The following is a 144,179-nucleotide window of genomic DNA, read 5'->3' as shown; positions in this document are numbered from 1 at the left end:
TACAACATGCATTTTTCACATGACATCTCGCTGCATGAATCAAATGAATGCTTGGTAATTAAAGAAAGTCGTCAAAACGAATTCATCAAGCGCCGTCTTGGAGCCATGCTCTTTAAGGCCATGACTTTAATGAAGCACTGCCTCGAGCCTGGTATGTGCCTTGACTATGGATTTAATGCCTGGGGTATCTTCATCCAGAGAATGTTAATCAGTCTCTTTCAGCATTCATCATTCTGAAGATATAAGGCATAAACAAGGTAGATTTAAACATGGCAAAAAGATTATCGGTCCTCGTGTCCCAGCATTGGTATGACATCAGTTTGCTAAATGGGACATGAACACTGTACGGAAGTCTTAAGTCACGGTACTCAATCACATATTTATAAAGTGACTTTTTCAGCATCAAAAAGTCTTTATGGATTTAATCAACATTAATCTACACTGAGTGGTATATCAGATATATTCCATTCAGTTAGCATGATACTGAACGAGTCAAAGACGAGTAGCTGAATGGAATATATCTGATATACCATGAAAAAAGCCAGCCAATATTCTCATCTCATTATCTGTAGCCGCTTTATCCTGTTCTACAGGGTCGCAGGCGAGCTGGAGCCTATCCCAGCTGACTACGGGCGAAAGGCGGGGTTCACCCTGGACAAGTCGCCAGGTCATCACAGGGCTGACACATAGACACAGACAACCATTCATACTCACATTCACACCTACGGTCAATTTAGAGTCACCAGTTAACCTAACCTGCATGTCTTTGGACTGTGGGGGAAACCGGAGCACCCGGAGGAAACCCACGCGGACACGGGGAGAACATGCAAACTCCACACAGAAAGGCTCTCGCCGGCCACGGGGCTCGAACCCGGACCTTCTTGCTATGAGGCGACAGCGCTAACCACTACACCACCGTGCCGCCCCCAGCCAATATTATTATTATTATTATTATTATTATTATACATTCCTTTTGGGTGTTCAATGCGTCTTTCTCTTCCAAAATTCTCTCAAAATCTTCCGTATTTAACAAAGCAAACCTGGTAGCCATGTTTGTTTACAAATTGTCACAGTTGCTCGCTAGCGCAGAAGTTTTACATCTCCGATGTGTGATGTCATGTTGTCTTGACAACCATGCAATATCGTAAACCATATTCAACACTCATTCTCCATTGGGTAGAGTGACGTAATACACATAGGATAAGCGATATGCTAACGATATTGCATGCTATCAAACCAAATGAATGAAACCCGCTAGAAGGGAATAGAACACGTTTTTATTCCATGGAAAAAGTGTCCTGTATGGATAATAATTCCCGATATTTCACTCCGATGACGTCACTCCCAGTGTTTTCCCGCTGACGCGTGTTGTCAAAATGGCGAACTGGTTCAAAATTAAAACTCTTTTGATTGTTTGTTTGGTTTTTTTTGGATGTGTCCATATAACATAAAGAACATTACATGGTGGTGTGAATATATGAAGTTTATCTTCTTGTGCTGAAAATATTTTCACTCAGTCGCTTCACTCACTTGTGATATTCACCACTCGAAGATAAACTTCATATCTTCACACGATAGTGTAATATGTAATACTCTATATGTATTTTTTAATTTTGTGGCATATGTGGGTACACATCTGGGTCAAAGGACAGGTAAGATGGCAGCGGTGTATGTCCGAATTGTGTCCCTACTCCTCATTCACGCATTCATAGAACGAACCGTCATGTACAGTAGTAGGGACTTAACCATCATTAGTACATTCTGAGAATTCGGACACAGCCTCGTCTCCTTTCATTATGGACTGATTTTTTTTCTCCACCACACCTGAACACACGTCTGGTCTTTTTTTTTCTTTATAGTTCTGTAACATGTTTGGAAATTTAAGCCCTGACAATTCACAAAACACACATAGGTACACAGGGGCGCCGCCAGAAATTTAGGGCCCCATGAAAGATTAGTATTTTGGGCCCCCCAACTTTGCCCACCCTCATCACAATTGCACTATTGTCATTATATGACTTTTGATAGCCCATGGACCTTGAGTTTGTGACTTTGTTATTACATTTTATGTTTTAACCTACCAGGTACTAGATGAAAACTGGTCAGTGACTAATTCTGGTGCATTTACAATCACAAATGAAAATTCAAGATTTTGCCACATGCCTTCTTGTGCTAGGACAATTGGTAGTGAAATGTGTGATGTGACTGCTAATAAATCATAGAAAAAGTTTTCTCCAGCTCCTCAATTTGAAACCAATGGTTTAGAACGTGTGAACATTCCACACACGTAACCATGTCAAACACTTGACTGGTGTCCGTTATTAGCAACACTTTAATCTAGCAAACTGTATATGGCGCTCGCTCATTAAAAACTTCAATCCTAAAGCATTTATGGGTTGTATTGATGCTTACCTCCTTCTCCAAAGGGGGGTTCAGTGGTTTGGTAGGGCGGAGGTCCCCCTGAGGCTGAATCTGTGCATATTTAGGGCACCCCATTAGTTATGAAACTGGTTATTAGCACTAGTTATTAGCACCAGCATAACGTAATATTTCATCTTGTTTATCACACAAGTCAGTTCAGTTATTAAAATGGAAAAAATGTCACTGTACAAACTGTAAAAGTGTTCTCTTGATAGGCTAATCCAACCACGTTCATACTGTTCATTTACCATTCGCTAATATTTTGAACACACATCCCATATGGAAAGGATGTAGTAAAATCATACATAACTTTTACACATTTTACATGAATTCTAAAAGATTTTACATGGCAGTGAAAACAGATATACATTTTTTGGTAAATATGTGTAACATGAAACATATAAAACTTTGAATTCTAAAAGATTTTACATGACAGTGAAAACATATACTTTTTTTTGGTAAATATGTGTAACATGAAACATATAAAACTTTGCAAACTGCTAAATCTGTATATGACACCAGTCCCTCATAGGATATCCTCACAAATGTCAGATAAAGTTCATCCTTACCAAATAAACAAAGGGGAACAAATGAAATGACGCAGTTCTACTTAAACTGATTTCTATGAATTGGCCTATCACTGTGTGTGTGTGTGTGTGTGTGTGTGTGTGTGTGTGTGTGTGTAACTAGGAGTAAGTTAAGAGGAGAGAGCTTGCATAGGTGGATATATACCACCAACTTAAAGAAAGCCGCCATACACATTTTTGGTTTTCAAAAAAAAAAAAACAAGTGAGGTGATGTCACTTTATTGAAGTGATGTGAAACTTTATGCACATTTTCCCTTAATGCATGTACTACTGTATCATCTCAATTACAACTCAATTACACAATTAACAAGTCATTAATTTCATCATTTACAGCAATGAGTTTTTATTAATATGATTTATATCAGTATTTGCCAGACATATTCTTCTGTTTAGGTTTCTGTGTACTGGCCGGATGTCTACTATTAAACAGAAGAATATGTCTGACAAACACTATTAGAAATTATATTTTGCAGTGATTTTTGAGTCATTTTATGGCTGTCCACCACTGACCACAAAGGTAAGTTTCATGTCTTTGTGAACGAAAGTTTAATGCCATTTTAGGAGTGATTGTTCGAGTGCCCATTGGAATCGATGTAAGGGCTCGGCTCAGCAGCAAATGTTCAAATTTTGTTCAGAACCACCTTATTTCATCCCAGACTACCTAAAAACAGGGCTTTATGTAAAAAATAGTGAACTTACACTTTAAATGTGGAGGGAGGGCATGGTTTATGTTACTTAGTATGGCAGAATTTTGGATATTTTTTATGTTTATGTATGTTTTTTTTATGTTTAAAGGGTTTTTCTAAGCATTTATTTTTTATTTTGTTCATTATTACCGTAATCCAACCCAAGTCTGCTCCTTTTCTTTTTTATATATTGTTCTGTTGAATAAACTGGTTATTTCATGGAAAAATTCTGTGTTTTTCTTACATTAACAATATTTGGTTGAAATATAAAAAACATAGATAAACCTTCAACAATTCATTGCAAAAAAGTGTGTTTTACTTACATTGAGGGAAATTGATTTTCATATAAAAAACCTAGACTAACCTATAAAAGTTTTATAAATAATCAGGTTTTTTTTATATTAATAGAAAGTTGACATATAACAAAGTTAGAAAGCCAATATATAACACCTTTATGATACATCTACAATTCAAACCAAAACATATTTATTTGTATTAATTTTAATATAAAAGACATATATATATTTCATCTCATCTCTCATTATCTCTAGCCGTTTTATCCTTCTACAGGGTCGCAGGCAAGCTGGAGCCTATCCCAGCTGACTACGGGCGAAAGGCGGGGTACACCCTGGACAAGTCGCCAGGTCATCACAGGGCTGACACATAGACACAGACAACCATTCACACTCACATTCACACCTACGGTCAATTTAGAGTCACCAGTTAGCCTAACCTGCATGTCTTTGGACTGTGGGGGAAACCGGAGCACCCGGAGGAAACCCACGCGGACACAGGGAGAACATGCAGACTCCACACAGAAAGTCCCTCGCCGGCACCGGGGCTCGAACCCAGGACCTTCTTGCTGTGAGGCGACAGCGTTAACCACTACACCACCGTGCCGCCCATATATATATTTGAATCTAAAAAATAGAATTAAGAACTATAAACATTATATGAAGCATACAAAGAAAATATTTTGTCATACACATTTTCTGTTAATGCCATGCACAATTTGTGCTTTAATTATACTAGTTTTACCTAATAATAGTAGGTTAACATATAAAAAACATAGAAAGCCAACATATTATACCTTTATGATGCATTCACAATTCAGACAACAACCTGTATATTTCTATGACTTCTAATATAAAAGACATACATTTGACACTAAAAGACCTATAAACATTATATGAAAAGAAAGTAATTTGCCATACACGTTATCTGTTAATGCAATACAAAATTTTTACTTAATTTACACTCGTTTCAGCAAATAACTATGTATGAGGAAACACCAAAAGGGGCCACTTTCAGGAGTAAATCATACATGGCATACAAGGATTTTCTTTTAAGACAGTGGTAAATTCATATACGTTCTGTCCATGTAAAACATGTAAAAGTTGTTTAGGATTTTACTATATCCTTTTCATATGGGATGTGAGCGATAGCTACCTTTCTTTGGGAAAAACTGAGTGACCAGTTGCCTGCCTCTCCGGTCCCTCTCAGCTTTCAGCTGCCTTTCTTTACGTCTTTGACAGCCACTCTTCATATTTAGCGATCATAGACTGTACGCACTCCACTGCTGGCTGGCTGGCTGCTGCACCGCGACACAGCAGCAAGTAGCGTCGCACTGATCAGCACACAGATTTAACGCATCGCGCTTCTACCAGAACTGGACCGTACCATTTCGCAAAAGGGGGAGGGTTAAATGACAATCTGTTGAAGAACTCAAGAAATAGACAACCTTGTTCAATTAGCTCATTTTACCAGATGGAATATTGCATTGTCGTTATTTCAAAAGTCTTATTAAAATCATTAAAAGCATATTATCAGCCCCTTAAAGGGCCCCATGGCAGTGCTGGGCCCCTAGAATTGTTCTAACCTTTCCCCCCCTGGCGGCACCCATGTAGGTACATGCAGTTCCAGCCACTTCTTTTTTTTTATCCACTGAAGACATTTTGGGTTTGAGGTCAAAAGATGAATATAAGATGATAGATCAGCTTTCATTTCCTGATATTTACATCTAGATGTGTTAAAGAACTTAGAAAACGGCACCTTTGGCAGCAGAGCACCCAACTTTGGGTGAGCAAAAGTATTGGAACAGATAGGCTTAAAGTAAATAATGTTTACTATTTGTTTGCAATCTTGCTAGCAATAACTGTTTGTGGAGGCGGGGCGTGGTCAAACATCTGTTTGTGAACGGACAGCAAGATCAGGGGAGGTGAATGGCGAAAGAGATCACACCTGAGGTTGCGTAAGGCTGATGAGTGGGTGTGTCTGTTTGTCTCCTCTTATTCAGTGATGACAGGAGAGAGAGGAGCAGAGCAGAACAGGATGTGTGTGTCTCAATGTGAGACTTAATAAAGGAAGCTGAAAAGTACAAAAATAAAACCCCATTAAAGTATCCCACCAGTCTCAGTCCTTCAGTGTCCCAACTGACTGTATAAAAGTGCAACACTGATGTAATGCTACGAAATAAATTAATTCTAAAGTAGATATAGTAAGTTTAAAAAACAAGTTAAATTGGGTGAAGCAGGGAATTGTAGCTCATTAAAATGGCAAAATAATTGCTCCTAGAGTGCCAAATGATACGCTAAATATACAACTCAAAACTAGAATTGAGAAAAACTAAAGTTTTCCTTTTGCACTAATTTGTTCGGATCTGTCTGCCTACCACCTACACAGGAGGTGAGTGAAATGACCACAGAATAAACCAGAAAAGCAAACAGATTTCCATTCTGGAAATATCTCACATCGTGGGCTCGAGTCATTCAGTTTGGTGAGATTATTGCAGGAAAAGTGGGTGTTCTTTCAGAAACTGTCATGAGGCCAGATGAAACAATGGAGTAGGTTTGGAATATGATCGGATCAGCTGCTAGCTGACATCACGGGCCTGGACATGGGCCTGGACATCGCTGTCCTGAAATGGCATTGTATCAGAGTCATGGCTTTCTGTTTGCACTGTTCATGAACTTATAAAGATGACTTAAAGCTCAAAGAAGGAAAGAAGGTCCAGTTACGAGAAGTGTCACTGCAAAGTCGCAGTTTCCGAGCACAGGAAAGTGAAGTAATTCTCATTAGATGGACTGAAGCCAGACCACACGATGTGCCGAGCCACACGTTTGCACTCAGGCTCTGTCTGACTACGTGACTTTGAATTAATCCTCATGTCAAGAAATATGATTAACTTTTACCACTTCACTGCTTAGTAATAGGACATGATCTCCGGCAACCAGCAGTCAGATTATTCACTGTTTCAGATTGGACTGAAATCTGAAGGAGTGTTTGCTTTTTAATGAGCCAAATAACTAACACACACACACACACACACACACACACACAAAAAAAAAAAAAATCCACTCACAAAAACCACATATTCCTTACCATAAATATGCAAAACCAATGTTTTATTTACAGTTAGGTCCATATATATTTGGACACTGACACAAATTTTGTTTTTTTTTACCTGTTTACTGAAACATATTCAAGTTATAGTTATATAATGGACATGGACATAAAGTCCAGACTTTCAGCTTTCATTTGAGGGGATCCACATTAAAATTGGATGAAGGGTTTAGGAGTTTCAGCTCCTTAACATGTGCCGCTCTGATTTTAAAGAGACCAAAAGTAATTGGACAATTGACTCAAAGGCTATTTCATGAGCAGCTGTGGGCAATTCCTTCATTATGTCATTCTCAATTAAGCAGATAAAAGGCCTGGAGTTGATTTGAGGTGTGGTGCTTGCATTTGGAAGATTTTGCTGTGAAGAAAACATGCGGTCAAAGGAGCTCTCCATGCAGGTGAAACAAGCCATCCTTAAGCTGCGAAAACAGAAAAAAACCCATCCGAGAAACTGCTACAATATTAGGCTTGGCAAAATCTACAGTTTGGTACATCCTGAGAAAGAAAGAAAGCACTGGTGAACTCATCAATGCAAAAAGACCTGGACGCCCACAGAAGACAACAGTGGTGGATGATCGCAGAATAATTTCCATGGTGAAGAGAAACCCCTTCACAACAGCCAACCAAGTGAACAACACTCTCCAGGAAGTAGGCGTATCAATATCCAAATCTACCATAAAGAGAAGACTGCATGAAAGTAAATACAGAGGGTTCACTGCACGGTGCAAGCCACTCATAAGCCTCAAGAATAAAAAGGCTAGATTGGACTTTGCTAAAAAACATCTAAAAAAGCCAGCACAGTTCTGGAAGAACATTCTTTGGACAGATGAAACCAAGATCAACCTCTACCAGAATGATGGAAAGAAAAAAGTATGGCGAAGGCGTGGTACAGCTCATGATCCAAAGCATACCACATCATCTGTAAAACACGGCGGAGGCAGTGTGATGGCTTGGGCATGCATGGCTGCCAGTGGCACTGGGTCACTAGTGTTTATTGATGATGTGACACAGGACAGAAGCAGCCAGATGAATTCTGAGGTATTCAGAGACATACTGTGTGCTCAAATGCAGCCAAACTGATTGGTCGGTGTTTCATAATACAGATGGACAATGACCCAAAACATAAAGCCAAAGCAACCCAGGAGTTTATTAAAGCAAAGAAGTGGAATATTCTTGAATGGCCAAGTCAGTCACCTGATCTCAACCCAATTGAGCAGCATTTCACTTGTTAAAGACTAAACTTCAGACAGAAAGGCCCACAAACAAACAGCAACTGAAAACCGCTGCAGTAAAGGCCTGGCAGAGCATTAAAAAGGAGGAAACACAGCGTCTGGTGATGTCCATGAGTTCAAGACTTCAGGCAGTCATTGCCAACAAAGGGTTTTCAACCAAGTATTAGAAATGAACATTTTATTTACAATTATTTAATTTGTCCAGTTACTTTTGAGCCCCTGAAATGAAGGGATTGTGTTTAAAAAATGCTTTAGTTCATCACATTTTTATGCAATCATTTTGTTCAACCCACTGAATTAAAGCTGAAAGTCTGAACTTCAACTGCATCTGAATTGTTTTGTTCAAAATTCATTGTGGTAATGTACAGAACCAAAATTAGAAAAATGTTGCCTCTGTCCAAATATTTATGGACCTAACTGTATATACACTCCATTGAAAACCACAACGTCTGTTCATAAATCTTTGTTTTGCATGCCCGTTTTGGTAGATGCCCTCTATTTCGTGAGTAGTTTTGTTTTCTTTTGGTTCATTACAAAGCAAACACTATGTCAAAGGTTTCAGGTTTCAGCATTATTCCAAAGCATCATGAGGACGGAAGGAAACAAAGCGGTAGGTTTGGAATCTGATCAGATCACATGCTCGCGAATGTCATGCGCCCAGGGCCTTGGTCTGGCATCGCGTCTAATTCATCTCCCTCTGTTTGCATGCTGCATGAACTCTATTCGAAAAAGGGAAGGAAAGTTCAGTTGTGAAAAGAATTTCTTGATAAACCACAATATTTTTCAAGAAATACTTATGCAAACTACATCCTCAAAAATATCCACAAACAAGCTGATTTAGCAGCAGGGGTTAAAGATGGTTGCAGTTTTCAAAAGAGCAAAAACAAACATTATTATATCCATATTCACTGGATATGAGCAATCACAAGCTCTGATTGGCTACTCTACTACTAGGCTATCAGCTCATATACCGTGAGTAGAGAAGAACAAAATGGCGGAGCGCGTTGCTGAACCAACCGAGGACGAAATAAAAACTCTACTCGAGAACAAAACCCCAAAAATACAAAAAAAACAACAAAATATGGAATAAAAGTATTTGATAGTAAGAATGTATCTTTTTTTATTTTTCAAGAATTATTATTATCGCATTTTCACAAATTGCTCCTGTCATTTCACTGGTTTCTTTACATTCTTCATCTTTAAGCACTAAAATTTGTTGAATTTTTTAGACTGGTTCAAAAGCTCAAAGAAGTTTGAAAATTACAGAACTGAAATGTCCGAGGAAGAATTAAATAAACGTCCGAAGCTGTTCTATACCTCGACACGACAGCAAGACGGCACTTTCTACACAAAAACAAACACTGAAGTCAATTTGTGCCGCCATCGATAGGTTTTTAAGAAGTCCACCTGAGCGAAAATGATTTTGTCAGATGTTTTGTATAAAGTTTTTATTTATCGAATTTGCAAAAGATAAAAATGATCTGTTTCTCAAAATGCAGTCACTACGTTTACATGCACATAGAGAGAATCGAATTTCTGCCGTTGCTTGACTGAAATCGAAGTTCAAAATGCCATGTATACACCTTAATTCGGCTGAAATTGAACCGAACTTGATTTCTCGGAATCGAGCTACACGACCTAGTTTATGCGATTTCTGCCGAGCTACTTTGTGCATGTATACCCTATCGAGCTACTTGTCGAGCTACTTCCGGAAGTGACGAGTGACGAGACCACAAGCGGGAAACACAACAGCCTCGGTCGGCATGACAACAGTAGTAGCGAGCAGCAGAAGAGGTCAGGAGGAACAAACGAAGAAGAGAAAATGGCGATGTAGAGCTCTCTGAAGTGTGGGTGGAGCACAGAGGACGGCAGGACAAAGCTTCTGGTACTAATAGGCTTTTTATTGTCAGACTTTTCAGTTTAACAGCCTACTTTTATTCTTGAGAGAAAAACACACACGTGTTCTAGTCCCGGGATGAGCTGTCCCCTCTGCTCTCCCTCTGCCTCCTTAAATAGCGCGCGGTTACTGGGAAGACACACAAACAGGTTAATTACCGTCAGGTGTAGTTATTCTGCCACTCACCTTCCCTGGCTCCGCCCTCCTGTCACAGACCGGCGCTTGACCACGCCCCCACTGCCACAGGCAAGCAGAAATGTGCACTTCTGGAGCAATGAGGAGACAGAGTTCATGCTCATTCAGCTTAAGGAGTTGAATATATTAAAATTCATGGACGGGAGAAAAACGCGCAATGGAGAACACGGAACTGATAACTTTGTTTACACTCTTGAATAGCTCTTCTTCATGACGACAACCGGAAGTGTACCAACACGATGGGGCGTGTTGCGGCACCTGTGGCTCGGGTGCACAATGCACCTCACACAATAGCCCGATTTCATTTGTGTGCATGTAGGATTGGATTTCTCTGGCACCCTGCTGGGACCTTCAACTCGATTACCGACAGCAGCTCGATTTGGATGTGCATGTAAACGTAGTCACTGAATGTGGATAGAATAAAAACAATTACACCAACAGCTACACCTTCCGTCATCAGTCTGTCAAGCTCCTAAAGTCCTCAAATGACACCACCCTCATCACCATCCTCATCTGATGAGAAGGAGTCTGCCTACAGGTGGGAGATTGACCATCTGGTGTCCTGATGCAGGCAGAACAACTCAGAGCTCAATGCTTTAAAGACAGTGGAGATGATTGTAGACTTCAGGAGGAGCTCTGCCACACCCTCCCTCCCTCCCTCCCTCCCTCCCTCCCCCATCACCCTGTTTGACTCCCCAGTAACCTCTGTGGTTACAGTATTTCCACTTCCTGGGCACTATAATCACTCAGGACCTTAAAAGAACAGTCCACCGTACTTCCATAATGAAATATGTTCTTCTCTGAATTGAGACGAGCTGCTCCGTACCTCTCCGAACTTTGTGCGACCTCCCAGTCGGTCAGACGCGCTGTCACTCCTGTTAGCAATGTAGCTAGGCTCAGCATGGCCAATGGTATTTTTTGGGGCTGTAGTTAGATGCGACCAAACTCTTCCGCGTTTTTCCTGTTTACATACAGTAAATCCTCTAATACTGGCCTGTATTCCATTACTGGCCGGGACTCTAATATTGGCCGGTCTCGCTGTCGGAGGAGGTAAATAATGGCCGGACTCTAATACAGGCCGGGGCTATAACCAACGATGTTTCTGAGATCATAGTGGCCTTACACAATCGTTCCGATCTGAAAGACAATTGTGATCAGTGGCGCCGCCAGGCGTATGGCCGTACGCACTAGGCGTACCTTGGGGAGAGAGATATTTTTTTTAATTATAATTGTTACCTGAATGCTTTGGCAATGCAACATAATTTGAGAAAGAGAGAGAGAGAGAGAGAGAGAGAGAGAGAGAGAGAGACGTGTGTGTGCCGGCGCATTTGTGTGCTTCAGGAGTGGGCGGGGTGTGCGTGACCAAGAAAGCTCATTGGTCAATGCAGATATACTTTTCTTGCACCACTGAGATTCTCTCCAGTTTTGAGAAACGGAGACAGACAATCATCAGCAGTCAGAGCTTGTGCGAGAATTTATTGAGAAGCGAGTCAAAAATGAGTAAACGAACCCTGAAACAAACGAGCTTGTTTCAGACTTTTATGAAAAAGTCCAAAAGCAGTGATCCAGGGGTGTCATCTGCTTGCCAGTCCTCTCCAGTATCAGCTAGTAACACGGCACCGGCAGCTTCCACTCCTCCGCAACCGAGCAGCAGTACGCTGCAGCTGGATGCGAGCTCAGTTCCTTTGAGGGAATTGCCTTCATCTACCTCTGAGTTTGAAACTAGCCATACATCCAGTGAATTTCATATAAGAACACCTACATCTCCCCATGTCCCTTACGATCAGAAGTAGATGGTTGCTCCACCTTGCTGACAAATGAGCCATCAGATAGCTTTACTAATGAGCCACGAGTCAGCCCGCTATCACTGACATCAGATTTATCAGACATAGGGAAACTTCAACCAGATGCCTTAAAATGTGCACCGGACTCTGTAAAGCTCAATGTCCTACAGAACCGCTTCAAACCAGACAGAGGGTGGGTGGCTCCTTCTACTCTGATTTTCGGTAAACTCAGAAAAATACCCGAGGAGTTTTTCAGCGAGTCTATGTACCCCACGTTGCACTACAGTGTGTGTCAGAGTCGTGCATGCGGTAGTGCTGAGCAAGTTCACTAGATTCTAATCGAGGCTATAAAGAGTTTATTGTTTATTGTCGTGTGTCCCCGGCCTATATTAGAGGATTTACGGTAGTTCACATATGTTGTTCAAATATCAGCCTGTGTTCATGGAAGGCTAATAAATGAACCTATTTTATAGGTTCAAATAGACACAAAATCTCGTTTTTATTCATTCCACTGGTAGTCTGTTTTGCTCAAATAGAAATAGAGGCCTGCCTCTAATTCTGGCCTCCTTCCAATAATGGCCTGGACCAAGATGCACTTGAGTGAAATAAAGGCCCCGGCCTATATTAGAGGATTTATGGTAGGTTTATATGACCAGTGACATAAAACAAAGTTCAGTTACACAAATTGAAACATGGCGATTTTCTATGCTATGGAAAGTCCGCACTATAATGACAGGCGTACTAACACCTTCTGCGCGCTTCGGCAGCGCATTGATACCTTCACTCCTGTTTCCCCCCTCTCCCCCACCCCCCTGACTAGACTGTGTTCCAAGGAGTGCAGGCTACTTGTCTTGGTGGTCACGTTGGTTGTACTGACGGAAGTTAGGGGGGGCGGGGGAGAGAAAAAAAAACAGGAGTGAAGGTAACAATGCGCTGTCGAAGTGCGCAGAAGGTGTTAGTACGCCTGTCATTATAGTGCGGACTTTCCATAGCATAGAAAATCGCCACGTTTCAATTTGTGTAACTGAACTTGTTTCATGTCACTGGTCATATAAACCTATGTAAACAGGAAAAACGTGGAAGAGTTTGGTCGCATCTAACTACAGCCCCAAAAAATACCATTGGCCATGCTGAGCCTAGCTACATTGCTAACAGGAGTAACAGTGCGTCTGACCGACTGGGAGGTCGCACAAAGCTTGGAGAGGTACGGATCAGCTCGTCTCAATTCAGAGAAGAACATATTTCATTATGGAAGTACGGTGGACTGTTCCTTTAAGTGGGAGACAAATACCTGCTCTCTCACCAAGAAAGCACAGCAGAGGATGTTCTTCCTGCGGCAGTTGAAGAAGTTTGATCTGCCAAAGACAGTGATGGTGCACTTTTACACTACCATCATCGAGTCCATCATGACCTCCTCCATCACCATCTGGTCCGCCGCTGCCACTGCCAGGGACGAGGGCAGACTGCAGCGCATCATTCGCTCTGCTGAGTGGACAATCGGCTGCAACCTTCTGTCTTTTCAGGATCTGTACGAGTTTAGGACTCTGAGGAGAGCAGAACGGGTTGTGGCCGACCCCTCTCATTCTTCTTACCCCAGGAACACACTTTTTGAATCACTCCCCTCTGGTAGGAGGCTGCAGTCCATTAGAACTAAAACCTCATGCCTTAAGGTCAGCTTTTCCCCCACTGTAGCTGCCTCATCAGTAAGGCCCGAAACCCCAGTGACCCTAAACTCGAACCTCACACTCTCAATCTGTAACATTAACGCACTTCCTCTCTGAACTGCAATTTACACATTTCAAAGTTATCTTCATTCTATGAACTTTTACACTTTTCTTGCACATTCTGGCTCACACTTTACAGCTTGGTTATTGACTTAGCCCACTACACATACGCTCTTCCTCTCACACATTCATATCATGTCTCTTCTCCATCTTCATCACGTGACCTGTTTTTGCACATTCTGTGCCATTCTGTACAGCCTGGACTTCAACAACTCATGCACGTACCCTTTAAATGTGTCCACTTTTCAAATTTGTACCGTATATTTCACATTCTTCTATTTTTTATTCTTGGTATGTAGCTACTTTTGTCTTTGCTAAATTCTTCTGTCTTAAAGGTCCCATGGCATGAAATTTTCACTTTCTGAGGTTTTTTAACGTTAAAATGAGTTCCTCTGACCTTCTTAAGTCACCCCAGTGGCTAGAAATTTCATAATGTGTAAACCAAACTATGCCCAACATTTGAGAATGGCGCATCAAAACGGCGCGTTGATAAGCTCTTCCCTTTACTACGTCAGCAAGGGAGATGATCCCCACGCCCCCCCTCTGGATTCCCACCCACTGTATGAATTGCCCGCCCAGTTGTAGTGAGGAGACCATAGAGGACACAACATGGCATCACCTAAGCGAGCAAAACATGGAAATTGCGCTGTACATGGATGTGACAACACAGAAAAGAGTCTGTTTTTACAACCCCGATTCCAAAAAAGTTGGGACAAAGTACAAATTGTAAATAAAAACAGAATGCAGTGATGTGGAAGTTTCAAAATTCCATATTTTATTCAGAATAGAACATAGATGACATATCAAATGTTTAAACTGAGAAAATGTATCATTTAAAGATAAAAATTAGGTGATTTTAAATTTCATGACAACAACACATCTCAAAAAAGTTGGGACAAGGCCATGTTTCCCACTGTGAGACATCCCCTTTTCTCTTTACAACAGTCTGTAAACGTCTGGGGACTGAGGAGACAAGTTGCTCAAGTTTAGGGATAGGAATGTTAACCCATTCTTGTCTAATGTAGGATTCTAGTTGCTCAACTGTCTTAGGTCTTTTTTGTCGTATCTTCCATTTTATGATGCGCCAAATGTTTTCTATGGGTGAAAGATCTGGACTGCAGGCTGGCCAGTTCAGTACCCGGACCCTTCTTCTACGCAGCCATGATGCTGTAATTGATGCAGTATGTGGTTTGGCATTGTCATGTTGGAAAATGCAAGGTCTTCCCTGAAAGAGACGGCGTCTGGATGGGAGCATATGTTGCTCTAGAACCTGGATATACCTTTCAGCATTGATGGTGTCTTTCCAGATGTGTAAGCTGCCCATGCTACACGCACTAATGCAACCCCATACCATCAGAGATGCAGGCTTCTGAACTGAGCGCTGATAACAACTCGGGTCGTCCTTCTCCTCTTTAGTCCGAATGACACGGCGTCCCTGATTTCCATAAAGAACTTCAAATTTTGATTCGTCTGACCACAGAACAGTTTTCCACTTTGCCACAGTCCATTTTAAATGAGCCTTGGCCCAGAGAAGACGTCTGCGCTTCTGGATCATGTTTAGATACGGCTTCTTCTTTGAACTATAGAGTTTTAGCTGGCAACGGCGGATGGCACGGTGAATTGTGTTCACAGATAATGTTCTCTGGAAATATTCCTGAGCCCATTTTGTGATTTCCAATACAGAAGCATGCCTGTATGTGATGCAGTGCCGCCTAAGGGCCCGAAGATCACGGGCACCCAGTATGGTTTTTCGGCCTTGACCCTTACGCACAGAGATTCTTCCAGATTCTCTGAATCTTTTGATGATATTATGCACTGTAGATGATGATATGTTCAAACTCTTTGCAATTTTACACTGTCGAACTCCTTTCTGATATTGCTCCACTATTTGTCGGCGCAGAATTAGGGGGATTGGTGATCCTCTTCCCATCTTTACTTCTGAGAGCCGCTGCCACTCCAAGATGCTCTTTTTATACCCAGTCATGTTAATGACCTATTGCCAATTGACCTAATGAGTTGCAATTTGGTCCTCCAGCTGTTCCTTTTTTGTACCTTTAACTTTTCCAGCCTCTTATTGCCCCTGTCCCAACTTTTTTGAGATGTGTTGCTGTCATGAAATTTCAAATGAGCCAATATTTGGCATGAAATTTCAAAATGTCTCACTTTCAACATTTGATATGTTGTCTATGTTCTATTGTGAATACAATATCAGTTTTTGAGATTTGTAAATTATTGCATTCCGTTTTTATTTACAATTTGTACTTTGTCCCAACTTTTTTGGAATCGGGGTTGTACTGCCGATGGGAGAGCCCCTGAAGACGCAGTGGCTTAATTTTATTTACTTCAATAATATGCCGTCGAGTCTACCTAAGATGGTGTATGTTTGTCGGAAGCATTTTCCTGAGGAATGTTTCCACAACTTGGTACAGTACAGGGCAGGTTTTGCACATCAACTGTCACTGAAGCCTGGGTCCGTACCAAGCATCCCTGCCGCATCAGCCACAAACACTGAACAAGTAAGTGTATAACTGTTAAGTCGTTTTGCCGTGTTTTAAAATCGGTGCCACGTTAGCCTAGCAATGGCTACATTAGCTGTGCAGCTAACCGCTTCCTGCAGTTAGCCAGGTACTCTGTGCTACAAAACCAAAAAGCATGCAGTATGCTCTGTTATAATAGCCAATCAAAACAGTTTTTACAAAGACACCCACATTCTTTTTTTTAAGTCACTCGTTCATTTCATTTGTTTGTTTGTTCAGTAAAAACCCAAACATTTGTTGAATTTATTTTATTTCCTCGCGTCGCACCTTAATGACATCAGCGCGCGGTATTTTTCCCTTCGCGGTTTGTTCCTTCTCTCTCGCCATAGTAAGACACCCACATCCGCTTGTTCTGACCCACTGGAGGTAGCGTCACAGTGCTGTTAGCCAATCAGAGGTAACACGTTTACATGTCATGAATATTAATGATAAGACCCGCCCCCACCCTCTACCCTTCCCCGCCTCCTGCTTCTCATTAGCAAAACAACGCACTGGGAAAAGCGCTGAAATGGGGCTTTCTCCCAGGAGGCTATATCTACGTGCCGAGGGTTCATTTCGAGAAAGGCTGCGGACATAACATTCGGAAACCTCCACGAGCCCGTTTAAAGCATCAACAAACCACCATGCCATGGGTCCTTTAACTGTTCCAGCAACAACCACCAAAGCAAATTCCTGATTCTGAATTATTCCACGCAATCTCATCGTACATGGCTTATAGCCGACTTGGCGCTACGCACCTCATCACCTATCAGCTCATGTACGACTCGCTTTCATGGAATAACTGTTTTATATACAGCAGGGGGGACCTTCAGGGCCTTCTAGGTGTTCAGAGAAGGCTCAAACATATCAACATTTCAAATGTTATATTTAATTTCTTTCATTCTTTCATAATTTCATTATAATTATTCTCTTCTCATTCTAATTTGGCCTCATTTTCTATCAAATGAAATGAAAGGGTTACTGTCCTGAAAACATTAAAATCGAGTTTTCCAATGAGATTGTTTTGTTTGCTGTCTCTAGGCTGAGAAGAGTTCAGAGCTGCTCACTTATTGGTTAGGACTTCATTGCCGGGACAGAAGGCCATGACAGTGTATGTTTATGGAGGAAGTGACAGATTAATTAATTAACCAATCAGATTTTGATTTATGGTGGGAAGGACCAAAAATGTATCACCCTCAGCCTTCTCGAAGGCCAACGTGAGCTTAACTGCAAGTCGATGTCGTCAGCGCAGCAGTGAAGTCACCTTCCAGCCGGTGTAGCGTTCGTCAGTAGTGTTAGCGAATACTAATAAAGAACTCAAGCCAGTGCTATCGACAGCTACAGGCTAACGATTGAGAAACTAAGATTTCTGTCTCCAGACTCTTCTTCCATGCTGCACACTCACCACAGTATTTTTCCCTCAGACTTACTGTGTAATTTACTGTTACTTTTAAAATCAACATCGACAGCTACACACAACGGAGCGACCTGGCAGCCTGCCGCTAATCCCTCACAAAACCCTTTGATCTGTACTATTATATTGATAAGCATAAAGCACTTTTGTTATTTTAATCCTTTAAGGCCTGATCCACCATCAACTGATCTTGATATATTAATAACATTGCCATAAAATGTTTATAACAGCTGACGATTGTCAATGATTAAAGTGCTGCTTGTAAAAGGACAAAATGACATTCTATAGCTTATAAAACCAGATGTACACTTGTTTTTCTCCTCCTGCTATAATAGTAAATACTGTGGTGGTCCCGTCTCCCATCACCTCGAGCTCCGAGTGTAGCTCATAGTTAATAATAATAATCTCATTCATCTCATCTCTAGCCGCTTTATCCTTCTACAGGGTCGCAGGCAAGCTGGAGCCTATCCCAGCTGACTACGGGCGAAAGGCGGGGTACACCCTGGACAAGTCGCCAGGTCATCACAGGGCTGACACATAGACACAGACAACCATTCACACTCACATTCACACCTACGCTCAATTTAGAGTCACCAGTTAACCTAACCTGCATGTCTTTGGACTGTGGGGGAAACCGGAGCACCCGGAGGAAACCCACGCGGACACGGGGAGAACATGCAAACTCCACACAGAAAGGCCCTCGCCGGCCCCGGGGCTCGAACCCGGACCTTCTTGCTGTGAGGTGACAGCGCTAACCACTACACCACTGTGCCGCCCAATAATAATAATAATAAGTTAAATTTATATAGCGCCTTTCAAAAAACCCAAGGACGCTTTACAATTATAAACAAGGAAAGAAAAATAAATAAATGAATAAATAAATAAAAAGTAAAAAGTCCACCAAGTAGGGGTCAGGATGTAATTCCCGTGGTGTAGCAGCCACAGTCCCACCAAAAGACGCACAAAAACAAGTCCCACATCTCCAGCACTGCCGCCGTGACGCCGTCAGCAGGGGTTAAATTGGGCCGGGGCTGTCTGGGGCTGAGCCCCGGCACATAAGCTCGGAGCGGATGGCATATGATCACGCACACATCAAAAGCAACAAACCCTTTTCATGATTTTCAGTTCTGAATAATTAAATATCGTTTTATTAATCAATAAACCCATGACTTTTATGAGATAGATCATAGTTTTCCTGATAACAAGACGACCTGTCAAAGCTATTTAGAACAGAACTTGCGATCAGAGATTCTGGTTTCTGGAACACTGCGTGGGTTGCCAATTCCGCTTTTTATAAGCGACTTTGGGGTTTCTTTTTTTGTGAGCTCGCTTTAAAAAAAATCAGAAGTCGTGGTTTGCGGGTTTTTGGGCTTGTGTTTCAGCGTTGTGACTTGTTTATAATTTTCTCTGTACACCGTCTCCCCTTTTACCTGCATACGATCCAATCATTATCATATTTTTTATTATTAAAAACAAAATATCAAATAATACTGAAGAGGGGAAAAAATAATACTGATCTAAATATGTTGTGTTTTTATTTTTAGACAGTATGTGTTTAGCAAAACACAACATATTTAGATCAGTATTATTTTTTCCCCTCTTCAGTATTATTTGATATTTTGTTTTTAATAATATATAAATATACTTCTTTTCTATTGATATAAATGTGGTCAATACAGGACGATGTCATAATACCTCTTTTGTTGATGCTTATTCTAGTTGGCTGCTTCACCATCTGTTTTAAACTACATGAATTGGCTATGTTCATGAGCTTCTGCTTTAAAGGACAATGTGTTAGCAGCCAATCTACATTTAGGTCACCTGTTAGGATGACCTCCATGCTTAGGTCATATACCTGATCAAGCATACTATTCAATTTATCTATATAACCAATATTTGCACTGGGAGGTCTGTAGCAACAACCCACCAATATATCCTTTTGATATGGTAAGTGGATTTGCAACCACCTTATTTCAATATCAGTTGGTTCTAGGTCTTCTCTTACTTTTACAGGAATGTGATCTTGAACATAAAAGGCTACTCCACCACCATGACAATTTCTATCTCTACGGTACATATTAAAACCTGAAATAGACATTGCAGCATTACTACTAATAATAAAAAACTTACTAATGATAATAAAAAACTTCTGGGGGAGGACCCCCAGACCCCCCACTAATCATTTCCTTCAAACCAATGTACAACAACCTGTACAATCTGTTACATTGGCCAACCAATCTACATTCAAACTGCCATAATGTGTAGGGGGGCACTACAAGACACACATAGGCCTACAACACACAGATAAGGTGTATATCTCTGTGCAATATGATATGGTTATCAAATTAGAGGGTTATTTTCCAAAAAGTATATTGGGGCAGGGCGGCGGGGGCAGGGGCGGGTACGAGGCAGAGCCCCCCCACATAACCAATCCCAATTTAACCCCTGGCCATCAGCAACATCACTCGAACACCACGCCGTGGATCCACAAAGCGAGCAGAGAAGCTCCGCCAGGCAGAGCGCTGGTATGTCCCAAACCGCCTGCACAGCCGCTGCGACACCACCGAACAACATCGCTCGGAACATCACGCCAAGCGTTAAAGCGCAGAGCGCTGGACAACCGTGATGTAAAATGAGCAACGAGCTCACTACAGTCCACAGCTGGGAGCGCAGGCATCGCCCACGGCGAACCAAGGCCTGGAGGGAACCGACGCCCAAAACTGGGTCCGGAGCTACACCACAACCGGCGGACAAAACACTCAAACAAACATCAAACTACACAAACACAGAAAAAAAAATAGAAAAAGAAATAAAATAAAATAAAATAAAAAAGCTCTGGTAGTTAAGCATAGTTAAGGGTTTATTCACAAACAGGACAGACAAACCCAAAAACATGAAGTTAGATTAATTCAAGAATCGACAAAAACATTAGTCGATATTACACTGTAAAAAATTTTACAGGCGGGTGTTGATTGAACATAGATTTTACATATCATTTGACTCAGAAATGTCATTTTCACTTACAACCAACTAAACCAGGTCGGCCTAATACACTTTCTCTTATTGTGATATCATGTTGAGCTATCAAGAATTTTAACATCCAAATATCAAAGATATCCTTGTTGATAGAACTAGCTGCAAGCTGTTGCAACGCTGCATGTTGGTATCCTTGTTGGTAGAACCAATGACGCATATATACACGTGCTGTATGGGGTTTCCTTACCTCTGCGCAGGGGCAAATCACATCAAGGAGGAACGTGCTTGTTCTGAAGAACTTAATCATTCAACAAATGTTTGCAAAATTTCAAATCATAGTGTGTAGTCCATATATTAACACTAACGCTCAGCAGTCACAGTTAGTTTATTTTGTCACGTGCAAGTAGCTGATGGAGCCTGAGCACTTGTTTGTGATGCAGCCTGAGCCCCTTTTTTATTGTGGTATAAATGTCAGTTTACTCCAGAACACTTGTGAAAGACTCATTCAACAAATGTGTTCAAAATTTCAAATTATAGTCTGTAATCCAACTTGACTTTAATGTTCAGGTAAATTTCAACAAAGGTCTTTAGTTCTTCATTCTAAAATTGAAATGTGAGATTGACATGTAGCAATCTGTCTGGAAGTGGATCACTTTTTTCCTGCACATTGCAGAATTCTTTTTCATTTGCAAGAGACACAGTCTTACAAATAAAAGTGTTTTCCTTTGACAATTATTTGTAAGTGTCTTTTTTGCACCAGTGATTTATTGTATGTTTTAAGGTACAGGTAACTTGAAAAAAAACATCATATGAAATGTAGAAATACATGTTATTATAGCAAACATTTATTTGTTATTATAAGAAGAGTAACCTAATTTGGGTAACAGCAAAAATACGTTGGTTGAAATCAAATGTAAACTCAAATTTTCTAGGCAACATGATGCAAGAGAATTTTGAGTTGAGATGGTCAACAACAAATAGTACGTTGGTTGAACTCAAATTTCAACTCAGAAATCCTTGTTGACTTAACAAGGATCTTTGTTGACTTAAGAAGGATTTTCCTGTTTAAATTTGAGTTCAAACAACTTACCTTTTGTTGTTGACTATCTCAACACAAAATTCTCTTGCATCATGTTGCCTAGAAAATTTAAGTTGAGATGGTCACTTTTTTTTTTACAGTGTACAAGTATGAGCACTACTGTGAACTGAGAACAGGAAACATGAGTATAAAGTGGAATCACTGGAATACAAGCATCGTGGTTTGGTAACTGTGAGTCTGGTGACTGTGAACGTGACGACAACAACATGGTGCAGGGAGCTGCAGTGCTGTAGCCATGTCTGTAGGCTGCAGTGCATTCTGGGAAGTGTAGTCTGGAAGTGTAATCCCCTTTAAGATGTGATAGATCTCATTCTTTAAGGCGTAACACCCGATGTGATAACTTGTTCTTGAATAGGTGGACTGCTGGTCAGAGTGGCACCCATTCATTGCGAAGCAGAAGTGATGAATGCGGTGACGCCGGTGTGAGGAGTGATGGAACGACGTCACCAGAGGGGCAGGGTGGAGGCGATGACATTCTCGCTTGGACTCATAGCAATACACCTGCTTTATTATCTCATCTGGCCGACAGACGATGAGCTTATGTCATCATGTGTTGTCCGTCATCTGTCCAGCGTCGTCCACATTTCACAAAAATTGCTTCTTCTCTTTCAATTCTTCACTGATTTTTATTCTTTTTGACAGGAAGGTAGGTCTGCCTGGGGTGCATATAGCTTCTACCCAAATTTGCATAATTGCAATTAATAATGACGATATGGAGTAATAAATCAATCCCTAACCAGCAGTTTCCACACAAATTGCTTCTTCTCCCTCAATTCTTCACCGATTTTGATTCTTTCTGGCATGAAGGTAGGGGGCCCTAGGGTGCATAGAACTTCTACCCAGATTTGCTTTATTACAATTATTATTGAAGTTATAGACTAATTAAGCCTTAATGAGCAGTTCGATAGATAGATAGATAGATAGATAGATAGATAGATAGATAGATAGATAGATAGATAGATAGATAGATAGATAGATACTTTATTTACTAAAACATTGCAGCCATTTGGCTGAATTATGTTTAAGTTAACAAATGCATAAGAATGAAAAAAAATGATACAAAAAAAATGAAAACAACAAAAATATAAAAATCATTGATTTAAAATTTGACTAGAATTGAAATATTAAGATGTAAATACAAAACTCATTATATAACTATTCTTAAAGCATTCAGTCTTGCAAGGGGGGCAGGCAAACTTCCTGGAGTTCCTTAATGTGTAAGTGCAAATGTTCCTTGCGGGGAAGAGCTTATAGAGCCTATGCTGTGGGTTAGAGGTAATCTCACCAAACAGTTTGGATGCCATTGCTTCTCTTCTTTCAACAAGCGTGCAAAGACCAGATTGCCCAAGGGCTTCTCTGTAAGACAAACCAGGGTAGATGAACCACGGATTATATTAGCAATTTTGCACAAGATATTGCACAGTACTTCTATGTTTACACATTGTTTGTTTGCTTCTCCTTTTTTTTAAAGACATTGCACAATATATCTACCTCTATGTTTGCACATTGTTTGTTTGCTTCTCCTTTTTTTTAAATGTTATCTTCATTTTTCACTCTACCTTTATATTTTGCATTCCATATGCACTTTATATTTTATATTTCATATTATATATATATATTTCTTTTTATATTGGTAAGCGTAGTTTGGTCGGGCAGTTGCAAAATAAGAATTTCATTACCCAATAATAAACCGCTGTGTCTGTTATTGTGTATATGACAAATAAAAATCTTGAATCTAAGAGCCCGTTTCTGCAGCCTTTCTAGGCCAATACTTAGGTACTCCAGTAAGGCACAGTGATAGACTTGGCAGTCATATTCAAGGATTGATCGTATACAGGTAATTTAAAACAGTATTAACTCACTTGGTGCAATGGAGGATCTCTTGAGTTGCCTCAAGAAATACAGTCTAACAGAGGCCTTCTTAACTAACTAAAGGGTGTTAAATCAATTAACTCTGGGTGTTAATTCAACACTGGGGATTTTGCTGTGTATGTGTACATTCCACTTTAAATCACAGCTAATGTTCAGACCTAAAACTTTGACATTGTTCACTGTCTCTAAGGACTTACCATTAACTACTATCGGCTCGAGATCGGGCTTGTTCTTTGCAAAGCTGATCCTGAGTTCCTTGCATTTGGTTTCATTCAGCTGAAATCCTTCAGAGCTCGATTAACTGGAAATAGTGTCCACGACAGATTGAATGTTGCTCTCCTGGCCTTTCTCCACTACTTCTGAGATCGTGGTGTCGTTTACATATTTCCACATGTTGATCGGTGCATTGAGGTTGTTGATCATAATGAGAAACAACCAGGGGCCTAGTTTGGTCCCCTGAGGGACACCGGCAGACACAGAATGCCATTCAGAAAAACAATCTTGTGCTAATTTGACACACTGCTTTCGATCCATCAGGAAATCAACAATCCAGCTCTTGATCTGCATTGGAATATCATATAATGGTGCTAATGGTGACTTTATCTCATCTCATTATCTCTAGCCGCTTTATCCTGTTCTACAGGGTCGCAGGCAAGCTGGAGCCTATCCCAGCTGACTATGGGCGAAAGGCGGGGTACACCCTGGACAAGTCGCCAGGTCATCACAGGGCTGACACATAGACACAGACAACCATTCACACTCACATTCACACCTACGCTCAATTTAGAGTCACCAGTTAACCTAACCTGCATGTCTTTGGACTGTGGGGGAAACCGGAGCACCCGGAGGAAACCCACGCGGACACGGGGAGAACATGCAAACTCCACACAGAAAGGCCCTCGCCGGCCACGGGGCTCGAACCCGGACCTTCTTGCTGTGAGGCGACAGTGCTAACCACTACACCACCATGCCGCCCGTGACTTTATTCAAATTGCAATTAAAATTGAAAAACTTGAAATTACAATACAAGATAATAGATAAAAGATATATAATACAATTAAAAATATGTCGAAAGTTTCCTAGCCAGTGACCCACCAAGTAAGGTGGCCCACTTTAGATCGTTCCTTCTGGACTAGACGGGGCCTGAGTGAACTAATCAATGCATGATACTGCACTGTAAAAAATGTAACTTGCAAAATTGTTGAGTGAAAAAAGGATTCTAAGACTACGTTCAGACTGCACCCTGAAATGACCCATATCCAATTTTTTTGCCCATATGCAACCTGTATCCGATTTGTTATTGACAATCTGAACGACACAGATCCGATTTTTTCACATGCGACCCAGGCCGCTTGGATATGTGGTCCTAATTCCGATGCATATCCGATATTTTCACATGCGACTGCAGTCTGACCGGACAGGTTGCATTCATGCGACCTACACGTCATCAACAAGAGACAAACGTCACTATTCTGCGTTGGCTAATCCCGCCTCTTTGGTGGAAAACAACAACATGTGTGCAGTTTTCAGAATTTAAATAGACTTTTATAGAATTGATCAAGCTAATGGTGGATTTGGTAGGGACCTGGATGTTAAACCATCCTGTATTACAAGATTATAAGATTGTTCTGGAAATATCCAGTAATTTGACACCTTCGGTCTCATTAGTCTGCTGCCCACATTAATCAGATTATTGTGTGAGTTCCGCCGCCGCCACAAAAACCACATCGCCAGGTCTCGCCTCATCTCCATGCTTTACTTGCAAACTTGAAGAGTGCGCTTTTTTTTGTTTACGTATTACGTAGATGTGCTTATTACGTGTCAATTTGCGCATGCGGGACACTTTTGGGTCGTTTTCCGTTCATATTGGAGATCGCATACAAGTCTCATATAACTGGTAATGTGAACGGCCTAACAAAAAAATCAGATTTCACAACAAATCGGATATGGGTCGTTTCAGGTTGCAGTCTGAACGTAGTGTAAGTTGAATGAACAAATTTCCCTTTCAATTGTTCAAGTAACTAAAAAGAAATAGTTGAGATGCCTTTCCTTTGCCACAAGTTCATAGGAATTGAAAAATTAAGTTAAGTGAACTTATATATTCAAGTGCTGATTGACGCCCCTTAACCGATGCCACTGCGCATACGCACTTCACAAGTTCGAAAGTTTCAACGGTCGGGTGGAGTAAGAAGTCCATGGAAACTGACACGAGACGTTGTATAGGAGTCTAGACCAAGCTTTCCTCAACAGAGGCCAGGGAATTCCCTCCTTGTATGTCGGTATTTGTTTCTGTTTGTGTAATAATAGGCAAAGTGAAGTAGAACTTAAGTGTTGAGAGGTTTGTGTTAACTAAAAAATGTAATGCACACTAAATCATTGTAAAAAAAAAAATAGTCAAGCCAACTTAAAAATGTAATGCAACCTGCTGCCAAAGGATTTTGAGTAAACTCAACTTAGAACCATGATGTGCCAACTTGCTCTTTTAAGTTAATTGGCATTATTATTTCAATTTATTTCAACTAAACAATTTGTTGGACTGAACTTCTAAAGGCAAGTCAAGTCAACTCAACATAAAATACTCTTCTATGTGAACTTAAAAGAACATTTCAGGGCATCATGGCTCAGGTGGAGAAGGTGCCATACCATAAATCTGGAGACCCAGGTTTGATTCCGACCCGAGGTTGTTTTCCGATCCCTCCTCATCTCTCTCCTGCTCATTTCCTGTCTCTACACTGTTCTATCCAATAAAGGTGGAAAAAGCCCCCCCAAAAAAGAATAATTTAGGATAACTTAATGTTTTTTGTGCCAACTTAATTGGAATGATTATTTCAATTTATTTCAACATCACAATTTGAATGCACTGAACTTGCTAAATAAAGTAAGGTCAACATAAAATACTCATCTGTGTCGACTTAAAAGAGCAAGTCAGCACAACTATTTGGCCCGGAGTTGAGTTTACTCAACACCTTTGGCAGCAGGTTGTGTTACATTTTTAAGTTGGCTTGACTAATTTTTTTTTACAGGGTGTGAGGAATGTGAATATTAAGTGTCTTCATGCCTGCGGCTGTTCAATTTTCACAGATGTGCATGCTCAGATCTGACTAAATATGAAAAATTTCATCTTTTTTCTCTGATCACAGAGATGCCATGGAAGTTTCGATCATGACATGAAATGTAAAAAAAGCAGAAGATGAAGAATAATTGAATGAAATGCCATCATAGCAGATCAGAACACCTCCGAGTCATGGAGTAGAGAGAGTATAGACACCTTAGTATAAATCGAAATCCTGTCCGCCGTTGTTTTGTTTCCAGGCTCACCAGAATGTAAACCCAACCAGTCTGATGTGAAGGATTATCATATTTCAATAGCGTGTGTGACGTGTTTCAAAATATGAACTTTCAGGTTCTTCTGGCTTTTGTACAGAACATTCTTTACAGATTTAACACTTCCCATGGTCCTTTAAAACCTCATCCCATCAATCTCAAGCAAAGGTCACAACCCCTGGACAATCAATACCACGCCTTTAGATCACACAAATAAATAAATAAATAAATATAAATTCTTCAAAAGTAATATTTGTCAAATGAGACTCAGAAGGGAATTTTAAAAATTTACACGACTTAAATTAAAATAAAGCTCATATTTTGCTTTGTGGACATGAGCACCTTTCATGTTAACTATGGAATACATCAACTGTCTATCTATCTATCTATCTATCTATCTATCTATCTATCTATCTATCTATCTATCTATCTATCTATCTATCTATCTATCTATCTATTACTGATTTCCAGTATCATTGCTCAACAGATTAAACTTCTTAGAACTTTTGTTCAGACTTTTAGCTTGTCTATACAGACAAAATTTTCAATATTTGAAAGTATATACAACATTTGTAAATAATATTTGCACTTCTTACTGTTACAAATATACACTGTGAGCTCAAATTAATAATTTTTAGTTAACTGAGTATCTGAAGATGTATTAAGGTTTATTTTGTCTAAGGCTGACATTTTATTTCCAGTCCAGAGCATTAGATAAAGTGTATTATTATTATTATTATTATTATCCATCTTGGCGGCACGGTGGTGTAGTGGTTAGCGCTGTCGCCTCACAGCAACAAGGTCCTGGGTTCGAGCCCCGGGGCCGGCGAGGGCCTTTCTGTGTGGAGTTTGCATGTTCTCCCCGTGTCCGCGTGGGTTTTCCTCCGGGTGCTCCGGTTTCCCCCACAGTCCAAAGACATGCAGGTTAGGTTAACTGGTGACTCTAAATTGAGCGTAGGTGTGAATGTGAGTGTGAATGGTTGTCTGTGTCTATGTGTCAGCCCTGTGATGACCTGGCGACTTGTCCAGGGTGAACCCCGCCTTTCGCCCGTAGTCAGCTGGGATAGGCTCCAGCTTGCCTGCGACCCTGTAGAACAGGATAAAGCGGCTAGAGATAATGAGATGAGATTATCCATCTTCAGGGATTTGGGTGAAGGATGTGTTCAGATCCTGAAACGGAATAGAGGAGGAGCTATTTTTGATGAGTTCTTTATAGAGATAGAGAGATTTATGGATGGAGACAACGCTGTGGTAAATAGTTGAAAATAAAAGACACACACCAAACATCTTTAAACACATCACTGTTTATGAAATAAGAGCTGGAGAAAAGTACATTTTGTGCTTATACACTGACACACTGAGACTGTGATACACTTTACAGTATGGTAATAAACCTCGCATGTGTTACGGTTAATGTTTGAGATATTCGTTTACCTGAAATTATTTTTTCTTCTTTTTACGAATCATGCAATATTATTTATATAATATTTATAATACTGTTACTACTAAAGACGTATTCGTAAATATGTCTTTAGTAGTAACAGTAACTGTGTGTTAGTGGTCAATTCCAAAATTATTGGCACCCTTCAGGAAAAGCAAAGAAATATGATGACAGGAAATATTTCATTCACAGTCAGAGAATATAATTATGCATCCTTTAGAAAAAAAATCATTTTTAAAAATGAAATAAAAAATATGATTTTCCCCACCGTTTGATATATTTATATTCTTTATAATAATAATAATAATAATAATGTACAGGAAAAATATTTCTGATTAACAATTTTTTATAAAAACAGCTGATGTAGTTAAAATAATTTTCTATTTATATATATATATATATATATATATATATATATATATATATATATATATATATATATATATATATATATAATATAATATTTGTTATTTAAAAAAAATCTGTTAACATAGAACAATGGGTGTTTTATTAAAAAAAAAAAGAAAGCACTACTAAAAAAAATTATTTTGGTAGAACAAGGGTATGTACGGTAGCAGTGTGTATATTGTATATTATATACATTTTTCTTTTTAATATTTTTTAATATGGGCAGCACGGTGGTGTAGTGGTTAGCGCTGTCGCCTCACAGCAAGAAGGTCCGGGTTCGAGCCCCGTGGCCGGCGAGGGCCTTTCTGTGCGGAGTTTGCATGTTCTCCCCGTGTCCGCATGGGTTTCCTCCGGGTGCTCCGGTTTCCCCCACAGTCCAAAGACATGCAGGTTAGGTTAACTGGTGACTCTAAATTGAGCGTAGGTGTGAATGTGAGTGTGAATGGTTGTCTGTGTCTATTGCTGCTTTTCCACTACAAACGCGGCTGAGCCGTGCCGTGCTGAGTCGAGCTGAGTGGGGCTGTTGGAGTTGCATTTCGTCTACAACCGCGCTGAACCGTGCTGGCTGGAAGTGGGTGGACACAATGGGTGGAGTTAGCGAAAGTGGGTGGACGTCAGGTGATGTCGTTAAGCAGCGCAAACAGTGACATCAGTGATCTTTTAAGCGGTAGTCTCACGACCCGAATAGTAAACAATAAACATGGAGGACATGGAGTCGTTAGTGTTGCTGGTCTTGGTGCTGTGGCTTGTTGTCACCGACAACACGGACAGATACTGGCAAGAGCGTATAGATGAGGCGAGGCGCATAAGGCTTCAGAAATTCTCGTAATTCGTAATTCTTCTCCTTCCGGGTTTGCGGTGTTTACAGATCCCAGCGCGCTCGCGGGGCGTGTGTGGGCATGTGAGGACACTCCTCCTCACCAATCAGTGCACAGGGGAGTGTCTGCTCACGCCCCCAACCTCACTCGGCTCGGTTTGGCTCGCTTCAGCCCCACTCCAAAACGGTGCGAGTTTTAGGGGCTAAGCAGGGCTGAAGCGAGCTGAGTCGTGCTGGTTTTTGGTAGTCGAAACGCGAGCTGTGTCGGGCTGAAGTGAACTGAAGCGAGCTGAAAAAGGGTAGTGGAAAAGGGCCATAAGTGTCAGCCCTGTGATGACCTGGCGACTTGTCCAGGGTGAACCCTGCCTTTCACCCGTAGTCAGCTGGGATAGGCTCCAGCTCGCCCGCGACCCTGTAGAACAGGATAAAGCGGCTACAGATAATGAGATAAAAGCATAATAATTATATAATTATAATGTTATAACAAAAATTTAGGGAAAAATTGGCCAAATATTTTCCTTTATATTTTATACTATATTACAGATTAAGGTTTGAAGTGTTGGTTTAATACTCATTATATGATTCATGCTTAGGCCTGAAAACTTGCTGGAGGAGTCTCGCGACACACCTTACCCTCTACAACCAATAGGAAGCGAGCAACACAGTGACGTCCACTGTATGCAAATTACGCACGAGCTCAATAGGAAGTAAGTGAGTAAGCGCGAGCGAGAAGCGACACCATCGTTACTATCACTCCGGAGAGCGGAAGAGCTTCAGACCCTTTGATCTCGGAGAGCATGAGGGGGTGAAGAGTTTAACCGGAAGGAAAAAACTCACTGAAGTTAGTTATATTAGTAATAAAGAGATACAAGAACAAGAAGAGCAACAGAAGGAAGAAGAAAAAGAGGAGGAAGAAGAAGAAACCAGCACAATGATAGCTTCTCATCTCCTGGCGTACTACGTGACTGAGCTCCATCATGACCAGGCGCAGAAAGTGAGTGTTTCAGCAGTCAGTACAACTAACTAACTAACTAACTAACTAACTAACTAACTAACTAACTAACTAACTAACTAACTAACTAACTAACCACACATCCTTCTGGAGAACCTATCAACTCTGGTCGCGTCCTAAATCTTTCATACAGGACTAAATAGTCTCCCAGATGAGTTGTGTGTACTCCATACACACTCTGTAGTGCGCAGGTTTGGAGCGTAACCATGGTGAGACGGGCCGCGTTCTATTCCACTTCCCCGCTAGTGCACTTCACTGGAGCCTGGAGTGCGGTTTGGGACACAGCCACTGCTTCATTCCTTCATTCCGTTTGACTCACTGATTCGATCGAATCATGAGGTTCTCGCGCGCCTCGAGTTCTATTAAAGGAATCGATTGATGCAGCGCTTCCATTGGAAACTCGGTTCCGCCCCCCCACCTTTTTTTTTTGAGAGAGAGAGAGAGAGATGTTAATCCTTCTTCCACCCTTCATGTGGTGAAAGAGTGAACAGTCACTGAACAGCTTTCACACACCTCTTCCTGCCACGCAGAGCAGTCTCGTGCGAACCTGGGGCGGTGCGTCATCATCATGGCATGGCTTCATTCAGAATCGAATCCTCCAAACGAGTCAAATGCACGCGCCGCGATTCCTCATTTAGCCGTAGCAGCGCATTAAAAATGATCCGAATCCTTTTTTGGTGAATCAAATGATCCGTTTGACTCACTGATTCGATCGAGTTCGACCAGTTTTCTTTAGGGGGATGGGCGATACCAAGTAATACTAAGGCTCAATTCGTTATCTGTAGCCGCTTTATCCTGTTCTACAGGGTCGCAGGCGAGCTGGATCCTATCCCAGCTGACTACGGGCGAAAGGCGGGGTACACCCTGGACAAGTCGCCAGGTCATCACAGGGCTGACACTTCACAGACAACCATTCACACTCACATTCACACCTACGCTCAATTTAGAGTCACCAGTTAACCTAACCTGCATGTCTTTGGACTGTGGGGGAAACCGGAGCACCCGGAGGAAACCCACGCGGACACGGGGAGAACATGCAAACTCCGCACAGAAAGGCCCTCGCCGGCTACGGGGCTCAAACCCAGACCTTCTTGCTGTGAGGCAACAGCGCTAACCACTACACCACCGTGCTGCCCGGGCCAACAAAATTTCATTTATATTCATGATATTTTCAGGAGTTATTCTTCACATAAACGGAAAATTTGTGTCATTGGCTACCCTGAAGCGACGAAGTGCAATCAGCAGCACCTTACCAACCTTCAGCATCCTGTCGCATTTTGCTTCACTGTTGTTCATGCGAGTGAAAGAGCTCCTAACAATACTTCGTTTCCTTTCCATCATTGGACTGATAAACTTAGTTTAATGGCTTCGTCACAAATTTACAATAAAATACTGAGAAACTAAGATACCAAAAAAAAAGAAAAAACTAAAGCGAGAGGTGTGACAGGGAAAGGAACAAAACTTCCATCCCAATTGTGACCTAACCCCTACTGATTAAAATGATAAGAATGTGGATATTCTATCTATAGAATATCCACATTCACTGGTTATGAGCAATCACACACTGTGATTGGCTACTCTACTACTAGGATATCAGCTCATATACCGTGAGTAGAGAAAAACAAAATGGCGGAGCGTGTTGCTGAACCAACCGAGGATGAAATAAAAAGTCTACTCCAAAACAAAACCCCGAAAATACAACCCCCCCCCCCAAATATAGAATAAAAGTATTTGATGGTAAGAACGTATCTTTTTTATTCATTTTTTCAAAAATTATTATTATCGCATTTTTCACAAATTGCTCCTGTGATTTCTCCAGTTTGCTTACATTCTAAGCAGAAATGATTTTGTCTGATGTTTTGTATAAAGTTTTTATTTATCAAATTTGCAAAAAAATAAAAATGCTCTGTTTCTCAAAATCCAGTGAACGTGGTTAGAATAAAACAGTTATTCCACTCAATCTCGGTGCTGCGCGCCACGTCAGTTATGAGTTCATGTACAACTTGATTTCATGGAATAACAACTATTTAAAAACTACAGAAATACTATTAGGAGGTGGAAAAATATATACATTACTTTAACAAGGCAGCAATTAATGATAGAGGCAAAAATATTCATAACTAATGAAGGTAAGTTACCACACTGAGAAAGTGTAAGAAGGCACCAGCGTGCAGTAGGTTAAACGTTCTCAGTTTTCAGTGTTGCATATAGGGTATAAATATTTACTTAAATATCTGAAATGTCTGATTCATTTCTAGCCTGGAGGACTGTACATGCCTCGTGTCAATACAAAAATGTTAACTAGACTGGTCTTAAACAAACTAAGTGTATTGATTGCTTTAGTACTAAGGTCCATAAAGTTGGAGTTCTAATAAAGTACCAGTTTCTGGAGTAATCCTGTTTGTGCAAATATATGAAGTTGTAATTGTTGGGGTCGTAATTACGCATTCTATAACGCGGCTCAAACGTAGCTAAGTAATTCTTAATATCAGTAGAAATAAAGCCCTTTCTGGACTTGGAAAAAGGAGTAAATGGATATTTCCCAACGATGTTCTAAAGGCAGTAGATTAAATTCAGTCAGTCTCTCATTATCAGTCATGTTCTCGGGATCATTCAGTGTTGTATAATATAAATGTAAACTTGTAGAATTTGTTTCTGTCCCTGCCGTATTACAGAGGAGGTGGAAGGAAAAGTAGTTCCTATCCTCAACAATAATTAATAAGTGAATAAATAAATGAATAAAATGAAGTGAATAAAATCACTTCTTAAAGACAGGACCTGTTATCGATTTATGAGGCTCAATTCTCAAAACTGAACCATCAGGATTGGAAGTGTTGATACTTTGGTATCGATCATCTGCCCATCCTGAGTTTTCTTCGGCTTCAGTGTTTCACAGGCTGCCGGCTGGACGGTGTTGGTGTAACGTCAACAAAACAGGCTTCATGTTTAAACTATAATGAATTTCCTGGTTACACAGTTGTACTTTGTGACTCTGTAGGATACAGTTATAGAAGTGAGTTATTTATAATTGCGCTATCTGCATTAAAAGCGCACCACGTGATGCATGACGTCTCATCTCATCTCATTATCTCTAGCCGCTTTATCCTGTTCTACAGGGTCGCAGGCAAGCTGGAGCCTATCCCAGCTGACTACGGGCGAAAGGCGGGGTACACCCTGGACAAGTCGCCAGGTCATCACAGGGCTGACACATAGACACAGACAACCATTCACACTCACATTCACACCTACGCTCAATTTAGAGTCACCAGTTAACCTAACCTGCATGTCTTTGGACTGTGGGGGAAACCGGAGCACCCGGAGGAAACCCACGCGGACACGGGGAGAACATGCAAACTCCGCACAGAAAGGCCCTCGCCGGCCACGGGGCTCGAACCCGGACCTTCTTGCTGTGAGGCGACAGCGCTAACCACTACACCACCGTGACGCCCTGATGCATGACGTAGTATCTTGATTTGGGTCATGGTGAAGTAGGAAAAAATAGCAGAGAATTTAGGGCCATGCGGAGATAAATTCATTAATTGTTCTATTTTTAAAAATCTAATAAAATTGGAAGTCTGTGATTCGAATTCAGTAGCTTTCAGTCACTAAACAAAAATTATTGGGTGTCGGGGAGAATTCTTTTTATGGCCTACACTTGGGAAATCTGAAAGGCAGTCTACCTTTAAAATCGGTCCAGTGTTGCATTAAAACGCTGTCACTGGCAACCGCAAACGGCTATACAGTGTAATCCTATGGCATCACTGTATATAAAGCGCTTGTTTTGACCGCTGACAGACTCATAATGTTATTCTAAATGTCTGACAACATGGAAAAGATCCCTACAGAGATACACCTGGGATTGTCTCATCTCATCTCATTATCTCTAGCCGCTTTATCCTGTTCTACAGGGTCGCAGGCGAGCTGGAGCCTATCCCAGCTGACTACGGGCGAAAGGCGGGGTACACCCTGGACAAGTCGCCAGGTCATCACAGGGCTGAACACCTGGGATTGTTTACCTCAATAACTGTAAAGAAAACGACTGTTCCTACACTTCATATGGTCATAATCAGCTAGATATTCAGGCATTACTTTGGAAATGGTCTTCACAAATTCTGCGCGACTTCTCCTTTTGTAAACATCAGAAAAAAGCACATCCAGAAGCGTTTTCCAGACGTTATAGGATGAAAACTCCTAAATTTACACCTTCACATCTGACTGTTTCAAAGCGCTGACACTGAAGACTCCTTTCCATAACTGTTAATAAACATCTCCTTACACAAATTCACCGTCTCAATGATTGGTTACTTCGTTTATGTGGAGCATTCGCTGTGCACGTCCCTGTGACCGATCTGTTACTATAGAAACGATAATGTAGCGTGTGAACACAAACCTGCGTTTTGTTACAGAAAATGAGAGACCAATCAGAATGGAGAATTTAACAGCACTGTGGTTATAAAGACTCCTATCTGCCATCATCAGCGTAGGGGGAAGAGAAGGAGGAAGAAAAGGTACGGGGAAGGAAAAAAAACTCCACACTGAAGTAACCAAGTGTTAGCGTATTGAACAAGAGAGTATTGAACATTTCTTCAGAGCTTTACAAAGAGTTTCTCCGCCCCCGTGTAGCCTTGTGACTGCCTCAGAGAAGTGTGTGTGTGCGCCGAGGAGATGCTGACTCATAACATACTCTGTGTCGAGGTCAAACAGTTCCAGATCCTCATGGGTTTTTTCTCACTCTTCACTCTGTCAACTTCCCTCCTGAGGGTTCACGTTTTACTCTGCCTTTTAAAGGAGTAGCAGTCAAACATAACGTAGACAGTTATGCCCAGGAAAATAAACCCAGGAATTTTCATATTCTGGGCAGCACGGTGGTGTAGTGGTTAGCGCTGTCGCCTCACAGCAAGAAGGTCCGGGTTCGAGCCCCGTGGCCGGCGAGGGCCTTTCTGTGCGGAGTTTGCATGTTCTCCCCGTGTCCGCGTGGGTTTCCTCCGGGTGCTCCGGTTTCCCCCACAGTCCAAAGACATGCAGGTTAGGTTAACTGGTGACTCTAAATTGACCGTAGGTGTGAATGTGAGTGTGAATGGTTGTCTGTGTCTCTTGCCGCTTTTCCACTACAAACGCGGCTGAGTCGGGCTGAGCCGTGCCGTGCTGAGTCGAGCTGAGCGGGGCTGTTGGAGTTGCATTTCGACTACAACCGCGCTGAACCGTGCTGGCTGGAAGTGGGTGGACACATTGGGTGGTGTTAGTGAAAGTGGGTGGACGTCAGGTGATGTCGTTAAGCAGCGCAAACAGTGACATCAGTGAGCTTTTAAGCGGTAGTCTCACGACCCGAATAGTAAACAATAAACATGGAGGACATGGAGTCGTTAGTGTTGCTGGTCTTGGTGCTGTGGCTTGTTGTCACCGACAACGCGGACAGATACTGGCAAGAGCGTATAGATGAGGCGAGGCGCATAAGGCTTCAGAAATTCTCGTAATTCGTAATTATTCTCCTTCCGGGTTTACGGTGTTTACAGATCCCAGCGCGCTCGCGGGGCGTGTGTGGGCATGTGAGGACACTCCTCCTCACCAATCAGTGCACAGGGGAGTGTCTGCTCACACCCCCAACCTCACTCGGCACGGCTTGGCTCGCTTCAGCCCCACTCCAAAACGGTGCGAGTTTTAGGGGCTAAGCAGGGCTGAAACGAGCTGAGTCGTGCTGGTTTTTGGTAGTCGAAACGCGAGCCGTGTCGGGCTGAAGTGAGCTGAAGCGAGCTGAAGTGAGCTGAAAAAGGGTAGTGGAAAAGGGCCATATGTGTCAGCCCTGTGATGACCTGGCGACTTGTCCAGGGTGTACCTAGCCTGGGCCCGCCCATCCTAAGTGTGACGCAACACGAGGGCCTGTTGCGAGCTTAGTCTGGCAAGGCAAGCTATCTCCAGCTCTTCCAAGCTCCCGAAAAATCGGGAGCCAATCAACTTTGAGCATCTCCAACGGCCCTGGGTAGAGGCGTGTTCAAGGCAGTGACGTAGTAGAACTGCGACCGGAAGCCATAGATTGTTGACAGAATCTATGCCGGAAGCGCTTCATTCACTAGAAACATTACGAACATGGAGCAGCGGCAAGCCTTTGACACAGCGGTAGATGCTGTATTGAAAGCATTCAACAGGAAGTTCTTATTGAAAACGGAGCAAAGAGCAGCCCTGGAGGTATTTATCTTCTTCCTGTTACTCAAGCAGTTTCCGTCGCGTCACATACGTCAGAGGAAAGAGTGATGTGATTGGTTTAAGCTTCGTCACAGCCTTTTCTGGCTTTGACCAGTAGCAAACTGAGGCATTTCAGGGAGGCGGGTCAACCACGCGCTTTGGGAAACGGTTGAGCTTAATATCTTTGCCAGACCAAATGCTCGCAGAGCTTTGAAGTTGCGTTAGCCAGACTAGGGTGTACCCCACCTTTCGCCCGTAGTCAGCTGGGATAGGCTCCAGCTCGCCTGCGACCCTGTAGAACAGGATAAAACGGCTACAGATAATGAGATGAGATGAGTAGGGCCTCTGATTTTCCGCGATCGCGGAAAACAGACGGAAATTGGGGTCAGAAATGGAATTAGTGCTCAGAAACGGAATCTACGGAGCCCCTCTGGTGACATGGGTGAAAAAAAAATATTCGTGGCCATGAGTTAATAATGTGTGGGAACGAGATCCTATTCCGTGGCCACGACTTGCTTAATGCATGGGAACGAGATGATTATTGGGTGGCCACGAATTAATAATGCGTGGCCATGAGATGATTCAAGTTCCAGCCTGATGGGATGATGTCCAGTTTTTGAGCGGCCGTCAATTGTGCAATAAATACAGGATTTATCCTGTATGATGAAATCCATAACTTCCCCGAGGTCAGCGTATTGTCTACGTTTGAGCCCGTGCTTTTTGAGCAGCCGAATTAAGTGTCTCTTGCTCAGAATTACTCCATGTCTAACTGCAAGTGATTTAAGGATATCATTATAATTCATTCCTAGATTAAAATAAAACGAGATCAGATCAAACTTGTCCATATTTGCGGCTGAAGCTACTGATGCCAGAAAGTCAACAGTCTCAGTGATGAAATGGCTAACACTTCTCGTGGCCACGCGTTATTAATTCGTGGCCACCTCATAATCATCATCTCGTTCCCACGCATTAAACAAGTCGTGGCCACGGAATAGGATCTCGTTCCCACGCGTTATTAACGCGTGGCCACGGAATATTTTCAAGCACACAGGGACTCCTAATGCTGTATTATAATGTGATCTTGAAGGCGGATTTTGAACAGTCAGATTTCCATTAGTAGTTTGCACCAAGGCTTTTCAGTTTATTATATAATAGCAACTCATTATTTTCATGATTTAATGGTTTATGTTCTTAAATAAGAAGTTATGTTCCGAAGAATGATTTTCTGTATAAAGAGTTTGAAGACTTGTGCATTATTAAATGAATAATTTACAGGCAAAATGTAAATTAAACTAATAACAGAGTTAACTGTTAAATAATTTGAATCATTTAAAGTATATATTAAATGGACACTGTCACACACTTCATGTTAGACCTGTCGTTGCACTGAAAACATTGTAAGCATAACAGCGAATAAAAGTTTGAAAAACATGGATAAAATGATACCCGAGATTGTTTTATTTAAATGTACATGGATAAAGAGTAAGGATAACCATAAAAGTATTAATATGCAATATAAAGTTTTTAAAGAAAATAGCAGGAGCCAGTCAACAATCAAGTTAACAGCAGTAATTAACTACAGTCTTAAATAAATGAAAGAAACACATTTTCAGTGAAATGAAATTTAGTGTTGATTCTAAGGTGCATTAAGATATTAGAGTGTGTACAGAAAGTTTAAAGTTTTATATGAAGTTGTACGACAGCAGGCCAGTAAAGCAGGATTACAGGGATAGATACACAAGGACAACAAACATGCAGATGCCTCCCAACACCAGTTACCTGAAACATAACATTTCATGCATTTATTACATGTACTTAAAGTGCCATTCCACCATTGGATGTATTCTTTGGCATAAAATACAATATATTTTATGACAACATGACTAGACAGAGAAATCTTTTAGCTTCAAAATGATATATCAAACATAATTTTTTGACAACGACAAGTATATTAATTTTGCGACCAAAGTCACCTACCCTTTTAATTTCCGCGCGTGATGTCATCGGCAGGTTCCCCTTCTTGTGTACCACGTGTCGGTCTATTTTTAGACCAGGAAACCCCCAAAGTGAGAGAGTCATTTCTCCTCGTATATGGGGGCCAAAAAATTGCGAAAAAGTTTGAGTTAATCTTTCAGTTAGCTAGATTTATTGGTATTAGCTAGATTTATTGGTATTATTTTTATCGAGTTCTATCCGCCATTGCTGATAATATGTGCCACGTCACGTGGTACACAAGAAGGGGAACCTGCCGATGACATCACGCGCAGAAATTAAAAGGGTAGGTGACTTTGGTCGCAAAATTAATATACTTGTCGTTGTCAAAAAATTATGTTTGATATATCATTTTGAAGCTAAAAGATTTCTCTGTCTAGTGATACCATTTATATATGTTGTCAAAATATATTGTATTTTATGCCAAAGAATACATCCAATGGTGGAATGGCACTTTAAGAATTCTGATTCTGAATTACGTATTTTATATGTTGAAAATCTAAAAATGCCAATTTAGTTGTCATTTGAGCATATAACTGAAACAAATTGTCTGAAACGGAATTGAAACAGAATTAGCCATTCTCTGAAACGGAATTTAATGTTTTTTGAAACGGAAAATAGGAGGCTCTAGATGAGATTTTCATATTCTCTCTTCAGTTCACACTGATTAGCTACAAAGTCTTATTTTTAATTATACGCTGAAAAAAACTAATGTGAAAAAAACAGACTTGTGTTGATTAAGAAAACGCTACTGATTTTTGTTGTCTTAAACAAGGGAGTAACTTTGATATTAGGGGTGTTCACACGGCACATATTTGCATCGATGCTGCACCGATGTATTTTGTTGCGATATATCTTACACCGGTGTAAATTTTGTGGAGCGTTCACACGTCACAAACCTGCTTACTAGAGAGAAGCGTGTTAGCACCGGTGCAGCCCCACTTGCGTTCACACGGCAGTTTTTGCGAACGTGCTATACGATAGTAATAATGTGGAAATGAAATATGCACATGCGTGAAAATGTACTTCCTTTTCCCGGTTGTCATGGCATCACCAAGCGCCGGGAAAACAACGTGGACGAAGACACCAGTGTTGCCAGATACTGCTGACGTTTTCCAGCCCAAAATATGTTCAAATCTGCCAAAATGCACTTAAAACCGCCCAATCTGGCAACACTGGAAGACGCGCAGTTCTGTTGTTGTTAATATTCGCCATTTTGGAAGCGCAAAATACCAGGATGCAAATTATGCAATGCCCGTATGTAATGAACTCTCCTCACGCGTAGCGAGTCGACCCCTGTAGCGTTCAGACGTCCCATTTTATATCGGTGCTGCCCCGCAAACTAGCATTTACTCCGGAGTAAATTTCTTAAACCACCTCCCGAGCAGGGTTAGATTTGCACCGGTTTAAGCAGCTTTCAGGGGCTACACCGCTATAACTTTGTACCGTGTGAACGCTCTACCGGGGCAGCCCCGGTGCTACACCGGAGTAAAAGTTGCCGTGTGAACACCCCTTTTGACATTGGTGGGGACACAAAAGTGATCCAAGGCAGAGCTTCTGAAAGGTGTTTTTTTTTTCCATTAGCAATCATAATTTCATGTCATGCAGATCTTATAGGTTAACGAGGGCAGCCGTGGCCTAATGTTTAGGGAGTTGGTCTTTGGATCCCAGGGTTGCAGGTTCAAATCCCACCCTTACATCTCCATCCATGGCTGAAGTGCCCTTGAGCAAGGCACCTAACCCAACATTGCTCCAGGGACTGTAACCAATACCCTGTACCAAAATAATAACAGTTAGTCGCTTTGGATAAAAAACAGAGACAAACTGCTGGCAGATTTCTGTCAGGTCAGTATTCCTTTTCTCTGCAGCTATGCAATAGCCTAGCTCTGATGCGTCCTGTCACATTGCTAAACCTGCCTAAGGAGCCGCAGCAATAATTTTATGAAGGGTTTCCATACATCAAAAGGATTTTGTTGAGTTTTTAAAGCTCGACGGAAACCCTGCACTTACATTCTTGACTTTGAAGAAGAATGAACGAATGTCTCGTTTCTTGGGAGGGGGGGCCGTCGTCCATGATACTCAAGTCAGCATGCGAGTCGTAGGGCAAGCAGGCATGGACATCGAAGTCCAGCTCAATTTGTAGTCTGACGGAGAGTGGGGGGGTGCGTGGGGTAGGTCAGGTGTGTACGTGTGAGATACGGAGGGTTGATGGGCGGGTAGTCACGGCTGCTGTGGGAAGTGTGCTGCTTTTACAGCAGATGGAGTGACAGCTGGGATAGCCAACCATGTAAGTTAGCGAGAAACAGGCAGCTAATCAGAGAATGATCTCTACGTTAGAGGGGGGATTATTAGCAGTGTCATACATTTAACCCTTTGTGTGCCATATAATCATTGCTCAGGTTAGGACATCGGTTTTATTGATCGTGATTACACAGTAGCGGCTGAATATTGGTAGGGACACGTCCCTAGCGTCCCTACCCAAAATTACGCCCTAGGTCTAAAAACACACTAGCAAGCGACAGGTCAGTCGCGTGACTTGGGCGTGGAGCGACGTGGTGATGCTGATGTTGCTTGTAGGTGTGGCCTGTTTAGTATTTTTTTTTATTCTGATGAGAAACTATTGTAACTACGTGTAGTTTCTAAAGCTAACTAGGCAAATACAAATGAAACAACATAATCAGTAATCAGAGTGAAAACTGGTTGTTTGATTTACATACTACATTTTAGATTAGCTAACCGTACTAGCTCCGTACACTCACAGCGTTCTTGCCGGGTTCTGAAAAATATTCTCCACTTTTTTCCTTGAAAAATAAAGTCAAAGAAGTATTCTTCAGTTTTTGTTATTTTTTCTTCACTTAGTCTAGATTTTTTTCTTCCTTACCGACTCATGAAAGTGGACTTACAGTAATACTGGTTTATACCAACCAAACTGGCACAATTTAAATATTTGTACAGATACAGCGAGGCCTCTCCATTACAGATACATTTGGGCTCCACTCCAGACTGTAATAAGAGAGAGTTGATTTTGGACAGCCTGTGCGCCATCAAGCTAAAATAAACCTCTTTAGTTTGAGTTTATTCAGGTTATTGTAGCAGGGAATTATTCTAAAGAGTTATTAGGACTCCCTTTAGCCTTCACTTCAACACAAAACTTGATGTATACAGTAACTGAACAGAGTCAAGAAGAATCTCGGAACAAACAACACTGAAGGAATCCAAATTTCCCGTCGATTTATGAGCCAAACACAGAACGACACCACGTTTTTTTATTTATCATATGTTAGTTAGCGCAGGGGCAATGGAGGGAGGATGGAGCTGCCAGGCACACGGGAACGAGGAAGGCCAAAGAGGTGGATGTGGTGAGAGAGAGGACATGAACGTGGCAGGTGTGGTAGAGAAGGATGCGGAAGACAGGGAGCAATGGAGATGAAAGATCCGCTGTGGCGACCCCTAATCGGGAGCAGCCAAAAGAAGAAGAAGAGTTAGCGCAGGGGCGTGTCTATTCTATTATTAGCATCAGCACCCATAACGTCTCAGGAAACTGCCACGTGTGTCAATTGACTTAAATATCACCAGTAAAATTAATCATCAGTTTAATAAAAACATCATTTCTCACTCACATCTCTCTCATTTAGGATCACAAACACACCAGTTCTAAGCTACATTATAATATTACAGCATTCAAAATCCCAGATGACATCCAAGTTTTCTGTTCATCTGTTTCTTTGTTTTTTTTTTGAGGGTGTAAATACCCGGGGGCTCTAGCCCTGAGTGATGGGGCTGAACGACGCCACTGCGTTCGCCACAGGAACTCAACACGCCATGCTGCCTGAAACAGCGCTCCCTTCAGTCGCTTGCCGGCTGACAGCACTTTCAATTTGACCTTTTTTTTTTTTTAACCAACCCCTGTATTCCTGACACTGCCCGATGTACTCGGGGACGGTCGGGGCTCTGATGCCCCTTTTCCACCAAAGCAGTTCCAGGGCTGGTTCGGGGCCAGTGCTTAGTTTGGAACCGGGTTTTCTGTTTCCACTGACAAAGAACTGGCTCTGGGGCCAGAAAAACCGGTTCCAGGCTAGCACCAACTCTCTGCTGGGCCGGAGGAAAGAACTGCTTACATCAGCGGGGGGGCGGAGTTGTTAAGGCCAACAACAATAACAAGACTGCGAAAGATCGCCACTTTTAAGCGACGATAAGCCACAGCTGTACAAACGCAAAGTCAGCCAGCCATTATCATTATTGCTGTTGTTGTTGCTGCTGCTGCTTCTTCCGTGTTGTTTTTGCTTCGATATTCGCACCAAGGTTTATGCAAACATAGCGACGTAACTGACGTATACAATGACGTAACTGACGTATACAGCGACGTAATGACGTGGCTTCCCTTAGCACCGCGAGCTATGGAAAAGCAAACTGGTTCTCAGCTGGCTCGCAAGTTGAACGAGTTGTGAACCAGCACCAGCACTGGCCCCGAACCAGCCCTGGAACTGATTTGGTGGAAAAGGGGTATGAGTGTGGGCCCCTCCCCCCGCCTGTTTCAGCCCTTAAATCATCTTCGGTGTTTGAAGAAGCCCAAAAACTTCACCTGCTTAGCCTGTGCCATTGTTCGGTTCACACAGACATCATTACATCACCACACCAGGCCGATTAAGACGCACTGCGATTGGTCAAAAGCTTGGCGCTCATTTGGTCATTATGTGTCATTGATTTACACTCATTGTTTACACTCTGGCTTCTTGAATTCTCTTCACTGGGGCTGGATTTCAGCAAAACGAGGGATTTGTGGAGAGATTTCTATAAAAGCTGACTTATGATAATGATGACAAGTACGTTCGTCACTGTGACGACTGCTAGTAATTTTCTCCTCATTACTGATGGATTATGTTCGTCAGTGACGAGCGTCAGCAGGAACCCTGCACTCACCAGAGACAATTAAGAAAAGTCATATAGCTAATTGAGAAAATCTCAACATGCTTTTCTGAGTTCCCATCTCACGAGCGTACAGGCTTATCTATTATTAAACCGATAATCCTAAATAATTATCGCATAACTACACAAACAATAAGTCCATGTATCGAGCCTCGTTTGTCAAGCTGGTTATAAATAAATTTAGTCGTAAATTGTTCAAGAGGATTTTTCAAGTTCGGAAAAACTTTTTTGTATTGTACATTTCGTTGGTGAGTTTGTGTAAATTAAAACAAGGAGACTCGCGAATGTCAATTTCGATTGCTCTTCGTCAAATCACATAATCATAACGACACTCTAAAAAGGAAGAAGAGTAAATCTGTGTCACTGATAACTGCATTAGAACCAAAACCTCTCGCCATAAGACCAGCTTTTTCATCAAATTAGACTAAAAAAAAAGGTTAGGACAAAAGTAATGGCACCTCAGAGAAAGAAAAAGTGTTGGTGTGTGTCTGATCGCCAGCCTCTTACCCATAACCCTTTGTGATTGTTAGCATAAACAGTAACATACTGTAGCTGATTAACCTGAGTGGCCACTTTAATAGGAACTTGTTCAGCTCAGACTTGTTCAATCTGGCCGTTTTCTTCAGAGTCTGATTTCTCTTATCAACAAGACCTTTGTTTCCACCCACACTCGATATTTTTTGTTTTTTGCACTGTTCTGTGTAAACTCTACAGACTGCTCAGAGACCCCACTGACTTTAAACTCTAAACTCACACACATTAACACACTTCATCTCTGAACTGCAATTTACACATTTCATGGTCATCTTCATCCTGAGAACTTATATTGCACATTCCGGCTCACGCTGTACAGCTCGGCTATTTATTTAACCCATTGCACAAATTCTCTTCTTGCACGCTCCTTCATCTTGTGCCCTTTTTTCCACATTCCAGAACACACTGTACCGGTACAGCTTGGACTTCAAAACAACCCACACGTGTCCATCCATCCATCCATCCATCCATCCATCCATCCATTATCTCTAGCCGCTTTATCCTGTTCTACAGGGTCGCAGGCAAGCTGGAGCCTATCCCAGCTGACTACGGGCGAAAGGCGGGGTTCACCCTGGACAAGTCGCCAGGTCATCACAGGGCTGACACATAGACACAGACAACCATTCACACTCACATTCACACCTACGCTCAATTTAGAGTCACCAGTTAACCTAACCTGCATGTCTTTGGACTGTGGGGGAAACCGGAGCACCCGGAGGAAACCCACGCGGACACGGGGAGAACATGCAAACTCCACACAGAAAGGCCCTCGCCGGCCACGGGGCTCGAACCCGGACCTTCTTGCTGTGAGGCGACAGCGCTGACCACTACACCACCGTGCCACCCCCAACCCACACTCATACTCCTTAAACATATCCACTTTTCAAACTTGTATTCTCTTCTTGCACGCTCCTTCATCTTGTGCCCTTCTTATTTTTTATTCCATTTACATTGTATAACTACTTTTGTCTTTTTTTTTGTAAATTATTTTATTCTTTTATCTTAACTGTTGGGGCGGCACGGTGGTGTAGTGGTTAGCGCTGTTGCCTCACAGCAAGAAGGTCCGGGTTCGAGCCCCGTGGCCGGCGAGGGCCTTTCTGTGCGGAGTTTGCATGTTCTCCCCATGTCCGCGTGGGTTTCCTCCGGGTGCTCCGGTTTCCCCCACAGTCCAAAGACATGCAGGTTAGGTTAACTGGTGACTCTAAATTGAGCGTAGGTGTGAATGTGAGTGTGAATGGTTGTCTGTGTCTATGTGTCAGCCCTGTGATGACCTGGCGACTTGTCCAGGGTGAACCCCGCCTTTCGCCCGTAGTCAGCTGGGATAGGCTCCAGCTCGCCTGCGACCCTGTAGGACAGGATAAAGCAGCTAGAGATAATGAGATGAGATGAGATCTTAACTGTTCAAGCACCAACCACCAAAGCTAAGTCCTTGTCTGTGAGAGCGGACTCGGCAATAAACTTGATTCCGATTCCAGTTCTGATTGGTAGCTACATGAAGATTTAGTGCACACCATACTTAGAAGGTGCTCTATTTTTCGTCTAGTCTCCATTTTGTCTCTTTCTCGCCTCTCTGTGGACTTCACCTTTTGTGGAGTTTTGTACTTGTGGCTAAATGTGCAGTGAACGCGTTTGGTGATTTATGGATAATTTGCGTTCATCAACATGTACATGAGTGAGTACAAAGATGATCAGCGAAAAAATTTTTGTAACTGATTTTTTTTTTCTTGAGTTGGCCCACGAAAATATTTAAACGCAACTTTTTTTTTTCTTTTTTGAAAAACTTGATAAATGAGTGTTGTTAATTTGGGCTTGGAAGAAGGCAGCCCGAAACGAATCTATAAATTAAGACAAATAAGACTTAAAAAAAAATTAGGACAAAAGTAATGGCACCTGAGAGACAGAGGAAGTGTTGGTGTGTGTATGATAGCCAGCCTCTTACCCATAGCCCTTTGTGATTGTTCGCATAAACAGTAACGTAGCTGATTAAACTGAGTGTATACTGAGTGTATGTGTTCTTCTGTCTGCTGTTGCATGCGGAGATGCTTTTCTGCTCACCACGGTTGTAAAGAGTGATTATTTGAGTTACTATATCCTTCCTGGCAAAAAAAGCTCGAACCAATCTGTCCATTTCCCTCTGACCCTCTCTTATCAACAAGGCGTTTGTTTCCACCCACAGAACTGTCGCTCACTCACTCAGTGTTTTTTGTTTTCTGCACCATTCTGTGTAAACTCTAGAGACTGTTGTGTGTGAAAACCCCAGGAGATCAGCAGTTTCTGAAACACTCAAACCAGTCCATCTGGCTCAAACCAACACCCATACCACAGTCAGAGATGATCACACTGTGAGATCACAATTCTTTCCATTCTGATGTTTGAACACTGTGAACATTAACTGAAGCTCTCGATTTGTATCTGCGTGATTTGATGCATCGTGCTGCTGTCGAGGGATCGGCTGATTACAGAACTGCACAAAACAGACAGCAGGTGTACCTCGTCTGTGTTCCTAATAAAGTGGCCAGTGAGTGTATGTCTGGACATAGTTCCATAATTATTAGAATTATGTGCCTACATGTGTGTCTCAGAGGATTACTGGTACCCATGAATGTGGATGGTGATATGGAGTCATCATTATCGTATTTCTACATTGGTTGTTTTTCGCGATAGTGTATGTATATGTACAGTGATCTACGGAATACAAGCAGTTGATTTTGCCGAGGCGTGTGTTATTTGTGTTCATTGACGTGCTCTTGGGACTTGGGAAACACTGAATATTCATTGGTGGAAGATTTCACCTTGATATGGACTTTTGTAGTGAGTCTATGTCCTGTTGGTAAGGACAGCTGTCTCGTAATGAACAAATTTTAAAGTAGCATGGCATGTGACTTTGTTTACTAGACGTGAGTTTAAAAAGCAAGCTGTAATAATTCAGCAAAGTTTTTTTTTGTAAATAAAATATAATTAAGGGATCAAGATTCACACCTATTCTTGTACAAATGTGGACAACTTGGCTCTTTCGTTACCACACAGGTTATAATTACCACACAGAGCTGTTACAATATTTACTCTGGAGGGTTGGGAGGTTGAGAAGGCCTGTTTAAGAGACGTGTGTGTGTGTATGTGTGTAATTTTCCTTTTCGTCTCTGGTGTCATGTCACATGACTGCGTCAGGATTACACTCCTGAATTACACAAGCCTGGCTGTGCAAGGATCATTTGCAAATGAGCAGAAGTGTGTGTAGTACCCTCCCAAAGGGATCAATAAAGTTTTATCTATCTATCTATCTATCTATCTATCTATCTATCTATCTATCTATCTATCTATCTATCTATCTATCTATCTATCTATCACCCCGATTCCAAAAAAGTTGGGACAAACATATTATTATTTACAAATTGTTAATAAAAACGGAATGCAATAATTTACAAATCTCAAAAACTGATATTGTATTCACAATAGAACATAGACAACATATCAAATGTCGAAAGTGAGACATTTTGAAATTTCATGCCAAATATTGGCTCATTTGAAATTTCATGACAGCAGCACATCTCAAAAAAGTTGGGACAGGGGCAATAAGAGGCTGGAAAAGTTAAAGGTGCAAAAAAGGAACAGCTGGAGGACCAAATTGCAACTCATTAGTTCAATTGGCAATAGGTAATTAACATGACTGGGTATAAAAAGAGCATCTTGGAGTGGCAGCGGCTCTCAGAAGTAAAGATGGGAAGAAGATCACCGATCCCCCTAATTCTGCGCCGACAAATAGTGGAGCAATATCAGAAAGGAGTTCGACAGTGTAAAATTGCAAAGAGTTTGAACATATCATCATCTACAGTGCATAATATCATCAAAAGATTCAGAGAATCTGGAAGAATCTCTGTGCGTAAGGGTCAAGGCCGGAAAACCATACTGGGTGCCCGTGATCTTCGGGCCCTTAGACGGCACTGCATCACATACAGGCATGCTTCTGTATTGGAAATCACAAAATGGGCTCAGGAATATTTCCAGAGAACATTATCTGTGAACACAATTCACCGTGCCATCCGCCGTCGCCAGCTAAAACTCTATAGTTCAAAGAAGAAGCCGTATCTAAACATGATCCAGAAGCGCAGACGTCTTCTCTGGGCCAAGGCTCATTTAAAATGGACTGTGGCAAAGTGGAAAACTGTTCTGTGGTCAGACGAATCAAAATTTGAAGTTCTTTATGGAAATCAGGGACGCCGTGTCATTCAGACTAAAGAGGAGAAGGACGACCCGAGTTGTTATCAGCGCTCAGTTCAGAAGCCTGCATCTCTGATGGTATGGGGTTGCATTAGTGCGTGTGGCATGGGCAGCTTACACATCTGGAAAGACACCATCAATGCTGAAAGGTATATCCAGGTTCTAGAGCAACATATGCTCCCATCCAGACGACATCTCTTTCAGGGAAGACCTTGCATTTTCCAACATGACAATGCCAAACCACATACTGCATCAATTACAGCATCATGGCTGCGTAGAAGAAGGGTCCGGGTACTGAACTGGCCAGCCTGCAGTCCAGATCTTTCACCCATAGAAAACATGGTGTATCATAAAACGGAAGATACGACAAAAAAGACCTAAGACAGTTGAGCAACTAGAATCCTACATTAGACAAGAATGGGTTAACATTCCTATCCCTAAACTTGAGCAACTTGTCTCCTCAGTCCCCAGACGTTTACAGACTGTTGTAAAGAGAAAAGGGGATGTCTCACAGTGGGAAACATGGCCTTGTCCCAACTTTTTTGAGATGTGTTGTTGTCATGAAATTTAAAATCACCTAATTTTTCTCTTTAAATGATACATTTTTTCAGTTTAAACATTTGATATGTCATCTATGTTCTATTCTGAATAAAATATGGAATTTTGAAACTTCCACATCATTGCATTCCGTTTTTATTTACAATTTGTACTTTGTCCCAACTTTTTTGGAATCGGGATTGTATCTATCAAGGGTGTGTGTGTGTGTAAATGCCTAACTTGAGTAATGAGGAAGTGTGAAATATGAGACGATTGTCCTGATTCTCACATACTTTAGTGTGTGTTCACTGCCTGTGTCACGTTCTGGGTTTTTTTTTTTGTTCTTCCCTCCTGTTCACACTTTACCTGTAGGAGCTGAAACAGAACGACCTCTTTTTGTCCTCCAGGAAGTTTCACGAGCTCAGCTCATGAGTATCAGAGCACACCTGAGCGATCGGATCTCACCTGCCTCAGATCCATGTGACGCACACAGTGATAAAATGTTGGCCTTTCCAACTCCTTGACCTGTTTTAAACGCTCCACCCAGTGTTCATCCGGGACGAGCAAGAACAGGGCGTGTCACATTTCCCATGCTCAGGATTGTTCAGGGATCAGCCTCATTTTCTGGGGAAAGTTGAATGAATTATGTGGAACGATCTGGAACACTGAACCCATGAATGCATGGCGAATTCAGACTGAGGCCTCTGGGCCTGTTGGGCGGAGTAAAGGAAGTGGGTGTGGCCTCTGGTTGTTACTGTAAAGGAGGTGGGGATAAAATTTTTTTTTTGGCCTGTCAAGTACAGTGTAGGAGACGTGGGCACTGTGCCACTGTGTTTGCTGGGCTTGGTGAAAGAGGTGTGGCCTCTGTTCCAATGCCAGTGAAGGAGGTGTGGCTTCTGTGTCTGTCACAGTAAAGGAAATGGGGTAGAATTTGTGCCTGTCAATCACTTTGAAGGAGGTGTTTCTGTCAGTCCCAGTACAGGAGGCATGGCCTGTTTCAGTTCCTTTGAAGGAGGCGTGGCCTATGTAGCTGTTAATCACAGTGAAAGAGGTGTGGCTGCTGTATCTGTTAACCATCACGAAGGAGGTGTGGCCTCTATTTGTTAATCACAGTGAAGGAGGTGTGGCTTATGCATCTGTTAATCATCATGAAGGAGGTGTGGCCTCTGTATCTGTCAATCACAGTGATGGAGGCGTGGCTTCTTTATCTGGTAGTCATCATGAAGGAGGTGTGGCTTCTGTGTCTGTCACTCACAATGAAGGAGGTGTGGCTTATGCATCTATTAATCATCATGAAGGAGGTGTAGCCTCTGTATCTGTCAATCACAGTGAAGGAGGTGTGGCTTCTTTATCTGGTAATCATCATGAAGGAGGTGTGGCTTCTGTGTCTGTCACTCACAATGAAGGAGGTGTGGCTTATGCATCTATTAATCATCATGAAGGAGGTGTGGCCTCTGTATCTGTCAATCACGGTGAAGGAGGCGTGGCTTCTTTATCTGGTAATCATCATGAAGGAGGCATGGCTTCTGTATCTGTCACTCACAGTGAAGGAGGTGTGGCTTATGCATCTATTAATCATCATGAAGGAGGTGTGGCCTCTGTATCTGTCAATCACAGTGAAGGAGGTGTGGCTTCTTTATCTGGTAATCATCATGAAGGAGGCGTGGCTTCTGTATCTGTCACTCACAGTGAAGGAGGTGTGGCTTCTTTATCTGGTAATCATCATGAAGGAGGCGTGGCTTCTGTATCTGTCACTCACAGTGAAGGAGGTGTGGCTTCTTTATCTGTCAAACAGTGGAGGAGGTATGGCTTCTGTATCTGTCAGTCACAGTGAAGGTGTGGCTTCTGTATCTGTCACTCACAGTGAGGGAGGTGTGGCTTCTGTATCTGTCAGTCACAGTGGAGGAGGTGTGGCTTCTGTAGCTGTTAATCATCATGAAGGAGGTGTGGCCTCTATAGCAGGATAATCACAGTGGAGGAGGTGTGGCTTCTGTATCTGTTAATCAGAGTGAAGGAGGTGTGGCTTCTGTATCTGTCCCTCATGCTGAAGGAGGTGTGGCTTCTTTATCTGTCAATCACAGTGGAGGAGGTGTGGCTTCTGTAGCTGTTAATCATCATGAAGGAGGTGTGGCTTCTGTAGCCCTTAATTACAGTGGAGGAGGTGTGGCTTCTGTATCTGTTACTCACACTGAAGGAGGTGTGGCTTCTGTATCTGTTAATCAGATTGAAGGAGGTGTGGCCTCTGTATCTGTCAATCACGGTGACAGTGTGGTCTCTGATTCTGTCAGTCACAGTGAAGTAGGCGTGGCCTCTGTGCGTAAAGTAATGTGGTATATCAACTATATTTCTTGAATCTTTTTATGCCCAATGCATATCAAAACACATCCTTTTATCTTTCCAATTACTTTTTGAAGATCACGTTCTCAAACGCATCACCACTCGACCAGCCGTTGTGTGTTGCTCATGTTGTTTTTATCCAAGTTTATAGAATGTAGATGTTCACCGACGCCCCGTCTCCTGTTTCACAGGTGGATAAGTTCCTGTACCATCTCCGTCTGTCCAACGAGAACCTGATGGACGTGTCGCTGCGCTTCCGGAGGGAAATGGACAAAGGCCTGGGCAGAGACACCAACCTCACCGCCTCGGTCAAAATGCTGCCCACGTTTGTGCGCTCCACACCTGACGGCACAGGTAATAGAGGAGGAAGAGGAGGAGTGCAGCTCCATCACACAGTAGCACCGGGCATTAAGCCCATGAGTCCGTGAATATAGTCATCATGTTGCTTATCTTTTATCAGACAGGACACATGCTGGGATTTATTACCTGTAAATGATTCACAAAAGCGCTGTTCTTTATCTTGCACTCAAGTGATGATGATTTAAAAAAAAAATTATCATAGTTTTGTTTTTTTTTTGTGCTATGATATGTGTATTATGATTTTTTTGGGTAAAAGTTAAAGTGTAGGGTTCAAATGGAAGTCATGAATTTGTGTTTTCAGTAAGGGAGGTCAAGCGTCCGAGTTTGTGAGAACGCTGTTGCTAGGCAACAGGGAAATAGTAGCCCTTAGCTTATAAATAAATCACTGCGAAGTTGATTTTAATTGTATTTTGTTTGGTGTAAATTGTTTTAATTGGATTTGGGTAGTAAACAAAACAAACAGAAATAAAGCGTATTGAACGATCGCCATCACGAGTCATGGACTAGCTCTCAGTCAGGTGTGTGTGTTGGTCACATTGGTGTGAAGTGTGTTGGCTGTATTTTCATCCAGCCACGTTAAGTTCAGATTAGTCACGACGCTGAGAGAAGTTCCTGCGCTCGTCTGTTTGCTTTCCCTTGTTGACTCGCGTCTTTATTAACCTGTTTGATGGCGTTCTTGCCGATAGCACTGTTTACTCGCTGGGGTCAATCATTCTCTCTCTCTCTCTCTCTCTCTCTCTCTCTCTCTCTCTCTCTCTGTCACTTTATGCTTTTCTTTGACTTCCTGCTCGTAATTCTTTCACATTAGTATTGCATTTTTCTCTTCAGAGCAGCGCAGTTCTGAAGCGGTGACCCTTCACGATTACAGAAAAGCAGTGAAAAGTCTGCTATTGATGCTGGACAGTGTGTGTGTGTGTGTGCGCTTGTCTGTAGGAAATGTCACCTTGATGAAAATAATTAGGGGTGGGACTAGATAAAAAAAAAAAAATCTAATTAATTACAGGCTTTGTAATTAATTAATCTTAATTAATCTCAATTAATCGCACTACCGTATTTGCCCCAAAAGCAACATTTATTTTATGTAACTAAATAATATGTGAAGAGTTCAAATAATACACAGACATGATTTTTAGATTCAAGCTCATTTAATGGCTGTAAACAATATTTTGTTGGAAATTGTTCTTCTGCATGGCATTTGAAACGATGGATCACACGCCGCAATCTGCAATACATCTCGTAGACCCTTGTCTTCTACCACCGATAGCGGTCTGCAGTCCAGGGCAATCCACTTGGCCAGCGTGTTCGTTAAATTTTCCGACGTTGCCCTGCTCATTTTCTTCTGGAATCCAGCCATTTCTTCGAGTTTGCACTGCTGACCAGAACTGCTACCTCGAGCTGCAGCTGTTTCAGTAATCGCGGTGACATGCTTGGCATTTAAATGGTACCGTAAAGTTGACGAACTTCTGTGATAAGCAAACTCCTTTCTGCACAGTTTGCAATAAACTGTGGTTTTATCAACAGTTCCATATAAATTTACCGTCCAGCAGACCCGGCACGCTTTCAAGCTCCATTGCTGGAACTGGAACTGTGTGCGTCAGTATATTTGTCGCACCATAACACGGTGCACTAACAACGGTTCCGGGTTGTTTGGCATGCAAACTGCGATAAAATGTGTTAATATTTTTAACGAATTAATTTGTTTGAAATTAATTCATCTTAATTAACGCGTTAATGTGGGGCGGCACAGTGGTGTAGTGGTTAGCGCTGTCGCCTCACAGCAAGAAGGTCCGGGTTCGAGCCCCGTGGCTGGCGAGGGCCTTTCTGTGCGGAGTTTGCATGTTCTCCCCGTGTCCGCGTGGGTTTCCTCCGGGTGCTCCGGTTTCCCCCACAGTCCAAAGACATGCAGGTTAGGTTAACTGGTGACTCTAAATTGAGCGTAGGTGTGAATGTGAGTGTGAATGGTTGTCTGTGTCTATGTGTCAGCCCTGTGATGACCTGGCGACTTGTCCAGGGTGAACCCCGCCTTTCGCCCGTAGTCAGCTGGGATAGGCTGCAGCTTGCCTGCGACCCTGTAGAACAGGATAAAGCGGCTAGAGATAATGAGATGAGATGAACGCGTTAATGTCCCACCCCTAAAAATAATACAACATTAAATCAGCCGCACAGCACACTGTAAGACCCGTCGTGTCTCAAGTGATGTTTTCAGTAACTTTTCAACACTGAGACGTTTACGTCACATCTTTAAGCTCAAAGACTTCCACGATTGTACTTTTATTACATTATTATAATACAAAAAGGTCTGACTTTTCAAATGAAGAATATCAAACGCTCTGTTGCATGCCGTTTTGTAGGCTTGAAGGTTGACAGTTTCGTTGTTGTTGTTGTTTTCCTTTGACGTGCATGTTTCCAATTAGCATATCTTTTAAATCAAGAGGTTTAACGCAAGTAGCAGTATGAAAAGAACGAATACGTGGCACAAGAACGGCCTTTAGCGTCAAAAATATGAACACGGAACATCGAAAAAGCAAAAGCCACATGCTGTAGAAAATACAAAAACACACATGATGTATATAGAGGATATTACACAGTGATGTAAAGATATGAAGTTTATCTTCAAGTGGTGCGTGTATACAGTATATCACCAGAAATATTTTCAACATGAGAAGATAAACTTCGTATCTTCACATCACGGTGTAACGTTCTTTATGGACACATCCACAAAAAAAACAAAAAAAAACACAAGTTAATGAAAAGAATTTTAATTTTGAACCGGTTCACCATTTTGACAACACAGCAGGAAAACACTGGGAGTGATGTCATCGGAGTGAAATATCGGGAATTATTATCCATACAGGACACTTTTTCGTGGAATAAAAACGTGTTCTGTTCCCTTCTTGCAGGTTTCACTCATTTGGTTTGATAGCATGCAATATCGTTAGCATATCGCTTATCCTACGTGCATTACTGTGGCAGTGGAGCATCTTCAGATCCAGTCCATGAAAATCCAAACTTTAAATAATCGTGGTCATACTGCCTTCTTTTTTCAGTCCCCCCAGGATTCCGCGGGCCTTTTTTGTGATTGTTGCGGGCTAAAATGTCTGATGTTGCGGGGGTTTTCCAAAAAATTGCGATGAAAGTCGCGGTGTTTTTTAGGTTTTTGTTGCGATTACATTGCGGGAGGAAGTGAAAGTTGCGAGAAATTGTTGCGATTTTCTCTTTTTGTGATTAAAATTGAGTGATATGTTAAATATTAAGTTATTACTGAAAAACTATTGATTAAAAAAACAAAGACACTGAGAAATGGTCCTATAAACATCTTTACCAATATAAAAGATGACCAGGACTACAAAAATGCAGAAAAATAGGCTTTACTTATCCAAATGCACCTGTTGGTTCAAAAGTTAAAGTGCAGAGAACCTCACAGCACAACATGACGTTCCCTTAAAATATAATATAAATGCCTCAGCTTTCATGTAAGAAAAAAAAACTATTAATACTAGTACTGTGTGCAGGCAGTCTCTCCTGAAGACTAAATTAAACAATAATTATAAACTAATAAAATAAATGGCTCAGGCTTCATAGAAGAAAAAAAACAATTTGAACAGAATCTCACAGTATGATGCTGAAGCTGCCTAAACAATGGAAAATAAAATACCATTTTGGCAAAAATGTTGGCATCCATTAATTTCTTGTATTAAGTAAAAAAATAATGTAAAGTGCACACAGTCCTTCACTGTAAACATAACACACTTTCAGTAACAGAATTTAAGCCTACAGAAACACTGACTCGCGCATGCAGTGTTGCCAGATACTGCTGACGTTTTCCTGCCCAAAATATGTTCAAAACCCGCCAAAATGCACTTAAAACCGCCCAATCTGGCAACACTGCGCGCATGCTGCTTCTCTTGAACGTATACACGGAAGTAAGGCGGAAGGTAGTTTGTCGACGTCACCTCAAGATGATGCCAACGATTGGTCAAATTTGCGGGAAAGTTGCGGTGATTGGATATAACTGCAACACCGTCCTGAATTCACGGGGATTGGTTGAATCGCAACATCGTGAAATCCTGGAGGGTCTGGTTTTTTGCTTGGCCCAGACTCTGTCTCCTCACTCACTGTAGCTTTAGGTACTAAAAATCCATCCATTTTGTCTCTGGTAAAGGCTAGCTGAAGTTCGCTAAATGTCCGCAATAGTAACTTATTCTGGTTTATGTTTCCTCACGTTGCGCCCCCCCCCCGAAGAACTCTGGCGCCCCCCAGGGGAGGCGCGCCCCACACTTTGAAAAGCCCTGACATAGAAAATAGGAAACACATGACACAGTGTGTGTGTGTGTGTGTGTGTGTGTGTAAAGTGCTTTTATAGTTATGATTTGTAACCACTATGTTGTTTAATGTCATCTCATTAGTTTTTTTTCCTCCTTCATGCAGAAAAAGGCGAGTTCCTTGCTCTGGACCTCGGAGGGACAAATTTCCGAGTCCTGCGTGTGAAAGTGTCGTCTAACGGCAAACAGACAGTGGAGATGGAGAATCAGATTTACGCCATTCCAGAGACCCTGATGAGGGGCAGCGGGACAGAGGTGTGTGTGTGTGTGTGTGCGCACAGCTTTAATCTCTGACTGTTATGGAGCACGGACCCTGGAGACTCTTTCACTCAGTGTTAAACATCTCTGCATCACATCTAAACACACTTTAAAAAACAAATCTGTTTATGTGGTGTGTGTGAACAGTAACACATTAGAACGAGCACACACACTGTTTGTATATAACTGTTGTTAATGGCAAGACGTGAGGTCCAGGTTCCAGGCAGTAAGATGAATGAATAGAGAACAGTGTGTGTGTGTGTGTGTGTGTGTGTGTGTGTGTGAGACAAACGTTTGAAGTGTAGCCTCTTTTCAAATCCTTGTCTTTTGTCCAGAGCTGTTCTTTCTCAGGCTTTTAAGCTATTTACACTTCAAACGAGGTGCTTGAAACACTTTATATATAAAAATGCAGAAAAAAAAAAAAACCTTCCAGCGGAGATCACTCCTGACACTCGCCCTGGAGCTGAGAAAATAACATTTCATAAAAGGTGGAGAAACAAAACGAGCCGATGTTCTTGAAATATCTGCACTTGCGTAGTGATTTAGGACAAAATACTGTAAACTCTTGTATCACACTCAGTGCGTTTACATGCACATCCAAATCGAGCTACTGTCGGTAATCGAGCTAAGGGTCCCAGCAGGGGTGCCAGAGAAATCCAATCCTACATGCACACAAGGAAATCGAGCTATTGTGTGAGGTACATTGTGCACCCGAGCCACAGGTGGCGCTACACGCCCCATCGTGTTGGTACACTTCCGGTTGTCATCATGAAGAGCTATTCAAGAGTATAAACAAAGTTATCAGTTCCGTGTTCACAAGAAGAACGACGACGAGGACAGCAACATATTCAACTCCTTAAGCTGAATGAGCATGAACTCTGTCTCCTCATTGCTCCAGAAGTGCACGTTTCTACTACTGTTGTCATGCCGACCGAGGCTGTTGTGTTTCCCGCTTGTGGTCTCGTCACTCATCACTTCCGGAAGGGGCAGTGCTGAAGTAAGTAGCTCGACTACGTAGCTCGATAGGGTTTACATGCACTAAGTAGCTCGGCTACAATCGCATAATCTAGGTCGCGTAGCTCGATTACGAGAAATCCAGTTCGGTTCGATTTCAGCCGAGCTAAGGCGTTTCCATGGCATTTAGAACTTCGATTTCAGTCGAGCTACGGCAGAAATTCGATTTTCTCTATGTGCATGTAAACGCACTGAGTGTTTTTTTTTTGTTTGTTTTGTTACTTTTTAAAAAAATATTTACTCTGGGATTAAAGTCAAGACCTGTTGGTCTATTTGAGCGCTCACTTTATCTCCACTCTGTCAGGGAGTGATGCAGTGGTGCTTTAGTCCTTTAGCTCTCTCGCCTCCTCACCCGTACACTCGGATTAAACAGATCAGCTTCCGAAGCTTAATGTTCACACGAATCTAACCGTCAACGCCTCTGTCGCAGCTCGGCGTCGTATAGCTGTGTTGCATTCTGGGACTCTGAGTCCAGCGTTTGCACCGACGTCTTCACTGGATTTCTCATTAATATGTTGTTGCAAAGTGTTCTTAGGAGCTCACAGTGGAAGTACGCATGTTTCGCTGATTAAACATTAACTGCTAGTTTTTCACAGGAATAAAGAAAATACAGCAACAACCAGCAAATTTGCACGAGAGAACATACAGTGCTGAGCGTAAATGAGTGCACCCCCTTTGAAAAGTAACATTTTAAACAATATCTCAATGAACACAAACAATTTCCAAAATGTTGAAAAGACAAAGTGTAATTATAACATCTGTTTAACTTATAACAGGAAAGTAAGGTTAATAATATAACTTGGATTACACATTTTTCAGTTTTACTCAAATTAGGGTGGTGCAAAAATGAGTACACCCCACAACAAAAACTACTACATCTAGTACTTTGTATGGCCTCCATGATTTTTAATGACAGCGCCAAGTCTTCTAGGCATGGAATGAACAAGTTGGTGACATTTTGCAACATCAATCTTTTTCCATTCTTCAACAACGACCTCTTTTAGTGACTGGATGGAGAGTGATGCTCAACTCGTCTCTTCAGAATTCCCCATAGGTGTTCGATTGGGTTCAGATCAGGAGACGTACTTGGCCACTGAATCACTTTCACCCTGTTCTTCTTCAGAAATCCAACAGTGGCCTTAGATGTGTGTTTAGTCATGTTGGAAAAGTGCACGACGATCAAGGGCACGGAGTGATGGTAGCATCTTCTCTTTCAGTATAGAGCAATACGTCTGTGAATTCATGATGCCATCAATGAAATGCAGCTCCCCGACACCAGCAGCACTCATGCAGCCCCACATAAGGACACTGCCACCACCATGTTTCACTGTAGGCACCAGGCATTTTTCTTTGTACTTCTCACCTTGGCGACGCCATACAGTTTTGAAGCCATCAGTTCCAAAAACATTCATCTTGGTCTCATCACTCCAGAGTATAGAGTCCCAGTAGTCTTCATCTTTGTCAGCATGGGCCCTGGCAAACTCTAGGTGGGCTTTTTTGTGCCTGGGCTTCAGGAGAGGCTTCTTTCGTGGACGGCATCCATGCATGCCATTCCTCTGCAGTGTACGCCGTATTGCGTCACGGGAAATAGTCACCCCAGTTTGGCTTTCTAATTCTTTAGATAACTGCAGTGAACTTGCATGCCGATTTTCTTCAGCCCTTCTCATCAGAAGACGCTCCTGTCGAGGTGTTAACTTCCGTGGACGACCTGGACGTCTCTGTGAGATGGTTGGAGTTCCATCTTTCTTAAATTTTTGTACCATTTTTGCTACAGTATTCTGACTGATAAGTAAAGCTTTGCTGATCTTCTTGTAGCCTTCACCTTTGTGGTGTAAAGAAATTATTTTCTTTGGGGAATTCTGAAGAGACAAGTTGAGCATCGCTCTCCATCCAGCATCCAGTCACTAAAAGAGGTCGTTGTTGAAGAATGGAAAAAGATTGATGTTGCAAAATGTCGCCAACTTGTTCATTTCATGCCTAGAAGACTTGGTGCTGTCATTAAAAATCATGGAGGCCATACAAAGTGCTAGATGTAGTCGTTTTTGTTGTGGGGTGTACTCATTTTTGCACCACCCTAATTTGAGTAAAACTGAAAAATGTGTAATCTAAGTTTATATTATTAACCTTATTTTCACGTTATAAGTTAAACAGATGTTATATTAAACTTTGCCTTTTCAACATTTTGGAAATTGTTTGTGTTCATTGAGATATTGTTTAAAATGTTACTTTTCAAAGGGGGTGCACTCATTTACGCTCAGCACTGTATCATAAATATTTCAGTAAAAAATGCATTGAATTAGGACGGCACGGTGGTGTAGTGGTTAGCGCTGTCGCCTCACAGCAGGAAGGTCCGGGTTCGAGCCCCGTGGCCGGCGAGGGCCTTTCTGTGCGGAGTTTGCATGTTCTCCCCGTGTCCGCGTGGGTTTCCTCCGGGTGCTCCGGTTTCCCCCACAGTCCAAAGACATGCAGGTTAGGTTAACTGGTGACTCTAAATTGAGCGTAGGTGTGAATGTGAGTGTGAATGGTTGTCTGTGTCTATGTGTCAGCCCTGTGATGACCTGGCGACTTGTCCAGGGTGAACCCCGCCTTTCACCCGTAGTCAGCTGGGATAGGCTCCAGCTCGCCTGTGACCCTGTACAGGATAAAGCGGCTACAGATAATGGATGGATGGATGGATGGATGTATTGAATGTATTTTATGACACAGATTCACACTTGAGATTCACACAGAAACCAGAGACATGGGATGTGCAAGTGGAGTGAGTGCACAAATTTTTGCACTCAAAGATATCCGCATTACACGAGGCCAAAGGAGGATTTGTCTTGCTATAAGGTGTGTTGGTTTTAACAGACCTTTGAACACTAATCCCTTTCTTTTTCTCTCCCTCTGTCTCTCCCCCTCTCCATCTCTGTCTCTCCCTCTGTCTCTCTCCCCCTCTCTGTCTCCCTCCCTCTCTCTCCCTCTCTCATCTCTCTCTCTCCCTCTGTCTCCCTCTCTCTCCCTTTGTCTCTCCCCCTCTCCATCTCTGTCTCTCTCTCTCTGTCTATCTCTCCCTCTTCTCTCCCCCTCTCTGTCTCTCGCTCTCTGTCTCTCTCTCTCTCTCTCTCTGTCTGTCTACCTCTCTCTCCCTGTCTGTCTCCTCTCTCTTTCTCTCTGTTTCTCTCTCCCTCTTCTCTCCCCCCCTCTGTCTCTCTCTGTCTGTCGCTCTCTGTCTTTCTCTCTGTCTGTCTGTCTGTCTACCTCTCTCTCTCTGTCTCTCTCCCTCTTCTCTCCCCCCCGTCTCCCTCTCTGTCTCTCTCTCTGTCTCTCTCTCCCTCTTCTCTCCCCTCTCCGTCTCTCTGTCTGTCGCTCTCTGTCTCTCTCTCTCTGTCTGTCTGTCTCCCTCTCTCTCTGTCTCTCTCTCCCTCTTCTCTCCCCCTCTGTCTCTGTCTGTCGCTCTCTGTCTGTCTCTCTCTCTCTCTCTCTCTCCCTGTCTGTCTCCTTCTCTCTCCCTGTCTGTCTCCCTCTCCCTCTCTCTCTCTCCCCCTCCCCCTCGCTTTCTGTCCCCCCTTTCTCACTGGCCAGCTCTTTGACCACATCGCTGAATGTCTGGCGAACTTCCTGGAGAAACTGGGCATTAAGCAGAAGAAATTGCCGCTGGGCTTCACCTTCTCCTTCCCCTGCCAGCAGACCAAACTGGACGAGGTGAGGACTGGAACAGGCGAAGTGTATAAATGAAGGAACGCCTGACTCTGGCACTTGTTTATTGTTTTATTTAACGGCTTTATGACACTGCGAGTCTGTGAACGCTGCACCTTTTGCATTTGTGTTAAATTTCATCCGTCTGACTTTGACACTCAGAAGTGGGGAGACTGAAATAATGGCTATTACGTCCTTTTACAAGCTACAGAGTGAGAAAAAAAAAACATGGACGCCTCAACAAAGCATGTGTCTGGCTTATTTGTTAATTTAACCAACTAATATGTCTACATCGATTAGATTAGATTAGATAAAACTTTATTGATCCCTTTGGGAGGGTTCCCTCAGGGAAATTAAGATTCCAGCAGCTTCATTACAGATAAACAGAGAAAAGAAATAGAGAAAAAACTTCTAGATAAATTAAATTAAATTATTTACATATACAAATATAAAAATAATGGGGGGGGGGGGGGGGGTAAAGGAAAGGGGGGGCAGCAGGAGAGAGATATTGCACTTTATATTGCACATTGTCCAGTATTGCTTATTGTTAGGCGAGGCTACTGCTCCGTCCCGTCCTCCTGTTACCCCCCCCCCCCCCCCCCCCCAGAGAGGAGTTGTAGCGTCTGATGGCATCAATGATCCTAAAGTAATAACTAGTACTAGTAATAATAAACTAGTTTCCAGTAGTGTAGTGATGCTGACATGGCGTCACTCACTGAACTCAGGGTTAAGAACACCTTTCTTCACTTTACAAGTCATTCAGGAGGCATACGGATCTATTTAACAGTTATTCCACAAAATCGAGTCGTACATGAGCTGATAGCCGACGAGGCGCATAGCACCGAGATTGAGTGGAATAACTGTTTTATTCTAACCACATTCACTGGATTTTGAGAAACGGAGCATTTTTATTTTTTACAAATTCGATAAATAAAAACTTTATACAAAACATCCAAGAAAATCATTTCTGCTTAGAATGTAAACAAACCGACGAAATGACAGGAGCAATTTGTGAAAAACACTAATAATAATAATAATAATAATAATTCTTGAAAAATATAAAAAGATACGTTCTTACGATTAAATACTATCATTCCATATTTTGTTGCTTTTTTTTTGGTATTTTTTGGTGTTTTGTTTTCGAGTAGAGTTTTTATTTCATCCTCGGTTGCTTCAGCAACACGCTCCACCATTTTGTTTTTCCTCTACTCACGGTACATGAGCTGATAGCCTAGTAGTAGAGTAGCCAATCAGAGCACGCGATTGCTCATATTCAGTGAATGTGGATAGAATAAAATATACATATATAAAATATATTTTTGGGTTATTTCTCTTCTAAGCTCAGAAATTCCAAGTTAAGAGCTTCAGTCGAATCGAATGCAGCGTGCGTTTAACTCGTCACATGATTTCTGCTCACGGTCGTGATTGGAGGGTTGGGGGAGGAGTCAGTCAGTCAGTCAGTCATCGATATGTTCCATCTCCATCCTCCTGATAAAATTAACTGGGGATGAAAAAACTTTTCATTTTGAGAGAATGTTGATTTGCTTCTCATTTACATAACTGATTAATTTCACTAACTCCGTCCCTTTTACACACACACACACACACACACACACACACACACACACACACACACACACACACACACACACACACACACACACAAAACCAAGCTCTTGTTTAAAAGCATGACTTTTGTTGTGATATTGTTGGTGTGATAACGTGTTTACATAATTTCTATGATGACACATTCATGATTTTCGTGCTTTTAAACATCCCTGATGGTTGTTGCCATGGTTACAGCTGTGCCCTGTGTGTGCAGAGCATCCTGTTGTCCTGGACCAAGGGCTTCAAGGCGAGCGGGGTGGAGGGGAAAGACGTGGTGAGCCTGCTGAGGAACGCCATCAAGAAGAGAGGGGTAAGAGTGATGACCATGGAGAAAAGTCTGAAAGTTCACCAATTCAGAAAAACCTCCTCACATCTGCTACTGATTTCTAAAAATCATCTCACATCAATCGTCTTTTCCTTCCGCACACTGTCACGTCTCCGCTCGCGTTAATAATGGCACTAATCCTGTCAGAGGAGGTGACTGGAGAGACGTCCTGTCAGGTTTAGTTCGCTGACTGAGTTCCATGTGGTGTTCGAAATGAAATAAACCCACGTGTTTTCTGTGGAAATGAGGTTTGGCCTGTCGTTATTTCTCCAGTGTTTCATCAGGCTCTTTGAATCCATCACACCCAAGCAGAGTGGAGGAGCATGTCTGAGTCTGTGATTCACAATCAATGAGCTTCACGTTTATTCACAGTGCGAAAGAAATAAACCCGAGGCGTGTATGTATGTATGCTACACGGTTTAAAAAAAAGTTTTCATTTCATGGTAGCCTGATAATAAATCGTGTTTCACTGGTGAAGGACGTATTTGATGTTATCCAGCCATCCAGGCAAGTAAGAGTATAAGGGTGTTAATACAGACGAACAAGTTTATGAATGTTACTGTCTTTGAACAAAAGGTTTTATTTGTTCTACATCATTTTTACACCCTTAACAAAAACTCAGCAAGCTGTTGAACATTTCAGTTATGAGCAGACTCTCGACTCTTCTGTCCTCACGTCAGGTCTAAAAGACAAGCGTGTAACGATTCACTCAGTTCACGATTCGAATCGATTCTCAGCTTTGATATTCTCATCTCATCTCATTATCTGTAGCCGCTTTATCCTGTCCTACAGGGTCGCAGGCGAGCTGGAGCCTATCCCAGCTGACTACGGGCGAAAGGCGGGGTTCACCCTGGACAAGTCGCCAGGTCATCACAGGGCTGACACATAGACACAGACAACCATTCACACTCACATTCACACCTACGCTCAATTTAGAGTCACCAGTTAACCTAACCTGCATGTCTTTGGACTGTGGGGGAAACCGGAGCACCCGGAGGAAACCCACGCGGACACGGGGAGAACATGCAAACTCCACACAGAAAGGCCCTCGTCGGCCACGGGGCTCGAACCCAGGACCTTATTGCTGTGAGGCGACAGCGCTAACCACTACACCACCGTGCCAACCATACAATTATCCTATTAACTAAAATATTCCTTTTATTAATAAGACCGTTCTGAGAGCACAATATCCCCCGCTGGCGACTCGGCCATAACTCTGGTAAAATGCGACTGAATTGAATGAAATTCCAATATGTGTATTACCGACATATAACATAGAATCCTGTCAAGTTTCATGAAATTCCTCCAAAAATTGTGAGATTTCAGAAGAACGTACACCCTCATGAAATTGTCCAAGTACAAGTAATTTAATAAAGGGTCAAAACGCTGGTAAAATTTTCACAAACGAAATTATATTTCAATCTGGATATTACTGTCATATAACAAGACCTTTTGCCAAGTTTCAAGAAATTCTTCCACAAATTGTGAGAGGAGTTGATGTCAGAAGGCGAGCACACCTTCATGAAATTGTCAAAGTACAAGGTTGTTAATCAAGGGCCACAACTCTGGTAAAATGCGAGCGAATTGAACAAAATAATATGTGCACTAATGACATATAACAAAGCCTTTTACCAAGTTTGGTGAAATTCCTCCACAAATTGTGAGAGGAGTTGATTTCAGAAGGTGAGTACCCTTCCCAGGACAGACGGACGGACGGAAATTGCCACGACATAATTCCCCTTCGGGCCTTTCGGCCAGCGGGGGATAAAAATCAAAAAAGTTAACAGATCATCCTTTTCTTAATAAACATTTATGAACATTTGTACTTCCTTTATTTGCTTCTCTTTATCTTTCAGCCGTCTGTAAAAAGAGAGAGAGAGAGCTCTGATTTCTTATTAAATGCATTTGTACACAATCGCACAACACCTATTTCACATTTTAGATCTGTTGTGTTTTCGCTGCATTAAAGCTGTGTTACTTCCACCTACAGTGAAGTCACGTGTATTCCCTATTGCTGTTGTATGTTCTTGTGCCTTCTGCCGTCTAAACAACAGAATTACAGACAGGAAAAACTCAGAGATTACACAGCCTGATAATAATCACGGTTCGTTTTTTATTTAATTGATTCAAATTGTTGTGAAATTGTATCACGACTTATCATCACATACCTAGTAAAATATATTATTATTATTAATTACTCTTGAGTACAGCTAGCGTCTTTACTTTCTTTCAGTCCATTTAACCCGGAGGTGAGTGCGTGCAATGAGCAGGAAGGGTATTATGGCTTGGAATTTTTGCTTGTCTTTAGTGTTTCATGAAAAGTGATTTATGAAAATATCGTCTATCATCCGTGCCTGAAAAAAACCCAAAATTCTCATGGCTCGGCTGGTGCGCGTGGTGCAGCAGGCGGCGAGGTTTGGAACGAGTAGCTCGTGCTGTTGTTACGTCATCAAGGTGCGTCAGACCCTGAAGCACATCGTGTTGAATGTGTGTTTGGTTTTATAGACCCACACTGCAACACCACTTTCTGTTAATATAGGGGGAAAATATTGAAGAAGGCTTTCATCCTTTCAGAAAATAAATTAAAACCTTACTGTTGTTGTTTATTATGATTCAAAGCCGTTTCGTTTCCTCCTCTGTCAGGACTTTGACATCGACATTGTTGCTGTGATCAATGACACCGTGGGAACCATGATGACCTGCGGCTTCGACGATCATCACTGCGAGATCGGCCTCATCGTAGGTAAGTCATCTCCAACGCTCTCACTTCACCTCTCTCTCTCTGTTTTGCCTCTTCCTCTCTCTCTTTCCTCTCTCTCCTTCTCCTGTCTCTCCTGTCCCTCTCTCTCTCTCTCCCCTTCTCCTCTCTCTCTCCCCCTTCTCCTCTCTCTCTCTCCCTTCTCCTCTCTCTCCCCTTCTCCTCTCTCTCTCCCCTTCTCATCTCTCTCTCCCCCTTCTCCTCTCTCTCTCTCCCTTCTCCTCTCTCTCCCCTTCTCCTCTCTCTCTCCCCCTTCTCCTCTCTCTCTCCCCCTTCTCCTCTCTCTCTCTCCCTTCTCCTCTCTCTCTCTCCCCCTTCTCCTCTCTCTCTCCCCCTTCTCCTCTCTCTCTCTCTCTCTCTCTCTCCCCCTTCTCCTCTCTCTCTCCCCCTTCTCCTCTCTCTCTCTCCCCCTTCTCCTCTCTCTCTCCCCCTTCTCCTCTCTCTCTCTCTCTCTCTCCCCTTCTCCTCTCTCTCCCCCTTCTCCTCTCTCTCTCCCCCTTCTCCTCTCTCTCTCTCTCTCTCCCCCTTCTCCTCTCTCTCTCCCCCTTCTCCTCTCTCTCTCTCTCTCTCTCTCCCCCTTCTCCTCTCTCTCTCTCTCTCTCCCCCTTCTCCTCTCTCTCTCCCACCTTCTCCTCTCTCTCTCCCCCTTCTCCTCTCTCTCTCTCCCCCTTCTCCTCTCTCTCTCCCCCTTCTCCTCTCTCTCTCTCCCCCTTCTCCTCTCTCTCTCCCCTTCTCCTCTCTCTCTCCCCCTTCTCCTCTCTCCCTCTCTCTCTCTCTCTCTCTCGCAAAGTTTTTGCTTCTTTGATACTTTTTCCCAGACAAGCCTTGTAGTGAAATTCCTTGTTTAGTTTTTACGATGTACAATCTGTCTAAAAACCTTCTGTAACTCAGACGGTTTCTTGGACACACCCTGTTTAGTCTTTTGTCGACAATTTTTAACGAAGTCCAAAATGCATCAGGGTAAAGATTAAGTTGACAAAATCAAATATTTTTTTCTGAAGGTGCTTGTATCGCAGTGACATTGTGTGTGTGTGTGTGTAGGTACGGGTACGAACGCGTGCTACATGGAGGAGATGAGGAACCTGGAGCTGGTGGAAGGAGACGAGGGCCGCATGTGTGTGAACATGGAGTGGGGAGCGTTTGGAGACGACGGCTCTCTCGAAGACATTCGTACCGACTTCGACCGTGAGATCGACGCTGGATCACTGAACCCTGGCAAACAGCTGTGAGTGACACGAGTCACACACACATGGTGTTGGAGAGAGAAAATCAGCCGTGTTATCTGCAGAGCTCAGGGATTTACACCCTCGAGTCTGCGCTCACTGCTCACGTTACTGTAAATGGCTGTATGGATTAATGTGTTTCTGTGAATTCATTAATTCATTCATTCATTCATTCATTCACTGACACACTCGCACTCTGTCAGTATCCTGCTGAAGTCCAGAAACGTTCATGTCCTTGAGCTCCTCTGTGTTTAATGACTGTCTCGATTCGTTCTTTATTTATAAGAACAGAACATTCTGATGTAAATGCGTTCTCTTTATCAGCGTTTCAGGGATAAGTGTGAAGGATGTTTGAAACCTGTTGGTTTGAAGAGCTCAAGCTATAAAAGATTAAACTTTTTTTTTCACGTAAGAGCAGGTTGCGTTCCCTCAGTGTGTTCACAAAACCAAACTTTATTATTAAAGTTGTATATTGAGTATAATACAGGGTGTTTAAAACATTTTATATCATTCTGGGATATTTACATCTCAAATAATATCACATTTTTTGAAACACCCTGTATGTTGAGCATTCGATGAATAAACGAGATGCAAAGAAAAAACATTTCTGCTTAAATAAGCAAGTATATAAAGTGAGAGGGGTACAGAGGCCACGCCACCTTCATTGGCATGCCTAGAGGACAAGCCACGCCTTCCTGTATGTGTGTTTGACATGGCCAAGGGATAAGCCCTGCCCCCTTTAATGTGTTCGACATGCCCAGGGGATGAGCCACGCCTCCTTTCCTGTGACTGACATGCCCAGGCAACAAGCCACGCCTCCTCCATGCCTCACTTAATGTGTTGTCACAGGGTCTGATGGATACAGAAAATAGACCATGCCTCCTTCACTGGGACTGACATTTCCAAAGGAGAGGCCACGCCCACGTCCTTCACTGGGACTTACTTGCACAGAAGAGAAGTCCAAGTAGTGGCCTCACTGTCCTTCACTGTTACTGACAAATACCATGTGAGGCCACGCCTACCTTCATTACTGGGAGTGATAGATACAGAGAAGCCACACCTTCACTGAGATGACGGATACACAGGAGAGCTCACGCCAACCTTCTTTATTGGGACTGACATACACAGAGGAAAAGCCCCGCCCCATAACGGGAACTGAGTGGCCACACCTCCTTCACAGAGACTGACAGATACAATTAAGCAGCGACGCCCACTTTCATCACTAGGGATAACAACCACATGTACCACGGCAACCTCTTTTATATAGACAAGTTTATAAGTGTGTGTGTGTGTGTGTGTGTGTAGATTTGAGAAGATGATCAGTGGGATGTACATGGGCGAGCTGGTGCGTCTCATCCTGGTGAAGATGGCTAAAGAGGGCCTGCTGTTCCAGGGCCGGACCACGCCCGAGCTGCTTATTACCGGTCACTTCAAAACCAGCTACGTTTCAGCCATCGAGAACGACAAGTCAGTACCTGTGTGTGTGTGTGTGTGTGTGTGTGTGTGTGTGTGTGTGTGTGTGTGTGTGTGTGAGACTCCATATATGTATCAGGAAATGAAGAAATGAGTATTGTTTCATCTCAGAATTCTTTCACAGCACGTCAGTTTTCACAGAATGAAGTGTGTGTGTGTGTGTGTGTGTGTGTGTGTGTGTGTGTGTGTGTGTGTGTGTAACTCCATATATGTATCAGGAAATGAATAAATGAGTATTGCTTCATCAGAATTCTTTCACAGCATGTCAGTTTTCACAGAATGAAGTGTGTGTGTGTGTGTGTGTGTGTGTGTGTGTGTGTGTGTGTGTGTGTGTGTGTGTGTGTGTGTAACTCCATATATGTATCAGGAAATGAATAAATGAGTATTGCTTCATCAGAATTCTTTCACAGCACGTCAGTTTTCACAGAATGAAGTGTGTGTGTGTGTGTGTGTGTGTGTGTGTGTGTGTGTGTGTGTGTAACTCCATATATGTATCAGGAAATGAATAAATGAGTATTGCTTCATCAGAATTCTTTCACAGCACGTCAGTTTTCACAGAATGAAGTGTGTGTGTGTGTGTGTGTGTGTGTGTTACTCAAAGTAGCTTGTTAAGCTCCACTTTTAAACACATGAGTCATGCTCAATGGGTGGTCAATAGGCACAGTGTGATTCCCTTCATCAGCCATGTGAAGGTTAAGCGGCACTAACAGCACTGTCATTTCACACCCACACACCTTGACAATTATACTTTCCTATTTTTACTCAGTGTGCTCTGAATGTTAAAGATTTCTGCTTATACACTTCTCACCCCACAGGGAGCCTGACGCCACGGCCTCAGGGACGAGCGGACATTAACCCCGCCCTAACGTGATGCCTCTTTCTGCATCTCATTTATTCTCTCTCTCTCTCACTGGCAGGGCTGATTATCTTCATTTAGCTTTCCTTTAAAATAATAAGTCCTCCCCTTCATGGTGTCAGAATCTTATTTCCTGCTGTGCATTTCCTCCACTAAGCCGTGTTCCTCACCTCAGGTCCCGTCCATATCCTGTCACAACACGATGAACAGAGCAGCCAAAGGAAACAGCCAAAAAGCGCAGCCAGCTACAGGGTTAGCTGATCGAGAGTGCGTTGTAAAAACGAACACTTTTTTTTAAAGTTCCTTCTTGTTAATGGATTGAATTAAGTTTCATGCTGGATGACTTTTTCAAATAGCAAACTTCACTATATCTCGTATCCTTTCGGAATAAAAGTATCCAGGCTGATTATTTTGCTCCGAAGTTGAATTCGTAACGCCGTTGTTGAGGATGTTTAAACCACAGGCTTCCACACGATATAAGTTTTATTTCCACTTATAAGGCAGTGATTTGGGATTTGACGATACAGTTATAGAGTCTGATATGATACGATACGATACAATTTGCAATCCTGTGATCGATATGTGACCAACTTTGTTCAGGATCTGGAGTTGGCTTGCTGGAAATATGTGAATAGTGATGAATTAAGGAGGATTATTTTAATAGTATTAGAGTTACGAACAAATAATCTAGTAATTTATTTATGACCATTGCATCGATTCGTTTCACTCGTTGCCTTTTAAATCTATGCATTGAATCAAATCACCCAGTTGTTACCCTGCAGGTTTTAACACCTTCTGGTGGCTCTTTCGCAAAACTGTATTGCACTATAGCTTCCTGAATTTCCCACTGTAAATATACATCTTTCACACAAAGCACATAAAGTATGCCCGGCTCCTGTCTACCTGTGTTTTATTTGGTATTTAAAGGTAATTTTATTTGCTGTAGCTGCCAGAATTGGGCCAAACTACTGATTATGTGTGGAAGGGGGCTACTGGTGCTTTCACACTATCCTGCTGTTGATGGTGTACCTAAAATAAATGTGTATATAATCACCATCAATCAGTGTTGTAATCGAGTCACTAAACCTCGAGTACGAGTCCAGTCTTGAGTCCCCACTGTTCAAGTCCAAGTCATTAAAGAAAATTTCGAGTCGAGTCTGAGTCGAGTCCGAGAACAAGACTCCAACTGCACCATGTGACGGTGGCTGTTGCTGCCTTTATGTGAAAGCGTCTCTGCTACTGTGTTGGACTAACGTTCCTGCTCGACCGCCCCGTTTTAGTAAACAGGCTATAGATAAAAAGCTTGTTCATCGCTCAGCAAGCCCCGCCCACTATCAACAGGGTAAATAGCATGAGAGAGGGTTAACACTGGGGCGGCACGGTGGTGTAGTGGTTAGCGCTGTCGCCTCACAGCAAGAAGGTCCTGGGTTCGAGCCCCGTGGCCGGCGAGGGCCCTTCTGTGCGGAGTTTGCATGTTCTCCCCGTGTCCGCGTGGGTTTCCTCCGGGTGCTCCGGTTTCCCCCACAGTCCAAAGACATGCAGGTTAGGTTAACTGGTGACTCTAAATTGAGCGTAGGTGTGAATGTGAGTGTGAATGGTTGTCTGTGTCTATGTGTCAGCCCTGTGATGACCTGGCGACTTGTCCAGGGTGTACCCCGCCTTTCGCCCGTAGTCAGCTGGGATAGGCTCCAGCTTGCCTGCGACCCTGTAGAACAGGATAAAGCGGCTACAGATAATGAGATGAGATGAGATGAGATGAGATGAGGGTTAACACTAGCTAGTTCATCACTCAGCAAGCAAACCCTGCCCACTATCAATAGAGCAACGAACATAGCTTGCCACTTCTTTCTCTGGGTGGAGTCTTGCCAAATGACGGTTGAAGTTCGAGGTTGTCCCCGTCGTCTCCTCGATAGTTCTTCTACATATGGAACACATAGCAGTGCATTTTTTCCCACTGCACGAGAAGTCTGTATAAGCAAAGCAGACAATCCTAGCGGCGTCTCTCCAGGCATTTTAGCGCCATTAATGTTAGTTTGTTCCTGAACATGACGCATGAACAGGTGCATGTGCATTCTCTTGCACAAAATTAGTATAAAAATTAATGTAGATATAAATATCTTATGCCAAATTATTATGGCATGTTACAAAAAAATAAAGAAAAAATCCGAGTCCTCGTCTCCAACTTAGAAGTCCGAATGCAGTTCACACACGAGTCTGAGTCATCAGCGCTCAAGTCCAAGTCAAGTCACGAGTCCTTAAAATTAGGGCACGAGTCGGGCTCGAATACTACAAGCCTGCTTTCAATTAAAAAGTATATTTCAAAAATCAGGAGACTAGTATTAGGGAAAAAAAAATGTGGTACGATCTTTTTTTTTTTACCCCTGTCTGATACGGAGGCCTTGAATCTTACTAAACGCTGAGCTTCATTTTAATGGAGAGATCAACATTCTAATAAACAAGTGCAGTTGCTGTGTGTGTGTGTGTGTGTGTGTGTGTGTGTGTGTGTGTGTGTGTGTGTGTGTGTGAGGTAAAATCGGTGCATGTGAGGACTTAAAACACTCCTTAGCCATGTGACGCTCCTGTAGCGGTGATGTTTGACGCAGCGTTGGCAGCTGTGCTGTGTTTAATCGTCCTGAAGCCCATTCAGATGAATGATTTTTTTTCTTTCCTTTCTCTGACTGACCTCCTTCAGCACTCATTTTCCTTTTCACTTCAATCTCTCCAGCTGAATACTAATGAATAAACAGAATTGTTAAACTGGTTCATTTTGCTTAAAACTCAGTGACAAAATGAGACTCATGACTTTTACTGATTTCATGTCGATGCTGGCATTTAAAAAAAAAACCCTGAAAGGAATGAATTGAATTGGACTGAAATGTCCACTGAGACATTAAGTTTCTTTTTGATAAAGGACTCAGAAGCTTTTTTCATCCTGTTTTGATATCGTTTTTTTGAATATAATAAACCGTTCTTTAGTTTAGACACCCACTCTTTCTACACTCTCTGAACCTGCCAGATCTGTGCTGAGTTTCCTAAAAGCATCGCAGCACAAAGATCACTGTTAAGTGGTAGAGCGAGCAGCACAACAAACAAACAGTCTCTCTCCTAGTTAAGACACTCATAGCATTAAGAGGCTTTTGAGAAACCATCCGCAGAATGGTTGTCTTTGAGGATTTAATTTAAAAAAAAAGTTTTGATATTCTTATTTTAATTTTACACTTTACACTTTTGAGTTGCCAGTGTGTACAGTTTATCTGTAGCATAGTGTCAGAGTGCAGGGACTTACTGATATCACCGCAGGAAGAAGCAACGAACAAACTGCGTAGAGCCAAATCGGTAAGCAGAAATCGTAGTCAGTAGGCAGGCGAGGGTCGGTCGATCGGCAAACGGAGTAACGTAGACAAAACCAGGAAGAAGAAACAAGAGAAGGATAGCAAGAGTTAAAATAACGAGAGATCAGGCAGAGAATACAAAGGCTCGGTATGGACTGGGAAAGCAGAACAATACTTCACACTGAGGCAGAATTAGAGAGGGATGCAGGCCCTGTCCACACGGCAACGGATTCAGGTGAATCCGATAAAATTTTTTATCGTTTCGGCCTGGCGTCCACACGGCACCGGCGTTTTGGGTGCCCCAAAACGATATTTTTTGAGAACAGTTTCCAGAGTGGAAAAATCTGGCAACGGCGCCGTTGCGAAGTCGTCTGGATGAGTAGAACGGATTTGTTTACGATGACGTCACAACCACATGACTAGAACAAGCAGCACTCTCGCGCGCATCATTCGTAACAACAACAGCAACAATGGCGGACCCCAGAGTAGTAGTAGTTCAGTGCCGGGTAGAAGAAGGGGTTTATGCGCATGCGTCCTACTTCTTCTATTGTTCTGGTGTCTCCGATGGGACCGTCTTACAGCGCACGTAGAGGTGTGGCATGTGTATCGCATCGTTTTCAGCAAGCGTTGCGTTCCCATATGAACCTGATATTTTACTGATCCGTTGCCCATGTGGACGCAATATATTTTTTACCCGCTAAAAAAAAAAAATCTCATTGCCGTTGTCGTGTGGATGTAGCCTCAAGTAGCACGGTGGTAATTGATCTAATGACAGACAGCTGAGTTCAGTACTCAGGTGAGCGAGGCGCTGTGAATCTTGGTCGTTGTAGTATTGGGCAGCCATGTTTGCAGTTTGGTTAGCGCTGTTGGTTTCAGCGCTCTTACTGACACCTGGATTTTTGAATTGTGATTTCATGGATATTGGGCTTGTGAGCCAATAGAAAGAAAGTGGGCGGGGCTACAGGCTCTGGTTGGTTTTATTAAAAATTTCTGCTTATTCATGCGTAGCATCCCACTTTCATCATGTAATCTTAGTTTTACGTACGGGTCCGCAGTCACTGGCTTTAGCTGTTGCAGTTTCCCTGCCTTCGTTTTATTATTATTATTGTAAAATTATTTAAAATTTGTATACTCTAAGGCAAAGCTAAATCAATAAAAAAATAAATAAAATAAAATAAAACTTTCTGCCGGCGGCACGGTGGTGTAGTGGTTAGCGCTGTCGCCTCACAGCAAGAAGGTCCTGGGTTCGAGCCCCGGGGCCGGCGAGGGCCTTTCTGTGTGGAGTTTGCATGTTCTCCCCGTGTCCGCGTGGGTTTCCTCCGGGTGCTCCGGTTTCCCCCACAGTCCAAAGACATGCAGGTTAGGTTAACTGGTGACTCTAAATTGAGCGTAGGTGTGAATGTGAGTGTGAATGGTTGTCTGTGTCTATGTGCAGCCCTGTGATGACCTGGCGACTTGTCCAGGGTGTACCCCGCCTTTCACCCGTAGTCAGCTGGGATAGGCTCCAGCTTGCCTGCGACCCTGTAGAACAGGATAAAGCGGCTACAGATAATGAGATGAGATGAGAAAACTTTCTGCCTGTTGGGATTTTTTTTTAGCAGTGTTAGAACTTGCACATTTTTATCATATCAGAGGAAATTGTTTTTATAATTTTTTTTTCAGTGTTAACAGGGGTAGGGTTTGTATTTAATTAAAAGAATAAAAACCCTGTACCTCTTGTATAATCTCCCATCAGCTCTCTAAACCTCCAAACACCTTTCAGAAAAACCGATAAGCCCACGAGAAACCCCCCGAGGAACACAATTACTCTATAGAGTTTATCGTTTTATGGGACGATGCTGTTTTATGATCTGTTTCAGCAACGAGTCTCATTCTAAAGGTGAAACAGGATCAGGACAGTTTCTGAATTGTGTGTGTGTGTGTGTGTAGGAGTAAGGAAAGCCTGGTGTGTGTGGAGCAGGTTCTGCGTGATCTGGGGTTGGATCCGTCTCCTGAGGACTGCGTGGCTGTGCAGCGTGTGTGTCAGATCGTGTCAATGCGAGCAGCTCATCTGTGCGCCGCGACGCTCGCCGCCGTGCTGCGCCAAATCCGTGACAACAAGGCCATGGATCGACTGCGCACGACGATCGGAGTGGACGGATCCGTGTACAAGAACCACCCACAGTGAGTACTGTGTGTGTGTGTTCTCTTTTAACATTTTCAGTTAACAAACTTTACTAATAAATCACCATCATTAAAAAGGACGCACAAAGGATGTTGATCACATTTTTCAAATTTTCTCGACAGTCACACGTTTACTCTTCGTCCCTTTCATTATTTCTCTCTTCCTTCCCCGTGTGCGTGTTTGTTGCTCAGTTTTGCACGACGGCTACATAAGATGGTGCGCTGTCTGGTTCCTGATTGTGACGTGCGTTTCCTGCGCTCGGAGGACGGCAGCGGGAAGGGCGCTGCCATGGTAACGGCGGTGGCCTACAGGTTGGCGAAGCAGCACGCCGAGCGCCAGCAGGTCCTGGACACGCTGCGGCTCAGCCGGGAACAGCTGATGGAGGTGAAGAGGAGGATGGAGGTGCAGATGAACAGGGGACTCGCTCGAGACACCCACGACTCAGCCACCGTCAAAATGCTGCCCACCTACGTCAGAGCCACGCCCGATGGCACAGGTGAGGTAGAGAGAGAGAGAACCTCGAGTCAAACTGGGCGGCCGAACGGAGTGATACCCACAGTGATGTGTGTTTCAGAGTCAATCCAGGACTCACATGGGAGAAAAAATGAACACCTCTCGAGTGCAAACTTTATACTGCAGTTTATTTTAGAATTTGTTAAACAACAAGACTGAAATAGGTTCACATGCTGTTGTGTTCTCCACTGAAGTTACTCAGTGTGAGTGTGAGGTCTGGGTGAAAGTGCTGCAGCTGAAATAACGCGTGCACCTGTTCTCACATCTCATCTCATTATCTGTAGCCGCTTTATCCTGTTCTACAGGGTCGCAGGCGAGCTGGAGCCTATCCCAGCTGACTACGGGTGAAAGGCGGGGTACACCCTGGACAAGTCGCCAGGTCATCACAGGGCTGACACATAGACACAGACAACCATTCACACTCACATTCACACCTACGCTCAATTTAGAGTCACCAGTTAACCTAACCTGCATGTCTTTGGACTGTGGGGGAAACCGGAGCACCCGGAGGAAACCCACGCGGACACGGGGAGAACATGCAAACTCCACACAGAAAGGCCCTCGCCGGCCACGGGGCTCGAACCCGGACCTTCTTGCTGTGAGGCGACAGCGCTAACCACTACACCACCGTGCCGCCCCCTATTATTATTATTATTATTATTACTGATGGTCTTCATGCACTGAGCTGCTGCGCTCCATTTCTTCCTACACAGCACCGTGTTTATTAAATTAAAGCCGCATGAGCAGCAGCTCACACCGTTTCATGTGCACGCACACAAACACACACTTATCATCTGTGGGGAAAATGTAATAAAGGTGCAAAACTTTGTATCCAGGAGGGAAAAAAGCACCTTGAGCCTGAGAGTTAACGGTTACGTGTCACTCAGGGTGTGGCTCGGGGTCTGTTGTATCATTAACCCGCGTCAACTCAGTTCTGAATGAACAAAAAGGGTTGAACATTGGACACAACCGAGGAACAACTCTGGTCTTTTTCAAACCAAAGGTGACAGAGAGATACAGACAGACAGCGCAGGCACAGGGGAGCGACAGACAGGGAGTGGTGGGCAGACAGATGGACAGGGGAGCGACAGACAGGGAGTGGTGGGCAGACAGATGGACAGGGGAGCGACAGACAGGGAGTGGTGGGCAGACAGATGGACAGGGGAGCAAGAGGCGGAGTGAGCGCTGGAGTGGCAGACGCGGGGGAAGGGACAGAGGAGCGATGGTCAGACGGATGGACGGAATGAGCGCGGTGGATGGACGGGCAGACGGACGGGGAGTGAAGGACAGAGTGAGTGTGGCGGATGGGGAGCGACGGGCGGAGTGAGCATGGCAGACAGACGTGCAGATGGATAGGGAGTGAAGGACAGCGAGTGCAGCGGACAGACAGACGGATGAGGAGCGGCGGACGGGTGGGCAGAGCGATTGTGGGAGTGTCGGGCGGAGAGCAACGTGTAGGGCAAGTACGGGAGTGGCGGTGGGGGGGCAGGGGATGCAGACGATGGAGGGAGCAGCGGATGTGGGGAGAGAAATGCAAAGGGATAGAGAGGCTTTCTTTTTCATCTTTTTTCAGTTTTCTTTCTTTAATTTTTCTTTTTGTTTCTTGAATTTGGAGTTTTTTTATTTTAGATTTTTCCCCTCATTTTTCCCTTCATTCTTTCTTTTTAAAATTTTCTTTTAATCCACCAGATATATATATATATAATTTGGCGGATTAAAAGAAAATTTTTGTGTGTGTGTGTAAAAAAAATATATAGATATATACACACACACACAGAGGCCACACCTCCTTCACTGGAAGTAACAGGCACAGAGGCCACACCTACAGTGGTATGCAAAAGTTTGGGCACCCCTGGTCAAAATTGCTGTTAGTGTGAACAGTCAAGCAAGTTGAATATGAAATGATCTCCAAAAGGCATAAAGTTAAAGATGACTTTAACCCTAACCCTTTATATTTTAAGCAAAAACAATTTTTTATTTTCATCTGTTACATTTTCAAAATGACAAAAAGGGCCTGAAGCAAAAGTTTGGGCACCCTGCATGGTTAGTACCTAGTAACGCCCCCTTTGGCAAGTATCACAGCTTGTAAACACTTTTTGTAGCCGGCTAATAATCTTTCAGTTCTTACCTGGGGGATTTTCACACATTCGTCCTTGCAAAAAGCTTCCAGTTCTACAAGTTTCTTGGGCGGTCTTGCATGCACTGCTCTTTTGAGATCTATCCATAGATTTTGAATGATGTTTAGGTCAGGGGACTGTGAGGGCCAGGGCAAAACCTTCAGCTTGGGCCTCTTGAGGTATTCCATTGTAGATTTTGAGGTGTGTTTTGGATCATCGTCTTATTGTAGGACCCGTCCTCTTTTTAACTTCAACTTTTTTACAGATGGTGTGATGTTTGCTTCCAGAATTTGCTGGTATTTATTCGAATCCATGCTTCCCTCGACCAATGAAATGTGCCCTGTGCCACTGGCTGCAACACGACCCCAAAGCATGATCGATCCACACCCATGCTTCAGAGTTGGAGAGATGTTCTTTTCCTGGAATTTGGCCCCCTTTTTTCTCCAAACATACCTTTGCACATTGTGGCCAAAAAGTTCTATTTTGATTTCATCAGTCCACAGGACTTGTTTCCAAAATGCATCAGGCTTATTTAGATGTTCATTTGCAAACTTCAGACGCTGAATTTTGTGGCTCGGACGCAGGAACGGTTTTCTTCTGATGACTCTTCCATGAAGGTCATATTTGTTCAGGTGTCGCTGCATAGTAGAACAGCGCACCACCACTCCAGGGTCTGCTAAATCTTTCTGAAGGTCTTTTGCAGTCAAACAGGGGTTTTTATTTGCCTTTCTAGCAATCCAACGAGCAGTTCTTTCAGAAAGTTTTCTTCATCTTCCAGACCTCACCTTGATCTCCACTGTTTCTGTTAACTGCCATTTCTTAATAACATTATAATCTGAGGAAACAGCTACCTGAAAACACTTTGCTACGTTCTTGTAGCCTTCTCCTGCTTTGTGAGCATCAATTATTTTATTATTCAGAATGCGAGGGAGTTGCTTAGAGGAGCCCATGGCTGTTGATTTTAGGGACAAGTTTGAGGAGTCAGAGAATTTATACAGCTTTGAAATCTGCATCATCTGACCTTTCCTAACGAAGAATTTGAACAAGCCACAGCTCAATAAGCTAATTAAGGTCTGGAACCTTGGTAAAAGTTACCTGAGAACCCAAATGTATTGGGGTGCCCAAACTTTCGCATGGTGTTCTTTTTCTTTTTTCACTCTTCAGCTGTACAAAACAGAAATAATACACAAATCTTGCAGAAAAGAAATGTCTCGTCTTTACCTTTATGCCTTTTGGTGATCAGTTCATCTTCTGCTCACTTAACTATTCACAGTAACAGACATTTTCAGTAAGGGTGCCCAAACTTTTGCATGCCACTGTACTTCACTGGAAGGAACAGGCACAGAGGCCACACCTACTTCACTGAGACTGACAGGCACAAAGACCACGCCCTTTTTACAGTGACTGACGGAGGCTATAATTGTGACTCCATAATTGTGGCTGACTGACACAGAGGCCACACCCACCTTTATCAAGACTGACAGACACTGAGTCCACGCCCCCCTTCTTCACCAAACTGGTGCGATAGTATTGTAAATATTATAATTGTTGTGTGTGAGTATTAAATCTGCTCTCTCTCTTCCTCAGAGCACGGAGACTTCCTGGCGCTGGATCTGGGCGGGACTAACTTCCGAGTGCTGCTGGTTCGGGTGCGCGGCGGGAAACGGCACAGCGTCGAGATGCACCACAAAATTTACACCATTTCGCAGGACATCATGCAGGGCACGGGCGAAGAGGTACCGCTCACTTCTTCCTCTGACATCCTGATAACACCAAGCAACAGAACCTTTCACAGATTCAATCATGGATTAAAGTTTTCCGTCGTGTGACGGATTTCCATCAACTGAACTCTCCCAAGGCCAAATGTGAGGTCGGTGCTGATCCGAGGAGAATTAAAATGACGGGTGGTTGGGTAGAGATTGGGTTATAACACTGATGTGTTGCAACACCATCAACTATCAGCAGGGTTTATTTAACTTTTTTGTTTTTGAGCCATGCTTTGTGTCGTTCATTTCCTATGTTTGATCATGTTTAAACGTTCGCTGTCTAGTGGGGCTGTTAAGCTCTTATTATCAGAAGAATTGTGCACAAAATGAAAAAAGCATGAAACTTTCAGAGTTTGTTCTTGAAGGCATAAGCTTTAATTTGAGACGTGGAGGCATTCTCAGTTTGACCTCTGGGGTCAGCTAGAGGTCATTGACCTCCATGATGGCACATTTCTATGCATGAAATTAGAAAAGGCTGTATTTTAACACCTAAATGTGATGTAAATATAAAATAAATGTGTTTTTCCATGTTACTGGGCATGAAAAAATCATATATAATACTGATATTCCTCTTAGGGGTAACTTCAGGGGTCAGGTAGAGGTCATTGACCTTTGAAATTTGAAGTTTCTATGCATGACATTCTAGACGGGTGTATCTTAGGATCTAAATGTGATAGAAATGTGAAGTTAATGTGTATTTCCTTGTTTCTGACCATGAGAAACCCATTTTTAATACTGGTATTACTCTTACAGGTCATCTCTGGGGTCAGCTAGAGGTCACTGACCTCCAGCATAATGCATATCTATGCACGAAATTAGAAACGGGTGTACCTCAGGTTCTAAATGTGATAGAAATGTAAACTAAATGTGTATTTCCATGTTTCTGGCCATGATAAACTAATTTCTAATACTGATATCATTTTTATAAGTCACCTCTGAGGTCAGCTAGAGGTCACTGACCTCCACGATAATGCATTTCTAAGCATGAAATTAGAAACAATCTATCTTTGGATTAAAATGTGAAATACTGTAAATGTAAAGTAAATATATGATTCCATGTTTCTGGACATGACACAACTCATTTCTGATAAGTAAAACATCTCCAGTGGTCACAAACTATGTCAGAAGCTGAACACAGTTGCCCCATTTCCATTGATAATTTCAAAGTGAGTAATGTTTTGGAGCATTTGCTCTCATTTGCACTAGAGTTGAAGAATACAGTATATTGTAGTTTAATTTTCAGTCATTTTAATGTTGGACATTGATAGGGCAATTCTAAATTCACAGGAATAACTATATGTTATTTACCATGTTTGCCCAGTCCATCAGACTGGGGATGGATTGACACCGATGCTGGATGGCGGCCACTTTGGACAACACTCCCTGAAGCTTCACAGGCTTGCTATGAACTTGTGCACTGTGGTTGCAAAAAGGGTTGTACTGGGCACTGTAGATGTAAAAAGGCAGCCTTAAAGTGCACAGCACTGTGCACATGCTCTGGTGACTGCAGCGACTAAATCAGTGTTCTGTAGTTACAATTTGTAGGCCAACATTGTAATCTCCAAAGGTCAAGGCCCTTAGAATAAATGTAGATACTATAGTGATTTTAAAATGTTCTTTATGGAACCTGTTCAACTGTTTACACTGCATTTAGAGTTTTGATTGTAGTTCAAGTTTTTGATTAGTTAAAGTTTATAATTTCTGACAAGTTGAAGTATATTTCTGTCATGTTCATATTCATATGGAATTGTTTCTTACAATCCAAAACACATGAGATTTTTATATAGATTTATCAAAATGTGGGATGTTTCCCAACCTTGCCTGTTCTCCATGATGTTGACCTCTCAGAATGATATCAGTATCAAAAATGGGTTTCTCATGTACAGAATCATAGAAATACAAATTTAGTTTACATTTCTATCACATTTAGAACCTGAGGTACACCCGTTTCTAATTTTATGCATAGAAATGCATTATGCTGGAGGTCAGTGACCTCTAGCTGACCCCAGAGATGACCTGTAAGAGTAATACCAGTATTAAAAATGGGTTTCTCATGGTCAGAAACAAGGAAATACACATTAACTTCACATTTCTATCACATTTAGATCCTAAGATACACCCGTCTAGAATTTCATGCATAGAAACTTCAAATTTCAAAGGTCAATGACCTCTACCTGACCCCTGAAGTTACACCTAAGAGGAATATCAGTATTATATGTGATTTTTTCATGTCCAGGCACATGGAAAAACACATTTATTTTACATTTACATCACATTTAGATGTTAAGATACAGCCTTTTCTAATTTCATGCATAGAAATGTGATATCATGGAGGTCAATGACCTCTAGCTGACCCCAGAGGTCAAACTGAGAATGCCTCCACGTCTCAAATTAAAGCTTATGCATTCAAGAACAAACCCTGAAAGTTTCATGCTTTTTTCATTTTGTGCACAATTGTTATGCTTAACAGGCCCACTAGTCTACGGTGCGGCATTAAAAAAACATGCGCTGTCAAAATTGGCAAAATACATTCCCATGTGCTTGGCGTGCTTGTGTCTGACCATTTCTGTTTTGTATTAAATTAAATCTTGCCAAAATGACTTAGTTCAAACCTGGACATATAGAAATAGAGCATGTTAAAAAAAAAAAAACGAAAAAATAAACCCCGGAAAGCCCGCTCCTCTGCTTCAGCCAGACTTGAAGACCCGACGGTGCAATGCTTGCAGACTGTCAGAAGTAATTAGACCTAAATTTATAGCTAACAAATCAGCAGACGCCCCAACAATTATTATTTTCGTTAGGCCAGTGTGTAAGGCATGTTAGAATCGTGCCTTATAGCCTACGTTATATCACAATTTAAAGGACGTTTGAGGAGTTGGAGGCTGCGAGCGCAGTGATGTTCCGACATGCGCTAAACTTTATTCCCTGAAAATCATACACCAGCGTTCAATGCCCCAAACAGTCAAATGTCTAGAAGACTACGGTTAAATAATAATCATAGCCTACTAAGTTAAATTACGTCAAAACATCTGTTTCTGGCCTATGAAATGATGGAGGAAAATGAGAACGAACGCAAAGTAGATAGCAGCCAACTTCACGCGATCTTTTAGGTAACTTCACACTCGTGTTGGCCACAATATTTCTCTTAATAAAATCTTGAATTGCTTTTGAAGTCGTATTCAACACAAAGTAAGGTCAAATTATAATTATAATTTTAATTTAAGCGAAGATCCAAACTTTTTTCTATATTGACGTCGAGCACAGAGGAGCATGTCGTTCTGCTTTTGGTTTCGGCAGCATGGATGCGCTTTACATGAAAGAAGGCACTGATGTGTCTGCCATCGATAAAGGTGTAAAAAACAAGTGGAGGTGGGCTTGGCTGTACGAAATAGGTGAAAACGGAAAGCCATTTAGTTCATGGTGCAAAAAACTAAACATTCCAGGCGCTTGCATTTGTGTGGTTTGCCACAAAAAAATAATATACGGAAGCAATGGAAAGAGAGTGCAATAAATTTAATATATTAATCCATTAATTAATTGATAAAAAGTTATCAGTTCTAAGTTAACCATTCTCAGAATTTTGTCGAAATCCACCCATAAACCCCCCGTAAATTTTCAGTCAAATAATTTTTTTTTTGCTTTAATCCATGTTCAATCCGTTTTGAAAGCAGTTCTGAAAAGCAGAACCGATGCGACGCATTCGGCTGAAAACAAGCCGCTATTTTTCACACATTTAGGCTTTTTGTCTGAGGCGACATAAATAATTCAGTACGGCAGTTGTGTGAGCGTCAGCATGAGGCATGTCTAACTTTTATGAAGTCGCTTAAATGGATTGAAAATATTTTTATGTCTGAGGGGGAAAAGTGGTTGGTTTTTTGTACACTTTCAGACCCAAATTAGGACACACACTATTCCCAGCTTCAGTTTCTCCAAAATATCATCTTTAATTGACACTTTAGGCAATTCATGACAATTTTTTTAAAAAGCCATATTTCCTGCTGGTTTATTCAGGACCAATTTCACACTCTTAAAAAAAGCTTCTGACGGGAAAAGCTTTACGTTCTCTGTGGACACTTTAAATACTCTTCATCCACATGCAGTTCACAGCATCTTCTACGGAAGCTGGAAGCTTTTTAAAATCACTGCCATCTGCTTCTTTGCTGGTCACAATGGCGCTTGCAACTTGTTCACAAAAGCACAAAACAAAAAACTTTTTTCTGACATCCTGAATGGATCAGCTTGCAGCTCAGGGAGCGAGCGAGAGAAACCTGCATGCTGGGAAACCTGAAGGTGGAAACAGAGTGAGACGTTTTTTAGCGAGATGTTGAATCAGAAATAATTCCTGCATTGCAGTGTAATTTAAAAATGTTGTTTATTTATTTATTTTTTTGGACGTCACGTACAACTGATTAAACTGTGGCTCCAAAGCTGCAGCCATCATCATCATCATCATCATTTTTAGACACGTTTCCAGCCTGAGAGTGCGTCTGTGTGGATCGAGTGGAAACTCTTGTGTCCAGCAGTTGCATGAAGTCCGATGTCTTCATCATCATTCGTCTCTGCCCAACATTCGTCGTCCACATTGTTCTAGATGTTCTACGATCAAACGCAATCTGTTTCTGAAGTGCATTATTTAGCTCATCTGTCCATCAGGCCGATGATCTGTTGCCATGGCGTCACGTCCGTCATCCACAATTCAGTTAAATCGTATCTCCTCCATCAATTCATTTCTTCATGGATTTCCGTTCCGATTGTTTTGTTTGAAAGAACTCGTCACTCCGCACAAAACTTGGTCGTTGTTTTGTCACATTTCTTGTTAACGAGTTACTAATTAGGCCAAATTAATTAATTTTCCAGGCTTCTCATGAGAATTATATCTCCTCTCAGATTTATCATGCGAATTCAGTTCTGATCGATGTTTTGGGTCGATCTTCCCTCGGGGAACAACATTTAGTCCTTTATTGATGTTCCTGTAGTAAAGAGTTTGTGGTGGAGTTCGGTCCTCTCTCTCTCTCTCTCTCTCTCTCACATCGTCACATTTCAGTTCTGTTGGATGTTTTGGTCGTCATGGTTGTTTTGATGGCAGGCTGGATGAGCTCCTACGGCCTTGACGTTCTGGCAAATCTGTAGAATATTCTGGCGCTCGTCAGTAGATTCAGTAATTAGAGCCTGATCATCTGCATGTAGCAGTTCTCGTGGTGACTCGGTTTTCACCACGTTGCGAAGTCCTCTTGGGGAAACTTCAGTGAAGACACGCAACCTCCTCATCAGCAGAACGACTCTTTAAACTTTAACGAGAATAATAATCGGATTATAATAAGTTATTATTAATAATAGGGTTAATAGGAGTGCTAAGAGTGGTTACTGTCTGTGTGTTACCTGAGGACTAAAGATTGGAAAAGGAGTTAAAAAATTTTCGAAAAACATCAAATTGATTATTGTTAAATATTATAAAAGATTAAAACTAAAACCTGTCCTGCTGTACACAACAAACAAAAAGAGCAAAAAAGAAAAAAACAACAAAATGTTGCAGACAGTGCTTTAAAGTAGAGGTTTATTTCATTAGCTTTATACATAGTCAGTGTGCTGAAGGACCTCGTGTCTGTCCTTAAACATCATTCATGTGCACTGCCATAAAGTTGTCCACAGTCTCTCAGTGTAAAATGCACCGTGGGCCGATTTAATTCCTCGCTCCGGCTCTGAGGAGAGCGCTTACACCGGTGTCAGGTGTGAAGTGCTGCACGAGCGTTCGGCTCCTCGCCCACGTTAATTCAGTATTTGCGTCCTTCACCGGGTAGGTTAAACAATGTTCTTCACAGCGAGTGCTTTGATAATCAGGAACCTGAGACAGAACTTAATCAGACCTGAGAGTACAGAAAAGTGGAATGTTGGAGAGATTTCTTCACTCATCTGATTCATCCCCCCCGCGCTCTTTGTAATAAGAATCAGTTCCTATTTTGTCCACAAGGTGGTGCTGTTCTCCGTTTAGTGTATTGTGAGTTGTACAACGTCTGCGTTCGAAACAGAAGGTCGCCGCCTTGTTGCCTTGCAGGTGTGTCCTAAGGCAAGACTTTCACCTGAAGGCATCTTCAGTTGGAACGACCTTTCAGGACAGGGTTTACGGTGACGTGTGACGCCGTGTAACTAAACCAGAGTTCGCTGCTTGGTTAACAGATCCTTCACAAATCAGATCAAAGAAAGTGTGTTGGTTCTAGTCTTGAGGTTATAAGATAGTATGGTGTTGATTTCAAAGAAGAATGTATATTTGTAAATGAAAATCACTTTTCCGTGAAGTTCGAGCCGCCATTGTTTTTTATTTTTTTGTTGCTTGACAGAGCTGAGGCACAGATTTATGGGAAATCGGCAGCATCGACGGGACATTAATCAATCAATTTTGCCTTCCAATGGGGCAGTTTGAAGGCATCTGAGAAGACAGGAAACGAGAGTTTGATCAGTTTTGAACAGTCCTTGATGCCTCACTGTTTTGTTAGACGTCCTCCTGAGACGGCATTTCTCCTGTTTTGAATACACTCAAGATAACTCGAATAATTAACAGTTATTCCACAAAATTGAGTCGTACACGATCTGATAGTCGATGAGTAGAGTTTTTATTTCGTCCTCAGTTGGTTCAGCAACACGCTACGCCATTTTGTTTTTCTCTACTCACGGTATATGAGCTGATATCCTAGTAGTAGAGTAGCCAATCAGAACGCGTGATTGCTCGTAACCAGTGAATGTGGCTAAAATAATAGAGAATATTATACGACAGTTAGTGCTGGTCGACTAATCTGATTGGACGAGCAGCGTTCCAAGAGTGACTGATTGATTTATTATTAGTATAACCGTTTCACTGTGTGTATCACTCCACTCATCTGTGTTCGCTGTGTCAAATTACAATCCCACTGAAACGGTTACCACGGTAGAGTTAGTGACATCATCAGCGGACGCCAAAAACGATACGTTTCTCACGAATACGTTTCTCTCTTCTGACCTTAAAATATGAATGCTCACCAGACGAAGATCAAATCTCACAGGAAGCACAAAGCAACATGAACTAGCTAGCCAGCGAGCCGACTCCATATTGTGTTCAAAACCTACTGATCCCTGTCCATGATGTTGCTTAGCAACCAGAGACTGCATTCGATGGTGGAAGGACTGTTTACTGCAGATATTATTCCTTTTAAATGTAATTACTTATTGAGCTATAGATTGTTTAATTAAGACATTAAGCCACTCAAAGTGTCCATCGCTGATGATTTGATCACAGCATCGTCAGACACGACGCTAAGCAGAGCAATGATGTAATAAACATGTGTTCCTGCAGCTGTTCGATCACATCGTCCACTGCATCGCAGACTTCCTGGAGTACATGGGCATGAAGGGAGCGTCATTACCTCTGGGATTCACCTTCTCTTTTCCCTGCCATCAAGCTGGATTGAACAAGGTCAGTACAGCATCCTGCAGAACCAGCCGCAGTTCTTCTGGACACTTTGTCACACTCGCGTCTTCATTTTGCACCGAAACCCAGTAGCCTTCTTTATGTTTTCTTTTTTAATCTGAAAAGTGCTCTCTTATGGAATATGCTGCTCAGACATATTACAAAAAGTTTTTCCCTCTAAGGTTTAATTTTGTAATTCTGGAAACCGAACATTTGGAACTCTAAAATGTTTTTGTAATGTTTTGACTTGGTAATGTAGAAGTCAGAAATCTATCACAAAATTTGTATTTAAAAAAAAATTAATTAGGGGGCCAAGACTTTTGCACAGTACTGTATGTTTAGCTTGAATTAGCAAGCTGTGTGTGGGGTTTTCCCTTTTAGTCAGGGCTCGAGATAGTGAATAAACAGCACATGATTCAAAATATAAATCACTAAAGCTCACGTCAAAACGCTTTGAGAAAGAATTACTATTAGAAAACCTGCAACGTTTTATAAACGCTTTTGCAACCTGATATGTATTTTTGCAAGGAAGCTTTACCAGGTAAAAATGTATAGAGGTATGATTTAAATTTTTTACCTTAATTTTTGGTTAGAAAAATATTTTACAGTACAATGAAAAAACAAATATTTAAAAAAAATTAACACCAAGTGTAAAGTATTTAAATTTTTTTATTTAAAAAAAAATTCAAAATAATTATTTTGAATTTGAGAAGTATGACTCAAGACAGGAAAAGTAAAAATGAAATATAATTAAATTTTCCAAGTAAAAATTAAGTACATAAAAGTAGTATTTGCAAGCTACAGAAATGATTTAATTATAATAATCATTTAAATAAACGGTGGTGTTTAAATCTTCAGCAGCTCGTGCATCATGAAGATTCACTCATGGAGGAGGAAAAATAAACCATTACAGGGCTCGAAATTCGTATAGTTTTCCACCAGCCAGCCGGACTAGTTCCCTTCCAAAGTAACTCGCCAAACAGAAAATCAACTCGCCAAAATTTGTTCATGTATGAATTTTACTTCTGTCAAAAACAACGCAAAAGAGAGTCGTTACCATTGTTCATGACTAATGTGCATTTATTTCAAGACCCGAGTATTTTGATACTGTTGTTAAATACATAACACAGAGCACCATAATATAATATCAACAAATAATAATATATTGGACTTTTCCCCCCCATCAGTGTGGGGGGGGTCTGCAGGTTGGGATGTCTGTAAACCAATCAGGATGCTCTTTGTCTAGCATGCGCTTCATGAACAGGCACACACGCAGTCTCTCTCGCGCTCCCCGTCATATGCACGATGCAGACATTAATGTTTCGCGTGCACGCTCTTGCTCTAGACTCCGGGAGATATTATCCAATTTGCGGGCATCAGGGAGCCACTGTCAACATGCAGGAGACTCCCGGAACTTCCGGGAGACTTGAGATGTCTGTTATATGCATGCGCAGTCGTGAAAAAAACGACAGCCTGAGCGTCCTGCCGATAAACACATCGATTAACACAGACACGGCACGCGCTGAATATGTGGCGGCTTTAGTTGACGGTGTGTCTGAATCTTCGCTTCATATATATTTTTTATTTTCAACTAGCCAGCCCGGCTGGCTAATGACAGGAATTACCCGCCAAATGACAAATTGAGTCGCCTCAGGCGACCGGACCACCGCGAATTTCGAGCCCTGCATAGGAACTGCATTTTAAACCAGTAAAGTTTGTTTTTCATTCTGTCTCTGAGAAGTTCTTTTCCTCTTGCTGTTTTGCGAGCTTTAATTTTTCTGCAGGTTTGTAGGAGTCACTAAATCCTTACGAGCTCTGATATAAACACAGTTTACATTTTACAACAGATTGGTGCTTGTTACCGTATGCACGCGAGTACAGATATAAAACAAACAAAAAAAACAGCACTAACGAAAGTTGGCTTATGTCTAAACCTTTATTTAAACTTAAACTACAGGGTAATCCAGTCAGTGGCTGTACAAGCCCTGTCACACACATACAGTATGCAACAAGCAGTAAATAGAAATGAAAAAAGGAGCAAATTATGATTAATATTAATAATATGCATAAATTCAATATATTAAAATTGGCTATAAATATGAAGAACTGTATAAATAAAATACGTTGGTGTAAGAAATAGAAAATATGAACTATAAGCTTAACCCGTTTCAAACGATAAACATTTAAATGCAGCTTTAGTAATAAATAAATAAATAAAGATAATTGAGGCCCATCGGCACGGTGGTGTAGTGGTTAGCGCTGTCGCCTCACAGCAAGAAGGTCCGGGTTCGAGCCCCGTGGCCGGCGAGGGCCTTTCTGTGCGGAGTTTGCATGTTCTCCCCGTGTCCGCGTGGGTTTCCTCCGGGTGCTCCGGTTTCCCCCACAGTCCAAAGACATGCAGGTTAGGTTAACTGGTGACTCTAAATTGACCGTAGGTGTGAATGTGAGTGTGAATGGTTGTCTGTGTCTATGTGTCAGCCCTGTGATGACCTGGTGACTTGTCCAGGGTGTACCCCGCCTTTCGCCCGTAGTCAGCTGGGATAGGCTCCAGCTTGCCTGCGACCCTGTAGAACAGGATAAAGCGGCTACAGATAATGAGATGAGATGAGATTTACTCCTGAAAGTGGCCACTTTTGCATTACTGTCATATATTGTTCTGATAAATACGCAAATCATACAAGTTTCATTTTGTTCAAATTTACTAAGGATCTTATATCTGGTTTCACTGTTGTATGCTATACAAGTTTCAGACAAAGGACATACAAATTTTATAAGAAATATCTACATCTTTGACCCTGTAGAACAGGATAAAGTGGCTAGAGATGAGATGAGATGAGATGAGATGAACTGAGGCCCATTATACACTTCCATGCCATTCTCTCCCGTTTTAGCCCGGGGGGTTTGAGAGGTTTTTTTTTTAATGCATAGTGTTATGAATAAAATCACCTCTTGGCACAATAAAAAACACCTGAGAAACGACCCGATAGCAGCAGGTAGGAAGCAAAATGGTTAAAGGTCACCACGATGGAGAATTGATATCTTGCTTTAAGGTCACAGTTTGGTTGTTCGGTTCAGCTTAAGTTTCAGACTACCCCCCCCCAGTTTATTTATAAAAAGTAACGTGATCATGCTCTGGGTTGAGAGCTTTCAGAAAACCTCCTGCATCCTGGTGAAGAAAAAAAATTTAGACAGTAGGTGTGAAGAATAAATTGTGTAGAAAACACTTGAGTCCAGGAGAAGAAAGAGTTGAAGCAGCACATTCCACCAGAGTGCTCTGAAAGTGCACTTATGCATATCTCTGTGTTGCAGGGCATTCTGTTGAAGTGGACAAAGGGCTTCACGGCGAGTGGCTGTGAAGGTGAAGACGTTGCGGTGCTGCTCAAAGACGCCATTCATCGCATGGAGGTTTGTGCTCCTCCTGTCTCTGTACTGATCACAAAAACATCTAAATCTACACAGTGCTCGATGCTGCATGGTGGAACAAACAAAATGTTCTTTTTGGCACATAAGTGTTTTAGGGCTCAATATTAGCAGTAGTCCGACTGCCCGGGACAACCAAACTTTTGGTCAAATCCAGGTCTGCCTGTCCGACGGGACGAGTTTAATACTTGTTGAAAATCACCATTTTTATAGAAATTATTCAAGTTCAAGATCAATAAAGTTCCAACAAAACGAGTTCACTCCCATCAGTGATACGGCCATGTTATTGTTTACGAAATTCCAGGGAAGCCGAGTACAGCAGGTGTGTGTGTAAAAATAACCACGGCGTAATCTCCAATTTAGATTATTAGACTTCCTTGAAATCAGAAATGGAGATCAAATACCTTGATAAAATAGATCTGTGGTGAATCTCCATTTCATTGTATTTTTCTTTTGTATGGTTCACATTAACCATCACAAAATGTTATGAAATATCAGTTTTGTTTTTTAATTAAACGACAGTGCCAAACTCACTTATGGTTTGTTTTCATTCACACTGTGATTCTGTCCCCCTGATCATGTCCAACTTGTTTTCTTTCGGCTTCATTTCATTAAAAGAAAGTGAAAGACAATCCTCTTAAAACTGCAGATCAGATCAGGTCATTGGTTAGAACACACACCATAATGGGGCTTTGGATAGTTTGTTTGTTACAGTTAGAGTTTTATTGAAAAATTATAAATCAAGAACTAGAGACCAGAGGTTTAAGCTGAGATACATGAAAGGTAGGGTGAACATGTCACATGGTGAATGGTAATGCCAGTCTAACAGAACATGGGTTGATTACCTTCTTGATGAGGAAGGGTCCAAGGAACCTGGATGCTAGCTTGCGAGAGACGGTCCTAAGTGGCAGGTGGCACGTGGAGAGCATAACTCGTTGACCTACTCGGTAGGTGGGTGCCTTGGAGTGACGTTTGTCGGCCTGCCTCTTGGATGCAAGTATGGAGCGAATGAGTCTTCTCCAGGCCAATGCCCACATCCTCCTGCAGCAGCATATAAAGAGCTGGGCTGAGGGTACGGCGACCTCCTCCTCTTGACTGGGGAACAGTGGTGGTTGGTAACCTAGTGAGCACTGGAATGGAGAGAGACCTGTGGCAGAGGAAGGGAGAGTGTTGTGCATATTCGATCCAGGGTAGGTACTTGCTGCAAGAACTGGCATCCCTGGATGCCATGCACCTGAGTGCAACCTCCAAAGCCTGGTTCGCCTGTTCTGCCTGGCCGTTGGTCTGTGGGTGGAAGCCTGAGGAGAGACGACAGGTGGCTCCGATGAGTTTGCAGAAGGCGCTCCAGAACTGTGCAGTAAGCTGAGGACCCCGGTCAGAAACAATGTTGGTAGGCAGACCATGTAGGCGGAAAACGTAGTGGACGAGTAGTTCTGCAGTCTCTTTGGTTGAGGGGAGCTTGGGCAGAGAAATGAAATGGACAATCTTAGAAAAACAGTCAGTCAATAACAGTGAGGATGCATGTGTTGCCACCTGAGTTGGGGAGTCCGGTGATGAAGTTCAGGGCGATGCGAGACCAAGGTTGATGCGCAGTTGGAAGGGGTCTTAGTAAGCCGGCAGGGGGTCAATTGGCGGTCTTGTTCCGGGAGCATGTGTCGCAGGCTGCCACAAACTCCTGGATGTCCTCCTTGATGGATGGCCACCAAAAGTGCTGCTGGATGAGAGCCAGGGTTCAGGCAGCTCCCAGATGACAGGCCAGCTTGGAGCCATGACTCCACTGCAGCACCTGAGTTTGCACAGGACAGGGAACAAACAGATGGTTAAGGGGAATGTTGGAGTTACCTTCACCGGGGTCCTGCTCCAGTGCCTTCTGCACGAGCGTCTCAACCTCTAGAATAGCGGCTCCCACCAGGCAGCGTGGAGGAAGGATGGTCTCTGGTGGCTTGGACTCCTCTTGGTGGGAAGATAACATCCTGGACAGGGCGTCGGGTTTGCCGTTCTTGGAGCCTGGGTTCCAAGAACATCCTGGGTGAAGTTGAACTGGGAGAAAAAGAGAGACCAACGGGCTTGACAGGAATTGAGACGTTTGGTGGAGTTGAGGTACTCCAGGTTATGGTCGGTCCAGACTAGGAAAGGGAGATCAGACCCCTTGAGCCAGTGCCTCCACTCCAAGGCTAGTTTCACGGCCAGTAGCTCTCGGTCGCCGATGTCGTAGTTCCGTTCGGCTGGGGATAGCCGGCAGGAGAAGGAGCATGGGTGAACCTTGTTGTCGTTGGCCCTCTGGGATAGGATGGCTCCGACCCCTGACTCAGAAGCATTGACCTCGACGATAAACTGCTTGGTTGAATCGGGTATGGTGAGAATGGGTGCTGTGGTAAACCTGCGCTTGAGACTGGAAAAGACTTTCTGCTTCCTCCCCCCACTTGAACTTGGTCTTGGTCGAGGTCAGGGCTGAGAGAGGTCCGGCCACTGTGCTGAAGTCGCGGATGAAGCGCCTGTAGAAGTTGGCCAACCCCAAGAAGCGCTGGAGCTCTCATCTCGAAGATGGTGTGGGCCAGTAAGCAACTGCCTCCAGCTTGAGGGGGTCCATCTGGATCTTTGCTGGAGAGATGATGAACCCCAGGAACAAGACAGAGCCTTGGTGGAACTCACTTTTTTCCACCTTGATGAACAACTTGTTCTCAAGCAGGCGCTGGAGGACCTGCCGGATGTGACCCCGATGTTCCTCCAGGGAGCGGGAGAAGATCAGGAGGTCATCCAGGTACACGAAAACGAAGATGTTTAGGAAGTCCCTTAAGACGTCGTTAACGAATGCCTGGAAGACTGCGGGCGTGTTGGTCAGGCTGAAAGGGACCACAAGGTACTTGTAGTGACCAGTGGTGTTAAAGGCAGTCTTCCACTCATCCACTCATCTTCCACTGGATGGTTTGAGTGGTTACCGGAAATCCTTAGGGTGAGCGGGGCGGTAAGATGGGTGATGCTGGTCAAGTCATTGAGTGTCAGGACCCTGAGAGGGACGTCGAGAGCAAGTAGCGGGATTCCCAGACACTTGGCAGTGGCAGAGCAGATCAGGTTCCTGTCCACCCCTGAGTCGACGAGGACTTGGGGGTGGTGATGCTGGTTGTCACAGATAATGACAGGAAGTAATGGACGATTAGCGGGGGACTGGTTCCGAGCATTGCCCACCAGGGCCCCTTGATTCACTGGTGGGCTTGTCGTTTTAGTGGGCAGGCTCAGCAGATGTGTCCCAGCTGACCGCAGTAGAAGCAGGCCCCCGTGCTCTGCCGGTGATGTCATTCCTTCGGTGACACCCAAACCCAGTCTACCTGCATGGGTTCGACAGACGTGGCAGGAGGTGGAGAGGAGGTGAAGCTGGGGCAGTTCTTCCCTCTCCTCTTTTGCTGGATCCAAACGTCGATGTGGTTGGCGAGGTCCATGAGGCTGGAGAGGTCTGACGGCAGTTCCCGTGATACCAATTTGTCCTTGGTGGTGTCGGACAACCCGTGCAGCAATGCGTTGATCTGGGCGTTCTCGTTCCAACTGCACGAAGCCGCCAACATCCGGAACTCGATGGCATAATCCGAGGTAGACCAGGATCCCTGCCGCAGCTCCATGAGCTCTCTGGCTGCCTCCCAGCCAGACAGAGAGCAGTCGAAAGTTCGCCTCATCTCCTCAGGGAAATCCTTGAAACTGGAACAAAAGGGTGCATTGGCATCCCAGACCGCTGTTCCCCACTCTCTGGCCTTGCCGGTGAGGAGCGTTATTGTATATGCTACCCGGGAGCATTCTGTGGGGAAGGCCAGAGGTTGCAGCTCTAGGATCAACAAACATCGAGACAAATGATCTGCAAGTACCTGGTTCTCCCTTGTAGGGCTGAGGCGCTGGAAGTCTCGGTTCGTGGAGAAAGGCGGTGGCAGGAGCTGAAGTAGGAGATGGCTGAGCAGGGGTAGGCATGGCTTGACAGTGCTGCATCTGCATGGTGAGAAGGTTGAGTGCGTTGGACAGGGTGGTGAGGTTCTGGGTAATTTGTTGTAGGTCTTGTTGGTGGGTCCCGAGGAGAGTCCCTTGCTGCTGGATGGCCGTTCTCAGATGGGCGAGTTCCGCTGGAGCCAATGTTGGCCAGAACATACTGTTGGGGGGGGGGGGGGGGGGGGGGGGGGGGAGAGATGTGGTGAGTAGAATCCAGAAGCAGAACACAGACTAATCAAATAAATAAGATGATTTAATACAGGGAAGAAAGGGCATGGCAAAAGGTAAACTAACAGGACAAAAAACAAATGGCAAAAGTATTCCAGGCAAAATGAGAACAAACAACTTGACAAAAACATGAGACCGGCGAAGACAAAAACGCTAGCGCAAAAAACCCTGAACAAGAAAAGACCCTTAGTGCAAAAAACCATGAACCAGAAAAACACTAGTGCAAAAACCATGAACAAGAGAAAATCGCTAGAGAGATAAACCATGAGAAGTAAGAGAGGCACAAAAACAGCTAGAGTAGCAAAACGAGCCGTTCTGGCAAAGTATGAGTCTGAGAACGGCGTATATAAGCAGCGGTGAAAACCAGGAAGTGAATGCAGGTGAGAAGGAATTCCTGTCCCGGATCGGCGCTGGCGTGAGAGATCTGTAATCTCCGGAGTGGATGTCTGGGGCGGAGCATGAGAGAGAGAGAGAGAGAGAGACAGAGTGAGAGAGCGAGAGACTCCCTGTATAATAACTGAAATGATAAAAATCTTTACGATGTGATTTCCCAGTCTTAGAAGTGAAATCTGTTTCCTCCAGTCCAGACTCATCTACTGGGTTTTTTTCTTCTGTTTTCTCTTTCTGATGGTGTGTGTTTGGTGTTTTCATTTCCCCCGTCGTGTGTCGTGTGTTTTAGGAGTTTGATCTGGACGTGGTTGCCGTGGTGAATGACACGGTGGGGACAATGATGTCGTGCGGATATGACGACCCTCAGTGTGAAGTGGGGCTCATTGTAGGTGAGTCTGACTTCAGAGAGCTGGATGACATGAGCTCAGTGTGTGTGTGTGTGTGTGTGTGTGTGCGTGCCTACGGCTCGGTCTGTATTCCCAAGACCTCGGTCTAATGTTTTCCCGTAAAGACCGAGTGATCGAGGTTAATAAGGAGTTTGTTATCTGGCTTTTTTATTTCTAAGATTAAAACAGTTGCTCATTATAACGCGGCGTGACGCTGCTTTCAGTCACCTCATATTTGTAACGTAGTCGAGTTACGCAGAATAAACAGCTAGCAGTTTCAAAACTGAATTTATTTCTCCACTCAAGTGATACATGACAAATATTCTGAGAAAGACAAAAATATAATCTATATTGGTTTATTTTTGGGCGGCACGGTGGTGTAGTGGTTAGCGCTGTTGCCTCACAGCAAGAAGGTCCAGGTTCGAGCCCCGGGGCCGGCGAGGGCCTTTCTGTGCGGAGTTTGCATGTTCTCCCCGTGTCCGCGTGGGTTTCCTCCGGGTGCTCCGGTTTCCCCCACAGTCCAAAGACATGCAGGTTAGGTTAACTGGTGACTCTAAATTGACCGTAGGTGTGAATGTGAGTGTGAATGGTTGTCTGTGTCTATGTGTCAGCCCTGTGATGACCTGGCGACTTGTCCAGGGTGTACCCCGCCTTTCGCCTGTAGTCAGCTGGGATAGGCTCCAGCTCGCCTGCGACCCTGTAGAAGGATAAAGCGGCTACAGATAATGAGATGAGATGGTTTATTTTTCAACAAAACTGATTTCCAGTTCATCTTTTTTTTTTTTTTGTCGTTTTGTTTGTTTTTTGCAACATTGAAAGCCGGCGCCTTGGAAAGAAAGTCCGTAATCACCCACGGGCATTACAGGAGAATTCTGCCCACGAAGGAACCAATCAGATCGCACAATTTTACCAGAAGTAGCTCATGCCGTATAAGAAAAATAATTAATTGTATAAATAATTAACTTTATCACGAGAAAACAAGTTTTCTAACCTCGAGATCACGCAATCATTTTTCATTATTACATGAACACAGCAGCGTGAACACAACTGGTCTCGATGTTTTCACACATCTTTTTAAACTTTGCAGTGCCTAGACTCTGATTGGTTGATTAATATTCTGTAACAGCAGATCTGACAGTCGTGCAGGTTTATATGAATGCGCTTGTTCTGATGCGTTATCGTTTTTGAATAGTCATTAAATTATAAAAATCGAGCGGTTTACGCGACGATGGTTTGGTCTTGAATCTATTTTCCCTTGTTTTTATGGTGCCACCAGAAGGTGGCGGTAATGCACATAAAAGCTGTTTGAATAGCTCCCAGTGAATATCGAAAATATTTTTGCTTGAAATGTCCATCCCTAGTTGCTATAGCAACAACTCATTCACAGTAACTTGTACAGCTGATGTTTCATGTAAACAAATAAAAAAACAACAACATTTACTGGTTGATATTTTGTGTGAAAACGTTTATTTGACATTTATGGAAGGAGTCTCCAGTGTCAGTGATGTGTGTGTGTGTGTGTGTGTGTAGGTACGGGTACAAACGCGTGCTACATGGAGGAGATGAGGAACGTGGAGCTGGTGGAGGGAAACGAGGGCCGCATGTGTGTGAACATGGAGTGGGGAGCGTTCGGAGACGACGGTGAACTCGATGACTTCTGCACAGTGTTCGACAATGCTGTGGACGAAAACTCAACCCATCCCGGCAAACAGAGGTGACGGTCACATGACATCAAGTGGTTTCAGCTGGGTGTTTTAGCATTCGGGCAAAACAAGTCTCAAGAAAAACTATATTTTATATCATAACTTCAGGCGAGTCAGAGTTTGGGTGTGTGTGTGTGTGAGTGACAGGTTTGAGAAGATGATCAGCGGGATGTACCTTGGGGAGATCGTCAGGAACGTCCTGCTGGATTTCACCGCCAAAGGGCTGCTGTTCCGCGGAAAACTCTCTGAGAGACTGAAGACCCGCGGCATCTTTGAGACCAAGTTCCTTTCCCAGATCGAAAGGTGTGTGTGTGTGTGTGTGTGTGTGTGTGTGTGTGTGTGTCCATCATGCATCACGCAGCTTAAAAAGTGAAAAAGCTTCTCAATTATTAATTATTACATGTTTATTATATTTATGGTCAAACTGGTCAAAGTAAACCGAGCATGAGATTTAAAGATCCCCAGTCCAAGGAAAGAAAGAAAGGAAAGGAAAGAATGAATATTCAAAGATAGGCCAAGGAAAGGAAGAACGAGAGAGAGAGAGAGAGAGAGAGAGAGATGGAGTCTTCCCCTGGAGAGGTCCCTGCTAAAATCCTGCTTTCTCACAAAAATAAACATGAGATCTGTCAATCATGTGAATGTCACACTTTTATACAGAGCAAGAGAAAAGGGAAAGGAGAGGAAATGTGAAGACTGATGAAATGAAAAGAGACAGATGGATGGAGGGAGAGCTGGATATGGAGGAAACAGATGAATCAGCTGATAGCTTGATAGAAACAAGCAAAAATGGCATCTGGAATGAAGGGATGGATGAACGGATGAATGAATGAACTGATGGATGGATGAATAAACTAATAGATAGATAGATAGATAGATAGATAGATAGATAGATAGATAGATAGATAGATAGATAGATAGATAGATAGATGACATGACCACCTAGAAGTAAATGAATATGGCTGAAAGATGTAGTTGATGGATTTACAGATGGATGGAGAGACAGATGGCTATGAGTAGAGAAGGAAGAAAAAGAAGTGGATAGACTGGATGATGGTTAGAAATAAGTAATGGGTAGCTGGAGAGTGTTGAATGGATGGATGGATGGATGGATGGACAGAAGGAAGGATGGAAGAACAGATGCCCAGGTCTGCAGTTTTCTCAGATGGATGGATCGATGCTTCCTTCTGAAGTTTTCTCCAATATGAAAGCTGTATATTACAGCATAAATAAATGCAGAAACGAGTGGATGGATGGATGGATGGATGGATGGATGGATGGATGGATGAATAAGCGCTCCTCTACAGTGTTAGGATGATTTGAGTTTTCAGACAGATTTACAGATGGATGAAGTTCGTCCTCCTGAACATTTTTGTTTCATCAGAATTTAATTTGAAAGGATTGTGAGCAGGAGGAGTGGTGTTTTTTATTTTGGTGTGTGTGTGTGTGTGTGTGTGTGTGTGTGTGTCTCCGCACTGGAGAAATCTGTACAAAGGTTTTGTCTCGGCTCACGCGCTCGCTGAAGTGTTTGTGTAATCAGGACAGCAATCGCAACAAACAGCTGCTGTAATTACCATTGATCTACTCGACAGTTGCACACGATTACCTTTCATTATGGAGGATGTGCAAGTAATCACATCCATATACTGTCCCTCTCTCTCACACACACACACACACACACACACACACACACACACACACACACACACACAGCACTTTGTACATTTCATTTTCTGCTCTCTGTGCTCGTTTAATTTCACTCTGCATGTCATTAAACGAACTGAACAGGGAACATTGTCTGAAGAGGAGGAACCACGGCGATGGAAGGTGTCAGAAAAACAAATATTCACCCACGCGGCCTGTCGTTCAAATCCTGATGATGCCGCAATCATCATCTGTGGCTGAGGGTCCAAACGAGCAAAAATTGGCCGTGCTGTCATGGTGGGAGGAGCTTACTTGGTCTCATCTGTCAGTCAGAGCGACATGCACTAATCACGCTAGCTAATCTGTGAAAGCAGCGGCACTTCTGGTGGTTTTAAGTACAATATCAAGTGCGTGCAGACATGCTATGGTCATGTGATCAGGTACATGCCTGACAATAAGCACTTTAAGCCCTATTCGCACGGGATAAGTATTACCTATGGACCTCTGGTAATTCGCAATTACCCCCGCACCTCTGTGTTATTGTGTGGCGCATTCGGACGGGATAAGCAAAAGTCTGTAATTCACTGAATTTACAGACTTTTGTGACATTAATGGTACATTAATAAGGCAGGATGAAAACACAGTAGGCATAAGAATAGCACTGTATCCAAATTAAGAGAGGGGAAACGCATATGATAGGGATGCAGTATGTTTGCTCCACGCTCTCAAAATGAGAAGGCGGGGTCACTGCAAATAAAAACAGTCTCGAGATGACAATGTACTGTAAGTGAACAGGCAGTTTATGGCGCTGTTTACACATAGCCGGGTATTTTGCTAAACGAACATTTGTCTTCCCTCCGTTAACCAAAATATCTTCGTATTGCTGTGTCACGGGGGTTAGCGTGGCTCCTTACCATATGCTGCCACACAAGCCATCCAGTTGAAGATTCTTCGTGCTTTCTTCTTGGAGTTCTTCTTGGAGCTGTTTCTGCTTATCTGGTTCAAATACGGGATAGGCCTACTACCACTTGCCCCTGAAATGCTGTTTATCAAAATTTCGCCCGTATCCTCCATTATTCACTCCAGAAAAGTACAAGAGACGCGCGTTTAATAATTACAAACACAGACATGCGCATTCACACGGGACTTGTATTACCACTGGACTTCTGTGTTTTGCCGAAACACAGTAGGTCATTCGCGGCGGAATTATTACTTGGCAAATTACGGACATGGCACATTCGCACGGGACTAAGAACTCAGACATTTGTATTAAAGTGAAGACCGATGCACTGCATGTCCAGAAATCTAATCCAGTCTAATCTAATCTAATCTCTCTCTCTGTCTGTCAGTGACCGTCTGGCTCTGCGGCAGGTCCGCTCCATCCTGCAGCACCTGGGTCTCACCAGCAGCACGTGTGACGACAGCATCTTGGTGAAGGAGGTGTGCAGCGTGGTGTCTCGGAGAGCGGCCCAGCTGTGTGGCGCCACGCTCGCCGCTGTGGTTGACAAAATCCGTCAGAACCGCAACCTCAACTCACTCAGCATCACCGTTGGAGTGGACGGAACCCTGTACAAGCTCCACCCACAGTGAGTCCATAACTTCCTCACATAAATATTCATCAACTTGCTGGAGAACACAAACTCCATGGGGTGGTCTCGGACCTGATCCTGATCTGGCTCCTCCCACTTGGGTGAAGACGAGCCAAAAGTCCAGGGGTGTGTGGAGTGTGTACGGGTTAAAGTTACAGGATATAGGAGAAGTTGGATCAGGTCCTGTTCTGCCCCCTGGACCTGTGGTTCTGCAGTGAGGACATTATCATGCAGAAATGTTTTTGTTGCAGAATTTTTCTTTTTTTAAAAGTATATATATATATATATATATATATATATATATATATATATATATATATATATATATATATATATATATATAAATAAAACTTAAAAATAATAATCATTTATTTCAAAGCATTTCACAGAGTCTCAATGTTCTAACAATAAAAACTAGATAGAGACGGTGACTAAAGTCAAAGTAATTTGTGCTAGCTGACCTTTATCAATTGAAGGTCAAGGTGAAGGTCATTTTGCTGAACAGAATAAAAAAAACTGATTGAAAAAAATCATGAAAATTGACAGAGTTATGTGATTGAAAAAAATCCCATTTTTCATGGATCATTCCGGTTCAGTGATCCAGATCAGCACCAAAAGTCATAGCAACGTAATTCCGCCCAGAGGGATTCTTCATGTGAAATTTGGTGATGATTGGTTGAAAACTGAGGGAGAAATAGCGTCCTAAAACCGTTATTATTATAATAATAATAATAATAAGAAGAAGAAGAAAGTAGAAAGATCCTGAGTGAGAGTAACAATTTGCGCCAGTGCTGCTAGCAAAAATTAATAATAATGATATGGACAAATAATAAATTATAACAATAAAAGCATATGTATGTTTGTGTTTACATGTATTAAAAAATTATGAAAACAAATTAACCAAAAATGAAGATTAGTATTCAAATAGATGTTCATAATTAATAATATTGTTCAAAAAGTAATGTCTTTAGACCAGTCTTGAAAGTTTCATCTGAGTCAGCTTTACTTTACTTACTATAGAAATGATAAATGAATCAGAGGATTTATTATAATTCAGGAATAAAACGCTCCAGTGTCGTGCTGTTATCGGAAAATAATCACCAGCAGTTTGGTGTGATGAGGAGGTCACTGTTTCCAGCCTGAAGCGGATTATTTTCCTCTAACAGCACGTCGTGGAGCCTTTTATTCTTTTTATACTTGACAATATTATATCCAGTACAAGCTTTTATTGATTAAAGAACAACACATTATGTTTTTCATCCGTTTATAGTTACATCAGCGTTCTTGTCACTTACGTTATAGCAGCTGTAAACAGTCCTTCCTTCACCGGCTTCTCTTTATTTCTGAAGACAAAACAAGTTGTAGTGTTACTGAGAAACCGAAGAAAGTTACAGCTTTCCCTCTGACTCTGGACATTAAAGTTACTTGGACATTGAAAGGCAGTTTGATGTGTTTAACACATTCGAGTGACAGGTGATGAGTTTACGCCATCATGTGTTGTCCGTCGTCCGTCCGGCGTCATCCACATTTCACAAAAATCGCTTCTTCTTTCTCAGTTCTTCACCGATTTTGATTCTTTCTGGCATGAAGGTAGGGGTACCTACGGTAGGGTGCATATAATTTCTACCCAGATTTGCTTCATTACAATTATTAATGAAGTTATGGACTAATTAAGCCTTAATGAGCAGTTCAGCAAAAATAATTTCTTCTCTGTCAGTTCCTCACCGTTTTGGACTCTTCCTGGCAAATAGGTTGGTATTCCTAGGGTGGCTATCGCTTCTACATATCGCTTGTATATACTGTAGTGTATATAGCTTACAACATTTATTGCGCAAGCTGGCCTGCTTTAGATCGTTCCTTCTGGACTAGACGGAGCCGGAGTGAGCTACGCCATCATTGACTGTCTCATTTATGTTACGTGTCGTCTCATCCTGTGATCGTTTTTCTCCAGCTTCTCCGGAATCCTGAAGGAAACTCTGCGAGACCTGGCGCCGCAGTGCGACGTCACGCTCCTCCAATCAGAGGACGGCAGCGGGAAAGGCGCCGCCCTGATTACAGCCGTGTCCTGCCGCATGAGAGACGCATAACGGCGGTCAAGAGGACAAGCAAACGGGACGCACAGAAACAGGGAAAAGAGTTAACTTGGACTTGAAACTGTGTTCTTCCAGAAGCAATCAGCATTGTACCGCAGTGTGACTGTTTTCATCGTGTGTGTGTGTGTGTGTGTGTGTGTGTGTGTGTGTGTGTGTGTGTGTGAGGGGCGGAGGGGGTCATGGTCTGTTCTTCATGCTTTGCTGTTTATGTATAATAAGTGTAGAGAGAATAAGGGAAGGGGGGCTTTGGGGCGATTGTGTGACTGATGGTAATTTATTTATAACATTATTGTACTGTGGTCTTTACTGGACACACGTTTAAGTAATAATAATAATATTTTATTAATGGTGAATAAACGGAGAGATTTACATTTTGTTCATGAAGGACCAGGAGAAAGAGGCTGATTATCTCTCAGCAATATTCCTCACATCTGCACTGCTTCTCGAGGTTCTCCACAGGATCTTGGCTGGATCATGTGACCACCAGAAGCAGGAAGCTTCCTGAAATTGTCTCACACACACAGCCAGAGTTAGCGTGAGAAACTCCAGCCTACTTCCTGTGACCTTTCACTTCGTATCAGTCTTCACGCAGAATAAACCCGGCATGGAGCTCCGAGTGAGCCACGGTTCTTCTCAAACAGCTCCGACTGGATTGGTGGAAGAGTGCTTAGAAAAAAATAGACGATGTACACAAAATCAGTTTCATTATTCTAAAAAGTATTCAAGGCTGCTTTCACACTCTGATTGAGAGCACTTTTTGATATGGAAAAAAAAAACATCTTCACATGTAACCATAACACTCCTAACGAGCTGGTCTTAATTACTGTAGCAACCAGATAACTTGATATGATTAACGAGGACTCAGGTGATGAGTAACACTTAGAATAGCTTCATGATCCTGCTTTTTATCCATTATGCATTTAAATAAACAATTTCTGCAAGATCTCATCTCCTCTCATTATCTGTAGCCGCTTTATCCTGTTCTACAGGGTCGCAGGCAAGCTGGATCCTATCCCAGCTGACTACGGGCGAAAGGCGGGGTACACCCTGGACAAGTCGCCAGGTCATCACAGGGCTGACACATAGACACAGACAACCATTCACACTCACATTCACACCTACGCTCAATTTAGAGTCACCAGTTAACCTAACCTGCATGTCTTTGGACTGTGGGGGAAACCGGAGCACCCGGAGGAAACCCACGCGGACACGGGGAGAACATGCAAACTCCACACAGAAAGGCCCTCGTCGGCCCCGGGGCTTGAACCCGGACCTTCTTGCTGTGAGGCGACAGCGCTAACCACTACACCACCGTGCCGCCCCCAAGAAACATCTACTTTATACATTTTATTTCAGAACTTCAAAGTACTCATTACAAATCTCAAAGTTCTTCAGCCGGTATATTTGGTTTAGAACAGTTTTCGATCAGTAATAAGTTATTCTTCACATGACGTTAACATACTTTCATCCGTTAGAAACATTTTACTTTCACTCAAGTACCTGAGTATTGATAGTTTCCCATTGGTAAAGTTCATCAGTTCATTTCCTCCTGATTTTGGTTGAATTTACATGATAATTGATTGCGTATAAACTTTTTGCAAGATTTTTTTAAAGTGTAAAATCTAAGACATTTAAGACAGACTAATTTACAAAACAAGGTAGGAAGAAAAGAAATAATAATTAAAAAAGCAAGTATTAGCTCAGGTTTTTCGTGTAATTCTAGAGGAATGTGTTCAATTTTAATTTTTGTTTTTGCATTTTTTTGTTTGTTTGTCAGTGCAGAGCTTCCAAAATTAAAAAAAAAAAAAAAATGTTAAAGGACCCATGGCATGGTGGTTTGTCGATGCTTTAAACGGGCTCATGGAGGTTTCCGGATGTTATATCCGCAGCCTTTCTCGAAATGAACCCTCGGCACGTAGATATAGCCTCCTGGGAGAAAGCCCCATTTCAGCGCTTTTCCCAGTGCGTCGTTTTGCTAATGAGAAGCAGGAGGCGGGGAAGGATAAAGGGTGGGGGCGGGTCTTATCATTAATATTAATGACATGTAAACGTGTTACCTCTGATTGGCTAACAGCACTGTGACGCTACCTCCAGTGGGTCAGAACAAGCGGATGTGGGTGTCTTACTATGGCGAGAGAGAAGGAACAAACCGCGAAGGGAAAAATACCGCGCGCTGACGTCATTAAGGTGCGACGCGAGGAAATAAAATAAATTCAACAAATGTTTGGGTTTTTACTGAACAAACAAACAAATAAAATGAACGAGTGACTTAAAAAAAAGAATGTGGGTGTCTTTGTAAAAACTGTTTTGATTGGCTATTATAACAGAGCATGCTGCATGCTTTTTGGTTTTGTAGCGCAGAGTACCTGGCTAACTGCAGGAAGCGGTTAGCTGCACAGCTAATGTAGCCATTGCAAGGCTAACGGGGCACCGATTTTAAAACACGGCAAAACGACTTAACAGTTATACACTTACTTGTTCGGTGTTTGTGGCTGATGCGGCAGGGATGCTTGGTACGGACCCAGGCTTCAGTGACAGTTGATGTGCAAAACCTGCCCTGTACTGTCCCAAGTTGTGGAAACATTCCTCAGGAAAATGCTTCCGACAAACATACACCGTCTTAGGTAGACTCGACGGCGTATTATTGAAGTAAATAAAATTAAGCCACTGCGTCTTCAGGGGCTCTCCCGTCGGCAGTAAAAACAGACTCCTTTCTGTGTTGTCACATCCATGTACAGCGCAACTTCTATGTTTGGTGGCAACTTTTGAGCTGGGCGGGGCAATCCATACAGTGGGTGGGAATCCAGAGGGGGGGCGTGGGGATCATCTCCCTTGCTGACGTCGGTAAGGGAAGAGCTTCTCAACGCGCTGTTTTGACGCGCCATTCTCAAATGTTGGGCATAGTTTGGTTTACACATTATGAAATTTCTAGCCACTGGGGTGACTTAAGAAGGTCAGAGGAACTCATTTTAACGTTAAAAAACCTCAGAAAGTGAAAATTTCATGCCATGGGACCTTTAAAATATTCATCAAAGTACTGAGTGACATAATATATATATATATATATATATATATATATATATATATATACCGTAAAATATCAAATAATAGCCCGGGCGATTATTTGTCTCAATCGCGTAAGAGACCCGGCGCGTATTAGAGACTAGGCGGCTATTTGGAACAGGCGATTAATTCCTTCTTCACAAACACCTTCCCCAAAATCTACCTCAAAACGGGGAAAAAATCATTCTCAGATAGGCCTACTTTTAACCAGTATAACTTAGAGTTTGTTTAGAGTTAGATTACAGATAGCACGGTGCCGACTTCGGGGAATTTTGAAGACGCAGAATGCATCTTCGCATGGCACAGTCGGGGTGGATAAAGGATAAATCACACACCTTTTCCTGTTAATGACTAGTTAAGCGCATGCTTTACAAAATAATCAAGAAACCACACCATTGTCTGTGCGCAGCATTGTGATTTAATTACTCTGCAAAGTTATGGTCACTTGCTATCACCCTCACCCATGCAGCCTCCACCCTTTGCGCTTCGCGATGTCTGTCAGTCTGAAATTGCATGGAGGGCGCGACGTTGAAGCAACATAATTAGGGTGCGAAGTGTCAAACCAAAGGGTTTTTTCTTATGCTGAAAAATAAGTGACCTGCAGTGGCTACATACTGTCATCTTGCATTCTCACATTTCTCTCCAAGACGTCTCCCTATTTGGCCGATATGAGCCTATTCCCCGAGTGAGTTGGTACGGTGGCTCGACCCCGTAGAAAACTTAAAGTTCGGATGAAAGTTAGTTGAATAGGTTACTGACTTGTAGGCCTACACGTTGCCTGCCTGACGCGTGCTTCTGCCCAACTTGCACGACAGATTACTTGTTGAAAAGGCCCCTTGGATTAGATTGGCCGCGAGCAGACTGAAATGCATGTTAGAACGCTCTCACCTTTTTTGTAAAGCGTCTTCCAGATCCGAATGGGTAAGGGCAAGTGAAATGGTATAAGGTCTTTAATAAAACTCAGTGTGTGCTTTGACGCATGCATTCGGCAATTTAGGTCGTTTAACAGAAGCAGCAGTCCAACCTTGGAAACCCGCAGTCCTCAATGTCACCACACACGCTGGCTTTCGTTGGGTGTACCCAAAGGGGTGGCTAAGACATCTGTCAAAAGTTACGGAGTTGCATTCCTCAAGAAATATTACGGTAGACCAAGATTATAACATTGAAATGGCATGTTTATTATCACGTAACAAAATGTTGTAAACAGTATTATAGAAATAATTTCATTCATTCATTCATTCATTCATTCATTCATTCATATTGTTTCGGTAGAAAACTATGCAATGCAAAATCGTTTAAACACCAGAAAACCAGAAAAGTGCCGGACGCTTTTTTTTTTTTTTTTTTTTTAGACCCCGGCGAGTATTCGGAACCGGCCTTTATTTGTCACAACACACGCATACACCCGGCCGTTAAAGGGAACTCGGCGGTTAATTGGAACTCGGCTATTATTTGGTATTTTACGGTATATATATATATATATATATATTACCTCCTGTCCAATCAGGTCACACTTCAGGTGTCAAGCAAGACACGCAAACATGGAGGATAAAACAAAAAATGAGTCTTGGAAAATATTTCATTTCTCCTTAACCAGGTTTTGCTGGAGAGAAACATTTTCTTTCAGGCACAACCTCGTGTGCCTCGTTTCCTCCTGTCAGTTTGGGATCCGGTTATTTAGCACAAAAGTCTTTTAGCACAAGTTCTAAAGTCTTTTTGCACAACTCTATGTTCTTTAGCACAACTCTGGATTATGGTCACAATAAAAAAAATTACTCATCGTGATATAGGAAGGGGTTTATTATGATTGCTTAGGGCAGGGGTCACCAAACTTTTTTCTCTGGGGGCCACATTGTCGTTCCTGACTGTGATGGGGGGCCGGGGTCGGGTCAGCTATATAACATAGACTTGTATGACCCAGACAAATATGACCACCAGCAGGCCTCATTGTGTAGTAGAGATTACTAGCCTGGCACAGCCATCCCCACTACTATACCCCCCCCCCCCCACTCCTGTATCCCCCACTATACCCCCCACCACTACTATACCCCCCCACTACTAATACCCCCACACTACTATATCCCCACTTGATTCCTGGCACATATTTGTTTATCTTTACTAGTGGTTTGCAAAAGTAGTAATGAGTCTTCACACTGTTTTAATTTGAAATACCACAGATATTCCATTTATTTATTTTCTAATAAAAATAACATCAAAGCTGTCAAGGTAAGAAACATCTGCCTAGTTGAGGTGATTGACACTGGCAAAGGTGAGTGGAAAATTATAAATTGTAGGTAGGCCTGTTGATATTATTAATAATATTAATAATAATTGTGTGCAGCACTTAAGGTCAAATAAATAGGCCTATAAAATAAATACATTTTAAAAAACAGTGAAATTATTATAATAATATGAGCAATAGATCAATAGATCACAGCAGTTGTGCTGTGTCCTGCACGTCATTGCTCTCGTCCATGGCCAAAGCAAAAAACTCGAATTCTGACGCTTTCTCATTCAGCTGGTCAGACACATTGTCCCCCAAATCTTCGGTTCGCCTGGTCATAGTAGGTGCGGAGAGACTCACCGCATTGAGCGCATCCTTCTTGTCGGGACACACCTCCTCGGCCACAGCAAGCATGCATACTTTAACAAAGTCCCCGTCAGTAAACGGCTTTCCATGGGTAGCTAGTAGGTGAGCTACCTTATAGCTAGCTCGGACAGCAGCCTGGTTGATCTGGGTTTGGTGAAGGAATACATTCTGTTGTGCAGCCAGTCCGCATTTCATCCTCCGAATCCTGTCTTCTCTTGTTTGCCCTCGCAAACTAGCATACTCTTTGTGGCGGGTTTCGTAGTGACGACGCAGATTATATTCTTTGAAAACCGACGCACTTTCTTTACATACAAGACAAACTGCACGGACCTTACACTGAACGAAAAATAATCGGTGGTCCACTGTTCTTTAAAAACTCTGCACTCTGTCAGCTTTTCGCTGACTGCTCGCCATTTTGCTGCCCTGAACACTGACAGTTCTCTGCGCGTGCGCTGCCTGTCACTGCTTGATCGCGAGCATATGATGAAAATTCGGAAAATATGAATAGCTCATTTTATAACTAAATATCAATTTTAATTGATAAAATCAACAAAATACAAGCTGCAGACATGTTATTATTTGCCAAAAAGCAATTTAAAAAAATAGGCCATGACCACTTTTGGGGATTGCCTCATAGGGCCGGTTCAAGTGGTGGGGGGCAGAGGGGCTGGGGGGCCGGTCAAAGGGGGGTGGCGGGCCGGAGTCGGCCCGCGGGCCGGAGTTTGATGACCCCTGGCTTAGGGACTGGAAGCCAGAATTTTTGCTGCTGTGCATGTTAAGTGTGGAAATGCATCTATCGCCACGGTCAGTGCATGTGCAAGAAACATGCATTGCTACGACATCAAAACATCAGTTACACTTGGCAAAGTTAACAGTTTTAATTACTTGTCACATCTATTACTTGCCCTGGAGGACAGGATAAGCGGCTACAGATAATGGATGGACGGATGGATCTATTACTTGTAATGTGACTTTTTTCTCATGATAAATTTCACCTTCACAAATGAAAATGATTTTTCTCAGCTTATTGGCATGTACTTGCAAATCTGGGAAAAGTTCATTTCCTTTTCTCTCTCAGTGTTCTCTTTTCATCTTCATTATTGTTCCTTTCTTCCTGCTGTTACCTATTTTTGCACAATTTTCAGGACATTTGCTGACATTTTCAGAGACTGGTTTTTAGTGGCGTCCCCAAGCCGAGCGATCTAAAACTGTTGTAATAACAATGGGATAGATGGCAAAATGTTTCACTTCTGCAATCCTATCGTTCCCTTTAAATTGAGCACTCAGTTTAGTAGCCAGTGATCCGTCCGATAAATATAAAAACAGAGGGTCACATAACTACAGGTCATTCCATCACTAATAGATTACACATAGATAAAGATGAAGTGTTCTTGGATCTTGTTTTAAATAATTTAGAGTTGTGCTAAGAGACTTTGGATTTGTGCTAAAAGACTTTTGTGCTAAATAACTGTAAAACATCAGTTTTCTTAACTGAGGAACACTGATCTGATCATTACATCACGTCTAGACTCCTTTCACTCACTTTATTTCACATCCTTACATCCAAATCCCTCAACGTACAACACGGTAGAATTCATGCAGCCTGACTCCTCAGTCACACCAGATCATCTGCTCAGATCTCTCCTCATCAACAGCATCACTGGCTTCAGTTCAAAATTCTGATTATATTTCAAGTGGTTTATTGACGATGCTCTTTCTGTCGCGCTCAGCTTGGTGTTGTAAGCTCTTTGAGCATGCAGCAGTGCTGCTCACTGTCTCTGATGTTAATGAGATCTGGATGTGACTCACAGTCTTCAGCTTCCTCACCTGAGATTTCCTCTTGATGCTTTTCATGTCAGCTCTCCATAAAGATAAAACTTCACTGCTCCGACAGTCACTTCAGTTTCCATTTGAAATTTAAACTCTAAAGCCCGAATTGAAAGTGATAATAAGCACTGGAGATTTTCCAATTTTCCAAGCAGGATGATCAGAGAGATGAGTTAGCTTATTGAATGTTGTATGAATAATATCATGATGCAACATCTACTCTGGCTTTGTAAAAGTAAAGGCATCCATCCAAGCTGGAGCCAATTCTAGCTGACTTCAGGTGAGAGGTGTACGGTAGTTCACCCCGGGCAGATCACAATCTATCCCAACCATCACACTCACATTCACACCTATGGGCAATTTAGAGGAGCCAGTTGACCAAATCCACAGATGTTTGGACTGTGGGAGGAAACCAGAACAAACTCAAATTCAAATATAGCCGAAAAGGGCGATGAAGGGCCCGAGCACCTCCGGTATACCGAATCTGGCATGAATCCAACAAACTGCCTAGGAGGAGAACGTCAAAATATAACTTGTCAAAATGCACAAAACCAAAAATAACTCACTTCCTGTTGAGTGTGGCTAATACAATGTACATTACAATATTGTTCGTCTTGGGGCACCGCACACAACTACCAAATTTGACATGGATAGTGAAACTATATACCAGGCAAAAGTCTCAATGACATATGTGGGTGCTATGGAGTCCCCTGGAGACACCCGGGGCCAAGCCTCTATCCCTGAGGTGCGGTGGCCAGGACTGATGTATGTACCAAATATCATCAGTTTTCACTAGGGCTGCGTACCTAAACGTAACATCAGATACAGGTACCGGTACAGAGGTTTAGGTACAGGTCCGGACCTGTACCTGTACCTGAACAATTTGACAAATTCTTCTGAACTTCTTCAATAATGACAGAAACATTAATAAACTGTTGACAACTTGTCAGTATCTTTATTCAAAGAAAACCGAACATAACTAGGTTTCCTACCTCACTTCTCAGTCACACTATAGTTAACTTGGGACAAAAAGTCATAAGTTGTCTCACAGTGAGAAGTGACTACATTAGAGTACTACAGACTCCGCGCAGTCCGCGGCCTTTAACTTACGTGGCAAAATTACACAAAGCAACAAAGACTGCCAATGCCAGCAAAGGAAAAATGGCTGACCTGCTTTTGAGTCTTTTTGACCAATCAGAACGCTGGATCAGCCAAGCTCTCGCAATGTCTCGTGAGACTGTGGCGAGAGGATCTCAAATCAAAGATGGCTCTGATTTCAAGTTTCAGCGCGGCATTTTACGTCTTTTCCAGTGCTAAATTTTCGTCTTTGTGGTAGGATTTACGCATCTTCAATCACAAAGTAAGCATATACTTGGTGTAAATTTATATCGGTACAGTACCGGTACTTCATGATCCAGTATTTTGGACCTGTACCGAATCGATTTTCACGATACAGTACCGGTGCACAGTACCGGTACGCAGCCCTAGTTTTCACCCATGGGAAGCACGTGAAAGGCTACTAATTTTTATTAGTGAGTATTATTACTCAAACATTAAACCAAGATTGCAACCACGTGTAGAAGGTTTAAGAGTGACACCATCAACATCAGCTGAAAATTCTGTTGTTTAGCACGAGCGTGCCGTCTCTACACCCACCTGCTCTCTCATGATCCCTCCGATTCTCAGTCCTGCTCCTGGAGATCTCCTGCCCTGCGTGTTTTCCATCTTTCCCTGCCCAGCCTCCCCAGCTGAACTCCTCCGTGGCACTTTTGATTCGCTGAGCACACCTGGTCTAACCACGAGCATGGACATCACACTAATTTCAATCAGGTGTGTTTGGTTTGGAGCAAGGATCGATAGAAGATATGCAGGACGATTTTCTTTTTTCTTTTTTTTCAATCTACATTCCAGAGAGGAAAACTCTGAAAACACAGGTTTTTTTTTTTTTTGTAATTTGGAGAAAGAGAATTTTTAAAAGCATTTTTCCAAAACACTAATGTATGAGTGTCATGTGATCTTCACAATTCCAAGAACTCCATGCATTCCATTTTTGTCTTAGGGAATTTTATTTAGCTTTCTTTTCTTTTTTTATGTTCATGTTGTCAAAACAACAAACAAAAAAAAAATGGCAGAAATGACGTAAAGGTCATGGGCCAAACATTTCACATGTAGGACCAGCATGCCGTTTTCTGATGCTTTGATATCTCATTGTGGACAGGTCTGCAAATGCTGGTTTGACAAAACATACAATAGAAATGACTTTTTGCTTAAAATACGACAACAAAAAGGTGAATGCAACGTCGACACGTGTGACGTCTGACAGGACTCGGTTTATTTAAAACTGAAAACACAATGTTCATGGATCTGATGCCTCTCTTTCCTGTTGCCTTTTTTTAAAAAATATTTTTACTCTCCTCACGACTGCTTCTAAAGCAAACTTGGGGTTTTAAAATGCGATAAATACCTAAAATGAGTCAGAGAGTCAGAGATTTCAGATCTATGTTCATTCCCTGACCCTTTTTCATCTTGTTGAAGACATTATAGCTGGTGGATAAACTCAAATCTTCTTTCTGTTCTTTCCATGACACTGGAAGCCATCGAGGACAGTCAGATATTTTCTTCCTGCCCCTTAAGACAACAGCTATTGAGTGGACGAGAGAATATTATACCATGCATGCCCATCCTGGACTATTGGGTCAGTGAAAAAGTCTCAGCGGTGATCAACTCACCGTGTCTGATCTGCTGAGTGTGTTTTCATTACATGGAAATGTTTCTGGCAAAAAAAAAAAAAAAACCAGCCCAAAACAAAATAGGAAATGAAGGAATTTATTTGGGCGGCACGGTGGTGTAGTGGTTAGCGCTGTCGCCTCACAGCAAGAAGGTCCGGGTTCGAGCCCCGGGGCCGGCGAGGGCCTTTCTGTGTGGAGTTTGCATGTTCTCCCCGTGTCCGCGTGGGTTTCCTCCGGGTGCTCCGGTTTCCCCCACAGTCCAAAGACATGCAGGTTAGGTTAACTGGTGACTCTAAATTGAGCGTAGGTGTGAATGTGAGTGTGAATGGTTGTCTGTGTCTATGTGTCAGCCCTGTGATGACCTGGCGACTTGTCCAGGGTGAACCCCACCTTTCGCCCGTAGTCAGCTGGGATAGGATCCAGCTCGCCTGCGACCCTGTAGAAGGATAAAGCGGCTACAGATAATGAGATGAGATGAGATGAGGAATTTATTTGTCAATCATCTGCAGGAGCATTTATACAAGAAATGTGGTGTTCATGAGAATCCAGTTAGTTCGTATTCTGAATTTGACATGAACCTCACTTTATCGGCTTCAAATCGTATCCGTAGTGATGAGTTACTGCAGCTTTATATACCGTACAGCTTATCAAGAATAAATTGAAGATTTTGCCACATGTACACTCGAGCACAGTGAAATTCCTCCTCTGCATTTAACCCATCTGAAGTAGTGAACACACACAACTGGGCAATGAGTGCACACACACACACACACACACACACACACACACACACACACACACACAGAGCAGTAGACAGCGATGCTACAGTGCCCGGGGAGTTTCTCAAAGGCACTTCAGCCATGATACAGAGGGAGGAGAAAGTGCTGTTCGTTCACTCAACTCCCCTCACAGTTTTCCTGCCGGTCTCGGAAATCGAACCAGTGACCCTTTGGGCCCAAGGCTGCTTCTCGATCCTTCAGGCCCCCCAACTGCTTATTTATTTACATTCGGCATCAATTTAATGAACATTTTGTGAAACTCAGTTGCTTCATATTAAACCAAATACAATTTACGATGACAAATGAGACTAGCATTCAATCAGGACAAAAGTAATGGTGCCCTATAAAAGCCAGAAGCGTCAGTGTGAGTCTGTGGTAGTGAGCCGCTGCAGTGGCTGAGTTGCATTACTGGAACATTTAGCACACACTCTTTCACTATTAAATTGCCATTTTGACATTCTTGCTTCTCTGAGAGGGTTTTTATGGACTTTGTGGGCGTGGCCAAAAGTAAATCTATGAACTATGTCAGGGGTTCCCAAACTTTTCCATGCCAAGGCCCCCCAAACAGCATTAGCTTCTGGCCGGGGACCCCCTTTGCAAACCCACAGACAATGCTACAAAATATGTAAAGAAACATCAACTTTTAGAATGTTTTCTCTTACTTTTATTCAATAGTCAATAATTGTTACATTTGTTTAGCATAAGAATATTATTAACTAACATGTTTTCAACACAAATATTTTCGCACTGAACAATAAACTGTATAACCTCCTGTAGTACCTGATTCAACTCGTTATCCATCCTTTTTGCGACCAGTGCCTCGTGATGGAGCGTGCAGTGTGTGGCCGCTACATGCGGGGCCTTCTGCTTAATGAGCGCGGTCACTCCACTGATCTTCCCGGTCATTGCCGCGGCTCTGTCCGAACACACCCCCACACAACGGGTCCAGTCCAATCCATTAGACTCGATGTAATCGTCCAAAACTTGAAAAATGTCTTTCCCAGTAGTTCTTCTTTCAAGTGCTTTACAAAATAGTATTTCCTCCACAAATCTTTCCTGTGAAATAAATCTGATGTACACAAGCAGTTGGGCCTCATTGGATAAATCTGCGCTCTCATCCAGCTGAAGTGCGAAGTATTCGCTGGCTCTCACCTGCAACAACAGCTGAGCAGATACGGCTTGAGCCACGTCACCAATCCGTCGGCTCACGGTGTTATCAGAGAGTGGGACAGCATCGATTTTTTGGCAGCATCCTCACCAAGCAATTCTCAGACAATGTCTTTGGTGGCTGGTAAAATCAAATCTTCTCCAATTGAGTGAGGTTTTTTAGCACGAGCAATGTGGTACGAGGCTAAAAATGATGCCTTCAGGGCCGCTCGGGGACAGTAGCTTGCTGGGTGAATGCAGCAGATTGCCTGACCAAATGCTCTTCTTTGCGTCTGAAGAAATTGACTGTTTTTCGGCATCTGTCGGATGTTTTTGTACCAAGTGACGCTGAAGTTTCGAAGGTTTTAAGCACTCGTTGGACAGGGTCTCCAGACAGAGGATGCATTTCGGGCAATCATGGCCATTTTTCTGTATGGCTGTAAAGCCATACTTAATGTATGCTGCCTCATATTTTCGGATTTTAGTTGGCCAGGACTTCTTAGTTTTTTTCGCAGCAGTGTCCTCCACAGCAGGGCTGTTGGTTTGTTCCTTCGGTCTCTTCTTCAAAAACCTGTCCATTTTGCGCTAGCAATACGCTAGCTTGAGGAGCAAAGCAGCTTGATAAATGGCGCAAACCGCAACGTCACAGGCAATCGGAGAGATGAGCATGGCAAACAACGTTTCCATATGATGTATTATTATTAATAATTATATTTTATAATAATGATTAAAAAACTAATTACAATATATTTAATAATAATTATTTTTAAAAAGTATTTTTTTTCCCGCAATTTTTTGTTATCGTCCCTGAGAGCGGGCTGAGAGGCTGCGCGAGAACACGCTGAGAGCGGGCCCAGGCCGCGGCTGAAGCCTCAGATTTTCCTGTCGCGCTGCTGCCGCCCCGCTTGTTCTTCCTGCGCTTCGCGACATGCCACCAAAAAAGAATACAGCACAGGTTGAGGAGGTCGACGATATTAAAAGATCGCTCGACATGTTGACGGAGGAGGTTTGTGCTGTTAGACAACAGCAGAAAACCATCATGACTCTGGTGGAGGAAGTTAAAGCCTTGAGGCTAAAAATCACCGAGAAGGACCAGCGGATTAACTTGCTGGAGAACCGGGTGGCCGATCTGGAGCAATATACCAGAATGAACGACATCATAATCACCGGCTTGGAAGTGAAACCTCGTTCATATGCACGGGCAGTGGCGATGCGGAACGGAGAGGAGCCGAGCGAGGAGGACGCGGCATCGGTGGAGCAACAGGTGGCGGCGTTTCTCCGCTCAAAGGGAGTTGAGTTAGACAGGGAGAACATCGAGGCCTGTCACCCGCTCCCAAGGGGAAACGAGAAGACAAAACCGGCAATAATAGTTCGGTTTGCAAACAGAAAACACAAAAACGAACTGCTGAAACAGGGAAGACGGCTGAAGGGATCAGACGTTTACATCAATGAGCACCTGACAAAGAAAAATGCGGACATTGCCAGAATGGCCCGTTTACTCAGAAAACAGAAGAAAATACAATCAACATGGACTTCAAACTGCAAAATATACATCAAGTTAAATGGAACACCAGAACAAGCCAAAGTACTAGTCATCCAGGAGCTGGAGGAGCTGAGCAAATATTAACGAAACGCACAACAACAAGGTATCCTTAAACTACAGCCATGACAACTCCTGATAATAAACACACATTAGGACTAGAAAACTTTGTATATACAGAACATAAAATACAGGACATAGAACATGATATTGATCCGGATAACAATTTACTCAATGATATAGAAAACAGCTGCAGTTATTACACAGATGAGCACTACAACGCAACTTTCCAATCAAAGCATAACATATCAATCATCCACTTCAATAGCAGAAGCCTATATGCCAACTTCCACAATATTAAAGAATATTTGAAACAGTTTAAGAACCCATTCAACATCATAGCAATTTCAGAGACATGGATCAGCACTGACAGAGATGTGGACTTTGAGATGGAGGGTTATGATCTAAATCGTATAAGCAGAGTGAAAAAGAGAGGAGGAGGTGTGGCAATATATGTGGACAAAGGACTGAAGTATAAGGTGGTGGAGAGTATGACAGCAGCTGTTGATAATCTGGTGGAATGGATCACAGTGGAAATTTGTATGGAAAAAGTAAAAAATATAATTGTGAGCTGTTTGTACAGAGCTCCAGCATCAAGTATCGAGATATTTGAAAACTGGATGGAAAACGTGTTTTCTAACTCAGTGCAGAAGACTGTGTTTATCTGTGGGGATTATAATATTGATCTGTTAAATCCAAAAAAGCATAAAATGACAGAAGATTTCATAAATACAATGTACAGTATGGGTTTATACCCAAAAATCACCAAACCTAGTAGAATTACTTCTCATTGTGTCACATTAATAGATAATATATTTACAAACAGTATGGAAAATAATACAGAAAGTGGGCTTTTATATAACGACATCCGTGACCATTTGCCTGTATTTATTGTCTATCACTGTAATTACTGGAAACCTAAGGATATGAATCAGCTGAAATACAAACGGGTAAGAACCGAAGAAAACATAAGGATACTTAAGAGTGAATTACTTAAACAGAACTGAGAGTCGTATATGAGGAAGAAGATATTGACAAAGCATACAGTGGATTCCTAAATATCTTTAAAACACTATATGATAAAACCTGTCCTGTAAGGAAATACAATGATGGACAAAAACAAGCAAATGGTCCATGGATCACCAAAGGATTTAAAAATGCCTGTAAAAAAAAGAACACGCTGTATAGACAATTCATAAAAAAAAGAACTTTGGAGGCAGAAATTAAATATAAAAAATACAAGAATAAATTAACCAGCATTATGAGGACATGTAAGAAGGAATATTATAATAAATTATTAGATAGTAATAAAAATAATATGAAGGGGCTATGGAATGTACTGAATAGTATTATTAGGAATAGAGCTAAAAACAAAAACACAAGCTACCCTGATCATTATATTGAGAATGACAGATCAATAAATAATATGGAAGAAGTGGTAAATGGTTTTAATAGATTCTTTGTAAATGTGGGATCAGATTTGGCAGAAAAGATTCAAGATACAGACACACCTGGAGGGGCGGAGGCTGCTCGATGGGAGAGAAATCCTAAATCTATATTCCTTGGTGCAGTTGGCATAAAAGAGGTCATAGACATTGTAAGGAGAAGTGAAAGTAAAACCTCCACTGACTGGAATGATATTGATATGAGTTTAATAAAAAAAGTTATTGAAGAAATTGCAGAACCATTTACTCACATATGTAATATGTCTTTTCAATCTGGTAAATTTCCAAACAACATGAAAATAGCTAAAGTTATACCTTTATATAAATGTGGAGATAGACACCATTACACAAATTACAGGCCAGTTTCTTTACTCTCTCAGTTCTCCAAGATCCTCGAAAAACTGTTCACAGCAAAACTAGACAATTTCATTGAAAAATATAAACTTTTAGCTGACAGTCAATACGGATTCCGGAAAGACAGATCAACAACCCTGGCATTAATGGAACTTATCGAGAAAATTACAAATGGTATAGACAATAAAAAACATGTTATGGGAATTTTCATAGATCTAAAGAAAGCATTTGATACAATAAATCACGACATTCTATTCAAAAAATTAGAGAGGTATGGTATCAGAGGGGTTGGTTTGGACTGGGTGAGGAGCTACTTAAGTAACAGGCAACAATTTGTAAAAATTGGAGATCACACATCTGAGTATTTGCCCATAACATGTGGAGTACCGCAAGGGTCTGTCTTAGGTCCTAAACTGTTTATATTGTACATTAATGATTTATGTAATGTATCAAGTATAATGAAATGCATATTATTTGCTGATGATACAAACATCTTTTGCGCCAGGGACAATGCACAGCAGCTTATGGAAACAATCACAACCGAAATGAATAAATTAAAAAGGTGGTTTAACGTAAACAAATTGTCATTGAATTTGAGTAAAACAAAGATTATGTTATTTGGAAAATATAAGTCAAACCCTCAAGTTGAATTGAAAATTGACAACATAACCATAGAAAGAGTGTATGAAATAAAATTTCTGGGTGTGATTGTTGATCATAAAGTCTGCTGGAAACCGCATATTAATCATGTTAAAGCAAAAATAGCAAAGATTACTGCAATTTTGGGGAAATCAAGACACATTCTGGACTATAAATCACTACATACTCTGTATAATGCACTCATACTTCCATATCTGAGCTACTGTGTGGAGATATGGGGTAATACCTACAAATCTAACCTGCAGCCGTTATGCACATTACAAAAAAGAGCAATAAGAATCATCAATAATACGGGATATCTTGAGCATACAAACGCATTATTCGTAAAAGCACACACTCTGAAATTCACTGATCTGGTTAAACACAAGACTGCACAAATTATGTATAAAGCAAGACATAACCTTCTTCCGGGTGAGGTACAAAATACGTTTATGGAAAGGCAGGGTGGGTCTAACCTGAGAGGGGAAATGAATTTTAAGAGAGTAAATGTTAGAACAACTATGAAAAGTATGTGCATAACAGTCTGTGGGGTGAAATTGTGGAATGGTCTGGATAATGAACTCAAAAATAGCACCAACATAAAACTGTTTAAAAAATTATATAAAAACATGTTAATAAAAATATATGAGAATGAGGACAGGCAGACTATATAGGTGATGATGAAATTGAGAGTAAGTCTGTGACTGGTCTTCTTGTATTTAGTGTATAGCTATAGGTATGTGTATATGTATGTACTGTATATATGTATTGTATGTGTGTCTATATGCATAACATAAGTATCTGTATATATGATTTGATTTGGTTGATATTATACCATGTCGGTATGTTTTGATATGTTGGTATGTTTTCTTTTTTGTTTATTGCTTTTGTTTTCTTTTGTATATATAGTTTATTATAGTGGAAAGTGACATTTGATTAGCGGTGGTATAGAGGGTTAGGATTGGATAAGTTATTACTTCTTCCTAATCCTTTCTGAACATTATGTTATTGCCTTGTGGCTACGCTATTCTGTTTGTTTATGATGATGTTTTGATTATTGTATTTTTTTATTTAAAATTTTTATTTTTATATCTTTCTTCTTTATTGTTCAGAATAAAGTAATCAATCAATCAATCAATCAATCAATCAATCAATCAGTCCCTCCAACTTTCTGAGGCCCCCCTAGCGCCCCCTGGCGGCCCCCCAGGGGGCCGCAGCCCCCACTTTGAAAACCACTGAACTCTGTACTATGAATAGATTGGGTAATTTGGTAATAAGAGAAATGTGATGAGGGATCTATTGTGTTATATATAGAGGATATTACATGAGTGAGTGAAGATATGAAGTTTATCTTCGAGTGGTGAGTGTATAGATCACGAGTGAGCAAAGTGAACAGGTGAAAATATTTTCAACATTAGAAGATAAACTTCATATCTTCACACCACTGTGTAATGTTCTTTATATTATATGGACACATCAACAAGAAAAAAATATGCAAGTTAATCAAAAGAATTCTAATTTTGAACCAATTCACCATTCTGACAACGCACATCTAGTCAGTGGAAAAAAAACACGGGAGTGATGTCATCGGAGTGAAATATTGGGAAATACTGTATGTCCCTCAGATCCACGATGTATTTCGTATGAAAAATGTGACTTTTTCAACATGAGAAGATAAACTTCATATCTTCAAGTCTTCAATCAGTGTGTGATTTTCTGTTTATTATATCGACACATTCACAAACAAAAAGTCCCCAAATTTATCAAAACAACTCATCGATTTCCTCACGAGTGACAGATCGAGATTTATGTCATGGTTTTGTTTCTCCATGTCCCAGATGGAGCTCGGATGAAAAATATGAGTGGTGTAATTTCCCAGTAAAACACTCACGTCCATATAATATACACTTTTTTTTTTCAGAGAAAGGCCAAATTTCCCAAAAGAACTTTGCCTGTATAAAATTTCTGCCTGTGTCTGGTCAGCTGCCCCGTCTCACCTCTCTCCTCCACAGTCTGCCTCTGTAACTAGCAAAGAAAGAGAAAATCAACTCTCCTCTTCACGATGTAGCTGGAGATCTTGTTTGTTTTAACATAATCAACACTGATAAGCAGCCAGTTTGCTTCAGCTCAGGGAGAAGGCAAATCCTACGTCTGTGACGGAAAATAAAAATAAAAATAAACAGCCGTCATTAAAAATCCCTGGCTGTGTAGTGAAAAGTCTCCTGGTGAAAACTTGTCTTCAAGATATAACTGACTAGCCGAGCATCCTTGAACACAGCACTGTATTATTTATGAAATGGAGAGAGAAAGAGAGAGTTTTATTGTATTACTATATGTGGAGAAAATATCTTATGCTGGATGTGGTGTGAATCTGAAATCTGCCATCCAATGCAGCATTCTATAAAGTCTATAAACTTTTTAACATGTTACAATTCTGAAATTCAGTGCACACTTTCACATTTAAAGCTCATAGGCAACGGTTTTAATTTCAAGCACATTTGAAACTTTATAAACAGTCAGACATAAACAGCAAATTGACTTCATATTAGCAAGGTGAAAATGGCTCAACAGCATCCTTGACTGCCAAGCTTACAACTCACTGGCAAGTGTGGGCTCTGATCACAGAGTAGTGTCTGTCAAAATACGCCTAAGTCTCAGAGCAAAGAAGAAGAGTGTGGCGAAAAGAGTAAAGTATAACTGGAGGGCTCTCGAGAATAATGTCGAGCTGCAAGATAAATACGAAGTGGCAATTAGAAATCGATTCCAACTCCTGAGCGACGCCGCCGATGAGACAGGCTCTTCCCGCTATGCACGCTTTATAGAAGCTAACACTGAAGCAGCTAAGAAAACTCTAGCACCTATACCCAAGCGAAGGAAAGACCGTCTATTCTCTGCAGATCCAAGAGTAATCGACGCACGTTGGGCCGTGGATGAGGCCTCTAAGCACTTAGACAACAACACCAGCGCCTACATCCAAGCCAAGGAAAATCTATCTAGAGCCTATGATCAGGTGCTTGCAGAAGTTCTAGCGAAAAAAGTTGAGCAGGTCGAAACCTGTTGCAATAATAATCAGCACTCTGCGGGTTGGAAACTTGTTCGAGAAATTGCAGGGAACCGTTCATCTAGTCCCGGAAAAATCGATGGCGAAACCGATGAGGAGAGGGTAAACTCCTGGTACTGCCACTTTAAGAATCTGCTTGGCAACCCTCCTGCGGTCCATGATGTGGAAGAGGAGTTTGAGCCTGTCTTCCATGATCTCCCTATCAATGATGGTCCATTCACTTTTGACGAGTACCATGAAGCCAAGCAATCTTTAAGAGCGGGAAAAAGCTGTGGAGTGGACGGGGTTCCTCCCGAGGTTCTCAAGTGGGTAAACATCGATGATTTAGTCCTGAATATCTGCAACAGAGTGCTCGTGCATCGTGAGCTGCCCGGTCAATGGACCATCTTGGACATAATCCTAATACCAAAGGCTGGAGATCTCAGGAACAGAGATAACTACAGGGGAATTAGCTTGAGCTCAGTAGTCGTGAAAGTTTATAACAAAATGATCCTGTACCGAATAAGAACGTCTTTAGACCCCCTTCTACGACCTAACCAAAACAGTTTCAGGGAAGGGAGATCTACAACTGCACAGGTGCTTGCCCTAAGACACCTAATTGAGGGCGTAAAACAGAAGAACCTGGCAGCAATGATAACCTTCGTCGACTTTAAAAAGGCCTTTGACTCTATCCATAGAGGCAAACTAATGAAGATCCTGCAGGCATATGGAATCCCAGCTAAAATAGTTCAGGCAATTAGTGATATCTATTCCAACACTTCAGCAAAGGTCATCTCTCCAGACGGTGAAACGGATACGTTTAACATTCAAGCAGGTGTTCTTCAAGGTGACACCCTAGCCCCATATCTGTTCATGATCGCCCTTGACTATGCTTTAAGGAATGCGATAAACGGTCGCAAGGAGGAACTTGGATTCACTATCCACCCAAGACGGAGCAGACGTGTCGGACCCGTCAAGATAACGGACCTTGACTTTGCTGATGATATTGCCCTAATAAGTGACACGGTAGAACAAGCTCAAGAACTGCTTAGTAGTGTCAAGGATCAATGCGGAAAGCTGGGATTGTCGCTAAGCTCAACTAAGACCGTGGTAGTACCCTTCAACATTCCAGGCAATGCAGAGCTCGCCACGCTTAGCGGTGAGGTAGTGGGCGTCAAGGAAGACTTCAAGTACCTTGGCTCGTACATCAGCTCAAGCGGGAAGGATATAGATGTGAGGAAGGCCCAGGCCTGGCGCGCCCTACATAAGCTAAACAACATCTGGCACTCGAACATGTCGGACACCCTAAAAAGGAGGATCTTTTCGGCCTCGGTCGAGTCCATCCTCACCTATGGATGTGAGGCTTGGACACTATCGGTCCGAGAGGAAAAAAGGCTGGACGGATGCTACACGCGTATGCTCAGGAAAGTGCTTAACGTCACCTGGCAAGACCGGATTCCCAATGAAGTACTTTACGGAGGTCTCCCACCACTTTCTACAAAGATCCGAGCAAGACGACTGCACCTAGCGGGACATTGCGCATGTCATGCTGACGTGGTTGTGCACAATCTGGTCCTTTGGGAACCACAACAAGGTCGAGCTTCTCGGGGTGGACAAAGGTGCACCTTTATAGACACCTTGAGGAGAGACACTGGCCTGCAGTCAGCAAATGAGATAAGATCACTAATGCTTGATAGGCCGCTGTGGCAAGCCACCATCTGTGACCCCCGAGGAAACTCGACCTGATGATGATGATGATGATGATGATGAAACTTTATATGTTAAAAAACCCTCTGTAATTTTCTTCTGGTCCCAATAAGTATTGTTAATAAGTGATAATTAAAATAAGTTAGTGCGGATCGCGGCGAATTTCTGTTCGGCCATTTCCATGACCACTCGGCGCATGACGTCATTTAAGCCAAACAAACTGCTTGAGTTGAGCCCACTTCTGTTTACTTACATTGCCGTTTGGCTTGAGTCCAGACGTGCGTTCAGGAATTTCCAAAGAAAAACCATACCTTATGCCTCGGTCACAACCGGCCGTACGTGCTCCTACGGCCGGTCTACGTGCAAAAAAAGCAAGAAACACACGGAGGGCGCGCGTGTGATGTGCTGATTTTCGAGCCGTAGACTGGCCGCAGACCGGCCGCAGAGGTTCTTTGTCATGTCAAACAAACTCTACGGGCGCTTATGTTTTTTTTCAGGTTGCAAGACAAACTTACGGCCAACGTGCGTCTTTCTCCATGAACAAAAAAAAAAAAACGCAGCGATTTGGGAAACGCCAAAAATCGTACGGCCAAAAAAATCGTACGTCCGGTTGTGACCTAGGCTTTATTGCTGTGCAGTGAACTGTAACAATGGGACCAGTTCAGGAAGAAGTTTTTACCTTTTTCCAAGAGAGGAGAAGAGGCAGAGAGTGGATTGGCTTTTTCCAAAAAAGGAGAAGAGGTGGAGTGAGTGGGTTGGCTTTTCCTGAAAAAGGAGAAGAGGCAGAGCGAGAGGATTGGCTTTTTCTGAAAGAGGAGGCAAGGCAGAGAGAGTGGATTGTGCCCGTGAAGCCAGAGGGTTGTTTTTTTCCAGAAGAGGAGACGAGGTGGAGAGAGTGGATTGTGCGCGTGAAACAAAATCAAGCAGTCAAAGAAATGCAGCAGCAACGATCAGGCAAAAAGGAGAAGATTGGAGGTAAACATTTTTACTTTTGCTTGCAATTGACAAGTCAAGAATCCTGAGGGATCCTGTACAATCATTGTGGAAATGAGACAAAGGGATATTTCCTCGCTTAGAGTCGGCTATAAATAGTATAATGCCGCGGATGGCAGGCTAATGTGGCCTACCGGCGCGCTGTCCAGTAATCGTTCCCTATATCCACTAGGGAGGGCGGTTTAATTATTCTTCAAAAGGGCTCTTATTTAGTATTACGACAAAAGTAAGAATTTATCATAATTACCAGGATAAATCGTTTGGGCGCGAGTCTTGTTGAGGTCCGGGGTCACCGTGATCAGAGTCGGCAGAGTTGCTGTCCGATTCCGAGGCCGCACGGTCAAACCAGTGAGCCACATTCACCGATTGCTTCGCAACAGCCATAGGTTCATACATATACGGTTTCACCTCTCGATATTCAATTTGGAGAGTTCCTACTTCAAAATCGCTATCGCTTTCAGACATTTTACACAACCTCTCACGACCAAAGTCCGTACACATGTGCTCGGTTTTCAAGTAAACACAGAGTTGCTCCCGGTCTGTTTGGCTTAAATGACGTCACGACGACGGTCCCCTGGCGGTGAAAGTGCGCATAAGTGAGATGTAAACACACCTACGGAAATTGGGCAAAACAGTATATTTTAACCGTTTTATTCAATTTTAGGGTGCAAATTAGACACTAGGAAAATTGAATTTGCTTTTTGGGTCGTTCTTCTAGACAATAAAGTTGATATTCTACGTTTCACCTCTGACCATTGCCTATGACCTTTAAGATGTTAAAGTAAGACGGCAGCACCCAGGGAAGTTTTATTTAAAAAGAAAAACAAACAATCTATACACAGTATACACGTACAAATACGAACAAATGAATAATCGAACATGTGGACATGTGAATATGGATATTATCTGTCAGTTTAAAGGAGTTTACTTTGTGGGTTTTGTTTGACCGATTTGAGCGCCTGTTCCTTTAAATGATAATGAGCCACTGCTCACCCCACCCCCTCGCCCGCCAGCCAATCAGGTAACACTTTCCTCATTCACAAAGGCAACTCTCAAGCCGTGAGTGGAGAGAATCAGAAGTGCAGGCAGCATAGTTAATTCTAATGAGTTCCGCTTGTGACATAAAAAGAAGAGCTGAATTTATGTGCACAAACAGTGAATAAGTGAGTTTTTTATAATGTGTACCCTTTAATGTTCTTGTTCTAAACCAGTATTAGTTCCCATGGTAACAGCACAGAGCCATCTGCACTTTCATGCCCTCAGTGTTCCTTCAACACTTGAATAATTTTCTCAAATTTACTTTGGTATAAAAACACATTTTAGAATAATTCTAAGCCAAATTGAGCCCATCCATGGTTGTTTGTTTATTTATTTATTTGCTTATTATTTATTAACAACAAACTGTGGGTTTACACACCAAACAACTGCTGTACAAAAAATAAAACATGGTTATGTTTTTCGTTCATGTTTACAGATCATGATTTCCAAGCTTATTTCAGTCTCTGTCAGATGATTGTGTTTCTATGAGGTCACAGTATATTGGCATAACTGACCCCAATGACATTTTTCTTTGACTAACAAATCTCTCAAAATGCTTGTTCAATACATCCTGTTTAATTTCATACGAAATGAGTGCAGAGAATGTTCTGATTATGTGAGGTTCAATAATCTATCAGTGGTTTTCAAAGTGGGGGCTGCAGGGGGCCGCCAGGGGGCACTAGGGGGGCCTCAGAAAGTTGGAGGGACGATAACAAAAAATTGCGAGAAAAAAAAACTTTTTAAAAATAATTATTATTAAATATATTGTAATTAGTTTTTTAATCATTATTATAAAATATAATTATTAATAATAATACATCATATGGAAACGTTGTTTGCCATGCTCATCTCTCCGATTGCCTGTGACGTTGCGGTTTGCGCCATTTATCAAGCTGCTTTGCTCCTCAAGCTAGCGTATTGCTAGCGCAAAATGGACAGGTTTTTGAAGAAGAGACCGAAGGAACAAACCAACAGCCCTGCTGTGGAGGACACTGCTGCGAAAAAAACTAAGAAGTCCTGACCAACTAAAATCCGAAAATATGAGGCAGCATACATTAAGTATGGCTTTACAGCCATACAGAAAAATGGCCATGATTGCCCGAAATGCATCCTCTGTCTGGAGACCCTGTCCAACGAGTGCTTAAAACCTTCGAAACTTCAGCGTCACTTGGTACAAAAACATCTGACAGATGCCGAAAAACAGTCAATTTCTTCAGACGCAAAGAAGAGCATTTGGTCAGGCAATCTGCTGCATTCACCCAGCAAGCTACTGTCCCCGAGCGGCCCTGAAGGCATCATTTTTAGCCTCGTACCACATTGCTCGTGCTAAAAAACCTCACTCAATTGGAGAAGATTTGATTTTACCAGCCACCAAAGACATTGTCCGAGAATTGCTTGGTGAGGATGCTGCCAAAAAATCGATGCTGTCCCACTCTCTGATAACACCGTGAGCCGACGGATTGGTGACGTGGCTCAAGACGTATCTGCTCAGCTGTTGGAGCAGGTGAGAGCCAGCGAATACTTCGCACTTCAGCTGGATGAGAGCACAGATTTATCCAATGAGGCCCAACTGCTTGTGTACATCAGATTTATTTCACAGGAAAGATTTGTGGAGGAAATACTATTTTGTAAAGCACTTGAAAGAAGAACTACTGGGAAAGACATTTTTCAAGTTTTGGACGATTACATCGAGTCTAACGGATTGGACTGGACCCGTTGTGTGGGGGTGTGTTCGGACAGAGCCGCGGCAATGAGCGGGAAGATCAGTGGAGTGACCGCGCTCATTAAGCAGAAGGCCCTGCATGTAGCGGCCACACACTGCATGCTCCATCGTGAGGCACTGGTCGCAAAAAGGATGGATAACGAGTTGAATCAGGTACTACAGGAGGTTATACAGTTTATTGTTCAGTGCGAAAATATTTGTGTTGAAAACGTTAGTTAATAATATTCTTATGCTAAACAAATGTAACAATTATTGACTATTGAATAAAAGTAAGAGAAAACATTCTAAAAGTTGATGTTTCTTTACATATTTTGTAGCATTGTCTGTGGGTTTGCAAAGGGGGTCCCCGGCCAGAAGCTAATGCTGTTTGGGGGGCCTTGGCATGGAAAAGTTTGGGAACCCCTGATCTAAATCATTCATACACTGCAGTTCATCAGAACAAAAAATCTAAATCACTTTCCTGATTTAGAAAGAAAATCTTCAGTTGTACTTAAGGGATGTTTATGACTCAAGCGGTGTCTTGGGAATGGAGCAGATGCAACTGTTTTGTAGAAAAAGAATAAAATCTCATGTCTTGGTGAAAGGATGTGATTTTTGAGGAAGTGATATAAGGGTGTTGTAAATAAACCTTTGTAAGAAAAGTCATGAAAGAAAGAAAGAAAGAAAGAAAGAAAGAAAGAAAGAAAGAAAGAAAGAAAGAAAGAAAAAGAGGACAGATTACATGTTGAACCCACGTGGAGGACAATTGATCAGATGAGCACTGAGGAGCTGCTCCATCTGATAAAACAAACAAATCAGTGTGATTTACCGTATTAATCCTCCTCTCCAGTTCAGGCTCCCAGGGTCCGTCTCCTTCTGAGCACTCCTGACACGAAGCGCATCCTAATGTCATACAGTATATAAAGTCATTAAGAGCACATAGACATTCAGCCTGATTGGTTTTTCATGCATCATTAAGGAAACACAAGATGATGAGTTCATTTTTTTCCTGCACCATCACAGAACTGAACTCTGAGATAACTGTGGGAAGAGCCAATACAATGAGACCAAAATACTCAAAACCACGATCAGCATGTCAACAAACATCCAGGAGACAATGCAAAAACAAAATTATGCACGTGGTAATGTGACGGTGTGATAGCAAACCGATGAACTCTTAATGAAAGTACACAATGTACATTTTCTTCATGCTATAATTTGCCTATTTTGAATTCCCATTAATAATTTTGCACTCCTGATTTGGATTAATTTTCCTTCTGCTCTTGTTCTGCTCACGTAAACAGATTTGACAGAAATCATTACATTACATTACATGGCATTTAGCAAACACTCTTATCCAAAGCGACGTACAGCAAGTGCAAAAGTTGGTACACAAAGTGCTGAACTTCTAGACAAGAAAGTTCTAGTGCCAACTGAACAAGTAACAGCAATACTGAGTGTAATATGCTGTTGAAATACCAATACTCAAACAGCCAAGAAAACAAACCAACCATATAACTAATACCAACCAACCATATGACTATAGAGAACTCAAAACAGCTAACCCCAGGCTAGACCATACGTAGCCTGGGTTGGTCTAGACCGTTATGCAGTTACACAGTGGGCAGGGAAGAAGGGGAGAGGTACAGCCTGAAGAGGTGAGTCTTCAGTCTGCGCTTGAAGGTGATCAGGGAGTCGGCAGTTCTGACCTCAATGGAAAGGTCATTCCACCAACGGGGAACCAGGACAGACAGCAGTCTTGAGCAGGTTGGGCAGGAACAGAGAGGAGGAGGAGGAGGGGCCAGGTGACCAGTAGTAGCAGAATGTAGGGATCTGACTGGTATGTAGGGGCGGATCAGTCTCTGAAGGTATGCTGGCCCTAACCCCTTGACAGCCTGGTAAGCTAGCACTAATGTCTTAAATACCTGTGACAGGTAGCCAGAGAAAGGCAGCAAGCAGAGAAGTAGCGTGGGAGGAACAAGGGAGGTTGTAGACCAGGTGAACTGCAGTGTTCTAGATGAGCTGCAGGGGTCTGATTGCAGAAGCTGGATTGCCAGCAAGGAGAGAGTTTCAGTAGTCCAAGCAGGACAGGATCAGCACTTGGACCAGGAACTGAGTAGAGTAGGTGGCAAGGAAAAGAAAGATCCTTCAGATGTTGTAGAGCAGAAATCTACACGTCCAGGTCACTGCAGCGATGTCCACTGAGGAGGACAGTTTGTCGTTGAACACCACCCCTAGGTTCTTCATACTGGGTGAAGGTGACATAAATTGTTAGTCTAATGTGAGAAGGTGTTTCTTGCTGATCCTAAGGCTTGGATAAAATAAAGCAGTTAAACTTTTCTTATTCCTGAAAACAAGATGATTGATTTCCTTCACATTTTCTAGCACATTCTCCTTCGCATTATGCTTTGATGTAATGGTTTTTCATGATATGGTCTTTGATGCCATGATGTTGTGGTCAGCAGGGTTCATCCCATCCTAAAGAAATCCACTCTGGATCCCTCAGACATCAGCAAATAACAACAGGTATAATTTCTCTCTCTTCTTTCTAAAATCCTTGAAAGTGCTCACAACAAACAACTGTCTCTCTATGTCACACAGAACAATTTCCAAGATCCTAATGATCATCAGTCATCATCCACCTTGATCTTTCAGCAGACTGATACAGTCAATCACAAGACTCTCTTACCCATCCTCATGAGCCTTGAAATTCATGACATGGCAATGATTTGCTTCTTACCTGGAAGGGTGGTCATAGAAGATGACATCTTCTCCACATCTGCTCCATTCAGACCCTGCACTAGTGTCCCACAGTGCTCAATACTTGGTCATCTTCTGTTCTCCCTTTATACCTGCTCTCTCGTTGAGGTCATCTCCGCACATTGGTTTTTCATACCACTTCTATGCTGATGACGCTCAACTCATCCTCTTCTTTCCTCCCTCAGACACTCATGTTTCTGCACAGATCTCAGCATGTCTTGTGGACATTTCATCATGGATGACAGCTCATCAGCTGAAACATAATCCCAACAGAACTGCTGTTTATCCCAGGTGATTTATTCCCATGTCAGGATCTTGTGATCTTCCCTGGACAACTCTCAGATCTCACCTTCTGTCACTGCACATAACCTTGAGGTAGCCAAGGACAACCAACTATCCTTTTCTTCTCATATTGCTAATCTTACATGCTCATGCTGGTTTCTCCTTTACTACATCAGAAGGATTTGTCCATCTATATCCACAAAGGTCACTCAGGTGTTGTCAATATGAGACTGGACCACTGCATATCATTCCTGACAGGTCTTCCTCTGCACAACATCCATCCTCTACAAGTAATCCAGAATGCAGCTGCATTGCTTGTTTTCAACCTTCCTGTGTTCTCACACACCACCCCATTGCTATGGTCCTTCCTTTGACTTCCTGGAGCAAAACACTGATGCTTGCTTATAGAGGTTTTTCACCTGACGTCACAGGGTCACGTGACGCCCCGGTGTCCGCCATTTTGAAGGTCAAGCTAGCTAATGTCAACAACATAGCTAGTATGTTACTGTAGCAATGTTTACGTTCAGTCATTTGGATGACTGTTAAAACCTTTCAGTCTCAAGTTTTTCCTTTACTGTATTTACTAGTTTACTGAGCTAGCGCGCTCGGGCAGGCCGGGAACTAGCGCGCTCGGGCAGGCCGGGAACTAGCGCGCTCGGGCAGGCCGGGAACTAGCGCGCTTGGGCAGACCGGGAACTAGTGCGCTCGGGCAGACCAGGAACTAGCGCGCTCGGGCAAGCTGGGAACTAGCGCGCTCGGGCAGGCCGGGAACTAGCGCGCTCGGGCAGGCCGGGAACTAGGGCGCTCGGGCAGACCGGGAACTAGCGAGCTCGGGCAGGCCGGGAACTAGCGCGCGCCGGAGCGCGCTAGCTCCCAGCTTGCCCGAGCGCGCTAGCTCAGTAAACTAGTAAATACAGTAAAGGAAAAACTTGAGACTGAAAGGTTTTAACAGTCATCCAAATGACTGAACGTAAACATTGCTACAGTAACATACTAGCTAGTTGTTGACATTAGCTAGTGCTAACAGCTAGCTGCTAGTACACTGCTACAACACAGACACCGACCCTAATAATACAGTTCTTGGTCATTGCCTGGTAACAGCAAATTTATAACGGGCCACGTCTCAACAGACTAAGAAGTTATTTCAATGACATTTAATAACATTTTGTTTATCCTGAGGACCGAAAGTAAATGAAAATGTGAACAAACCTTAGCTGTAATAAGATGGCGACCACCGGCTCCAGGGACGACCCACTGATGTAGGCATGTTACCCAGCCTGACACAAAATATTTGTAGGCATCCAAACTCTTATACGCTTTCAGATCAATACCTGTGTATGGCGATGGGTTTTTAACGACATAGGTATACAGATCATGTGGGATACAGATATACAGGTGTACAGATCTAGCGGGAGTCGCCATTGTTGTGACCGCCAAAATGGCGCCATCTACTTGTCGACATGGCAACGGTCACGTGGGTTGAAAACCTCTATACACAGATCAATGCCCACTTACCTTAAAGCACTTGTTGTTCGTCCTTCGGTTTCAAAGAAGGCCATGTCTACTGGTTAGTGTAGCTGTTGCTGAAAATGTGCCAATTTCCTTGCTGCATTAATATTTTTATATTAAGATATTTCTTATATAATTAGGTTAAAAATGCAAATTGTAATTTCTTTACGTGGATTTTGAAATGACCCCTACTGGTCATATAGGTGAGCTGTCCTTAATAGAAGGATGTAGTCATGTGATTAACGCAATGAATAGCTGGGAAAATGTGCGTTCTGTCTTTCGGAGCAACGGTGCTCATGGAGCAGATGTGTGCAAGAGTTCGACCGTAAAGCCTTAGCAGCTCCTGATTTCCGGTCAGAAGGCACACACGGTATGATAATGTGTTATTCTTTGTGCATTTTATATTTATTTCACATGTGTAATTTAGGTTTCATGTGGGCCATATGAACATTTACGGACTGTGATAAGAAATGGATATTGGCCAAAAATACTCATTTGAAGGGAAGATATAATAATGTTAAAATGTAATATTTATTTCATTTCAGTTTTTCACGGTGTTTGAAGTGTGAAGGGAAGACAATAAAACTCAGTCAAACATCAGTTGAAGCGTGGTTTTATCTGACTAGAAGAAAAGCCTTGGGAGCAGCTACAGTGAAAAACGTGTCCACCAAAATGAAAACCAGGTTCACAAAGTGAAGGATTCAATGGATAGAAGCAAAAACATGGCTGATGGAAGAAGAAAGCGCATGGTGAAAAGCAAGACCATCGAGGAAGTGGAGGACATAGCCATCCATGAAAAGAACAATGTGGTTCACCAGCTTTCCTGTGAGGATCCGACCCAAGTTGTTATCGGCGCTCAGTTGAGAAGCCTGCATCTCTGATGGTATGGGGTTGCATTAGTGCGTGTGGCATGGGCAGCTTACACATCTGGAAAGACACCATCAATGCTGAAAGGTATATCCAGGTTCTAGAGCAACATATGCTCCCATCCAGACGACGTCTCTTTCAGGGAAGACCTTGCATTTTCCAACATGACAATGACAAACCACATACTGCATCAATTACAGCATCATGGCTGCGTAGAAGAAGGGTCCGGGTACTGAACTGGCCAGCCTGCAGTCCAGATCTTTCACCCATAGAAAACATTTGGCGCATCATAAAACGGAAGATACGACAAAAAAGACCTAAGACAGTTGAGCAACTAGAATCCTACATTAGACAAGAACGGGTTAACATTCCTATCCCTAAACTTGAGCAACTTGTCTCCTCAGTCCCCAGACGTTTACAGACTGTTGTAAAGAGAAAAGGGGATGTCTCACAGTGGGAAACATGGCCTTGTCCCAACTTTTTGGAGATGTGGTGTTGTCGTCATGAAATTTAAAATCACCTAATTTTTCTCTTTAAATGATTCATTTTCTCAGTTTAAACATTTGATATGTCATCTATGTTCTATTCTGAATAAAATATGGAATTTTGAAACTTCCACATTATTGCATTCCGTTTTTATTTACAATTTGTACTTTGTCCCAACTTTTTTGGAATCGGGGTTGTATACATACATACATTACGGCTGGGAAATCACTACAGCTTGTGCCAATTACTGTACAGTGGTCCCATTGTACCTAACCTGCATGTCTTTGAAATGTGGGGGAAACCAGAGGAGACCCACACAGACATGGGGAGAACATGCAAACTCCACACAGAAAAGACCCTGTCAGCAATGGGGTTCAAACCCAGAACCTTCTTGTGAGGCAACAGTGCTACCCAGTGCACCACCATGCCTTTCCCATGAAGTGCTTGTGCTGGTGACATCATGGAGGAAAAAGTATTTAAATTATTACATTCTTATTAGGTTTGCAGTGAACTCTGCTATAAATGCACTCATATACTCACCAGGCTACAATTATAATATCAAAAAATGTTGTGGGAGTTAAGGGAATGGCCCTCTCCTGGCTCAGGTCTTATCTAACTGATCGTTATCAGTATGTTGATATAAATGGTGATATTTCTAGACGTACCGAGGTAAAGTTTGGTGTTCCACAAGGTTCTGTCTTGGGTCCACTGCTTTTTTCTCTATATATGTTACCTCTGGGTGATATTATTCGTAAACATTGTATTAGTTTCCACTGTTATGCTGATGACACACAGTTGTATGTCTCTGCAAAACCTGATGAGAGACACCAGCTTAATAGAATTGAGGAATGTGTTAAGGACATTAGACACTGGATGCTTATTAATTTCCTTCTGCTTAACTCTGACAAGACTGAAGTACTTGTGCTAGGACCACATACAGCTAGAAGTAAGTTTTCTGATTACACAGTGACTCTGGATGGCCTTTCTGTTTCTTCACGTGCAGCAGTAAAAGACCTCGGAGTGATTATTGACCCCAGTCTTTCATTCGAAACTCACATTGATAACATCACCCGGATAGCTTTCTTTCATCTCAGAAATATTGCAAAGATAAGAAATTTAATGTCATTGCATGATGCAGAAAAATTAGTCCATGCTTTCGTTACCTCCAGGTTGGATTATTGTAATGCCTTACTGTCTGGATGTTCCAATAAGTGCATAAACAAGCTCCAGTTAGTTCAAAATGCAGCAGCAAGAGTCCTTACTAGAACTAGAAAATATGACCACATCACCCCTGTCTTATCCACACTGCATTGGCTCCCAATCAAATTTCGTATTGATTATAAAATACTACTATTGACCTTTAAAGCACTGAATGGTCTCGCACCACAGTACCTGAGTGAACTTCTGCTCCTCTATGACCCGCCACGCCTACTTAGATCAAAAGGTGCAGGCTATCTGCTGGTACCTCGTATAGTGAAGGCTACATCAGGGGGCAGAGCCTTTTCTTACAAAGCCCCACAGTTATGGAACAGCCTTCCAAGTAGTGTTCGGGAATCAAACACAGTCTCAGCATTTAAGTCTAGGCTGAAAACATATCTGTTTAGTCAAGCCTTTTGTTAATGGTGTTTATGAGGTAAAGGAGTAGATCTGGAGGGTCCTCAGACATACTGTAGAGTGTTTTGGTAAACTGGGATGTATGGATGCTGTCAGTCCCCACTCGCTTGCTCACTCAAGTTTGTTGATGGTGTAGTGGCTGGCTGCTTTATGTCCCGGGGCTCCCTCATGCCTGTGTTACCTTCTGGCTCTCTCCTTTTAGTTATGCTGTCATAGTTAGTTGCCGGAGTCCCTGCTTGTACTCGGTGCAATATGTATACTGTTCCTACTTATTCAGGTGACATTAGGTGTTAAGATTGCGCTGCGTGCTGTTCAGATGCGTTACCAGGAGATCTCCGAGGACAAGAAGAGAGCGAACCACATGAGTTAAATCAATCTGGTTTATTCTCAGTCGTGCCCTAACGCGCAGCTGCGTCGGGGCTTTATATATACTCTGCGTAGGGAGTATCAGCAGTGGAAAATTATGGAATGTGCTTTGCACACTCAATCAAGGTCACAAGAGTTATGCACAGTTCAACAAGATGTTTCACACAAAAACATAGACAAAATCAGAATATGAAACGGGAACAGAACATGTGAAAAGTACAAAATGTACAGAGCAGCACGTATTATCTCTGGCCTAAAGTTAACCCTAAACTGCTACACTACACGACAGTCACCCTTGGGCCGCGCATTTACAAGAGTAGGTTTAGGAGTATTCAGGATTATATTCTTACAATCCCCTCTTTAATACTCTGACGCAAGCCCAGAGTATTATTCACACCCCAGTCTTGGCCGACACAGGGACATAACCTGTGTGCGAGATCATCATATTATATATACGATCCATGCAACAACGGAAAAGAAACGGGCCACACAGGCACACCAGAAGGCCAATAAACACAACGGGAATGATCATAGAGATATAAGGAGCCAGATTTCCGAACAAAACGTGCAACCACCCCCATTCCCAGGACGAGCTAGCTTGCTCGTCCATATGTAAATCGTGAGCTACCTGTCGCATCTTTCTTAATTGTTTTGCAATCTCCCCGAAGCTTTCGTCGTCCTTATTAGGAACGAAGGTACAGCAAGAGTCGCCTATCATTGCACAAACACCGCCCTCTTTAGCGAGAAGTATGTCTAAAGCCATTCGATTCTGGGTTGTCATTAAGCGCAACGCCGTTAGTTCGACGCGGATGCCTTCCATAGCGGCGTTAGTAGCATTAACAAAGGTAGCAAGACGATAGTGAGTTACTTCTAGTTGGTTCCATACCTGTGTTAGACCGTATTGTGGGACCAACGATTGCCAAAATTTATTCCATTTGCTTTCTAATTGATGTTCAGAAGGCGGGAAAAAATCGTCGTCTACGGATCGCCGCCTTCGGCCCGTATTGAGAACCTCAGGGACGGGCACAACAGTAAATGCATGCTGGACCTGAACCAGGGCACACAGGCCGCATTGAAGAGAGGGAAGGTAAGACCACAACTTACCCCGGTTGCAATCCCAATACCAATCTGGTAGCCAGATCGGGTAGTCAGAATTAAACATGGTACGTCCCGCCGTGTCCCGTTTCAGGTTAAAGATATGTTGACAACGGCAGCCAGGTAGACCTTTCTGCCAGGGGGAAGAAAAATTTCTCCGGATACATACGGTTGGGTTCGAAAGACTACAGTGATTGAACGCCTCTCGGTCTACTTCCGTACCGTCACCTTCATATCGATGAAAGCATACTGAATAATTCATAGAGGTATCCCAGTGTATTGACAACCTTACCTCTGGGTCTGTATTGTCTGTCAGGAAAACCTTAGTTTGAGTATACGAGGGCCACAGGCCGAGCCATGTCATATTAACCTTAGAGTAGTTAGACGGGGCTATTCGGACCGGAAAAGGATCGCTGCTGTCATGGGGTAACAAAGAACACACATAACAAGGTTTACTCATATTCATTGATGTTTTTACAGTGAAGTTTATATATTTCCAAAACTCGTTATCCCTTGGGTCCCGGTGTATTGCTTGTGCGGGTAACCCTGCCCCAAGCGTTGAGATCAGCACGATGATGAAGAAAGTCATACTGGTCACTGACTTTGTTCTCTAATGCTCACAGGGTGCAGACGGCGAAAAATGTCACAGGCTCCCGTGCTTTTCAGACTCTTCAGCCCAGAACTTTGCAAGACTCACCAACCATCCCCTCTTTGTAGATCAGCCGAAACTGGATTGCTCCAGATGCTGGAAGGGGATCCCTGAAAAGGCCGTCAGCTATTGTCACAGCAACTTTCTGAAACACAAAAGTCTGTTAAGCATCAACAATATAGATTTCTATTACATTGGAGCCTTCTTTATTCTGCTGGCATGGATCCACTGTGGAAAAAGGTCCGTTAGCACAGCCGTGCGAGTTACAGCGAGTACATCGGTGGGCCCACTGTAGGGTGACTCCTCCATGGGAGCGTTTAGTTTAGCGAATCTCTTTACTAAAACTCTGTCCCCTACCTCAAAGGGGTGAGTGTGTGCCTCTGGAATGGGAGGCTTTTTGGAATTTACTCTCGCCCAATACTCATCCAGCACCCGCATGAGACCCACCGCGTACTCGCTGAGATGTACTTCAAGATCACCCGTTCCTATAACCTGCATGCCTCTACGCCAAGGGACAGGAAAGGGGCGTCCCATGACGAGCTCGTACGGAGATAAATTGTCGAGAGCGACCTGAGCAGTCATGCGCATATCAGCGAGGACCAACGGTAAAACTTGGACCCAATTTTTCGTGCCTGCGTCTTGCATAGCCTTACGCAACTTACCCTTAATTGTTCTATTCGCGCGCTCCACAATGCCAGAGGACTGTGGATGGTATGGGATATGAAAACGCCAATTGATCTTGAGGTCTTTACATAGCTCCTGCGTTACCTTAGAGGTGAACGGCGTTCCCTTATCAGAGTCAATTCCTACCGGAAGACCGTAACGTGGGATAATTTCCTGTGTAAGTTTGTTCACTGCTGTTCGGGCGTTCTCTTTGCTACACGGGAAAGCCTCAATCCACCGTGAAAATTTGTCAATCATGACCAAAAGGTATTTGAACGGGCCCTGCTTTGGCATGTGAGTGAAGTCGATCTGCCATTCTTGGAAAGGCGTGTCGGGTATGGGAAGGTGCTGATGTACCGCGCCTGGTTTAGATAGATTATTCTGGGCGCACGTTAAACACTTGTCCAGAATGTTGTGTGCGTCTGTGTGCAAATTATTGATGCAGAATGTTCTGTTCATATCCTCCACTACCCCTCTTCGGCCGCGATGAGTGGGACCATGGAACTCGCGGACGAGAAAGGGAGTACAGTGACGAGGTAAACAAAGACGGCCCTGTGCGTCAAGCAAAACGCCACTCTTCTCTGTCGCGCCCTGGGCGTCCCAGAACTGTGTATCTGCCACAGAGGCCGAGGCCTGGATAGAAATGAGATCTATGTCAGGTAAGACAGCGCTAACCATGCGATCAGTAGAAACTAAAGCGCAATTAAAGCCTGGAGGCAGGACACCGGATGCGGCTGCAGCTTTAGCGACTCGATCAGCGAATGAATTGCCCTTTACTTCAAATGAGTCCCCTCTTGTGTGCGCGCGTGTCTTAACAATGGCCAACGTGCACGGAAGGAGACAGGCGGTGATTAAATCAGTAACGAGGGAAGAATGAGAAATGGGCTTACCGTCGGCTGTCGTAAACCCCCAAGACGCCCAAATGCGGCCGAAGTCGTGCGCCACGCCGAAAGCGTAGCGTGAGTCGGTGTAAATAGTAACGTCTGTGTCTTGAGCCAAAATACATGCGCGAGTCAAAGCATAGAGCTCCGCAGCCTGAGCAGAAGAAAAAGGCAAAGAATGAGCTTCAACAATTTCATCAGGGAGGCGACAAACAGAGTAACCACACAGGAACACACCATCCGCAGGGCGGGAACAGGAACCATCTACAAAAAGAGAATCGCCTGTGGAAAGAGGGGTGGAGTGTAAGTCTGGGCGGATGCTAGTCTCAAAAACGATATTAGAAAGACAGTCATGTGAGTCAAACGCAACATCGTCATCCTGTGAGTTAAGAAGACGCTGAAGAGCGTGGGCGACAGAATCAAACGACGAGGAGGGCTTAACAGTGAGATGCTCTGTGGCCAAAAGAATAAACTCATAGCCAGAGCGACGCTGAGCAGACAAATGCTGAGTGCTAAGATTCCGCAGAATGTACACGACGTCATGTGAAGTGTGTAAAATGAGCGGATGCGACAAAACAAGTTTTTCAGCGTCCGTGACCATGAGAGCACACGCAGCAACAGCCCTAAGACAGCCAGGAAGCCCTTGTGCCACAGCGTCAAGAGTTTTAGACAGAAACGCGCAAGGTCGCATGCCCCCCCCGTGCTCCTGAGCCAGCACCCCAGAGGCGGTCCCCCTCTGATTGCACACATACAGGTGAAACGGCAAACGATAGTTCGGCAGCCTGAGAGCAGGGGCGGAGCACAAAGCTTGCTTCAGAGCCTTGAAGGCCGTTAGCATGTCCTCAGTCCAGACCAGGGGCTGAGTCAAAGGATCTGAGTGACTTATAGCTGAACGCAAACACTTGTCATAGATTGAACAGTCAGGGATCCATTGACGACAGTAATTGATGAGGCCCAGAAATGCCATGAGAGCGTGCTTGGTTGCAGGTACCTGAGTGTCCATAATGACTTGAACGCGTTCCGGGCTAAGCCTCCTGGAACCCTGGGAGAGGTCATGTCCCAAGTAGCGAACAGTTGTGAGGCAAAACTGCAACTTCGTGCGGGAGACCTTGAAACCCTTCTGCGCCAGGAGTGTGAGGAGAGACAATGTGGCGGCAGCACAAGCGTCTTGATCCTCCGCCGTTACCAGAAGATCATCCGCGTACTGGAGCACCGTGGAGCCCCGGGGAAGACAGAGATCAGCCAGCGCGTCCCGCAATACGGCAGTGAAGACCGCCGGTGAGTCAATGAAACCCTGTGGCAACCGCGTCCACGTGTATTGTCTTCCCCTGTGTGTGAAAGCAAACAGGGGCTGAGTCTCATGGCCCACAGGAACACTGAAAAAGGCAGAGCACAAATCAATCACAGAGAAATAAGCATGGTCACACGGAATAGAAGACATAAGAGAAGGAACGTCAGGGACCACTGGAGCCACGGGAACGATGAGTTCATTTATTTTACGTAGATCTTGAGTGAGGCGCCATGTGCCATCCGGTTTTGGGACCGGGTTCACTGGGGTGTTATACGGGCTGACACAAGGAACCACGACACCTTGCTGCAAAAGAGATTGTAGAATATTGTCAATACCATCGAGCTTACTAGGAGACAGAGGGTATTGTTTAACATAAACAGGTGTAGAGTGTTTAATAACAGCTTCATACGGAGAGCAGCTCACAGAGCCCACATCGTCCTTATGATCCGCCCACAGGGTGTTAGGAAGAGCAGAGAGAACAGGGGAAAGAGCTTGGGACGTACAAGCAGCGTTCAGAATGTTATGTGGCAGCACAGAACTGGATAGAGCAAAAACATCAGGCGGAGCACCGTCCGGGGTATCAACAATCATGTGTGAGCCACTAAAGGAGATCGAGAGTCCAAGAAGACTCATGAGGTCGCGACCTAAAAGATTAAAAGGGCACTCTGGCATAAAAATGAAAGAGTGTGAAAAACGCAATGAAGGGTCCAGAGTGCAGATGACAGGTAAGGGTGGTGTACAACTAGAGTCAAAAGGAACCCCTTCTATCCCCACAGAGCTAACAAACCGTGTAGATAAAGGACCCTCATAATCCCTCCCTACTGAGGACATAGTGGCCCCAGTATCAAGTATAAACGGATACTCCCTTCCTGCCAAACACAGAGGCACAAGAGGGAGCTCCGCGTTACGAGGAGAGCTAAAAGAGAGATTTAACATGGCAACGGCTGTGGATTCCGTACCCTGGGGGCAGCCCTATAGCGGGGCGTGATAGCGCTGGTCCTGTCCGTTATTCTGCCGATAGCCCTTAGGTCCGGGATTCTGGCCTTGCAACACATCCCCTAATTCTCCCGTCCTACTCTGCTCATCCCTCCGCCGCGCATGGCATTCCCTCATCCAGTGGCCCTCCTTTCCACAATAGTGGCACCTGCCTGTTTTCTTCCGGTTCCCACCCGACCATGTGCGAGGCCCGGTGCGTGTTTTGTCATTATTATGACGATACAACCCGGGGCCCTGTGGGGCCACAGATAAACATGCTTTATTAGTCTTACAATCTAACAACCCATCACTTTCCATTGTCCTCAACCGTTCACCCGCTTGGCGAAGGACCAAATGAGTCCTATCGCTCAAGTGATGTTTCAAAACGTTCTGAACCTCAGGGCGGCAGTTAGATAAAAAGGTGGACAGGAACATTGGATTGGGTTGAGTCATGTCCAATTCTAACCCACCCAGGTGCTGCCAAACTTCACCAAAACGTTTCCAAAAGGCCGACGTCACTTCTGACTTTTCCTGTTTACAGTTAGTAACCTGCGACAGATCACGGTTCGCTTGTTTCATAGCCAGTAAATACCTAGTTAACTGCTCACGCAGGAGCTGCAAAGCATTCGGTGTGTCCCTCCAAAAAAATGTCGACACGGTGCGCTGACGCGGACGGCCACCTTCCTGAGCCGGAGCTATTTCTTCCTTTATATTCATAGCGACGTCATTTCTAGGTTGCAACACATCGACTATTTCGAGCAAACGCTCCTCATCATATAATCTGTGTCAACTGATGAGGTGTTCAAGTGTGCGAGCTGATCTGAACAGAGCTGCCAGACATACACATACAGAGGGCTTCCAAACCCATACTGCACACCGCACATTTCACTTACTTCAATAGTTAGTCCATCTGGAGTGGATGTGAGATTTACTTCTAATTTGCACATTAAATCATGTGCTAACAAATTTACTGGACATGTATATGAGATGAGGAATGAGTGGGACGTAACTATTCCTCCCTCGCTTTACATGGGAGGTTGACTGAGAAAGTTTTGGTTTTGGAATAGCCTTTAAAACAGGTCTCGGGGTGTAAACACCCTTTGATTTATCCCATACCTTCTTCATGTCAAACCATTTATCATACCCTGCGCGCATATAAGGGCGGTCCCAATCCGGATCGCCTAAGCTTTCATAAATCATACGGTGCGCTGAAGCAAGGAAGCCTGGATTAAACGTCCCATCACGGGGATACGATGGAATCTGAGGATTTGCCTCCGTCCACCCAGCCAAATTGTCCAGCCACGGCGTAACGTAATAGCCTAAACCACACTTATTCATCCATTCCGCCGGGGTGTCTGTGACCTCAGGTTTAGGATACGAGCCCCCCATCGTACAGTAAAGCAAACGGATCTGAACAGAAACAAACAGCAGATATTTATCTAAATTTCTGTAGCGCGCTCTTCCTGGACTCGAACCAGGGAAAACCAAGCCCTCCTTAGGGCACTACACAAATTTCTATAGCGCGCTCTTCCTGGACTCGAACCAGGGAAAACAAAGCCCTCCTTAGGGCACTACGGAACTACTTCCAACCAGGTAGTCAATCAAACATGTCTTACCTGATTGAGAGTATCACGTCGGGGTCACCAAATTGTTAAGATTGCGCTGCGTGCTGTTCAGATGCATTACCAGGAGATCTCCGAGGACAAGAAGAGAGCGAACCACATGAGTTAAATCAATCTGGTTTATTCTCAGTCGTGCCCTAACGCGCAGCTGTGTCGGGGCTTTATATATACTCTGCGTAGGGAGTATCAGCAGTGGAAAATTATGGAATGTGCTTTGCACACTCAATCAAGGTCACAAGAGTTATGCACAGTTCAACAAGATGTTTCACACAAAAACATAGACAAAATCAGAATATGAAACGGGAACAGAACATGTGAAAAGTACAAAATGTACAGAGCAGCACGTATTATCTCTGGCCTAAAGTTAACCCTAAACTGCTACACTACACGACAGTCACCCTTGGGCCGCGCATTTACAAGAGTAGGTTTAGGAGTATTCAGGATTATATTCTTACATTAGGCATACCTAACAACCTGTGTTTTCTTTCCTCCCCCCCCACCCCAAATCTGTCCCTCTGAGTTACATGGAGTCAACAGGAAATCTTTTGGTGGAGACGGTGGAGACCTCGACTGGCTATCGTAGCCTGCAGGGAATCGGCCATCAGACATTCTGTCGCATGTCCCAGACCCGGTGAAATGTAACTGAATTGTCTTGGCCAGCCCTAAGGGTCCCATCTGCATCTCATCATTGCTGAGGAGTGTGCTCCCATCACCCAATCAAGCATCCAGCCAGAGCAGGTCATGATATTTTTACCATATTAACATGCCATTGTTGTGTGTTATGCCTGATATAAAGACTCTCGTCTCTGTGAGCCTACCACACAGATTTAATACTTGTCATTTTTAGGGCATACCTAACAACCTGTGTTTTCTTTCTCTCTCTCTTCCCCCCCCCCCCCCCCCCCCCCCAATCTGTCCCTCTGAGTTACATGTTGATCCTGGGATTGAGATGCTGGCCTCTTCTGCCCCTCGGACCTGCTTGATCCATCCTGGTGCCCTGTGTCTGGTCGGAGTTTTATCACACCGCTCCTGTGAAGGACGGCCCCATGAGGACAGTTGAGGGTTATACCTGTTAAAACTGTTAATATTATAGTCAGGCTGTCTGTTGTTACCCAAATGAGGATGGGTTCCCTTTTGAGTCTGGTTCCTCTCGAGGTTTCTTCCTCATGTCGTCTGAGGGAGTTTTTCCTTGCCACCGTCGCCACAGGCTTCATCATTGGGGATAGATTAGGGATAAAATTAGCTCATGTTTTAAGTCGTTCAAATTCTGTAAAGCTGCTTTGCGACAATGTTTATTGTTAAAAGCGCTATACAAATAAACTTGATTTGATTTGATTTGATAATGCACTTTGAGCACTTTGCAAATGCAGCATTGCATTAAGCCTCTACATCCAAAAGATTCATCTATAATTACAGAAATCTACAGAAGGCCGCTTTAACCAAAAGTGTTTCTGAAGCTTTTTGTAAACCTCCCACTGTACGTTGTTTTGTGACATCTGTCAACAATAACAGATTTTTTGGGGGGCAAACCTAAGGATATATTTTTTAAAGTAGCTGCAAAACACTCACCCACAGAGTTTATAATTTTCTCCTACCACTCTGTTTTTCAATATACACATGTGACATTTGAAGGCTCTTGGAAAATGAGGAAATGGGAGACAGGCTTGACAACATAAGGTGCATTTTATTTTTCATCATTATCTTCAGCTTCACTTTTCAGTGACTTCATTCTGCTCTGTGCATGCAGACACACGTGGCATTGGATTGCTTAGCTCTCTCTGGTTAATGAGTTCTCTGCAAGAACACAAGTGTGAATAAATTGCCAGTAATCACACACATGAAAGTCATCAAGTGTTACCTGCAAGTTCTACCTGACTTCTCGCCACCCACAACTGGCATTTGATCATGCCCCCACTGTCACCATCATGTCACCATGTACGATACAAATATCATGGTTTTTAGAAACTCAGTCCAGATAGATTCTTAAAGACGTCAATCGGAGAAACTGACATTGTCCTAATAGTTTGGTAATGTTTTCTAAGAGTGTCTGGATCAGTGTAAGATGTGAGCTATTATATATTTTTAACAGACAGCACTTCAGAAAGTGGTTTCTTCTACACACCAAAACAACAGGTCTGTGTTTTATCGTGAAGTGAAACATTAAGTGAAAGCTAACAGATGTTCTCTCTGTCAGTAACCACCCACTCCCAATCATGCGAGAGTAAAGACCACCCATTCCCAATCATGCGAGAGCA

At 42.9% G+C, this 144,179-nt stretch overlaps 2 protein-coding genes across 2 annotated transcripts; one reads left to right on the top strand and one right to left on the bottom strand.

Moving 5' to 3' along the window:
- Nucleotides 1-30,567: 30,567 nt before the first annotated feature.
- On the top strand, nt 30,568-103,155 carry hk2 (hexokinase 2). The gene is made up of 18 exons (XM_060907515.1): nt 30,568-30,846; nt 51,780-51,942; nt 56,377-56,525; nt 61,107-61,226; nt 63,043-63,138; nt 65,797-65,896; nt 66,953-67,136; nt 68,440-68,601; nt 74,725-74,958; nt 75,151-75,455; nt 79,177-79,325; nt 86,680-86,799; nt 90,103-90,198; nt 95,090-95,189; nt 96,717-96,900; nt 97,037-97,192; nt 99,880-100,116; nt 102,071-103,155. Exons 1-18 carry the CDS (start codon nt 30,784-30,786, stop codon nt 102,204-102,206), a joined length of 2,754 nt encoding a protein of 917 aa, XP_060763498.1. The 5' UTR covers nt 30,568-30,783; the 3' UTR covers nt 102,207-103,155.
- A 33,504-nt stretch (nt 103,156-136,659) lies between these two features.
- LOC132872594 (protein NYNRIN-like) lies at nt 136,660-142,007 on the bottom strand. The gene is made up of 2 exons (XM_060907514.1): nt 141,919-142,007; nt 136,660-139,630 (listed from the first exon to the last, which is right to left on the bottom strand). The coding sequence occupies exon 2, from the start codon at nt 139,475-139,477 to the stop codon at nt 136,682-136,684; it is 2,796 nt and encodes a 931-aa protein (XP_060763497.1). The 5' UTR covers nt 139,478-139,630; nt 141,919-142,007; the 3' UTR covers nt 136,660-136,681.
- Between the last annotated feature and the right edge of the window lie 2,172 nt (nt 142,008-144,179).

The sequence above is a fragment of the Neoarius graeffei genome, chromosome 24 (assembly GCF_027579695.1).
Source record: "Neoarius graeffei isolate fNeoGra1 chromosome 24, fNeoGra1.pri, whole genome shotgun sequence".
Lineage (NCBI taxonomy): Eukaryota > Metazoa > Chordata > Actinopteri > Siluriformes > Ariidae > Neoarius > Neoarius graeffei.
The sequence above is the reverse complement of the archived record's forward strand: the minus strand, read 5'-3'. Positions and strand labels throughout refer to the sequence as shown.

Excerpts from the sequence above, each read along its gene's own strand:
- hk2 (XM_060907515.1), top strand. The coding sequence starts at position 30,784 with ATGATAGCTTCTCATCTCCTGGCGTACTACGTGACTGAGCTCCATCAT. Across the intron at positions 51,943-56,376 it reads CTCCACACCTGACGGCACAG|AAAAAGGCGAGTTCCTTGCT; the intron begins GTAATAGAGGAG and ends TCCTTCATGCAG. Across the intron at positions 79,326-86,679 it reads TGCAGGGCACGGGCGAAGAG|CTGTTCGATCACATCGTCCA; the intron begins GTACCGCTCACT and ends GTGTTCCTGCAG.
- LOC132872594 (XM_060907514.1), bottom strand. The coding sequence starts at position 139,477 with ATGTCTTCTATTCCGTGTGACCATGCTTATTTCTCTGTGATTGATTTG.